Below are 105,521 nucleotides of genomic sequence, written 5' to 3'. Positions count from 1 at the left end.
TAAGGGAGAAAAGGCTGAGGTATGCCAAATTACTCAAGAACAGCGCATGGACTGACCTTCAGGTAAAGAGACTGCAGACTGCTCCTCACCTGGATGAGTGAGTACACATTTATGATGGGATGATGAATCCGAAAGTTTAATTCTTTGTCAATATGATCAAAAGAAATCAGGAGAGGAGCTGTGAGTGTGTACAGCCAAAGACATTTGTAAAACGTTTTAGAGGTGTTGAGATGCATTTCAGCCGGTGGTGTTGGGAATCTTTGTCAAAACTGAAGGACTTACAGCATGTTAGATTTCATCCGTCGATACCATCTGGAATGCATCTGATTGTTAGTGGTTTATAATAATTAGCCCCCAATAACTGCCAGTGCAGTGAAAGCATACCGAGCCGTGGATTGGTCTCCCCAGAGCTCGGACCTCAACATTATTGAAGCGGTATGAGATTATCTGGACAGAAAAAATAACCAAAAGACAGCCAACATCCAAAGAACACCTCTGAAGCTCCTTCAGAGAGCCTGGAGAACTGTTCCTCACTGTTCCTCAAGACCACTTTAAGAAATGAAAGAGAGCTGCCTAAGAGACCTCAGTCTGTGCTGAAAAACACCAAATATTGTCTTCAAAGCTCAATCTAAATGTGCAAACTCTGTTTGCCTTATATGCTATATTTCCCTATTTTTCAAGCAAAATAAAGAGAAATGTCTAATTAGTGAGAAATGTCCTCAGTCTATATAAATATTGTTAGGATGCCTGGGTCGCTGACCCAGGGTATTTGAGTTTATTATATTATTTATACTTTTTAGTCTTTGGTTTCTTTGAGTTCTGTCTTATGGTTTATGTCTCTGTCTTCTTTAGTTGCTCTGTCTCCCCTATCACCTGTATCCCCTTGTCTAGTTTGCGTCTCTGTGTATCCTTAGTTCCTATATCCCCGTGTTCAGTCAGTGTTTGTGTCTGCCCTGGTCCCATGTCTCTGTTCCCTCTGTAGTGCCTGCATGTGAGTCTGTGTTATGTGTTTCCTGTTTTACTTTGAAGGTCTCTGTCTTATCTCAGTGTGTTCAGTTTACGCTTCCTTTTGTCTCGTCAGTTCTGATTTGCCCCAGCTGTGTTTCCCTCCTGTTATTCATTCCCTGATTGCTCCTTCTGTGTATTTAAGCCCTGTGTTTCTCTGTGTCCGTGTCGCGATCTACCGTTTACCAAGCTGTGTGTTCTGTCAGTCCTCCGGTGTTAGTTTATTTTGATTGTTTCCAGTTATGTTATATTTGAGTTTAACATTAAAGCGGTTTTGAGTTCACATCTGTCTCTGGAGTCTGCACCTTGGGTCCTATCTCTGTCCGCACACAGCCGTCATCTAACAAATACCTGACCCCCATCGTAAGCAAATGCTTCGAGAAGCTGGTCAGGGACTTCATCTGCTCTGCACTACCCGACTCACTGGACCCTCTACAGTTTGCATACCGCCACAACAGGTCCACTGATGATGCCATAGCCCTGACACTACACACTGCCCTGTCACACCTGGAGAAGAGAGACACGTATGTGAGGATGCTGTTTGTAGATTACAGCTCAGCATTCAATACCATCGTTCCCTCGAAGCTGGACAGGAAACTGCAGGATCTAGGACTGAGCAGCTCCCTCTGCAGCTGGATCCTTAGCTTCCTGTCTGACAGACGCCAGGTGGTCAGACTGGGCAGCATCACCTCATCCCCCATCACACTGAACACTGGTGCACCACAGGGGTGTGTACTGAGCCCTCTCCTGTACTCACTCTACACCTACGACTGCACAGCCACTAACAGCTCCAACATCATTGTGAAGTTTGCGGACGACACTACAGTGGTGGGTCTTATCACCAACGGTGATGAGACGGCTTACAGGGAGGAGGTCAGCGCCCTGACCCACTGGTGTCAAGACAACCATCTCACCCTCAACGTCGCAAAGACAAAGGAGTTGATAGTGGACTTCCGGAGGTGCAGAGAAGTACACACCCCCATCACCATCAACGGCGCTGCTGTGGAGAGAGTGAGCAGCTTCCGGTTCCTTGGCGTACATCTGGCTGAGGATCTTACGTGGTCAGTACACACAAACAAAACAGTGAAGAAGGCCCAGCAGCGCCTCTTCTTTCTCAGGAGACTGAAAAGATTCGGCATGAGCCCCCGCATCCTCAGGACCTTCTATCACTGTGCCATTGAGAGCATCCTCACTGGATGCATCACCACCTGGTATGGCAACAGCACCGCCTACAACTGCAAAGCTCTCCAGCGAGTAGTGCGGTGCTCTGAACGGATAATTGGAGGTGAGCTTCCCTCCCTCCAAGACATCTACAGGAAGCGGTGCCTGAGGAAAGCGGGGAGGATCATCAAGGACTCCAGTCACCCCAGCCATAAACTGTTCAGACTGCTTCCATCAGGAAGGAGGTTCTGCAGCATCCGGTCCCGTACCAGCAGACTGAGAGACAGCTTCTTCCATCAGGCCATCAGACTGCTGAACACGTCATAGACACCTCAGCTTCACTACTGGAACTTCAACATTATGCACTCCACACTGTATATAAATGCCACTTGTTTTGCACATATTCAACTCTGTATATTTTATATATTTTATTATTATTATTATTATTATTTTATTTTATTTTTTTACTATTTAATTTGTAAAAATGTGTATACACACACACACACACACACACACACACACACACACGTAGGAAAATATTTAGTATACACATCCAGAAATGCATACACTATTATATATTGTACATATATTTATTAGTTTCAGGTTGGCCATTCTTGTATTTTGCTCGTTTGTGTTGTTGTGTTTGCACATCTCTGTTGCTTGTGGGGCTCGCACACAAGAATTTCACTCGCATGTGCTGTGCCAGTGTGCCTGCACATGTGATGTGACAATAAAAAGTGATTTGATTTGATTTGATTTGAAATATGAGCAGTGACACATTTCTCCCCAACAGTCTTATTAATTTTCACATTCTACATCACTTTCTTTTTTCTGTTTCTGAAAACAGTGAATCTATGTGACATTGCTTTGAACCAGAAAAGATAAATAAAGCAATCACATTCAGTATTTCAGTCTTTTTGTATTTTTTATTTCTGTATATGCATGTTTCCACATCAGACTCTCTCTGTGAGGTTTCTAAAGTGCAGAGTACTTGTAACTAAAAGAAAATCAGCAACTGTTTGTAGTGTAGGACAATCATAAGGCTGTCGTTCAAGCCAATAACGAAAACGCTTTGAAGTTTCATCAGAAAATTCTTTGGGCAGTTTCTCGCCTCTGTCATTTGTCCAAAACAAAAAGGAAAAAAAACCTGGTGCCAGGTGAAAAGTGATGAGAGACAAATGATTATTTGTAGGAAACTGAGCCACAGGATAAAAACAGACACGTAGTCACAGCTTTATTGACTCAAAGTGAAACGGTGACGTTAAAGAGAGAACGTGTGAATATGTGCGATACTGCACCTACACGCATGCCAGAATCTGAAAGTACTTCAATTGTCACAGCCTCGAAGCCGACTGAGACCAAAGTGCCCGATGATTATGCTGCATTGGAGCTTTCATCGCCCGCTATTGTTATCAGAGTTGATGGCTGTCTGTCTGTCTTTCAGTCAAGATATTTTCCTTCTTTAACTCGCTTCAGCTCGGCCTGTAGCGGCAATGACAACAGGTGTCCCTGCGGGTCAGGTAATGGCTTTTCATCTTTGCTTCCCTAAAGGCTTTATAGTGACACCACCCAAAGAAAAATCTATCTGTGCTCTCCTGTCGGTCACGTCCTTGTACACACCACTCTTCTTCTCACTTCCAAATAGTTACAGCGTTGTCAGAAAGACACAAAGATGGCTATTACTTCATTGTAGCTTGTAAAAGAAACTTGTACAAGAAACTAACCCACTTGAGTGGAATTCAGTAATAAATCCCACAAAATTATATAGAGATATTATTTAGCAGTAATTTATTCATCTGTGATCTCCACCCTGCTTTTGTTCCTGTACAGAAAACCCCAAACAAACCTCTTAAAAACCACAAGACCACAGAGAAGTCTCAGACACGGTGAGAGCAGCGTGTTCTCTGTGGACTGTCCCACTCCCACAGGTAAGCAAGAGACACCTGAAAGCTTTAGCTGTCGTTTATGTGCAAATCATCATCATTTTGACCAAATCAAAACTGCATAAAAATGTTTTCTTGCAGATGAGTTTTGCATTTCTTCTACTGACTCACTCACAATGTGAAGATAAGAATATAAAACAGTTTCAGGACACTGGGGCCGCCTTGAAACCGCATCAGTGTTGTCGGGTTTGTTGACAGTGCTGCCACTGCAGGGAAAGATAAGCATACTAATTTCTTATTGTCACTAAACCTTATTAAGCTACAAACTACCTCAGACACAATTCATCACTTTAATTGCTAAAATTGTGAGATTTTGGTAATGTTTGAGGCAACATTAGCCTTTCTGGGTCATCATCCCTTCCCTGGGGATGGGGGATGAATTCTTCATCTACGTGGTCATTGAAGGAGAAAAGGGGAAACGTGTTGCCCTTGCTCCTGTAATTAAGGTTTTGATTTAAGATTTTAGCACCAGGGGATAAATGATATCGCACATGTGCCCTTTAATGAAGAAGAATGTGCTCTTTATTCATCTATTCTGAATCTGATTTAGACATGCATAACGCTGAGTGCTGCAGTCTTTTCAGCTGGGGGGGGACCAGAGGCAACGTTTCACTATTCTGGTCAGATGTAGTTTTGGGGGCTGGAAAAGTAGCAGAAACACAATGATGTTAAGGTATGAGTTTAGAACAGCACGTGTTGAATTTTGCAACCACAGATAGTACAATAGAATTAAAACTACTTAATTAATTTTAGAAACTGCAATTGAACCATTGCCTTTCATTTCAAAGATTTCTTCCTAACGGCTGCGTAGAAAGGATTAAATATTAAATACCCTTAAATAAAAAGTGATAAAAAAAACTTGTTGTAAGCCATATTAAATAATTATTGAATCTGATTTATTGTTTTGCTATTTTATGTTAATTTATTCTTTTAGCTCTGCAGCACTTTGGTCAACAGCTGTTGTGCTTACGTGCTTATAAAAATAATTTGACACTGACTTTTTGACTTAAAGCTCGAGGGACCCCAGATGCTAATTTTGCCTGATTTCACCACTAAGGCAATAAAATATGCTGGTGTTAAAAGTCCATTATTCTATCACTGTATTCATCTAAATACTAATTTATCTCCCATGAAAGCAGCTTAAACAAAACTCTAGTTTGCATATGTGACAAACATTATCCTCAATCTGATTTTCTCACTTTGTGTATTTAAGCTACAATCGTGCAGAGTCGGCCTCCTTGTTGCCTGTATTCTGGTTTGCTTCACCTTTTCACGTTCTCCACGTGTTTCCTATTTTCAGATCTGTGAGCTGGGCTTCCAAAAACTAATCTACATACAGTTTGATTGCACATTTGTTACCCTGACAAACTCTAGCTCACAACCTGATCAGCAGTTTCCCTGACACTATTTAACGCCTCTCACACTGACACCATTAATGATGTGAACAAAAGAAACAACGGTGGAAAATCAAGTTGTCTTTTTTAATTTATTGATAAAACTCTTATTGCCATACCCATTTTAATCTCTTTGCCTTTTGTTTTTTGTGTTATAACAACAATACCAGGTAGACGTACCCTTTTCTATAACTCTGCTCCAATTTCAAGTTGAAGGTCATCCATTCATACTCACACTGCCATAGTCTCACACTTTCTTGGTTTGTTGAGTTGGGGACTTCTCAAGCCTTCAAGCCTGAACCATGAAATAACTAAAGAAAATTCTCTTCTTTTGAAAATGTGTTTATTTAAATTAAAAAACTAATTAATTTATTATTATATATAAATGTTAATTTGTGTCAAATTTGCGACATCCAGCAATATTTTTACAATTCATTCCTTACAAATGTATTCTGGATTTATTTTAGTTTTTTTCAGCATCTCACTGATGCCACAGAAGTGAAAGCGTTTGGGTTGTGTGTGGTTTCTGTTTGATCTTCAGCCTCTTGGTGTCTTCGTATCACCTCTTTGCCTCTATTGGGCGATTCCCTATTTGGTTACTTCCTGTTTTGTTTTGTTGTTACTCTTATTTGTCTCTTAGTTTTTCTCCATGTTGTTTTCTTAATTAGCTTCAGCTGTAACCTGTTTTTTCCACTCTCCCTGATTACCTCCCGTGTTTATTAAAAGCCTCGGTTTGCATGTGTTCTTTGCTGAGTCGTGCTGTTGCTTCTCCTTGTGCCCTTGTGCGTCACGTGACCTATGCAAAGGATGGCGCCTTCACAAAAACCTTTCTAACAAAAAAATCATCAAACTTTCCTGCTTCTTTTTTAGGAGCCCTGAAGTGCAGGGTTTGTTTTTACGCCGTCTTTGAGCATGTTCACCAGTTTTGGCTGTTTAATAAAAACTACTTTCAATCCTTTGTGTTTGCCATGTACACACTGTTCCACATGCTGCTGTGATTATAATTTAATTTTTATTTTTGTTGTTTTCAGTTCAGCTGCAGGGTTTGATTATTTTGACCAAAAAAAGTGATTTTCTCAAATATTAATGAGCCAGCGATGGCCTATCAGACGTGGGCGAACTTCCAGAAAGTTTACTGAAACTCTGAGTTTGTTAACCTTGAAATGAAGGAAACTCCAGGTTTTCTATTCCAGAAAGAAAGCTAAATGTGCACTCTCCTCTCTTCCCTGATACTGAAATATTTGGTGTACATTACTGTAGCAATCACTGTTTGATTAAAGCTTCTGTGTAAAGCTTTATGAAGCTGTAGACACTCTGATCAATGATTGGAATCAGTCACAGTGATGGATGAAAATGTGTCACAGCTGGTTGAAGATGGTGTAAATATTTGAAGTTGAGGCTGAAATGACTGTCAGTCATTCTTCACTCATTTAACATCAATGACATTATTATAGTTTTGCCCTGACACACACTGGATAAAATAAACAGGTGGAAGCTGCTTGGTTTCACAACCTCTGTTACAGAAATAAATGAATGCAATGCTTTGCAAATCTCATAAATAGAAAATAGAAAAAAATACATCTTAAAAAGATTTGGGAGCAGGCTCATGCTCACCACCCTCTACTGAGGAGAGCAGCTCCGTGACTGTTGTCATGTTCTTCTCCGACAGAGGATCGAAGCTGCTCAGTGGTCCTGACACTTTGTTATCATAGTTTTCATTTCCTGAAGATCAGTTTGTGAAAGGTTTGGACTACATGCGGGCCAGCTTAGGACCTGGGCCAGTAAAAGTTCTATTTCTCCTTGTCACAGAATACTTTTTCACTCTGCCCCAGTCCACTTTAAATCAGCTGTCAGAGAAGACAGCAGCTTTTGTTTACATTTGGCTTATTCGATGCATGAAATAGGCTGCAACCTGCAATTATGGATAGCATGTTGAACTGTGTTCAAATTATTTCTGCAAGTGTTCCCGAGCCCAGTGCAGTGATTTGCATGAAATCATGCCTGGTTTTTAAAGCAGTGCAGCCTGAGGGCCAGCAGAGATTCCTCCACTTACTTTCTATAATACGACAATAACATCATCATGTAGGTGGTTGGTACCACCAACAATGCATTTTATAATCAAGGTTTTCTATAATTCCATCTTACCTTTAGTTTACATATGTAGCTAATATGGATGCTTCATTTATTTTGGTGCTTAAATGAAGTCATGGAGGGACACAAAGATTCACTTGAGATTCAGCAGAATGTAATTAGGCCACGAGGTCAACACGACTCTGATCTCACTGCTGATTAATGGTCACATTTCTTTGTTACAAGTTTTCTGTGTTTTTGTGTTTGACTTTCTGCTTCTGTAATTGTCTGTTCCACCACAACTGTTTGTGTTATTGTTTATCATTTGTGTGCATAATTCTCTCTTGTTGTAGTCTTTGTCTTCCATTTCTGGAGTTTTAGAAGGAAAATCCATTTTTACGCATTTCAACTAGTGAAACGTATTAATTCTTTAATCAGCACTGTGGTTTTCATCTGTGCCGAGATAATTGGAAAAGGGTTTTATCGATAACCGGTTAGCCTGTTAATAAGAACAACTTTCATTTGGCAACATAAGAGTGATGAATGCTGAAAATGTGTCTGTGCACGCAGTGATTTCATTAAAAATAATCAATAATTCATGAATGATTCTGTCAGTTATCAAATGCCATTTGCAACATTTCTAATAAACAAAAAGCTAAAACAAATGTTATATTAGAGCATAAAGAGAAATGTGCTAATCCTTTCAACAACAAACTGACCCAAAACGTTTATACTGTTTGTTATAATATCCTCTATGGATCAAAGTATACACATTACATCCACAGGAGTTTCTATGACATTTTAAATCCAGACATGATTAGCTGGGTTTGTTGGCAACAATAACAAACAATGCCGCTTACAGTTGCTGATTCTGTTCATCTGGACGTTTTCAGTGCGAGAAACGTTTCGTCGCTGATCCAGGTGACGTCTTCAGTCTCAGCTGACTGCAGGTTTCCCCAATCTTATAAACACCACATTTGCATAATGACTGAAACCAGCACCACTGAATGAACAATGAGCTGGGAGATCAGTTCCTTGATCATTAATATGCAAATTGTCATGACCACTAATCAAAGACCACTGATCCATGGCCATGAGATCAAGTCAGCCGTTCCCCTACTCTCTATGAATGTACCATTCATAGAGAGTAGGGGAACGGCTGCAATCACAGCATTGTAAGATGGTGAAAGATGTACCCTTAGGCCCCCTCCTCGATTCAGAGATGGTCTTTCCCTTTTCACGTAAATGGCCTCCTTGACTCCGCGCTCAAACCAGCGTTCCTCCCTGTCCAGGATGTGTACATCCTCATCATTGAAAGAGTGTCCACTGGCCTGTAGGTGTAAATAGACTGCAGAGTCCTGGCCTGATGAGGTAGCTCTTCTGTGTTGTGCCATCCGTTTTCGCCAAAGGTTGTTTGGTTCCGCCAAAGTATAAACCCTGGCAATCCTCCCCGCACTTAACAGCGTACACTATGTTACTCTGTTGGTGTCAGGGGACCCCATCCTTGGTGCAGCGTGTTTTGGGGGTTAAAAGCCACAGAGAAGCAGTGTTTAGAAAAAATACCTCTTAACTAGAGTTATGTAAAAGGGAATGTGTGCATGAAAGGGAATCTGAGACAGGATGTTTCTAATGTTAGAGATATTGCACCAATGCAAGAAAGCAGTCCTACATTCAATCGTTTGTGTGTTTATTTGAAACGGAGCTTTTATATTTTAAGCTTATTATATTTGTCTAGTATAGATAACAAATCTGACTCCACTGTGCCTGTCACACTTTAATGGGCCAGGCTGCATTACATTGTTCTGACAAACAGTAAAAGTAATTAGCTGCAGTGTTTTTGGAAGGCAACACTGATTGGGACACAGCAGTCTATTCTTGTTACCTGTTGTGTAAAGATGAACTATTCAAATAATGATTTGAATACAATTCCACAAATATATCCAAGAAAAGCAGCATTTGACATGATTATTCACTGATGCGTCTAAAACCTTGAGATCCGCTGTTTATTTTCAGTTTTCTAATTACAACATGTATGAGTTTATAGCGCTGTGCTGACTTGAACCTTCAGATACTGTACTGAGGTTACACTGAGCTCAAGAAAACTATGCCTTCAGTTTCAAAGTAATTGTTAGTGCTGCAGTGGCTGCTACTGTCACCTCCCACCAAGAAGGGCTTTGTTTCACGTCTTTGGTCAGCTGAAGCCTCAGTGTGGATTTGAGGGTTCTCACTGTACCTGTGTGGGCTTCCTCCCACAGTTTGTTATCTTGATTGGTGATTCTTAATTGGCCACAGGTGTACTTGTTTATCACTTTGTGTTGAGCCCAGTTTTATTTATATGGTACCAAATCACAACGAGAGTTGCCTTAAGCCGCTTTTATTGCAAGGTACAGACCCAACAAGGTTCCCGTACGTATCTGTAGGTAACAATGGTGAGGTCCCTCTTGACCTAAAAAGTAAAAAATTACATCAAATTACTCAAGCCCTTAAACTAAAGCCTTTTTACAGTAACTTTACTGGCATCCAGCTGCCAGAAGTTTCTGTAGAGTTTACAGTTATGTGTTTACAGTGTAGGATTTCTTGATGTCGGCTACTTCCTCTTTCTTTTGATGCTGGAGTCTGTGCAGGTGCTTGTTCGTCCACGATAGCTCCTCTTCCTGATGCTCATCACTGTCTGTCTTCAGCTGTCAGCTTCAGCTCCATCCTCCTGATCTGTGTCTCCATGTTTCTTCATGGATTGTGGCTCTGACGCTCTCTATTTCTATATGTCCTGGCAGCATACGTTTTCTACTTTAAGCATTATAACACAACTATTAATAATGACACGTAAAGTAACTTCTCGACGTGTTATTGATTGACTGGTTTAAATACAGAGTGATGTTTCAGTAAAGCAGCTGATGAATGTCATATTTGCTGAACAGAGAGGTCACTGGCAGTGCAGTGATGCAGTAGTTAGCACTGCCACCTCAGAGCAAGAGGGCCATGGGTGTGAATCCAACGTCTTTCTGTGCTTTTCTGTGTGGAGTTTGCATGTTCTCCCCATGTCCTTACAAGTTCTCTCCAGGTCCTCTGGCTTCCTCCCACAGTCCACAGGTTTGCAGCTGGTGGGGTCAGGTTAACCTTTAGTGACCTGTCCAGGGTGTACCCCGCCGCTCGCCCTTTGGCACATGGGATAGGCTCCTGCAAACTACCCCTCCAAACTGGATAGATGGATGAAAATGGATGGATGAACAGAGATCAGACAGATGTTCATGCTGAACTGAGTTTTTATTTTAATACAAAGAAGCGGCTTGTTGCTGCAACATTTCTATCTGTGCTGGATTATGGAGATATTCTCTATATATGAATGCTTCTGCTAAATGTCTTCGAATGGTTGATACTGTGTATCATGCTTCTTTGAGGTTTATCACTAACCGTAAATTTCAGACTCACCACTGTGAGTTATACTCTCATGTATGATGGTCTGCTTTGGCCAGTCGGAGGAACTCTCGTTTATAGTTTCATGTATAAGGCAATACTGGGATTGCTGCCTTCCTATATATGTTCCCTGCTTGCAGTGAAACATCTGCATGGTTACTTGTTGCTTTCTGTTCCATTTGTCTGAATTGAACTTGGCAAAAGAGCTTTTGTCCATTTAGCACCCTCAGCTTGGAACAAACTGCAGAACCACTGGGAAATGACTGAATTCATTTCATTAAGTGCTTTTAAATCTAAACTAAGAATCCTTGAGGCCAAGTCCATAACATGCAACTGTTTCAATTAACTGAGTTAGTTTTTAATTAATGGAATTTTATTTTTATTTTATTTTTAATTTATTTTTTATTTTTCCATGTGTGTTGTGTGTTTAATTGTGTCATTTTTGTAACTGTGAGACACTTGCTGCTGCCTATGTTGGCCAGGTTTCCCTTGAAAAAGAGGTTTTTAATCTTAGTGGGATCTTCCTGATTAAATAAAGGTTAATTTAAAAAAATAAATAAATAAAACGGTGCTTTTCTGCTCTACCAGAGCTCTGAAAGTGCTTTAAACAATGAATGAATCAAATTAAATTCACTTTCATCTGGTGCCAAAGTGGTTTACAAGCCTCTTTCACTGGGTTGTGGAGTTGAAATTGTCACGCTCGCGGATACAAGCGGCGGAAATGAGCTTCCTCCGAAGGGTGGCTGGCCGCTCCCTTAGAGATAGGGTGAGAAGTTCAGCCATCCAGGAGGGGCTCAGAATAGAGCCGCTGCTCCTCCACATCGAAAGGAGCCAGCTGAGGTGGTTCGGGCATCTGACAAGGATGCCTCCTGGGCGCCTATTGGGTGAGGTGTTCCGGGCATGTCCCAACGGGAGGAGGCCCCGGGGCAGACCCAGGACACGCTGGAGAGATTATATCTCTCGGCTGGCCTGGGAACGCCTTGGTGTTCCCCTGGATAAGCTAGAGGGAGGTCTGGGCCTCTCTGCTTAGGCTGCTGCCCCCGCGACCCGGCCCCGGATAAAGCGAAAGAAAATGGATGGATGGACGTTACAGCTGAACATCAGGCAGCAAACAGCACGCTGACCTGTGAAATTAACTTGTGCTAATTTTATTATTCTGTGGAATTCTGATGACCAAATCACAACATGATGTCTGGGGTGCCATCACAAAACTCTGAACTCAAACTAGACAATCTGAATTAATACAAAGACTTTATTGACAAAGGTGAATTGTAGCAACCAGTGTGGATCAGGGAAATTATTTTACTGCTATTGTTAAATAATCATCATCATTACCATTGCATTAATAATATAATTTACAGTATTGATATTGTATTCAGATGTTTAAACAGTGTGTGTCTTTCAGAAAGACTAAGTTGCAGGCTGACAGGAAGTTGCAGGCTTTGCAGAACTGAAACCGAAAGTAGTCTAAGTGCAGGTTATTTTGAGGATTACATGTGAGGATGAGCCTCTGTTCTGATGAAAGGTCAGAAGTGCAACGGGTGAATTGAGAGAGCATTTGAGGACGACATATACACACTAGAGGGGAAAAAACAGTTATTTTCATTGATCTGGGGAGGAATGTTCCAGTGATCTTAACAAATGCAAGAGAAGCTGGACAAAGTGGTTGCTTGCAAACTGGAGTGAGTAATTCCTTAGAGGAATTTGCTGGTTCAGACACGAACTGAGGAGAGGGAGTAATCAGCATGGAGAAACCAGGTGAGTCCAACAGGTGAGTAAACCTGAGCACCAGCATTTTATGTGTAATTTGTTATTTGTCTAAAATATATAAATAATATTGATGCTGTGGTTTTACGAGAACAAAGAATATGTGAAAGAAAGGAAATGGAAGCTTATTCTGAACAGCTCTGGTGTGCAGCGTTGTCTTGATGCATACAGTGCCCACTAAATTAGCAGCAGGAAAACATGCTGTGAATTCTACTGGAAAGGCCCACACTGTCACGATGGCAGGTTTCAGCTGTTTAGTTTTAAAATGAAGCACATCTTTGCTAACAAGGTTCACATACTGCACGCTGCTGGCTAATCACTGTGGTGGGTTATTATTTTGTTTGAATGCCTCTTTGTTTGAGTGTGGGTGCTCTCCATTTCTTTTTCACTGGCTGTCGCTGCAGCTTAAGCACAGCTGTGTGATGCACCAAAATATGAAAGCAGCACGGCTGAAATGAAGTGGAAAATAAAGTAGATGAAAAGGGATAATTGTACAAACAGAAGTGCACATATGTTGGATCACACATGCACGCATACAGTCATTGTGTTGTGTCATAAAAAATATAAAATTTTCTATATTTTTGAGTGTCGGCGCTTTCAAAATAATGTATTTGAGTGTATTTTTGGTGGGGAAGTTATGATAAAAATGGATATTATTCGTTTTCTGACAAATAATGAAGTCTAAGGAGCGTGGAAAGAAAAGCGTCTGGATTTCTTTAAATTGCTTGAAGATGTTTCACCTCTAATCCGAGAAGCTTCTTCAAGTCCAGACGGTTTTCTTTCCAAGCTCCTTAGACTATGATGACCTGGATGACTGAGAACCTTCACAGACAGACAAATAATGAAAAGTCACATAATGTTAGAAGTGTTGCAAAACTTCAAGCAGATACATTTACTTGACAATTGTAAATGTGGTTGTTGAGGTGACTAGGACACCTCCACGAGGCATCTAGTGATGCCAGCTGAGGTTCCTGCCTAGGTGAGGTAAAGTCTGCTCCCTCTGTGACCCAAAGGCTCAAACTTAGCAAAGATGGAAAAAGATGCACAAGCTAAAAAGTGACCTGTGAAATCCAGATGAGATGTGACAAGAGCATTGACAAGTATGGCGGTACTGTGTGGTGTGAGTGAGGGACGAAGGCGGTCAATATTACGGAGATGAAAGTAGGAAGACCGAGTGATATTATTTATATGTGCTGTGAAGGACAGAGTGCTATCGAGGATGACACCAAGACTCTTAACCTGAGGGGAGGGTGTGACATCAGAGTCATCAATGGATAACAAAAGACTGGTTGGAACTGTAGTCAGTTTTGATCTGGTGCCTATTAAAATGAATTCTGTTTTATTGCCTTTAAGTTTAAGAATGTTGTGAGTAAACCAGACCTTGATTTCACTTAAACAGTCAGAAATGGATGTGGGTGGGAGAGTAGCTGTGGGTTTGGAGGATGGGGAGAGCTGGGTGTCATCTACGTAGCAGTGAAACTGGATGTTATGCTTCCTAAAAATATTACCTAGGGGTAGGAGATAGATGATGAAAGTAAAGGACCCAGGACAGAGCCTTGGGGTACACCGGAATTAACTGGAGTAGATACTGATCTGTGAGGGAGTAATTGAACAAACTGTGAGCGGCCAGAGAGATAAGAAGTAAACCAGGCGAGTACTTTACCATCGATGCCAATAGATGTTAATCTGTGAAGGAGGATGTGGTGGGAGATAGTATCGAAAGCTGCTGTAAGGTCAAGGAGAATGAGGATGGATATAAGTCCAGAATCAGCTGCAAGCAGAAGATCATTGGTGATTTTTACTAGAGCTGTTTCTGTACTGTGACATGAATAGAAGTCGGACTGAAACTGTTTGTACAAGTTATTTCCAATGAGATGATGATGAACCTGTGCAGCCACTATCTTTTCAAGAATTTTTGCTAGGAAAAGGAGATTTGAAATTGGCCTGAAATTATTTAGATTGGAGGGATCTGAACCATTCTTTTTCAGTATTGGAGTTATTATTGCAGTTTTAAGAGAAGAAGGAACAGAACCAGATGTAAGAGAGGAGTGTACGATATTAGCACTCAGTGGAGCAAGAGACGGGAATGAGAGTTTAACAAGATTTGTCAGCAGTGGATCAAGTTTACATGATGATGACTTTAAGTTAGTAATTATGGAAGGTAGCTGAGTTATTGTGGGACGTTCACAATTGGACAGAGAGGATGACAGCTGAGAAGGACAAAAAATGCAGATAGAATAATTGACCATTTCACAGGACGAGGGCAATTGTTGATGAAGATTCTCAATCTTGGTGTAAAAAAAGTCCATAAATTTGTTGCAGAGTGTGTATGTATGGCAAAGGTATCTGGGGGTTTAACAATATTATGCAATGTAGAAAAGAAAGTGCGAGTGTTTCCTTCAGCAGATTCAATAACAGAGGTGTAGTAGGCAGATTTAGCATGATGAATAGCTTCTTTATAGTGTTGTGTATGACTGAGATACATGTCCTTGTGAATAGTAAGTCCTGTTTTCCTGGAGAGACGTTCTAGGCGGCGTCCAGTAGCTTTAAGTTGGCGAAATGCAGATGAGTACCATGGCACAGAGCGAGAGAAAGAAACAGTTTGAGTTTTTTGGGGAGCCAATGTATCTAAGAAGTTGATAAGTTCATTGTTATAGTGAGATACCAGGTCGTCTATGAAAGCTGAGGCATCAATGGTAGGTAAGTTATTAATGCCATGGGAAAGAGCTGATAGATCAATGCCCCTAATATTTCTAAAAGTAATTGAGCGGTTTTGTTTATTTTTGTATAGTGGGAGACGGAGACTAGCATTGAAGAAAACTAATTTATGGTCTGAAAAAGGTCAAAACTGTACAACAAGATCCAAAATGTGTCCTTTGGAGTGTGTGGGAACGTCCATATAAAGGTGTAAGCCAAAATTGTCCAGACAAGATATAAAATCTCTTGTGGCTGAATTTGATGTGTTGTCCATGTGGATGTTAAAATCGCCCAGCAGTAGTATATTTGGAGATAAGAGTAGGGTTTCAGCGAGAAAGTTAGAAAAATCAGTTAAAAAGTCAGAGTTGATTTTAGGTGGACGGTAAACAGCAACTAATACTGTGGGGGTTGGTCCGTTAATTTGGATCAGCATTCAAACGAGGAGTAAGCAGGAGCAGAAAGAGAGGATACCTTATACTGCATCCAAATGATGCATTTGACTTAATGAATTTTGAAGAGATTACTAAAAAATCTCTCATACATACACAAGCAGGTGCATTGTCCTTAAAGCATTCATCTCAGCATGTCATTTAAGAGGGGTGATAGTTCTGCTCCCCTTGCAAAATATGCCTGACTTGACTCTCGAAATGTGACGTCTGACGATAATTTGGTACATCTGAGCTAATGCATTAATATTTCATATTTTATAATGGTCCACTCACAGAGCATTGAGTGCAAAGCATAACCCATACACTGTACTCGAGCGACATAAGGCTAATTATAACCTTGTCCTCCAGATAATGACTATTTGAGTATATAATGCACTTGTAAAGCAAGGCAGGAGGTTGTTTAGGCCATGCTACTTCACAGTGCAATGGGTTTTAAGCAGTGTTAGATAGTTTTATGTTTTTGCTTTTTTTTTTCCAGTCCAAAAGGAGTAATCTGAACTTCATTACTCAGAACAGCTCCATTAAAAGTGGAGCACTAATGTGCTCGAGCACTAAAGCAAGTAGCAAGCCTGTGCTGACTGATGTAGAAGGACAGGGCAACAGATGTTTTGCCCAAATGACTCCATACAGCACTCGTAAGCCACTATCCACAAGCAAACTGCTAGCTTCACACATCCTCCCTTTGATTACCACTGGTTAACATTAGCGCTCTACCCAGAACAAGGCCTGGGGGCCAGAATCCGTTCAGTCCAGCACACTTGCTTTGGAAAATCTTAAGGCAAGTTGAGTAAAGTGATTTGAATGCTCAGACAGTAGAAAAGTTCTACCTCCCGCATGGCTATTCATGGTACAACAAAGTAATGAAATGAAAAAACTACTAGATGACAGAAAAGTTCCTGTTTTTTCATTTCTGCGGTCCAGCCTACTTAACATGTATGTGGCCCACGATGCAAAAATGAGTTTGACAACCCTGACCCTGAATGTCCAACTGAAGACTTTTGAAGCTCTCTAGCATGGCGTCACGACTTCCAATAACCTCTTAATCTCTTGCTAAAACCAACACGCTAACACCAACTAAACCAAAACAATCCTGTTTGACAATTTGCTAACACGCTAATATCAGCACTCCTACATGACCGAGCATACAAAACGTTTGTGATGTGCATGTGTAAGACTGCAGGAATACCAAGAACATAAAGATGTTGCTGCTGAAAACATTGAGCATTTATTAGCAGTTAACAGAGAGAAGGGAGTTGGGTTTGAAGTAGAGCAGAAGAGCAGGGAGACCCAAAAAATCACAGAGGAAAACAGTCAAATACATTAAGCACATGTACAGACAAGAATTAAAAGAATCCTTTCAAGTAAATCTTTAAGACCTTCTGCAAGAGCAGGGGAGGCACAAGCACAATAAATACTCTAGTTTTTGTGTCCAGTGACTGCATCTAATGCTGACAAACATGCAATGCATGCACAAAGAAGACACAAAACAGTTAAGCTGCCACCAAATTTAGGACATTGGTTGATTGTCCAAAAAAATATAAGTTTTTAATGTTGCATCAATTTCTGATTTGCCCTAAAAATCTGTCTGTGCTACTGGCTTTGTTTTTACAAATGGTAAACATATGCACAGAAATGTTCTATGCATGTATAATCAATAGTGAAAATCTGAGTTCAACTTAAGTTTAAAGACACAAAAATAATTCTGAATACATTCAGTTTCGCTCAACGGTAAGTTTGTTTTCACAAAATACATCACTTTTCTTTTTTTTATAAGGGGGCAGACTGCACAAGAGCACACATTATAGCAATTCACCAATGAGCAGCTCGTGCACATCACAATTCATCCTCCTCTTATACGATGTCATCTTCTGGAAGTAGAAATGAGCCAACAGCAGGTTAGAAACTCCTGTGAATGGTGACATTGGGCTCTATTGTCCTGAAACACAGTGAGAATGCAAATGGAAGCAAAATCTCTTTGTGCAAACATGACAGCGTGATGAGCAAATGTTTGCAGTTTTGAGACGACATTCACTAGCCAAGCACAGCGAGGTACAGTCTAATGCAGGGGTCGGCAACCCTAGGCACGCGTGCCACAGTTGGCACGTGAAGGGTTAAGTGATGGCACGACCACAGCTGGACTGGCCATCGGGGATTTGGTCGGTGGTCCGATGATTTTTTCTTTGTAACGGTATAAACAATGGAAGGTGGTGGATTGGCCAGATGCTGGTCGGTGTGTAAAAATAACTCAGTTGTTTGGTGGTGGTTATGGCGGTGCTTCCACAGATTCAGTAACATTGGTAAGTGGTGGAGGCCAGCAGGTGGATGAGGGAAAGGGGAGGCAGGAGGAGTAGAGACTCGAGGCGGCCGCTGGTCCGAGTGTCAGGTGAACTGAACTTCAGGTAAGAAGTTATGACCTGCAGTCTATCTGGGTCAGATATGAACCAAGTTTAGGTGGAGTTTATTTTCGTTGTGCTGACTTTTTACAGTCAGTTACAATAACTCGTACTGCTACTAGCTAGCATGACGGAGTTTCTATACAGCTGGGTGGGTGCTTTGATGTTGCTGATAGTGAACTTTACTAACTAACCTTATGAATAAAATAGAGTTGCCAACCATCCTGTAAAAAGGCAGAATCGTCCCGCATTCAGAAAAAATATTACGCATTTGGTATTGAGCTGAGAAGAGACGCAGTTTGCCCCGGACTTCAGCTAGAATGGAAAAAGACACAAAAGTGGATTTATTCTGTTACACTGCACAGCTGCCTCTTCTTCTCTCATTCTCTCCCCTCTCTCTCCTGTTTCTACTTCAATCATGAAACTGATCAATGATCAGCTGATCGGCTTTTCTCTGTTGTTTGTTTATCGCTCACTTTGTGCCAGAAAGAGGAAACCAGCGGATGTCGCGCTAAACAAGAGCAGCACGTTTAAGCTTGATCAGCTGTTGTTAGAATTTATTTAATATTTCTTTCTATGATGTTTGCTGATGTTTGCTGGAGCCACAGCTGTAAAGCTGCTGGTCATGATGTCGGTTTGGATATGTGGTGAGAGGGAAACATGAAGATGAAACCAGGAGATGTCCTTACTGAATCATCAGAGCTGTGATGGAGAAACAGGTTTACCTTTTAGGTGACATGAATGAGTTGAAGGGTTGGGTTGAATAATAACAAACGTGCCATATTGGCCCAGTTTATTTCTCTTATCATTGTTGTGAGGAGACCATAAATAGCAGTTGTATTTTCTGTTGTACAGTTCATTTGCTGTCATGGAGTTCTTGTTATGGATAAAAAGTGTCTTTTTTTTTCGCTATTCGCTGACAGCTGCCAACATCTGCGAGCAAATATAATTCTATAAAGTTGTTCTATATAGTGTGTAACTGTTCATATAGAGCGTTATTACATTTATTGCTAATGCAATCATATGGCACTCGTCATCAGAAAGGTTACCTACCCCTGGTCTAATGCAATGAGGAGAAAAGGCTGAGTATATTATTAGCATGAGGCATTCAGCCTCTCATTTTCCAGGTGTCGCCGAGTCCCAGGATCCTTTTCTGTCAGCTGTAAGTAAAGTAAGCAGGATTTAAGTTACGAGTCATCTTCCATCCTCTAAGAGGCTTCTGAGTGAAAAGCACATGTCCATAATTCACCAATAGAGTGTACTTTTTATTGTGTGCTGCCTTCTCATGTGTGAAATTGTTTAAAAAATATGTTTTAACAGCACGTATCATTTGTTCAGGGAACACTGGATAGATCGTTGTGTCGCTGCTCATTATACGCCTCTACTTGAATGCACATGAGCTACAACTGCAAGTATTTATAAAGATAATTGGAAGTGGCAAAATGAAAAATAGCTGTAATAATCATCCTGACATAATTCAGAGTTTGTCTGCTCAGATTTGGACTCATTCATCATTCCTGCTGAATTTGATGGCTACAGGTATGTAAGAAATTACACAGAAAGTATACTGCATTTCACAGACTGTCCAAGTCTTTCCACTCAGCAGCCACAGGGCCAACACACGTGTGGGCAGTTATTTTTAATCCCCTATCTAAATGAATATGGACAGAGCCATAACTTCACATTCTTCTTTTCCTGGCCACCGGGACAAAACCCGGATCACTTCCCAATCCCGATTTGAATCTTACTTTGGCCAAAGTCAGCAAGACTTTTTTTTCACTATTTATGCTTTTATACAACTTTGCACTCACATGATCAGTCTGTCCAGTCCTTTCAAGACCAACTACATTTGGCTGCAAGCAGATTTCTGTACCGTCTGCAGGACAGACTGCTGGTGACCACTGCTCTACAGCTGGGAGCGCTCTGACACTGCTGTTACTGTGCGGCACGCTGGCTGTACAGTAGCTGACAGGGAAAACTGCAGAGGTGATGAGGTCAGCTGAAAAGACCATAGGATGTCCTTTAACCTCTTTGGATGAGACTCAAAGCTCTTGATGTCCCTCCAGAGCAAAGAGAATCATCCTGGGCACCACTTGTTCAGCCAACTGCCCTCTGGAAGGAGGAACATTAAAAGCAGAACAACATTAGGAAAGAGCTTCTTTCCATGGGCGGTAAAGACTTTAAATACACTTAAACTTAACGCTGCCAACACTGAGCTTACATCTCAGGTGTAAAAGCTGGTTTGTGAGTGATTGTAGTAACATGTTTCCTCCTTCCTCTTTTCATGATGTCTGTTTTCATCTTGTCTTTATGCACCTTCAAATGTAGTGCTCTGAAATTTCATTGTTTACTATCTGTACAATGACAATAAAGATTAATCTTATCTACATAAATGTAAGAAAAATGGAAGTAGGCCCTGAGTTCTGTTAATGTTTCCTCATGAGCTAATCGACTCTGTCACTCACATTCACAGTGGGTAAAAAGTGACGCTGATTTTGTAAATTTTGGTGGTTTAAGGATTAGCCAGGGATTGGCTAAGAACGAGCCGATGAGCGTGCAGCCAGGCAGATCAACTCCTTTATCACATCACATCGTGTTTCAAAACAACAAGATGGTGAAAACACCGGATAACAAGACTTCACAAACCAGTGAGCGATGCCATAGCAGCTTTGTCCTTCTACCTGTTACACTGTCCATGGACACCTCACAGCTAAAACTGTGGCGGAGATGTGAGTTGGTAAAAAGCTCAGTCAAACTTACTGTATTTTGACACATCAGCATGAAGTAGATGAAAGAAAAAACGATTCAAGGTCATGTATAAGATGCATACAAGCTGACGTGTATGATACTTGAAACATACAGTTTTTGAGACTTCTACATCATCAGTGTGTTGTTGCCCCCAAAAAACTCATATATGCAAATTAGTATTCAAGCTTTTAAAAATGTGTTGATATAGCAACAAACCCAAGCTCTAAACCCAAGTAGGGTAAAATATTTGTTTTCTCAAAAAAACAAACAAAAATGAAATTATGCCAGAGATGACAAAAACGCTGTATTTAGTTATATACATTCTTTTTAAACATGCGTCAGTTTGAGGTAGAGAAAAGACTAATGCTGAACTCAGACAAGTGATTCCAAGCATAGTTATAGCTTTAGCTGGCAGGTGTGCATGTCTGTGACGTCACGCATTTCTGCAGCTGCTGTTTTTACACTTGCAGGAAAATAGAGCCCATTGTCTGTTCGATGAAGCTTGTAGCTATTTAAAGAAAACATCTACTGTATGATCAAATTGAGAGAACATGTCTGCTAGAACCAAGATTCACCAGTGCTCAGTTTGCTTTGAGATTATGGGTTTTTTATCCCTCGTTAGCTATCATGCTGCTCATGCTGTGTTTTCACCTCACCATCCAATCCGTAACGTCTATTTTTGCGTTGCTGTGCGAGTCTAGCTTGGATGTGGCACTCATGTGATATACTGTACAATCAAGGTGATGGCTGGAAAAGATGCTGAAATTTCCATAACGTCAGACGACCGCTGTTAAACATGCTACAGCGTGTTTCCAAGCTAACCTCCAGTGGCTGTGATGCAATAGAGGGCACTGTGGTGTTGCCCTCCCTGAGGAAAAAACTTGTTTTATTTTTTACTTAATTATTTTAGTCCTTTTTTAAACTAGGTGCTCAAAAGCTTTTCACCTCCTGTCATTTGGAAATGTCTGAAGGTAATAAGCCACTGTCAGATAAAGGGTCTGGAGTAGCAGCAGTGTTGCCAACTTGTAGCACTTATCAGCCAGCCTGCTTACGCTCCAACAAATGATGTTCGTAAGTAAACAGTCTGCCATCAACAGCTTTTGCTGAAAGTGCCGGCTGTACTGTGATGTGTGGGGCTGTGACTCTGGCTCAGTGTTCATTTTTCACCGTGACCTGTGTGCGCTGTTAAAGGCTCTGTGTGTAGAAGTTTAAAAGTCAGCATTTTGGTGATCGTTGGCAGCAAAAACAGTATAGCAATGACAACAGTTAACATTTCTTCACAATTTACAGTACTGTATAAAAAGTTCACGTTAGTTCTTCTTCTTATGAATGTCCGGGACATTTTTTCCTCTTCTTGTCTGCAGAGTGACACTTTTGGTTTGTCTTTGCATCCCTCTTCAGAGTTTGAATAACACAGGAGTAAACGGTCTGATGTCTGCTACAGCGTTTCCTCCTCATCATCAGCCGTTCCGCTCATATTTAGAACAGGCAGATTTTCCCTCAGTGAGATATCATCCACCCGCTTGGGACCACTGTCCTCAGGCTCCTCGGGTATGGATGGATCCGAGTTACTGATTACGTATCCTGGCAGGGTGGCACGCATGCTGATCGCGGTTGGACCTGTGCTCCGGTAAACGCGGCTGGAAACGAGCGTGGTGGAGCGTGTGGACGGCCCAGCACCAGCCAGGTGGGACTGGCTGCTGGTGCTGTTGTTGTTCAGACCTACGACCACAGATCCATAACGGTAGCGGCCGCACACAACTGGACCCTCCCACTCAAAGGAAAGATTCCACCGTGTCCATGTTTTCTTTATCTCTGTCTGAACCTGTGGGGGTGTGGGGAAAAAAGCCAGTAAATACACAAAGCTGAGTTGTTTTTTGCAAAGATCAGAGTGCAGAAGAAATATTTTGAGGTGCAGAATACTTTTCTAACCAGTGGTTCCTTGTTCCTGTTTCATTTTGTTTAAAATATCAGAGCAGCCAGACTGCATGCACATCCCCGCTTCAGATCTTATTGTTGCTTACATCCCTGTGTGGAAATTACATATTTTACCACAGTTTTCTGCAGGTAGTCCTGCAAAGACATGCTCTTTAGTTTAACTGGTGATTGCAAATAAGGTGCAGGTGTGAGTGTCAATGTGGCAAGCTGCCTCTCTGTGACCGTCAGGCAAACTGTTGAGGAGGCAAGAGGCATCTCGCTCAGCGCCAGCTGGGATAATCTGTGCAACCCTAACCTGAACAAGCAGCTAATTTAATCATTTAATTGTGTCACTTCCTCCTATATACACCATTTGCAAACACAGAAACCGACTTTTCCCACTCATGAAGGTATTTTGAAAGGATTGATGTCCAGTAAAACTGTGTGACCCTCGCACAGTTGGCACAGGGACACACTTTGTAAAGAAAGCAAAGCCTGAAAAGACAACATTATTTTTATCTCTGATAAGGAAGTTATGTTTTTGCGAGCACTGGCAGACATGTTTTCTGTCTGTAATGATAACATTTGAACAAATTCTGATAAAACTTTGTGAGGGTGTAGACACGTGTGGTGTGTATTGTCAACATATAAAAAGCACTGTAAGAAGTTTTAAAATGTCGTGTCATATTTGACCCTTGACCTTTCCTTCAAGGCCAATAGACCATCTAAAGATCAAAGTGATATCAGTATACAGGGAATGATATATGTTGATTCTAAATATGACAATATTTCATCATGACATTTATGTGCATGCAGTAATGAGCTTTAAGCCTTTGAATACATGAACAATGCTCCTGAATAAGGTTTAATGAATGCTACACACGCACTTTAGCCATGTCAATGAAAATAATAATAATTGTGCATCAATTACATACAAAACAAAACTGACTCGCTTTGTTTTTGGGGGGGGTTTGCCCTATAACAAACAAAACAAATTCTCCAATCCTAATTACGAGGAAAATAAACTTCTTCCTTGATGCATTCCTAATCGCCATGTCTAATAAGTTGTAGTACGAATGCTATGCACCAAATACAGAAGTGATGAAACAGGCGAGTGTCTGCACCCGGGCATGGCTGAGAATCGTAGTGGAAATGAAGCCCGAGCACATGTATAAAATTTCATGATGACTTAAAACTTCAAAAAGAGGACCCGGCGTACACGTGAGTTTATAAATCTGATGACCAGAGCGTGTATGCAGATCTCTGCCTTCCTACATGTGAATTTACTGTTTTATGGTATCAAACATTTGAGATTGTTTGCTGGACACGGCAGCCTACACTTTCCTATATGCAAGTGGATGAAAAAAATTCAACTGTGCACGCAGCGCGTGGGCTGAATGACTAAAACAGAGCATTAGGAGCAGCTTAAAGCTCCACGGAGCAGCAGAGTAGGGTGTTAATTCCAAGTGTTGGCTGAGACCCTTTTACCTTACATGAGTCATTTGGCTCAGTGTTAATAACAAAATAACAAATTGCTTTATGGCGCTTTTATTCAACAGAATACAAAAACCTTCAGTTTAATTTGGCGTTGTTTGGTTTTCGGTGACTCTGAAAGGCTCCGGAGAATAAAAAGGAGAGCTCCGCAGGATAATGAGGATCACGAAGGGAAAGTGAACGACAGCATAAAAAAAAAGAGAGAAGTTTTGTGTAAAGATCAGAGTGTCAGAAATGGAAACTTTAATTCAGCGCTCAGCACTCTCCGTGCAGAATGAGATAATAAAGAGTCAGATAATATGGCAGCAGAGATGAAGGGAGAAAAACACGCTTCATCAGCCTGACCACAGATTACATGTACCACCGGAGTAATTAAACCCTTTGTAGGAGATATCAGCAGCTGCATCAGCGCGGCTGGAATTGTTTTCATGTTGTCAGTCTGTTTGCGTGTCTCTTAGTGTGTCATCACGGCAAAAAGTGATCCCAACACCAGCTGTGGGAGGAACTACAACAAAGGCAGCTTTGAGGACTTAGACAGGCGTACAAAAACCTGACACTCTGTGTGTGGACACAACAGTGTGTTGTGAAAGACGCAGACACACAACTCTGCAGCTGTGTTGTTGTGATCGAAATAAAAACTTCAAGTCAGACCCATTAGTACTGAGTTCCCATGTAATTATACAATGACGTAGTAAAAACTGAGTATATCTGAAGCATCAACAACATGTTGACAGGCACAGCAGCCATGCTCTCTAGTTATACTATCAAAGCACTTCTATCAAGTGTGAATAAATCACTGCCTACTCACCTCTCCATTGCAGTAGCAATAGATAATTGACACAAAGAAGCCCTGAAAAGAAAAATTGAAATACAAGTTATGAACCGTTTCAGACATTTAGTGCGATCATCACATTCTTTACCACTTTGATCTACATGCAATACAAAGAATGGCTATTAAGATGATAGTGATGCTGCAGGTAACCAGTTAATATCACTTTGCTTTAAATACATTTAAAAAATTAAAGTTTTCCACGTAATTTTATGGGATACCTAAAGTGTAAATTGTTTAATTTAATGAAATTGTCACGACAGTGACTGCGACCCAGTGTTTTGCATGTTTTAGTTTTATTCTTTGATTATTGTTATTTTCTCAGTGTTTCCTGGTTTATTTTGAAAGAGTGTTGTGTGTCACTGTGTTTAGTTTGACTTCCCCTGTGACGTCATTGTGCTAATTCTAGTCAGCTGTTTCCTGATCACCTCCTGTGTGTATTTAAGTCCCCTGTCTTCCGTTGTTCATTGTCAGGTCGTCTGTTTTCCTTCTACGTCGCATCGTAGTCGTTTCATTCTACAGTCTTGTCACAGTTTTTTAGTTTTTCCCAGTTTAGGTTTCTGTTTAGTTGTCGCTCCTACATGTTTACCAGCCTTAATAAAGCCTCGCTTTTGGTTTAAAAATGCAGTCCCTCGCTCCAGCGTCTGCTTTTGGGTGCATTAATAAACGTCCCTGGCATACTCCGCCATGACAGGAATCTGGTCACATTAAATGTACTTGAGTAATTGGGATAGATCCAGTTTACACCAAGCACACCACACCAAGCACTTGAATAAACAGACATTTGATTTTATATATTTCAGCTCAAAATTATGGCTTCAATTTTATCGAGGATGTAGAAGATTTTTCTTATTGTAGTGTCTAATTAAAATAAAGAAAGTGTGTCTCTGGCTCCTTCTGTTCTTGTGTTCACTGAACCAGAAAGTTTTTAACGCAGTTATGAATTATGAAGGTGTCTACAGACCATCTGTGTCTGCATGCTCATGTGTGTGTTTGTGTGCACGTTGCGATGCACAACTAGTGAGAGACATCTTGGTAGTAAATCTCTGAAAAGCCAAAACAAACCAAAGTTCTCTGGAGAGATTTTTAGTTTCTGATTTTACTAAACATTTCATCATGACAGTAACTGAAGAAGAATATACTCTGCCAAGCTGTTGAAAAACAGAAACGTTAATAATGTACAGACACCAGCGTCTCTAATTCTGATTTTGGCAGCTTGGATCTGTTCTATAAGAAAACCAGCAGCTCAGCATTGTTTCTGTCAGGTTGACAACGTCTCATTTAAGAAATATTCCCTTGTGGCTCATACTGTAGCAAATCCTCTTAATATGAAAAATTACTCATTTAATCTCTTTACACAATCATTGCCCCTAAAATCAGTATCCAAGGTTACCTATTTCACAGTCTTTGTTCATAAAAATGTTACCAAAGAGTAAAGAGATATATATTCTACAATGATGAGATTCAGGTCCTGCATTTCAAAAATAGCAGAGAAGATAATTACTTGATTTAAAAAAAAAAAAAAAAAGGATTCAGAGAATCAGAGACATTTATCCAATATCAAAAGAAGAAAGAAGCACGTACTTATAACAGAATGGATTGCATTTATATAGCGCTTTTCAAGGCACCCAAAGCGCTTTACAATACCACTATTCATTCACTCTCACATCCACACACTGGTGGAGGCAGCTACAGTTGTAGCCACAGCTGTCCTGGGGCAGACTGACAGAAGCGAGGCTGCCATATTGCGCCATCGGCCCCTCTGGCCAACACCAGTAGGCAAGTAGGGTAAAGTGTCTTGCCCAAGGACACAACAACCAGGACAGTTGGGATCGGGCACCCCTGATCTAGAAGATGCTCAGTAAGTTATTGTTACTCAGATTACATCCAAGACATGAACACGGCAGTTCGATTACACTTTATTTACACTAGCAGAGGCAAATAAGATGAATTCCCTTTTGAATATTCTTTGGCGTGTCAGCAAGCTTAAAGAAATCTACTCTTCTGTGTGTGTAACAGTGCTTATTTTTATTTGGCCGGAGAAAAATCTATAATGATCTGCTTTTAAATGCTACTACAGTGCGACAGCAGTAATTAAAGGCTTTTCTAAATGCTAAATCTTTAGAGCCGCTGTGGCCGTACAAGCCTCTTGGTTCAGGGAGCACTGTAAAATCTCTACAATCCCTGTCACTCACATCGTTACTGCCGAGACACGTCTAACAGTACTGTAATTAAAAATGCAGGAGCACTGGTGTTACTGTTAATTGATTGGTTTCTATGGATTTGTGGCGAGTCGTTTGAAATGTGTCAGTACTTAAGACACCTGCTGATTTGGCTTGGAAAGAGTGGAATCATTATTAAAAGCTGCCAAACTGGATAAGCTCATGAGTAAAGTCGCTTGCTTGATGCTTTCACTACTCGCTGTGCAATTGTGGTTTTACACGTGTTTATTTAGGCAGCAGATGGAACAGATGCCTGTGACCTTGGAATAGATATAAAGAGCTTGTGTGTACCAGTGTGAATAAACGATGTTCATTGTAGGCCCCCTCTAGCTGTCGGCAACTGCACAGTTTTAAATAGTCTCTCATTAACTTGCCAAATAATGCTTGGACTGACCGGCTGAAAGTTTCCACAAACAAAAGAAAAGTGCAAAAGTTAGGAAAACAAAATGTTTTTGTTTTTTAGTTAAAGTGGCCAAAATATTATGGAGCAGGTCCAATGCTAAGCAAGTCCAAGCGACCAGGAAAAATGCATTTGCTCTGTGCACCAAAATTGCATTCCCTTCATGGATCGCCAAAAGTCTGAGCAAAATGACCTGGTGCAGGTGTGTTTGCTGCTCGGTGCATTTTTCACAGGAAGAAGCGGATGCGAAGCGCTCATAACATGTTGTGTAACACAGAAAGTACCTGAAATGAGTTGAAAAACAGCTCACAGTACATTCGGATTTCCCAGCTTGGTCCCTGATATGTATGAGGCATCCCAACGAAGATGATGTAGTGGATGCCGAACACCAGCACGAGCACAAGAGTGGACTTTGCCAGTTTCCTGCGAGGACACACACAAGACAGAGGTTCTAGTTTTCATATCGAAGTGACTGAAAGCAGCCATCGTTACAGTGTACGGCTTAACTAGCGGCAAATTAGTTTGATGTTTGCCAGGTTAATACTTTCTCTGGATGCAGAATTGGCAGTGATTTTTTTTTTTTTTTTAATTGCCAAGCATCTATTCTTCACACAAGCTAATTCTCCTGGCTCGAATACAAAAGTACAGGACAGGTTTTCAAACTTGTTGCTCGGGGAATGTTAATTAAGCAAGGTAACTAGACTGCAGAACTAAAGTATACTTTTTCAGTTTATCATTTAGGCTCAGTCTTGGGAGAACGTGCAAAATAAATGATTTTAAGCAAACTCTGGGACTCCGTTTCCCAGAGCATATAACAAGCTTCAGTCTCCACTTCTGGCTTCAGTGAGAATCCCGTTAGTTACCGTTCGTCTAAATCAAAAAGTGACAGATGTTTGAATGCATCAGATAAAATTACTTCTGTTCTGTTGGGACTATTTCCTGGTGGGCATGTATTTGACCTGTTGTTTTTGAGCTCACTGACTAGAAATCAAACTGACAGCTTTATGAATGCTTTATAAAAGCGGGAAGTACCTCATAGTCTTAGCAATATGAACAAATACACGTTCCAGTCACTGCAGACGGCTAACTGCAGTCCATCATCAGCTCATCAACAACGGCACTGAAGTGTGCACAGTTTCACTCTCAAGCATTTAATAAAGTAAATGAACATCAAAACAAATACTGTGTTAAAGTTGACTTATGCCAGCAAGCTGAAACACATGTGCACACACAAATGTAGTGCCAGTGCACACGCTCATTAAACAGTACAGACCTCCAAGGAATATACTGCTCAGGGATCAGTTCCATGCTTTTAATTTATGAGACCATCTGACTTGTTTTGGATTGTACTGCCTTTGGCCTGAAAAACACACTGAAATGTCTAAACTGCCTTTAAGCTCAGATGAGAACTTCATGTAATGACTCATCCTGGAAAGTGAGGAGCAAGTTTGCAGCCTATTAAATTTCTGTTGTCCCTTGTACACCCCCGGGGGGAAATGGGCACAACAACTCCAGCAAAAGATTGCTACAGTCTGCACCAGAGGAGCAGTTTGAACGTCACAGTAAATTAGATCATGCGATGAATTTAAAACTTTCTGACAAGATGCATAAAAGGCTGGAAATACAGGAGAAATCCTTGAGCTTTGAGGATTTCTCCTAATGTGCTGTAGTGTGTTGGTGTGGCTCATGCCAGGATCGCAGTTATAACTTCGCTTTTCATCTGTGACAGAAATATTATGCAGTAGTCGAAGTTGTCACATGCACATCATTTTGAATTTCCTGTACGAAAAAACAACAACAAAACAAAAAGCAAAAGCTAGCAAGCTAAGAGCAGCTAACATCCCTGCAGAACGAAAGTGGGTGTTCCCATATTATCCTGTAATTAATGGGGCTTAGAGGTGGTTTTTAAAATATGTTCCTGTTTCTTAATTCCAAGCATAAGGTTGTGTTTTCAGGATAACATTGGCTGTTAAAAGCCAGAGTTCAAAAGCACTCCAACGACTGTTTTCACATGACTTACACGGTGAACGTTTGCTTTGCACTTCGTGTGCATGCATCATAACAGCAGACAGTCGTTTCCTTTAATGTGACCAAAGAATAGAAATGGTTGGACCAAATGTAATTACTAAAGAGCTGAATGAATACTGATGCTCCGTCTCTGAAGAAGGTTTTACTGTGAATGTTTTAAAATTACCCTTTAAAAATCAACTTGTCAGTGTTTCTTAAATTTCCAATTTCGCTGCATAAATTGAAATCAAAACTTTAATTTGACTAAGGCACAAGGCTAAACATGCGTATGCATTTAAATCAAATGAAAAACAAATCTCACAATATTCTGCATGAAAACATCGATGCACCGGACATGTGAAAACAAAGAATGAACCTTCATTCATGGAGGTAAAAAGGAAGATTTGGCGTGATCAAAGACATCATCTGCAGCCAGTTTAATGTTTTTTTAGCAACAACTTTGTGACCTTAGAGAAAAAAAATGAAACAGATTTTTTTTTTTCATGTTTCATCTCATTAGTCCACCCACAGCATTCACAGGAAGACACTGCAGGCTTTTGCTCAAAATTCATCAGCACATATTTGGCATGGTTTGTTCCAGTCAAATAAACTGATTAATTCCACGTGCAGCCTCATAGCCATCCTTTGAAGTTCTGCAATTATGGTCACCAAACGTATTTATTCAACCTTATAATCTACAGTTAGACTGCACTAACACAGATACAGACAGATGGAACTGTTTCACTCGCCTTGTCAGTTCCTCAGATCTCGTCTGTATGAATAACTGAAGGGACTGTGCATTACCATGGGGGCACATACGACCCTGGCTGTGGTATGTGTTCACTGACTGATGTAAAGTGCCTTTCAGAGCCATCAGTTACATCAGAGTTGTACCAACCTAAACAACTGATGATCAGATCATGTTTCTGGTCTGCTGAGCCAGTCTTTAGTGATACTGCCACAGCAGAGTGTGGAAATAAAGAAAAAAAACCTTGATTTTCCACAGATTATGTTGCTGTGACGAGAGCGCTGAGCCTGAACGCAAAGGTGTTAATTTACTGGTCGATATAGACTCTGTTCCTGTTCTCAACTGCGGTCATGAGAATCACATCGCGGATACAAGCACTGGAAAAGGGCTTCCTCTGAAGGGTGCCTCGACTAAACTTTGGAGTGAGCGTTGCTGCTCCTCCACACTGAAATGAGCCATTTGAGGCGGTCTGGGCATCTGACTTGAATTCCTCCTGGACCCCTCCTACATGACGTGTTTCAGGCACTTTCTACTGAGAGGAGGCGTCGTGATGGATCCAGGACCTGCTGGAGAGATTATATCTCTCAGTTGGATTGGGAATACCTCGCTGTCCTGGACAAGCAGAGGGAGGCATGGAAAAATTAGCTCACTTAATTTAAAGCAGAGGAAACCAGTGCACAGCTTGGTTCTAATTAGTTATAATGTTACTGTTGATCTCAGTATGTGAATCTCTCATCAGATCCCTTTTACATTTCCATTTTCGTAACTGCTGGAACAGATTAGCAGAAAGATGACTAAGACAAAGTTTAATGGACGTGTTTGTGTCAAAATCTAAGAATCAAATCAGTTTTTTACTTGATTCTTCGATTTTGGCCGTGTGGGTTCTCATCTCCTCTTTTTTTGGAGCTGGAAAAATAAGGTGTAAACAATTTTTCCTGCTGAAAGATGAACTCCTTCTGGTCCATTAGCTTTTTTTTTTTATCTCAGTGATTTTGTCTGAGTGTGTAAATGGTCTGATTCCGAGAAATAAGCTAATTGAAAGAAATCTACCAAAAGGATTAAAAAGGGAAAATTAATGGGAAAAGGGAAGAAACGGGGAAACTTAGAGAAAATAGCGAGAATGAAACAAAGATAAAGGTGAGGAGGACGAGAGAAAATGGAAACCGGAAGATGGAAGGGTAATTTGATTGCTTTATAGCACAGAAAGTAAGGAAAACATTTCTTCAGTTGAGAGTAATTGACTTTTTGATTAGTTTGTTTTTTGTCAAAACTCAAGAAGTGGTACATTTTAGATTGTGTTTTGCTTGTGTTTTCTTTCACAACATTAGAAGTGATTTTAATTTTTTTCTGCAGGTTTTTTTGTTTTGTTTTTTTACCTTTTTGGTGACTGGGATACAATGATAAGGAAAACATAAAATACAAAAGGAAAACTACAAACATAAACTGACTGGAACCTAAAGTGGCAAAAATACTGAGGCCGGAAAACACTGAGAAACACGAAGGGAACTTCAATAACTTCAGGTTCCAACAAGGGACAAAGGGAGAATGAGACAATATGGGAAGGTGATTAGGACAAGTGGAGACAGCTGGAGACACAGCAGAGACAAATCAGGAGTAACGAGACAGGGGAAGCAAAACAAAATCAAAATAAACACTGAGACAAAAACACACAAACTTCACTAAGACAAAAAGGTAAACAAACAGAGACATGGCTGACTTCACAAGACAAGACAAAACCCGTGGAAGAGACAAAGGGAACAGGATAGGCAATAACTAAATGGAAAGATAACAAACAAACACATGAATAGACTAAATACAAGGATCTGACAGAGGAGGAAGGAGACACGGTGAAATTTTAAACTCAACACACAGAAAGGGAAACAACAACACAAAGACAAAACTGACTTCAAAAAGGTGGGACGCTACACAGAGACAGAGTGGACATGAAAGGGAATCAAATTACTGAGAACTGAGAAATATGATTAAACTAGCAAACAGCGGAAATACTAAACTAGGAGACTAAACTAGCAAACAGCGGAAATACTAAACTAGGAGACTAAACATTAAAAAGTAGACTATAACTATAATAATGACTCAGATCTAGATAAACTAGATAAGAAACTCTGAATGGAGGAAAAACACTTGACCACAGGATGTAAGTGAGTTGTTTTAATGTTGATTTGTGTTCTCATGTTTGCATTGTTCAGTTTAAAAGTTTTAAAAACTCAAATAAAACAAATGTGTATGACGTGTATTCAGCTTCCAGTTTACTGGATCATTATCATCTTTTCTGACAAATCGTCTGTTCATCTACACAGAACGACCTCGCCAGCGGCATTCAGAGCTACGCTCCTGTCAGATAATACACTGTAATTATACGGTTTTTATCTGACACATTGACGCCAGCACCAGCAGGGGGGGAAATGGTGATAATTGCAAATGTGGAAGAGTGTGTGTGTGTGTGTGTGTGTGTGTGTGTGTGTGTGTGTGTGTGTGTGTGTGTGTGTAATTTTGTGGAGACACTTCAGTTCTCACAACCCGAATAATTATATTCCAGTATCACATCTTTGCTAAAGGTTAAGGTGGGGGCTTGCGTTGGGCATATAGTGCTTATGTTAGTGTGTTTACTCATCTGAGCCTGAGACAGACCAATCCCTTTGTGGACACGGGAGTACCCCAACCCCATCTATAACAGCCCCTGGCCCCACATTAAGCACTATCGCCTTCTTTTCCATGAAGATCAGCAGCCAAGGCAGTCCCCACGTTTTTATGGTTTCGGGATCAATTTTTATTGCACTGTAATTATATCTTCATTGCAAGAATAGTTTTTTCTGGTAAGCGGTTGCCGCGTTATTGCAGACCCACGCTTATCAAGCTAAGTGAGCTTGTGTTTGTTTAGCTGTTTGCTAGTGGTTGAAGCTGAGCATTGGTGGTTATCAGAGGAACAGTAAGGTTAGGAACACCAAGTCTAGCCCTTACCCAGCTGCTAATGGATTGACCGTGTTGGAGAAAAGTGGTCAAACTTTGTTAAACACGAGTGTTGGAATCCCCCTGACAGCTACCAGGATGAGGAGTACAGCTGATGGCTAGAATCAAGTTACTGTTACATATTTTGCACAGAAATCTTACAATTTCTGTCACTTTTCTCCACATTTCCTCGTCGCTTTATAAAAAATTAATTTGAACCAAACAGCTCCAGCTGTCTTCACAACAGCATCTGTTACTTCCTGTGAGGCTGTGGGAGTGTGTGGGCGTGGTGTTGTCCTCTCCTCCTCCTTCTTTATTGCCCCTCCCCTGTCTCTCTCTGCCCCTGCCTTCTCCTTTTAGGACACACCTGCTGCTCATCTGCCCTCGTTTACCACCAATTACCCTCAGAGGTGATATAAGCTGGAGAAGAGCAGTGTGGCTGTGGGAGAGGCTTTTGGTGGAGTTCCTCTGTGCTGGCCAGTGTGTGAGGCTGGTCTAGGTGTGGAAAAGGCCTGCTGTGTGTGACCAGCCCCACCGTGTGTGGCTCTTTGAGTAGTTCTTAACTGAGCAGTGGTTTTCCTTAAGGGACGGTGGCCTCCATTATTTTGTGTGGCCTGCCTGGTTATTGTTAATAGCAGCATTGCTGTCTTTTTCTGTTGGAGCCTTATAGTTGTTTTCTTTGTTTAAGTGGTCGCCATCTCTTTGGGTTGACCTGTCTGATCTACCATTAAAGCAGCGGTGCTGTGTCCTTCTGTTGTTACTATTTATGTGATTGAGTTAATTGATTATAATAAAGATATTTTGTGTTAACTACCTCTGCCTGGTGTTCTTTTCATTTCAACCCGGATCCAACTGTTACTGTCCCCCACCCTCTTCGCCTAGCTTTCATGTGGGGACGTAACAGCATCAATAAGCTTGTTGATTTTTGTCTTTATTTACATCACATGGTGTGAATTTCTGTGAGTTCACCTCATTTCATAGACTTTGTACATAATTCTGCGAACCCACTATTAAAATAATCGAGATGATAGCGCATTAAAGTGAGAACTAAATCTAAATGTTTTTGGTTAACAGAAGTTTTTTTGGGGGGTTTTTTTGCAGTTTTTTTAGATGAAAGAAATAAAACCAGATGAGCTTAAGGATGTGAGGTTCAAAATTCAAAGATTTTAGCAGATGACTTGATATTGTCAAGGAGAGACCAGTTTGACGTCTTTAGTCAAACTTTTTACGGGACTGAGAGGCAGGAAATTCAGGGTAATACTAATGAAATATTCACTGAGGTAAGGGAGATTTTTGAAGTTATTAGGTCTAAACAGAAAAGCACAGCTGCATGTATAACCGTATAAAAATGTCATTATTCATTTTCACTACTGCTCTGGTCTTGATGGAAACCAAACTGGAACTTGTCAGATATTCTTGTCAACTGGCTGGCGAGCCTGATGAGAAATGGTTTCCTCAAGAATTTCAGAAATGAAGGGAAGTTTGAACATGCACTGTAATTATGTAAAACAGCCGTATCTGTGAGAGGGAGGACACTAGCTGTCTTGAAGCAATCATTTAATGCACCTGGATAAAAGAGACAGATCGCTAACTGAGAGCAGCATGGGGGGGAAAGTGACAGGCAGAACTTTTATATGAAATTTGTCAGGATTCATTTTAGTTAGAGAAGAGACAGATGAGAAACTATGTCCAGGAGATCAGAGAAAACTCAGATGATAAAGACTTGAATTTTGATCTGAAAGAATTGAGCTTGCCAGCAAAGATATTTAGAACTTTTTTTTACAGCCGTCAGTAGAAAAGATTCTATAAGTTGATCAGCTGTGGGTCAAAGCATAGACTAGAACTTCTTCTAAATAGAAGGTTTGTGGTCTGAACCACCCTTACTTCAGCCTCGAGTCTGTTAGAAAGATACTGAACAATGCATTTCCCCTAATGTAGATAAAGCATCATATTCATTCATTCACAGAGCGCTCTATACAACCCATCTGTCTCATACCTGTGGCCAATCATCATAAACTAATGTGCTCATCTTTGGTCTGTGGGAGTCTGTAATATTTTGGCACACTGAGAATTAAACTCAGTAAATATTTGATGCTGCATCAGTGGATCCTTCACTTGTTGCTCTGTTGAGCTGGGGTTAAGAGTTGTGCTCAGATTCACATCATTATAAGAGAATCTAGTTCCGTAGAGACCTAACACTGCAAATCAGTAAATATTGTCTGTCTGCAAAATTTTCAAAGCTTTCATCCTCACGTCCTAAGAGCTGCAATCAGAAGGCTATCAAAAAAGAAAAAAGGCATTTTTTTCCCATTTAATTTCATGTCATACACACTGTAGTCTTACACTAGAGTAGTCCAGCCCTTGTATCTGACCATTTTCTAATATATTTCTAACTCTGGGGATGAACCAGTGGACCAGTGTTGTGTCGACACACAGCAGGCAACTTGGAGCCACTTGTAAATTGTACATTTAGGCTCTTTGTCACTAGCAGCCTGTTGCAAAGATGCATAAATTGTTTGCATTTCTTTAGCTGATTCCATGAGAAATACAAAAGATAACACAGTTTGACAGCCGTAAAATTATATCTTTGACCAATTAAGTGATTTCCAAAGAGCTAGTAACTGAGAACTCCGTTATATCCATATCTCACCATGGTGTGCAGTTTCCTTAAAAGAAATGAGAAAACTGGACAAATGGAGGACAAATGAAAAAGTGGCAGGCCTAAAGTAATAACAATCTAAAGCAAACTGACAGTATCTGAACCTTATGTCCTTAAGAAACAAGACAGAAGCCTGACACAGCACCTGACTGATGCATCTGGGGAGTGAAACGGTGAGTTATCAGCACATCAGCATTCACGAGTAGTGACATACAGAGGCATTTAGAGCAAACTGCAACCCTGAGCACAGGATGAATGAGTGGCGTTACAGAAAAAGTCATTTCAAACCTGTACTGTTTCCTGGTGTCGTATCGCCCTGCGTTCGTCTCTCGTATTTTAGTGGCCAGAACTCGCACGATGTTCACAAACAAAATAAAGTTGAGCTGGAACAGAAGAAAAGCAAAGACTCTTCATATTTTGACATGCTGAAACTGTATCATATACATAAAATAAATGAAACCTTTTACAGTGGTGATTAATTCTGATCAGGACACAAAGACTTGACGGCCGTGTGGGCTGGACGTGCAGAACGTCAGCCAGAATCACGATTTGATTCGCTGTCTTTCGGTACACTGCACGAGTGTGTTTCTAATAATCCTTGTTCACCTGTACACTTGTTACAGAACTTGATTTTGTATATCATAAGGTACGGTGTGGAAGCAGGTCTATTAATCATAGCAAAATACCTTTAGAGGCTTACTAACTTCTCCTTTGGAACTTTTGTCATTTCCTCTATGAGACTTTAATGAGACTTGAGCAAAGTAATTTAAAACATGCAAATTGAGGCTTATGTTTTATGCCACCAATGACTTAGTAATACTTTCAGTCTGACACTATGCACCACCTGAATGAGCCTGAATAAGCTTCAGAATTCATATAAAACACTTTGAGACCAGCATCGCTGCACACGTAGACATAATCCAGACATTAAACAGTGAGCCAAAGCACTTTACTTAAACCCACACCTCCTGTGAGTTCATACATTTTACAGTGTTTGTGTTCACTCTTTATCTTCTGCATATTTCCTTTTTAGTATCATAAACACATTACACAGACAAACTGATACAAATGTGACTGTGCTAATTGTAATTGTTGAACATGTGCCAAGGTTTAACCCAGAAAATGAGACCATGTGATGAATTTCAGCTCTAAAACAACAAACAGCCATATTATCACATTTCCAGAAACAGTCAAAGGAGCTTGCAAAGAAAAGCGTCTGGACTTCTTTAAGTTACTTGAAGACGTTTCACCTTTCATCCGAGAAGGTGGAGGGAACTCAAAACTGGATTAGAAGAGCCACCTCCACAGGACAAGACTCAGCTGTCCATCTGCATCTTAAGGTCAAAGGTCACTCTTTCGAGGATGCCAATGTTCACATTTTGGACAGAGAGGACAGATGGTTTGAAAGAGTGAAAGAAGCCATCTATGTCCACTGTGAGCGACCATCTTTGAACAGAGGCGGGGGTTTACGACACCAATTCTCTGCCATCTATAATCCAGTTTTGAGATCCTTCCCAGACGCCTTAACGCCCACTCACATCCTGGGCCATCTGATCTCAGGAATTCGCATGATAAGGTGGGGCCAGGTTTCACAATGAGCTCACCCGAAACTCTGGTTGATTGGGACCCACACCCAGTTTCACACCTTGGCTCAGGCGATTAGAGGATCATCAGGGGGTCCTTTTGTCCCTCTGTGGGGGGAAACTCCCACTAGGTTTAAATCTGGGACTCCCCCCCCCCATTTGACCTTAGAACTGAAGAAGCTTCTCGGATGAGAGGTGAAACGTCTTCAAGCAACTTAAAGAAGTCCAGACGCTTTTCTTTGCAAGCTCCTTTGACTACGATGAGCTGGATGACTGAAAACCTTCACAGACATTTCCAGAAATACTGATTATTGACTGTGCTAACTATGAATGCTATCATCTGTGCACTATAAGCAATGAAAAACACTGAGATGAGATGTCTCTTCTCTTTGTGCTGGGTGTCCTTTTTACACCAACTGTATGCAATCTACTATAAACTGCCTGTGTGTGTCTGTAAGCATACTCGTTTACTTATAAACTTACCAAAAACCATAAAAAATAATGTTGTATATCAATTATGTGTCCAACATTTTCAGTAAATAATTAGCTGACTGTATCATTGCAAGCTGTGTAAATATGAGGCTGCATTTTAACAGCACAGTAGTCCTGCAGACACTAGACTCATTTTCTGTTCTGCCAGTTCAGATATGAACGTTTGTGTTTAGCAGCTCATTAAACAGAGGAATTAAGAAATTAAACGTTTTTGTTGTAACCAGAGAAAAAGCATAGTTGAAATTAGAGACCATTTTGTTATGCAGTCGTAGTGTTCAAAAGTAACCCAGTGTCGAACAAGCACAGATCTGTAAAATTTTGTAACTATAGTTTCCACTGACATAACCAGCAGGTACTATAATAATCAAATCTGTGTGCAGACAGACAGACAATACTCAAAATCCCCAAAGTACCAAACATTGTTGGCTGAGCTGTTAGTAAAAATCAGACTTTTACCATTAATCACTTAATATAACAACATGGCCTCAACTCTGTAAACACACAATGGACATTTCATTAGGTACACCTGTGCAGCCAACTGCTAACACAAACATCCAATCACATGGAAGCTGGCAACAGTGATTCAAAAAAAAAACAAAAAAAAAAAACCAATCATTACAACCAGTTTGCAGAAGAGCATCTCTGAACCTTGAAGCAGATGGTCTGCAGCAGCAGACCACACCAGGTGTCAGCTGAGAACAGGAAACTGAAGCTACAGTTCATGTGGATCACCCTAAGTGGACAACAGAAGATTGAACAAACACTTCCAGGTCTGATGAGTTTCTGTTCCTGCTGTGTCATTCAGAAGGCAGTGTCAGAACGTGAAAGCGTAGATTTATCCTGCTCTGTATCAGCCATTCAGGCTGCAGGTGGCCTGTCGTGTCAAGATGGACCTGAATATTCTGAGGAATGTTTCCAGCACTTTGCTGAATCTGTGCCACAAAGAATTAGGGAAAGAAAAGTTGGTCCAACAAATGTACACACATTAAGTCTTCATTCAGTAATTTTCTATAACCAGCAGTGAATTTGTCCTGATGAAACAACGCTGCCTCTGATTAGAGTCTGTAGGTGATTTTACCAGTGGGAGCCTGGTGTAAACTCACAGCACGCACAGACAGACACAACTCGGAAGATGTCTTTGAACAAACGTGCAGTTTTAAGTAGCTTGTTCATTAATTCAGAGGTTTTGCATAAGTGCCACTCACAGAAAAACACTGCATAAATTGTGATGTTAAAGCAAGTTTGATATTAAAAAGCCCTCAGTCCAGAGGAGTGATATTCCACGAAATTGATATTCAGTTTTCTATTGGAGAACTATAATCCTGTCATGAATCGCTGTGCGGCAGGCAGGAGTTGGACCCAAAATGCAGGACTCACAGACTCAGGGAGGTGAACTCAAAACTCAGCTTTATTTGCTGGCAGGGAAAAAACATACAAACTAATCTAAACTGGGAACTTAGAAAACTCACAGAGAGACACAGGTAGATCCACACAGCATGAGGGACGACGCGACACTGACTCAGAGAAACACAGGGTTTAAATACACTGGGAAGTAACGAGGGGAATGAGACACAGAAGGAGGGCACAGCTGGGAGAAATCAGGACTGACGAGACAAGCAAAGCAGGACGCATTCACATGAGACACGGACCATCAAAGTAAAACAGGAAGTATCACACAGAGACGCGAACTTGACACAGTGGAGACAGCAACTAAGAAATACAGAGACATAAACCATAAGGCAGAGGTCTAAGAACCAAAATACACAGGGAAATACTCAGCTGGGAACACAAGAGACTAGACTAGAGAGAGTAACAAAAGACCAACCATGAGAACATAATGCACAATGCAGAGTGACAGAAAACAAGAAACTCAAACATGCAAAGACACAATTACACAGAACAGAGGGGACACAGAGAGACATGAAGGGCAAGGGATCAAAACTAGAAGCCATAGAATAAATCACACACAAGTACAATAATACAAAAATCACAAAGAACTAAAAACGCTGGGTCAGGAGACCCAGGACCGTGACAAATCCAAAAGTAATTCCAAGTATTTACTACTAAATATTGAATACAGGGTGCGTGTATTACCTGCACATGTAGTTTATGTGAAACATGGAGCACTACATCATTACCAGTGTGAGACGGGGAAAGTTGGAGCCTTTTTAATGATTTGTAGACCTTGGCCTTCTCAGTGCCTTTATAAAAATATCACAGCTCTGATTATCTATGCAGGTTTTTCTTTTTAGAAACACGGAGAGTTCATTAAAACCGTCCTGAGGTCATTTTCTCTTGGGGTTAATTGTGCTCAGATGTATCTGCCTGAGATTCTTATGCCCTGAGAAATTCATGCACACACACACCTACGTGCGCATGTGCCGCATAGTTTTATCTCCTGTGGAATCTATTATTTGTACATCAGCGGTATCATCGTTGTAAGAAGTTTCCTATTCGGTGATCTAAATTTGAGGGATGGTCAGCCCGTTCTCATCAGTGCATCGGTTAGAAAAACGACCCAACGTTGCTTTTTCTCTCTACAGCATTTTAAAGGACACGAGGAACCAGAGGATACCAAGAACACCTGTTCTTCATCCGAACAAACAGTCTGTACAGCAGTCAGTTTCACGCACGAGTATTTAAAGGAACAAACACAACCTGATTTCACTGGATTGTAGGATGAGCATGTAACAAATGTGGGGCTGTTCTCATCCAGTGATTTATTCATTTATCAGTGACCAAAATATTTCCCCCCTTTATTTTAATTTAGCATTTTAGCCCCTAGTAAGGTCTTTAGTGTACAGTGTAAACTAGCTCGCTGCACGCTGGCCTTACATGTAACCCCAGAAAACTTTCTCACTGCAGTGTTTTGAGCTTTTCATAGCCTTACATCACAATCATAACCCACCACATGTTAAAATAATGAAAAGGGGATTGTGTTACTTTGATGTCCAAATATAGAAACTATTTGTCACAGTCGTGGGTCTGTGGCCCAGTGTGTTGAGTAGTTTATTATTTATTTGTTGCATTATTGCTGTCTGTGTTTTGGTCCCCTTGCCCCTCGTGTTACTCTGTGCTCCCTCTGTTTCTGTGTCATCCCTGCCTGTGTGTTCCCTCTGTTCTAGGTTAGTCAGGTCTCTGCATCTGTGCCTTTGCATGTGTGTTGAGTTTCCTGTCTTATTGTGAAGGTCCGTGTCTTATGTCAGTGTATTCAGTTTGCATCCTCCCTGTCTCGTCATGTCGATTAGCTTCAGCCACGTCTCCCTCCTGTGTGCAGTTTCCTCATTTCCCTATGTGTATTTATAGTGTTTGTTCTCTTGTACTCGTCACTGGTCCGTCTGTGTTACCTCCCTGTGTTATTCTGTCTCACCCTAGCATTATCCTGAACATCATCCCGCGAGTCATGCTTTCAGGTTTCTTTAGTTAGTTCCTCCCAGTTTGGTTATTTCTCAGTTCCTGTCCTCACCACCTCTGTGTCACTCTGTATTTCAGAACTTATATTCAGAACTCTTCTGCTCGAGTCCTCACTAAGACCAAAAAAGTGGACCACATCAGTCCAGCTCTGAGGTCTTTACACTGGCTGCCTGTCCGTCAGAGGATAGACTTTAAAGTTCTGATGCTGGTCTATAAAGCTCTGAATGGTTTAGGACCAAAATACATCAGTGACCTCCTGACCCAGTATGAACCTTCCAGATCCCTCAGGTCATCTGGATCCGGTCTTTTATCAGTTCCCAGAGTCAGAACCAGACATGGAGAAGCTGCATTCAGCTTTTATGCTCCTTATATCTGGAACAAACTCCCAGAAAGCCTCAGATCAGCTGAAACACTCAGTTTATTTAAATCCAGGTTGAAGACTCACCTGTTCTCAGCTGCATTTGAATAAAACACAAAATCCACACTTTTAAGCTTAAATTTCAAAACTAACATTTTAACTACTGATTTTATCTGTTTTGATTTTATATACTGTTTTGTTTGTTTGTTAATTAGTTTGTTTGTTTGCTTGTTTTAATCAATTTTAAATCTTGTTTTTGTTTCTAATGTCTCTGTAAAGCACTTTGAATCACCTTGTTGTTGAATTGTGCTATACAAATAAACTTGCCTTGCCTATTTTCACCCCATGTCAATAAAGATCACTCTTCTCATCTAAGTCATTGCCTGCATCTTTGGGTCCTTCTCTTACTCCACACGGCTTGTCTTGTTAGCCGTGATACTATTACAGAAGTTCAGAATTACACAAAAGGGGATTGATGCAAGGAACACCTAAAACCTTAGTTAAGCTTTGTATTTAACCTCTCAGGAAACAGATGTAGCTGTCCATTTGTTTTGACTTCTTTTAAAATTGCTCAGTAGATGCACATTTACACAGGCTGGTTATGGGGTGCTGGCACAGATGCGCTCAGTCAGACGGAACAACTTTCACATTTGTTCACAAGAGCCAGCTCACTGTAATCCACTAGAAAACAAAGGAATCTGCTTTTGGAATGACCTACAGCATAGAGACAGTGTGGAATAACAAGTTTAAACTCCTTCACCTCTATCCATTACATCCAAACAGTACCCACTGTTAGGGTAATCACATGAGACACGCTATTCCTCTTACAGATAATTCTTTTGGGAGAGAGAGAAGAATAATTGCTATTTCTTACCAAGGAGGACAAAGACGACTCAACCTATTGACCAGAAGCACAGTGAGCCAGCTCTCAAGTCTTTTTTTAGCACCCTTGACTTTTCCTTTGAGATAACGGGAATACACCGAGGTCTTGTACTGCCTCCCAAATTAGATAATAAGCTTCCAGGATGGCCTTGAGGCCCTGAGGAAACACCAGGTAGGAGGCATAGGAGCAAAGATTTAAGATCACCCACAGAGTCAGAAAGGTTTGTGTATGACCTCTGGAGACCTGTCCATGAAGAAATGCTTCATGGCCGCACGGAAGAGAACGGAAAATCCTTTCCTATTTCCTTCAGTAGTGCATTTTTTATATTTTATAAATAAGACCAGTTGTTTTGTTTGTTTGTTTTGCTTCCTCTCGTGGGTACGGCTGAGCTGAAGCAGTTCAGAGGAAAATAAATAAGTAAATCAAACTTCCTGCTGAGCGCTGCGCTGCGTTGCAGCTACCAGGTGCACCTGTTTGAGGTTATTGCTGCCAGGCACCACTTACTAAATCCAAGGATTTACTTATTTTCCCCCCAGCACACGTTTTCTTTTACATGTTCAACAAAAACTGAAAATATTCTATTTACACGTTGCTAATTTAATTTAACATTCTGACCATTATTATCTTAACTGGCTCATTACGCCTAACCAGGCTTTTACCTGCTGTAACAATTTGCCATGCTGATAAATCATAATGACTCCAAATTATATAATGTGTCTCTGCTGGGATAATAACAATAACAATTGCTTAATAATTAGAATTAGATGGAAGATATTTTATTTATTATTCTATTTAAAATAAATAAATAAATAAATAAATATTGGAATTACAAAAACGGCCCACATACTCTATTCTTCTTTGTTTCACAGAGAGCAGCCCACCAGCCCACGGATACTTCACCACCTCCAACCCATCGACTTACACCAGCCCTCAGGACCACCACTTGTAAGTATAATGAATCGATACTCAGCTGCTGTACAACTAATGCTGAGCTATTTTAAAAGCAAGTGAAAGATTTGTCACCAGCAAGCCCCCGCTGTGAGGATACCCCGACAGATTCAGACCACAATGGAGTGCTGTCAGCGCTTCATGATGGATTTCTAACTCAATCTGATTGTATGAGCAGATTCCGCCTGCTTTAATTACAGTAAACCCTTGTTTTTCTTCTAGTTGAGGTTAATAAATACCTGGCAGCAATTTAAGGAAATATGGCACACACGAGCCAGGCATCGGTGCTTGGATGTCTCTCCTGGCTGCAGCCCATTAAGTGTAACCTGGCACGTATTTGTGAGAAAAATGTAGACTAAGCATCTGATCTCACTGGCAGTGTTTTAACTTTGTGCTGGCAGAGTCTGCTTTCTATACAGATCCTATGGCAATCACCACTGACAGCCTGACAAGTCGCTGAGCACAAAAACGCCCCGAGCACGCACAGAGTGAGGTCACAGGTGCCGACCGGGCAAAAAAAAGAGCTGTCTGTGGACACAGATAAGAAGAAGCTTCTTCCAGGTGCTCCCTCATTCATCAGAGGTTAGCTTCGCTCGTGGTTCTGCATACTCGATTCAGCAGATTCTTGCGCCGGATGACCTTCCTGTTGCAATCCCAGAGGAATTTATGTCTCCTCCTGGTCTCAAACCTTCAAGTGTTCAGCGATTGTGCAAACCACTGCATCACGGAGCCACACTGTCTGTGGACAAAGGTCCTCAACCTTATCCCACACAGTGACTCATTCTTCTCTGTGCCTCACTGAAACTCACTAGCTCTGCATGTAACTAAAATGATAAACAGACTGCCTGATATGGTGTTTTTTGTAGTCTGAGGACTCAAAGCTTTTTGCACTGCAGGCCACATTCACACACTCATTTATACAAATTTCACTCGATTATTTTTAAAAGTTTCTGACCTATCACAAACAATCCTGTATTTGTGATGGGGGCAATTTGGGATTCAGGGTCTTTGACATGCAGAGTGGACCAGTCAGGGACTGAAAATGAGTGTTGGTTTTGGATATTAGCAGACAGTTTAGTTTGAATAATGCTCTGATCAGACGAAAACTAAAGAAGCCACCCTCACTATGCGTCACATTTTTTTGATCGGTAGTACCCGCTGTTACAGGTGCATCGCCTAAAGTAATTATTTAAAATGCACAAGTCACCCTTTGCTCATTTTTACACCTAGTTATTTGCTTTCTGTTCCAGTTTCGATGTGCCGATGAGCTTATTGTGTGACAACTTTAATCAAAGGAGAACGACAGGATTGCAACAACTCAGTGTGCAGCGTGATCTGGATAATTGCTGCTCTTCCTTTGTGTTATTTTGCCTCTTCGTGCTCCCCATTGTTTTGGTTAGCCTTGTGGTTTAGCTGCTTGACTTGTCGTCTTTGTGCCTGCATCGTTAAGTCAACCGAGTTGTTTGTTTGTTTGGTGTACAATTCCCAGGAGGCTTTGGTATCTTTTCCTAATTCTTCCTTTAACTCTTTCATTCCTGCATCATAATTGATATGTAAGTTTTTCAGGCTTGTGCATATTTTTTTACCCCTGAATAAACCTAAATAGATCACCAAACATTTTAAGTGATATAATAAAAATTAAAGTTCATAAAAAATATTTAATATTTAATTCATGATCAGAAGGTTCAGTAAACATTTTCAAAAATGTGAATATTTTGGTAATTTTTTCATGGTTCAGGCATTAAAAGGTTAAAAGCAGGACGTGTCATGATCCTGGGCTCCAGCGTTTTCTGGGACTCTGTTTTCTGTTTGATAGTTTCCGCTTAACTTTGTTGCACTTTTCAGTTTAGTTATAACCTTTGCTTTGGTTAAGTTTGTATTCTGATTTTGTGTTCATCATTTTCTCTGTTATTCTCAGGTTTTTCCGGCTCTTCTATGTTCCCCACGTCTAGTATCTGTTTCCATCATATTTTCTGTTGTTAGGCAGTTTTGTCTTTGTTTACATCGTTCTGTCAATTTCATGTGTTTTAGTCTCAGTCGGGTTATTTTTGTGATAGTCTCTTCAGTTCAGTTTGCTTCCCTCGTGCTCGTTAACTGATTCGGTTCACCTGAGCCTTGTTGTCCTCAGCTGTGTCGCTTTCCCTGATTATCTCATGTCTATTTAAGTCCTCAGTTTCTCTCTGTTCTTTATCATGTCGTTGCCCCTCCCTCCTCAATTGTGCCCAGTTTGTTCTGTTATGAAATAAGTTCTAGTTTTTTGTTTCGGTCGCGTTCCTTGTTATTTTCTATTTTGTTTCCCGGGCTGCAACAATAAAGCTGTTTAAGTTCTGTTTAGCCCGTCTGACAAGCCCTCTCTCTGCCTACCACACAAACAGCACACAACATTGCATGCACTTTACTACATCGCATTCATATGGTATAAAGGTAGTAAATGGCTTTTCCAGCCTGAGACCAATTTTCTGTGAACAACTGGTAAAAGAACAAATCCTTCTGAGTGAACTCTATTTAAATTCCATAGGTGGTGTTTGGCTTCCCGACACATGAGGGGAATAAGTGTGGAAATTGTAAGCAAAAACAAGTTAGCATTGTCCAAATGAAAGAGGATTGCTGTACACCTTCAGCCTGTTTTCCAGCTGTGGTTGGTGAGCGTGCCTGTGTGCTCCTTCAGATTTATTCCTTAGATTCAACATGTTTCAGATCCAACATATCTCCCATCAGCCACCACCGCTCCGTCTGTCCAATAACAAACACGCACCACTAAAAGTTAAGTGCAAGTGCGAAACCACAACATAAACAGTCAGAGTCACAAGTCAGAGCTGCATGATTGTTAAATATGAAGCACAGAGAAGGTGTTAGAATGAAGGACACGCGGTGGATCCACCAATCAGAAGGTCACAGGTTGAGTTCTTCATGTGCCAGAACGGTGTGTTTGATATTATTCATGTGTGAATGGGTGAAACTGGCTCATGAAAGCACTTCAGTGGTCGATAAAACTCAACTTAAAGTATTGCAATATCACTCTATTTACTGTTTTTCATACTCCGGCACACTGAAGCCTCGAGAGAGAATAAAACGCTGCTTGCAGTTTGTATTTTTAGATTGCTCCCTGCCAAACTTTCAATCAAATCTTTATTTATTTCTGATCTGTAAAGGATACTGAGTGCACACTGCTGCTGAACTGGTTACCAGCAAGATCTTAACGTGAATAGGGAACAGAGATTTATAGATTTATTTATAATATTATTTCTCTTATGTTACAAAACTGCTAATTTTATTGGCTTTAATTGGAGAATTTCATCTTGTAGTAACAGCATCCAAAGCATAAAATCATAACTCGCGTTTAATAACTTTAAATAACCAAATATTAGAAATTCAGAGGTTATGAGAGAAAACTCTGCATTTCAGAAGACAGTCATATAGAATGAGCCACCGATGCTTCATCGTGCTCAGCAACAAGTTGTTTGTGTTCATGGAAGGAAACTTCAAACCTTTCAGGTTACAAGCAAGAAATTCAAAAGCCTGAAGTGAAATTATAGAGGACTGCCCCTTTTTACAAAAGTGTATCCTTGTGAATTTTCAAGCTGCATTTATAGGCAGCAACAAATGTAGCACTCTTACCCCAATCGCTGTCAAGATGGGAACCTGGTAGATCCATTTGATGTTCCCAGCGCTCAACTCCCAGCACCTGCAGGTGACACAGATGCAGAGGAAGGAAGAAGATTCTCAGTGAGAGAGGCAGAAGCAAAAGGTGATGGTGTCATTCAGAAAAGCAGACTGAGTAGAGAAGTGGAACTGTGTAGAGAAACTCTGAAATGCTCGAGACTGCAGTGATGGTGTGATGATCCTAGTGTTTCTATTATTTTTTCCTGTGACAATAACTGAATATGAGCTTCTTTTGGAGGTTTTCACATCTTTAAGTTATATTTTCTGGATTTAAGATGGCACTGATTTATTTTCTGTGCCATCTTTGAGTTAATGTAGGAATGAATTTCAATTATTGTTTGTCTTTGTTTCATATAACAGTAGCCTGAGGTCCCTCAGTGCTATTGCATCTGTTCCTCTCTTTAAGTATTCGCATCCTCTATTGTTCCCTGTTTTCTTGTTTCGTGCGTCCTTCAGGTTAGTTTTGGTTTTACTTCCTGTCTCCGTCTTCCCCTGGCTCTTCTAACCTGTTCCGACCTGTCTCTTGTTGTCTAATCAGCCCTTTGTGTATAAATAGTCCTGTCTCCCTTTTGTGCTTTGTCGAAGCATCTGTTTCCCTGTGTGGTGCTCTCAGTGGTCTCCTGTGACTTATCTTGGTTTCTAGACTTTATTTATGGCCTAAATGCAGGTTCTGTTATTTAACTCTGCCTCTGGTTTCCTACATTTGGGTCCAAAGCTCTACGCTCAATGCTTTTAGACACACAGAGCAAATAAAAAGGTGTATGAATAAAGTCAGAAACAGGCAGAGGTGTGACCTACTTTAGATACTGCTAAAGAAGAACAGCAAAGGAAAATTAGATATTTTCCATTTAACTTGTTAATACATTTTAAATTCAAAGGAGAATGTTAGTTTTTTCATTTTTGATTATAATTTTTTTAATTTACTGTTTGTTTGTTTTTTAATCTGGGGTTGTTTTTATTATTTTGGGTTTAATTTAATTTCCCAATTCTAGTTTAGGTCATATCACATTATCTAAATATTTTGATTAAGGATTTTAAAATGCCAAAACGTCAGCTTGTATTTCTTGCAGTAGTTTGTGGTGAATATTGTCATGTTGCACAAACCAGGATATTGACCGACTGCCTGCATTTGTTGTTCCCGTTTTGACTTATAATTCCTGTGGTCTCTCATGTTTAACTCTCTAACAACTCTTTTCATTATCCAGATTTTGCCTTGTGTACTTCAAACATTGGCAACGTCTGAAGGTGCTTGATTTGGTATCAAGCACTCCAAATCAAGCATTCTTTGCATATCAAATCCTGTATTTCACTGATTCAAATGTCACCACAATTAAGCAGTGATTACAACGTCCCGCCTCTCTTCTTATTCATTTTGAAGTTTATTTTTTCCAAACTTTTTTGGCAGATGTTTTTATAATCCTGTGAGGTCTTAGTTATCAGTGGAGATGGGCCCAATGCTTACACAGTCTCTGTGGTATCACAATATGTCATTATAGTTTTTATATCATTTTCTTAAAGATGGTTATCCTTCTGACTGGCTATCATCTACATTTTGAACACAGAAGACAGTTTTTACACAGTTTTTACAAAACACAGGGTTAGGGTTAGGTTTTGGAGGGAGGGCTGGAGGACGTCTTACACCTCGCAGGGATAATCTCGTTAGAGTCTGAGTCCTCTCTCTCTTACCTTGCATCTGCCACTGTTGCCCTGACGATCGCCCACACTGCCACAAAAACAGCTGGAACACCTGAAATTAGACATAATGCAAAATGAGATGTTTTGCAGGTGATGTCATATGTGCTGTTTACCTGATTTATTTCCCAGACTGCACTTCACATTGTTTGTCGCTGTATCTCTGACACATCACAATACAGAAGGAGAACCAAGCTGAGGTGATCGTTACAATTTAAAAGCAGCCTGTTTGCTTTATTGACAAAAGTGTAAAACTGTTATTTTAAAATAATATTCAGTCACGACAGAGTGGATCCTGGTGAAAGGTGTTGTATTGGTGTTGTAAAAGGTCACATTACTCAAAGGTCACAAAGTAGGAGAAATAAAACCCGACACGGGCATGTTAGCTAATGCAGGCATCACACACAGAACATGACGTGAATGTAAACATCAGAGTAATCCCACATGCTGGTGACATACAGACACACTTAATTACACATTCATACTTCATGATATAACGCCCTCCGACCCAGCAGCTTTGATTCATGGCGAGTCTCAGAGCAGCACATTCAGCCTCTCCTGTCAGGCGTAATTCTTCTGTCTCTAAAGAGCTTTTGTGTGTTTTCTTATGTGTACACAAACACACATACAGGGACTTCCTAAAGAAACTTCCAACTGCACTGTTACTTTGTTCAAACTGTGTGGGTTGTTATTGATTTCCCTTCCACTCCACAGTTTCTAAACCATTTAAAAACACTTAAATGTACCAGTGTAAAAACAAGAGTAAATGCATTAACTATTCGACTAAGATTTGGTACCTTTGGGGAGTAATATGTTTAAACCTAAACTTTAGAGTGGTTTTGTAGATTAAGTTACACCACATTCTCATTCCCAGAGTGTTAAAGTCAGTTGTTTAGTCATAAATCCACAAGGACTCCTTTTGACTTCAGTGACTACAAGGTTTAAAGTTTCATCCTCCCGTGAATCTCTGGAGCACTTTAAGCTCAGCTGTTACTTCAAGATCGCTCCTTAAAATGCTTGCAGAGGGCAATTTTACCACGGCCTTCGACTTGGACAGAGTAAACATCAGCTTCTTTCAAACCTTCAGATGAAGTATCGTGGTGGTTATTGTGCAGCTGGTGCTGAGAACTGGGTCTCCATCTATGGCTTAGTAGTTTTAAACTAGAAGTATGCTTGTTGTTCATTTCAACATTCCCAGGGCAGTGCACCATTTATGTCAACTGGAGTCAAACCGTACCATGGCGAGGTGGCTGAGAGGGAATATTCAGTAACATAACCGGAACCATGGCCAAACTTCACAGTAGTGTTCTTGTGCATCTGAATGCATCTCGCAGTGCTACTTCAAAATCACTCCCTTTAAGCATGTTTGCAAGTCTGCAGTTTCACTACTGTCCTCAAACTTGTTTCAGTCTTGTATGTTGACTGTCATAGTTGGAGCCTGAGCACTAAAAGTCCAAATGCTCTATTGCACAGGTGTCGAAGTCCAGGCCTCGAGGGCCGGTGTCCTGCAGGTTTTAGATGTGTCCTTGATCTAACACAGCTGATTTAAATGGCTAAATTACCTCCTCAACATGTCTTGAAGTTCTCCAGAGGCCTGGTAATGAACTGATCACTTGATTCAGGTGTGTTGACCCAGGGTGAGATCTAAAACCTGCAGGACACCGGCCCTCGAGGCCTGGAGTTCGACACCCCTGCTCTATTGTATCTGCTCTGTTTACTAATTCGTCAAATGAATTAGCTTTTTGGAGGCCTTAACATGCAACAGCTAAATCACAGAATTTAGCACACACATCAGGTCTGGTAAACATAATTTCCTTAGAGATTAATAAAGTATTCTGATTCCAATTCTGGAAGAAAAAAAATTACATGTTTATTGGTTTGGGGTTTTCAAAATGCCACCTTTGCAGGTTATAAATAAGTATTATGGACACACAGTTTGAGGTACATGAATGAAATTTGGTACATATGTGTAACATGCAAAGACGGACAACAAAGTCTATGGCCTCCCTGACCCAACAGGAAGTCTGCCATATTGAACTGAAAATGGCTTTTTCAAACTCCACGTAGAGATTTTATCGAATAAAACTCATATTCAGTCAGTTTAAACTACAGACTTGGGCAATATTAAACTGCTGAACTTGCATTACACGCACATTGTCTAATCTCGACCCAACTTTTCAGGTATGATAAGGATTTACCCCTGAACATATTTTAATTGTAATACTTAATAGCTGTCATAGTGCCAGGAACAGGACATGCAATGATTTCTGCTCCCAGGTTGACCAAATCCATCTCAAAAGTGGTCAGAATCAACATCAGATAGTGATGATGCTTCAGTGTGAAACTGTAAGCAAAAAAATAGTGCGCTTGATATACGAGTCTCAAATTTGGCAGCCTTACGTAATACCTCAAGATGTAGAGAAAAATCTCTTGGAGCCATGTCCCAAAGCCAGCAGGAAGTCAGCCATACTGAATTTAAGAATTTATTGATGTGTACTTTAACAAACCCCACCAAAACATTTCGTCAGATCAACATGAACAATGGTGATCTGACAAAGTGCAAACTGAACTCCTTGGTGATATTAAACTGCGAAGATTTTGAGTTTTCATGAAAGGTCATGGTGGCATGACAAAGTTCAATTATTCATCACAGGACGCACCTTGTCCAGTCTGTCCCTAACTTCACGTGCTGGATAGGACACGCCTACGTGCTAATATTAGGTCACACAGTAGGTAATAATCATCATTTAATCTACCGTGGCTCAGGGAGTTGGGAATCGCATCTGTCACCGGAAGGTCGCCGGTTCAATCCCCGGGCTCTCTGTCCTGGTCGTTGTGTCCTTGAGCAAGACACTTTACCCTACTTGCCTACTGGTGTTGGCCAGAGGGCCCAATGGCGCGATATGGCAGCCTCGCTTCTGTCAGTCGGCCCCAGGGCAGCTGTGGCTACAACCGTAGCTTGCCTCCACCAGTGTGTGAATGTGAGAGTGAATGAATAGTGGCATTGTAAAGCGCTTTGGGTGCCTTGAAAAGCGCTATATAAATCCAATCCATTATTATTATTACGTGAAATTTAAATTGTTTGTTCCACACCTGATCTACATTAGTGTGATATACGGTTAGACAACTGACAAACAGTGGGCACAGAAGGTGTTCAGTAAGTAAGTGACGCAGCACCCAATTAGCTTCCTAAACTGAAAACAGCCACATGTCCGTGTGAGTCTAGTCAACCGCAGCATGCCCGAGATGTAGCTCAGCTCGACCTCAGCACGGGTCGGTTGAAGCTGGCCTGGACGTGTGGCAGGGTGCGAGGGCCCTCTCGTCGCTTTTTGCAGCTTTAATTGGTCATTAAATCTGAGTCTCCATGTATGTCTGATTCTGAATTTCTAGCAAGTTTCAATTAAAGAGTCCAGTTTCCAACCCAGAAAGCAATGAACTGGGTCAGAAATGCAATCAGCAGCATACGTGTCCTGTTTATTCCCACATTCAGAGTTTTCCACTGCGAATTAATCCAAACGCTATCCCCGATGCCTGAGAAAGCACATGTGGGGTAAAAGATTTCAACTCTGGTTTCTGCCATCAACCCACAGTGCTGTCATTCTGCACGCACAAAACGGGGATTTCATTTTTTCTGATGGTTTGCAACTTTTTGCACTTTCACACAGTGAAAAAGGTGTTGAATGATTGCTGTGCTGACACACTAGCAGAGATCCAGTGAACATCGCAGGGGCACCTGTGCAATTTGACAAAATGGGACTTCCAGTGAGCCACTAAAAACAGCCAGACTGGAAGCCATTTGAACATGACCTTAAAGGACCCCTCTGATTCATTAGATAAGCATCAGGGTTCCCAACCCTACCCATAATTCTGGTGCCTAAGCTAACCAGAGTGAATGCTGATGTAAAAAGCCAATGTTGCTTTTCTTCTCAAAACCTTGAGCCACTGCATCAAGGCGCCAACGTCAAATGTGTGACAGAATTGCACTTTTTGATGCTGTGGCGATGATAATATTTTAAATTGCTCCACCAGAGACCATAACTATCTGAGAAGCACAGATACTAGCAAATATTACTCTGAGGCAGGAAAGGAAACAACCCACACTGTCACTGTGTGAGAAGCTAAGACGACGATGTGAGATCCACTTTTGCAAAAAGAGAAATTAAATGTGACAGAACCATTTTTTCTTCCTCTGACATCATTAACAGCAGCATTTATAATGCACGTATTCTATTGCCACTGCCACTTAACTCATTAAGCAACTCCTCAAATCTGTCACACGCTCTAAATTGTATTTGGATGCATGTGGAATTACTGATGGTGTCTCCTGTTCATGCGGCTTCACAAACAGACGTGATAAGATTGTGACTGTCGTTGGCCGAGATCAGCTCCTCATACCTCTTCCCTCTATCATCACTATAAACCCCTTCTCTAAATGCAACAGCTTCAATATTGTTAGCATAATTAATCACTGGAACTTTAATCGGGTGATAAGTGGTCCCCGTCCTTCAGTATGTATATTCTGCAGACCAGACATTTGAAATGAATTCTGTATCTTATCTGCAGCTCCAAAGACAAAATGAAGAAAGAGAGAGAGAGGTTGGCAGAGCTTAAAGGGAGTGTGGGAGCAGAGAAAAGAGCAGGGATGTAATCATGATCTTGTGTTAGTCACCGAGTTTCTTCACTGGGAAAGCTAATGGCTTATAGATATTTTGCAGCGAGTGCTTGACGATAACTGCAGATGGAAACAAAACACCGTGTTGTTAAAGGAACCGTTGGGCTTTCATCTAAAACATGACAAATTAAAAATGTGCTAAAAGTGTGTGTTTAGGGCAACTTTACCAATAAGACGACTTAAAAATGGTTGATAGTGAACTCTAACAGATATATCTGCAAAGTGTTTTACCCTGCTGGGGAATGCTTCCCCCTCTTATCTCTTGCTGGTGTCATGCTGTCGAGCCAAAGCAGCTCAAAAATGTGTGCTGAAAAAATAATTAGTTCAAAAGAAGGCAGGGAGTGGCGGCATCATTATGTGGATTCATCCCCTCCTGTGAATGAACACATGGATTCATAAAAGACAAACCACAAGCCAAAGAATGGCTGTAAATTATGCAAATATACAAATCAGCTTAAGAAAATGCATCGCATTCCCTTTATATTCCTCAGTCATAAATTTTAATAGTATTATTTGGTATATGGAGGAATTTTACAGTAACTTTTTGAGAATGTTTTAACGTGTCTGTAAAGCAAATTTCAGTTAATGAATCAGGCGACCCCAAAGACTTGAGCAGAAAGGCTATTTATTTTACAGAAATAGTGCTTTAATGATTTAAAAAGTAAATGAAAATTTTTTTTAAATGTCTGATTTAAAATATGTTTAAAATAATAAAGTTTGTACATTTTTGCTTGAACTGTTAATCCATTATTTTCCAAATGTTTGTTAAAGCTCCTCCTCAAATAACCAGAAGTTCAAATTTATAAATATTTCGCTACATGATTATAGGCAGATTATATAATAATTCCCAAAAGCTTTAATAGTTCATGGATAAACAGCTGAAAAAGCAAACAGAGATGTAAACGTACAGACATGAAAATGAAAGCCTATATTAATCTTTTTAGGAGCACAGAGTTCTGTAAAGAGATCCGTCGACTCCATGCTGATAAATGATAGAAGCGCCTTTAGCAGCAGTAACAGAAGAATTCATTTTCTGTATGATTTTATTTTTCTCTCACATTGTTGGAGGAATTCTGGCCTGCTCTACTTCGCATCCCTGCTTCAGTTCATTGAGGTTTATATCTCTCTGGTGCTTTCACAGCATTTCAAACAGGTTTAGGTCTGAACTTTTGACTGAACCGCTGCAGCGCCTTCTTTCTTTTCTATTTCAGAAAATATTTTTTTATATAGAGGAGTTTATGGTTGACCCAGTGCTGGAACATCAGTAAAAACACCTCAAACTCTGCCTTCTCCTCTTTGGTCTCTTTGGTCTGGTGGCTATTGTTTCAGAAGTCTTGTGGTTTGCAAACCTCAGGCTACGTTCACACTGCAGGTCTTGATGCTCAATTCTGATTTTTTGATCAAATCCGATTTTTTTTTTGGCTGCTTGTTCACACTACAAATAAAATGCGACAGCCAACGCGCTCTAGTGTGAACGCTCAAAGCGGCCGCGTGCGCAAAAGAAGACGTCACACACAACGCGTTCAGTTTAGACCCAGACCAACAGTATTGTTTGACTGATGCACCTTAATATAAAGACTTCGGTCTTTACGTTTCCCAATTTTTGCTTTAAGTTATTGTGTTATTTACATAATAATGTAAATAACCTAATAATGATCCTTATTGCTGTTTTAGAGCAGCGGTGCTTCAAAGGATAGCTGCAGATTTCTGTCAGAATCTGCAGATTATACAGTACAAAGAAAATGTTCACGTTGTCTTCCCAACAGTTTCACACACTTGCAAGTAATCAGTTAAGTGCATCTGATTAGCAGCACCTGGCTGCTGCACAACCTCTTAATTCCTATAGAACCAGTAATGGTGCACATAGTTTTCACAGGACTGCATTTGATCACATTTGAACTTTCAACGCAGTTTGATGGAGGAGTCAATAAAAGGTCTATTATTATTTTATATTTTAGTATTTTATTACAGCTGATGTAATCCAACATTAGTGACTTAAAGTAACTACAAGTAAAGAAAACCAGAGGAGACGGAAAAGTAATGTGAATGCTCTTTGCTCTTTGCTTGTTCATGCGGCTTCAAAGAAACAAACGAAAAATCTGTTGTGGGGAAAAAACCCTTTCATCTACTTTTCTTAACAATGTGACACACTCCTTTGCAAGGACAGAACAAAAACTTGAACAAAAACACAAGACAAATCTGTTCTGTTTCAGATGAAACAACATAATTTTATTCCAAAAGTCTTTTTTGCTGCTTTTGATGTGATGAATTACACAACTGCCATCAAAACAACAATAAACTGCAGATATAAAACTGACTTCTGTTAATCACTCACTTAACTCTGCTCGAAAGGTTTGGAAATTCCCCTACACAGCAGACATAAACTATATTAATGAGTCTCTTCTCTGAAGCATGTTGGAAAACATTAAGCGCTGTTTTACATATGGTGTCATATTGTAGTTGCAATGAAGCCATAAACTTCAGAACTGATGCTTTCGTCACGTTTTGTCCTCCTTCATAACTGCGTTATGTGTAATGTAATCTTTTAGTGCTTACCCCATCCGATGAGTATCAAACCCCAGAGGTATTTGGAATCTGATCGGAAGGCCATGAAGATGAGACTGTGGAGGTAAAGGCCTTCTACCAGAATCCAGTAGTAATTGGTAGCCAGAAAGTAGATGAAGAGCAGCACAGTCACCTTGCAGCCAATCTGAAAGCATTAACAGTTTTATCAGATCCTATTTGAAACTAGTATTATGCAGCTTATTATGCTGTTATTTTGCATGTCTGTGTGTTGACACACGCAATGATCACAGTACTTCAAAGTATTCAAAGACCACAGGTGATGATAAGAGAGGAAATGATCTCATTACAATCAGAAGCAGCTTGCTGTATAAATTTGCACAAAGATGTTATTAACTAGAACATAAACACAGAGTAAAGCAGCTTCTGCTAACTATGTCATTGTTTGTGTATGATTCCAAGATTAGTGACATGTACAGGCTATGCCCACTAAATTTTATACTGTAAAGGTTTCAGACGTAAACTGGATTGTTTTCTTTGTCATTTTTCATCTCTGAAAATCAAAATCGTATGATAGAAGTCTGCTAAACTCACTACTCAGTTGTTACAATAGAACTGACACTATATACAGTGGGGCAAAAAAGTATTTAGTCAGCCACCGATTGTGCAAGTTCCCCCACCTAAAATGATGACAGAGGTCAGTAATTTGCACCAGAGGTACACTTCAACTGTGAGAGACAGAATGTGAAAAAAAATCCATGAATCCACATGGTAGGATTTGTAAAGAATTTATTCGTAAATCAGGGTGGAAAATAAGTATTTGGTCAATAACAAAAATACAACTCAATACTTTGTAACATAACCTTTGTTGGCAATAACAGAGGTCAAACGTTTACTATAGGTCTTTACCAGGTTTGCACACACAGTAGCTGGTATTTTGGCCCATTCCTCCATGCAGATCTTCTTGAGAGCAGTGATGTTTTGGGGCTGTCGCCGAGCAACACGGACTTTCAACTCCCGCCACAGATTTTCTATGGGGTTGAGGTCTGGAGACTGGCTAGGCCACTCCAGGACTTTCAAATGCTTCTTACGGAGCCACTCCTTTGTTGCCCGGGCGGTGTGTTTTGGATCATTGTCATGTTGGAAGACCCAGCCTCGTTTCATCTTCAAAGTTCTCACTGATGGAAGGAGGTTTTGGCTCAAAATCTCACGATACATGGCCCCATTCATTCTGTCCTTAACACGGATCAGTCGTCCTGTCCCCTTGGCAGAAAAACAGCCCCATAGCATGATGTTTCCACCCCCATGCTTCACAGTAGGTATGGTGTTCTTGGGATGCATCTCAGTATTCTTCTTCCTCCAAACACGACGAGTTGAGTTTACACCAAAAAGTTCTACTTTGGTTTCATCTGACCACATGACATTCTCCCAATCCTCTGCTGTATCATCCATGTGCTCTCTGGCAAACTTCAGACGGGCCTGGACATGCACTGGCTTCAGCAGCGGAACACGTCTGGCACTGCGGGATTTGATTCCCTGCCGTTGTAGTGTGTTACTGATGGTGACCTTTGTTACTTTGGTCCCAGCTCTCTGCAGGTCATTCACCAGGTCCCCCCGTGTGGTTCTGGGATCTTTGCTCACCGTTCTCATGATCATTTTGACCCCACGGGATGAGATCTTGCGTGGAGCCCCAGATCGAGGGAGATTATCAGTGGTCTTGTATGTCTTCCATTTTCTGATGATTGCTCCCACAGTTGATTTTTTCACACCAAGCTGCTTGCCTATTGTAGATTCACTCTTCCCAGTCTGGTGCAGGTCTACAATACTTTTCCTGGTGTCCTTCGAAAGCTCTTTGGTCTTGGCCATGGCGGAGTTTGGAGTCTGACTGTTTGAGGCTGTGGACAGGTGTCTTTTATACAGATGATGAGTTCAAACAGGTGCCATTTGTTAGATTTGTATTGTTGATTGTAGAGGAAGAACATTATATATATATATATATAATATATATACATACATACAGTATATACACTGGGTGAATGTGCAGTAGTAGCAGCTAGCAGGTGAATTCTGTACATTAATATGAATAGACATCTGACTATTTTACAGGATAGACAATATAAACATATTTAAAGTTAAAGGAATTGAAATGTACATTGTGCCTTGGTTTAGTGTCTGGAAGAGTCCTGTCTTAGTCAATTATAGATGATGTGAGCGGGCGGGTGTGTGTGTTTAGGGCACGGATGGCTTGGGGATAGAAGCTCCTCTTGAGTCTCTCTGTCCTTGCCCGGAAGATGCGGAACCTTCTACCAGATTGCAGAAGTTGGAACAGTTTGTTGCCAGGATGGGACGGGTCCTTCAGTATCTGCGCTGCTCTAGTCCGGCATCTCCTGGTGTAGGTGTCCTGAAGCGGGGGGAGAGCAATCCTGCAGCAGCGTTCTGCTGTACGGATCACTCTCTGGAGAGCTTTTTGGTCCTTCACACAGCTGTTCCCAAACCACGATGTCATGTTCTGTGTGAGGATGCTCTCCACAGCGCCTGTATAGAAAATCCTGAGGATCTTTGGAGAGACCCTGAACTTCCTCAGTTGTCGTAGGTGATACAGGCGCTGCCTAGCCTTTTGGTCTGGACCTGAATGTGGGCAGCCCATGTCAGGTCTGAGGAGATGTGAACACCAAGATACTTGAAGGACTGCACCCTCTCCACTGGAGCTCCATTGATGATAATGGGCTTGTAGTCTCTGTGCTGACCCCTTCTGAAGTCCACCACCAGCTCCTTGGTCTTGCTGACGTTCAGCTGGAGGTGGTTGTCCTGGCACCACGATGCCAGATTCTTCACTCAGTCCTGCTACAGTCCAGCCTGTGCATTCACTCGGGGACCAAACAACTCCTAAGTGTGCCACATATATGATTTGTTTACCTCCACTGTGTGGAGAATAGTTTGACACTAGAAGTCTGCTCTCACATTCAGTGGGGAAACCTTCTCACAGGGAAGAGTCACACACTGAATTAATGTTTAAAGGAAAAAGCAGTGAGACTTCTCCTGCAATGCAGTCATTGCAGGAGAAGTCTCACTTAAAACGTTACTGCCTCTTATTTTCAGTCTGGGATGTGAAAATAGGACATTTTCTGTGGAAGTGTCCTGCCAAAGGTGAGAATGTGTTTCCACCCATTTCCATATATATATACACAATCTTGCAGAACTCATGCAAGTAGATGCTTTATTATACATCACAGGCAGTATGTGATGGTATAGGTTGTGGCTCCGACTGTCTCAGACTCAAAGGCTGAGTCATTCAAGTATTCAAGTGATTATCTCAGTTTCCTGGAGCAAATATGCTCCAGCTACAGGTAAGTGGACTCTAAACGAAAGGTTTCACCTTCAAACATGTTGCTCATCAATGAATATTCATTGTATTTCCTTCTGGAACTTTACGTTTTCTTACCAGATCACCTTATTTAATCATTTAAATTAACAATAACTGATAATTTATGGGACAGGGGTGGGATTAAATAAGTGTATACTTCTTCCCACTCCCTTTCAACATGTAAATTAATCAGAATGTTTTTTTGTATGTAATTTGTATAGTATATTTTTTTTCTCTCATTTCTTTTCTAAATGTACTTGTATATTGTTCACATGTTGAAATAAATTACCAATCAATCAAAAAAAAAAAAAACAAGCTTATGAGGGTGGAATTGCTCCTCTGAATAATATGAATACATTTAAATAACTAAATCAGCTGGTACAGTAAGTGCAAACCAAATAATTAATACTAACAATGCTGCTTACAAGACTCTAAGCTTTAAACAGGAAAAACAAGCTCTGCTCTTGTTTGCTACAGCAAGACAAATGAAATTTAAATACCAAATACAAGGGGTCTGTAGCTGGGATAATAATGTAGTCTAAAACTGGTGACTTACACAAATTAAATACACACAAATGGAAGAAAACCCAGAATAAACAAACAAATCTAAAGTGAATGCCATTTCTCGTTGCTTACGTGTTCATGTGGCTTCAAAGAAAGGAAGAAAAAAAATCGGGACAAAAACCTTTCATCTGCTCACTTTAACAATGTCTCATCCTTCTTTTCAAGGACAGAAAAACCTGTAACACAGCCAGCAGTTCTGTTTCATGTCATCATGTTATCGGTACACATAAACACCCAAGTCACCTGTTATTAACATCATAATTAGGACTAATAGAGCTGTTTACAACATTCAAATTAACCTACGAGGGATCAAGCAAAAAAAAAAAAATGGATAAATAAATAGAATTGTTAACCCATCCTCTGAACGTCACACAGGTTGAATGTATCTGCAGTACCGTCAAACCATTAGAAGTTTTGGCGTCACTGTCTACATCAAGCTGCTCGGGGTTATAACTGAATCAGACTCCATTTTATTAGACATTTCTCTCTGTTTTTGTTTCATAGAAAATTCTCTAAAAACATCCCATCGTTGTGTTCACTGTGTACTGTTCCGCTTCTTCATATTCAGATCCACATCTCCTGCGACATTCAGTTCATGATTATTTTGTGGGGATTTTTCATTAACGTTTTTGTTGTTATGGTGTCCACCTGTGCTCTGTGGTGCTCTCTGTCGTGTTTTATTTTGAAAGTGTCTTGTTCTGCTTCCTTTGTCTGGTTGGTTCAGTCTCAAACATCAACCCAGTGATCAAAAAAAACACAAAACCCTTGCTGACTTCAGTGACATCACCTGATTGGTCAGCAGCAGAGCTTTGACGTCAACATGTTTAAAGACTTCCTGTCTGATGTTAAGGACCTCACTTTGAATCGTGGGACTTTTGCTCAATGTTTTGGGTTTTTTGGTCTCGAGTTCTGTTTGTTTCTTTGTTTCATCTTTGTGTTTTTCTTCTTAGTTTGTTCTTATTTTATTCTCAGTTGTGATTCGGGGGGGGGGGGGTTAGCTTAATCTTGTCTTGGGTCTAAATCCTGGCTGCTGCACAGCCGTGACATTGACATTGTCAAATAACCTGTTACTCATTTTTTTAATTCTTCTGATTTTATTTAAAGTTTGGGGTGGTTGCTTTGCCCAAAGATTTTCTGTTCTTAACTTTTTTTTCTGTACTGGATTTCTTCTGAGGCAACCCATGTTTAATGTCCCAGCACTGTATTGTGTGAGTAATTCCCTCAGGCCACTCTGCAGACGTTTGGACTTGGAGAAAGTTTGTACGAAGGCTCAAAATATCCACCAAAGGGTCCTCGCGCACTTGACAAATTGACCGTGGGACACCCCTAAGCCCTCACAGACTTAGCTGGATGATGCTTCAAGTGTGTGAGGGTGGACACTGAGATTAGGTCTTTTTCTTTGTGATTTCATGATTGTTTCCACCTGATCCTCATCAGCCAATCAGCCCTGTGTGCATATTTATTCATGTGTTGCCGTCTGTTTTTGTTAGCTTGTTTGTTTACGAGCGCTTCAGCAGTTCTCACTGCTTTCCTTCCTTTGGCACGCTTTCTGATGTTTGAGTTTGTCATTTCTCTTGGATTAATTTTACCCTACTGTGCTTTTTTTGAGGATTTTTATAATTCAATCAATACTGTTTTTTTTATTTGCATCTGAAAAATCAGGTTCAATTCAAAAAATAAATGCTGCAAATTCATCCTGTGAAATTATATGGTTGGTGTGAACGGCTGCATTAAGATCTGAAGTATATTAATGTGCAAAATATTTGCATGAATTTTATATGTCCAGTGAGTAAAATCTATTATTCTTAGAAATACACAGAAACAAAATCTGGCTTTGTTGTGTAATGACACCTGATGATCCTGATTAAAGTCACTCATTCCAACAAACACTGTACCACATCTCTAATTTGGATCTTATTTAATGTGCATGGTACTTACATACTGCGACTTGTCCAGTGATGCTATGCTAACAGTTTTTAAGCTGTCGAGCAGAGCAGAGTCCAAGTCCTGCAATCCCGCCCTGGAATACACAACTTTGTCCTTCACGAAGATGCTGACTGCTCGTAGCATGAAGGAAACAAAGAGGTGCATGTGGATGTAGTTTCTGGTGCAGTGAAGACGCCTGCCACACAAGCAAAGACAAAGTTATAAAAACTGCAAAGCATTTCTCATAAATGATGAAATGAGTCCAAGGCTACCCTTGTGGCACTGTTGAGCAGAAATGCAAAAAAGTATAAAAACATGATCTCATGACCACAAACACCAGTAAAGCCGGAGAGTTTAAACGATCTTCTTACCTCCTGTGTCATCTCTGTAATGTCAGCTATAGGAGTTGAATGTGTATATGTGTGTTCCATTTAACAGAAAATAATCCACCAGTTTTATGCAACATTCAGCCTCAACAGGAAGAGGAGCTGGTGAATAGTAGATAAACAGAGCTGACAGAGGGGACGAATCCTCAGCGATCCTGTCTATTTCTGTCAGAGGAGTGAAACTGTCGATGCAGCACATGCCTGCCCTGTAAATCATCGACGTACAGAGCACCGTGACACACAGGTGTACTGAGTTTTTCCACCGTATGGCCGGTAAAGAAACTGTCAAGGATTTTCAAACTGTCTCATTGTAAGCACGGGTCTCTGGCTATATAACTGTGCAAGGATAAGAGTACGCCTCTGTTAAAGCCAGCGCAGCACTTCTATATCTCTGTTCTGTTTTGCTGCAGTAAACACAGAGAGCATTAAAAACTGTAAAGCCTTGCAAACAAATATTCACTATTTAAGTATTAGTGTTGCTGTCACTGCTCCTGTTGTTCCTGCATATAATTACCATGAGCAGTACAGGAACATGAGGCAGAGAGAGGGGGGGGGGGAACAAATCCTTGCAAACTCCTGTTAAACGAGTGGCCAAGTCATTGTCTTCAGGGTTGAAGATGATGCAACTGTTTGGTGTATTTTACTCAACAGTTGGGGTTTGTTCAAACGTGTGACTGAAGCTCAGCTTATGTGTTTTATTCTTCCTTAATTGGATTTTAAGAAGTGGTAAACTGTGGTAGAGAACACCGAGGCAGCTGCGCTCCGACGGACCTTTCAAACATGTGTAGTGTTTATATTTCATGCCTTCACAGTATGATGAATTCATAATGTCTCCACCTAATTTTCAACTGCAAATGTATAAAGTAAGTTTAAATAACCAGATGTTTTTTCCATAATTTATTTTCAAGACAGCAGGGAGGAGGTTGTTGTTGTTGTGTTTGTGTTTTGTTTTGTTGTTTGTTTGTTTGTTTGTTTGTTTTGGGGGGGGGGGGATTAAGACACTTTTTGATGACCATTATCTTGTCCTGTTTTACCCAAATATGACAACACAACAGCCATACAAACATTATTTATTATTTATTTTAATGAAAGTGTAAATGACAATTTATATAACCATGTTTAACCCTTACATCAGTTAAACACTGTCCTCACTCCTATATACTACCATCTATAATTGGCAGTATTATTTCATCATCATCACTCAGACCACAAAACGTTAAAAATAATGACTGCAGACTCGTCTCTGCATTCAAACTGCTGTCAAACATCAAAACTGACTTGAAGTTTCTGATACTTCAAAACAATTAATCCCTGTGTGTTTTTGTTTTTTCCTACTCTGGAAAACACTGCACTGCTCAGCACAGCTGACTGTGGCTTGCATAGGGTTAATGTACTGCAGCTCTTTAAAGGGCGCTTTACATTTTCTAACACACATTGTGTACATTATCGCTAGAGACAAAAACTGAGGCAGACAGCAGCGGGAGCTTTGAGGGCTGATAAAGAATCAGAATCAGAGATTTGTCGGCACTTTAAGAAGTCAGAAACACTGGATTTAAGGCCTGTATTTGTCAAACGGAGCCTTGATGGCTCTTTGAAATTTCAGCTGCAAATGATCCAGAAAATGTGCTCTGTTTGAAGTTTCCCTTTTTAAACATGCATCTCTGATCACCTCGGGCACTTTAGCATCTGAAGAGTAAGAGGATGTTTACTCAACTTTCAGCTTCCATCTCTCGCAATCAAATCCAGCAACCCAGTCAAAACTTGGTGTTAAAATCAGGAGGAAGTTTACCTACACACAGAATACCCATCAGTGGTGGCACAGAGCTCATTGTTCTGGATTATTTTTATGCAGAAGGCAGGAGAGGTGCTTCTAAATGGGAACGTGTAACACTGGTGTTGCATAAATGACCAGTTCTTACACTCAGGTTTTAAATCTTAAGAAATGCCATCTTCAGTTACCGGTAAGTGGGTTTTTGTGTGATAGACAATTTCAGGTGGGCAGGGATTTCGAAAAGGTTTTTGAAGTGTTGATGGGATTATTACACCTACCGTAACACGCCATAATAAATCTGGAGAGCCCTGCCAGTGGAACTGCAAAATCAAAGGCAGTTTGAAATGATCGCCTCCTGTTTACTTGCATCTCTCTCAGGTCCATGTGAAACGAGGTTTTCATCTACATCAAAGCTTTTATTTTCATAATTTAAAATATTTCTTTACACTTGTTTGAATCCTCTTATGTAAGGAAGCAAGCGGTTACAGTAAGTCACATAATTTGCAGAGTCTTTTTCAGATGAATGTGGTTGGCTGCTCCGTCTCCAGTTACCGGATCATTAGAGGTATCTTCCTGTTGCTTGGATATAACCTGCCTTCAAAAATACTAAAAATAACTGAGCCCATGATTCTGCAGTTTCCTTTTCAAGGTTACTTAAAATAACATCATTCAGAAGCTGTTATTCGTTAGAACTAATCAATTTAAATCGAACCAGTTAAGAAATTAATTTACCCTAATCAGTGATGGACATTGATAACTTTGATGGCCATTGTGATTTTGAAGATCAGATTCTGTATCCATTCCTTTACTGGTTTCCACAGATGTTCAGCAAACCACTTTTGTTCCCAGAGTGCAGAAGCACAGCAGGAAAAAGTCCTTCATGTGGTCCAGGTGAAAAGCTCCACTGGCACCACTTTCAACATTAATAGTGTGAATGCCGTGACTGAGATCCTGTTTCTCTGTAAACTTTAATCTTCTACTTTATTCTAGTTGCTCCGTTTCTTTGCCGCTTAACTACTCCCTCAGTTTTCATTCGATTTTCACCATTCAAATTTTAAGCTCTTCTGCTCATTCTGCTAATGCCAGCTATATCTTTTGGTGCTGATAACTTTTATACTTTTTGAAATATTAAGCTTTCTATGTCATTTTTGACTCATTTGAATGAATGGGACCACATTAGCAGTGTGATCACCAGGTTAGCTTGCCGGGCTGAGCTGTGTTTTAGCTCAGTGAGATGAGCAGCCGTTTTCAGAGCAGGAGGGTTCGAATCCCGCAACATTTTTTTCAGTAAACACTTTAACTTTTTTAACACTTTTCAGAACAAATTTCAGCTTCTACACCCTTTTCAGCAGAAATTTTAGCTTTTTCACCTCTTTTCAGCACAAATTCCAGGTTGTTCAGCGGTTTTCTTCACCTATTTTCAGCAGAAACTTCAAGTTCCGCTCTTTTCAATTTCAATTCAATTTCAGCCTCTTCTGCTCTTTCAGCAGAATTTCAGCCTTTTTGCCTGTTTTGAGTATACAGTTCTGCTTCTTCACCTCTTTTCAGCACGATTCAGCTTCTTCGGGACCCTGCACATTTTTTCTCTCACCATATCTGTCTTTGGGACAAGAACTAGTTTGGCTCAGTGAGATGAGCAGCTGCCGTGAGACCTGGTGGTGCAGGTTCAAATCCTACCTGTGGCTGTTGTCACACGTCTTCTCTGCTTGCACTCAGTGTGCTTTATTGATATTGTTCAGTGTACCCTTTCAAATACAACGGTTTTCAGCAAAGACTTCAGTTTCTACAAAGTATTTTCAGCAGATAGTTCTCCTTCTGCTGTTTTCAGATTCCACTACACGGCATTCACACTGCATTTTCGCAGGAAATGCAACTTTTTCTAGATTAATTTCTTAATTTAAAAAAAGAAGAAGCTTGGAAACATATCCAAATAAAAACTACTACAAAACCACTATTTACAATTTCTTTTGGATGACATCTTTCTTATGTATTTGTGTTTTATCTACAAGGCCGTTTATTTTTCTTTATTTGGATCACAAATGTAAAAACCTGTAGCAGTCATGGATAAATGCCGGGGTTCTGGTCAGAGTCAGTCTGACACATATTTTGTTAAAGCTAGCCATCGGTCCGATCCCTTTTTCAAGAAGAAGGCACAAGTCGATGTTTACAGTGTATTTACAACTTCAACAGTACACCGTATCAACAGAGAGATTGCCCCTTTCACACTCAGTCCCACCAAAATCTAATTCTCAGTCTTTCCAGCCAGGCTGTTTGCAACAGTTGGCATGGTATTGACTGCTTACCAGGATCCAAGCTCTGTGCAGATGGCGATGCAGGGAATGACGAACTGGAGGGGAAGTGTGCACGACTTTGTTTTGAATTCTTGGATCTGGTAATTAGGGATGTGTTTGCATGACACTACACAGGATGTGACTTGTATGCTAACCTTATAGCCAGATAAGAATGGCTCCCTGTGTCCTTGTGTATATTGTTTAGTATGTTCTCATATTTCTGGTATTTTCTGATTGATTTCTTAATGTTCTTAGTTTGTTTATGATTGTCCAGTTTTTTATTCCTGGTTTATAATAAGTGTCAGTTCCTATTTTGAGTTTTTCTTGCACCGTTCCTGTTGAGGAACACAGGATGCCTTTGTTAGTTTCATTTACCTTTGCAAAGGGGTCAAACAACATGCCAGTAGCCTGCATTTTGACCAAGAGGGACTGCAAGCCTAGAATATTTATACAGACAAGCTATCTTTCTGCCATGGTCCGAGCGCTGTGTAATAAAAGATAACTCGTACATCAACACGTGGTATTTCTGAAAGATTACATGGAGACAGAATATGACAGCATGTCAGAGCCTTTCATTCGGCACGGTCAGCTTGACCCGGAGAAGCAGGGGTCTTAAATTTTCCATTATGTTCCTTCAATCTTTCGTTCTTTGTCGTTTGTCCCTCTCATTTCCCTACGCTTATACATTTGCCCTCTCTGTTCGCCCGTGCCTCTTAATGTTTCAGTATCTGTGTCTAGTAGTTTTCTATTTCCTCTTTTATTTTCCAGCCTGATTTCCCTTCATGGCATTGATTAGTTTTACTTCCACTTTGTGTTTATCATGATTGAGCTCGCCTGTGTAATCCCCCTCACCTGTTCCTTGTGTGTATTTATAGTATTTGTCTTCTTGCAGCCTCCCTGCATGTTTCCCTCTCTGCTCTTCTTGGCTTTAGTTACTTTGCATTTTGGACTCTGTTCTCTTTTGGATTTGTTATTTTTGGGCTTTGATGAGACACGGCTCACATTTTTGTTCTGTCCATTCTGCCTCTGAAAGCTGCGTTCTGGGTACTCATATCTACGCTCCAATACGACAGGACAAAGTAAAAAATTTACATCAACTGTCGAAACTTTCAAAAATGTGGCTGTGGTTCTAAAATAATTGCTAAGGGAAAATCTTGGCTCCTGAAGGTCAGTTTTGCTACATCTACTGCTGCACTGCCGCTGAACGTCAACACTGCACATAAAATGATCTCTACTTGTCTCATGTGGACATACAGATGAGTCATTATTTATTCTGCTAATCTCTAACATGTCCAGTAGAGTGGATGTGTTTTAGTTTAGATCTGTAATGAGCACATCTTACATTTCCATATGCAGATGTGTGAGACGGCAGCGTCCCCATCACCACACTCTAAATTAGACTAATTAGCATTCTGCCATTTGAAGTATACTCAACTCTGCATCCTCTAGATGTGGTTCGAAACGGTACATGAGGCAACAGGACACAAATATTCCAGCTGACAAGGGAGCTGACAGAGGCATCACAAGAATATAAATATCCCGGCTGCTGGGGAATTTTCATAACCTGTAAAGTTCAAGTCAGTAAGGCATTAAATGTTGCTGTTATTTTTAAGTTCCTGCCACTGCTGATTTTCAGAATCCAAAGCAGGATGTGCAGCAGGAGTCCGGCTCCCACTGATGTGTTTTCTATCTGCAGAAGCTCAGATTTGACAAACTGCAGTTTATGATTTAAGCAAAAACAAAAACTGCTCTCTTACCGGAAGTATCCAATGATCATGATGGCCACTAGCAGAGAGCTGAAGGACACGGCATAGCCAATGGTATACATGACGTACAGCCGCTCAAAGAAGTCTTGCTGTGACAAGAAAGAGAGACATTTCCTATTTAGTCAACTTCTGAACAAGACTGGTACAATTTACACAATCATGACTCACAATGGTATGGTGGAAAAAATGGGGCTTCAATGAGAACATGGAAGCCCAGCACGAATGGAGTTTAATTAAAACAGAAAAATGAGTCAGCATTACATCCCTAATCTTTGATAGAGTAGAAATTACTTCAGGAGTTTTAGCAGCAAATCCATTCCCTGGAAATCTAAGATAATGTAATCTCTACGAGGAGTGGTTAGGCTCAAAGCAGCCAGAAGATCCAGCTGATACCAAAAACAAAAGATGGCTATAAGTCTCTCTTCCTGGTAATGTTTTATTTTCAGAGCAGATGACATCCCCAGGGTAGTGTGGTTGCTTAGATGAATAGGTTGAATATGAAAAGCTGTGTGGAGTGAAATTAAAAGGCTAATTTTATAAGAGAATTATTAATTTTCTTGACAAGATTTTAATTCTTTGTAAAGAAAAATGATGATGGAGGGAAATTAAGGCTGAGCTGATCCATCATTTATAAAGCGACAGACCTGGAAGTCTTTTTGTTAAACACGCCTCAAACTAAATTTGAGATATTAAGCACATGTTAGGCTTATCGTTAAAAAGCTGTACCAGTCGCTCAAAGTCAGTTGTGATTTCACAAAAGCTGCAATCGAGCCAAGTTGGGTGAAGGACTCGGAGGCTTGTAGATTTGATTCTTCTATCTAAAGCAAGTTTGTGGAGAGCTTTTAGCAGGTTGGAGAGGCAAACTTTTTTATTTATAAAGTTACTATTTTTTTTATTGTTTTCATGGAAACAGCCCAACTTTCTATAATTCAACACTGAATGGAAGCTTGTTATCTGTTATCACTCGGCTGCAATTTGTCACTCCTCCAAACTCAAGTGTCTCAGTAAAGCAAAGTCTCTGCAGCAGCACGTCGACTACTTTTTGTTTCCTACTACAGTACACCCACTCCTGACATGAGGCATCCAAAGCTGGCAATTAGCCGGTGAACACAGCAGCAGTTAGCAGCTAAAAAGTCAAATATTTCCCCCTGGAGCTGTTAGAGACGCACACAAAAGACCTAAGAAAACACATGGTAACGAGTCCAAATACTAATGATGCTCCATTTATCTGTCTGCTGTGTGAATATGTGTGTGAATACACTTACAAAAGCTGCTTTAAAAGGTGACGTGAAGACATATTAATGTCACTAATGTAGTGTCAGGTTGGATAATCCATTTATTATTCATCTCTGTCTCTCTTCCACAGCATGTTTTTATCCAGTCTTCCTTCTCTCACCCCACCCAGTCGCAGCAGATGGCCCCGCCCCTCCCTGAGCCTGGTTCTGTTGGAGGTTTCTTCCTGTTAAAAGGGAGTTTTTCCTTCCCACTGTCGCCAAAGTGCTTATTCATAGGGGGTCATATGATTGTTGGGTTTGTCTCTGTATGTATTATTGTAGGGTCTGCCTTACAATATAAAGTGCCTTGAGGCGACTGTTGCTGTGATTTCGCGCTGTATAAATAAAATTGAATTGATTAACATCTTATATGTGTAGCAGGCAAAACAAGAAAAGGGGAAAAGTAACTGAAAGTAACTTTTAGATGAAATATGAGAATTTAAATGGCTGTAAACAGACGGATGGCGAGATGAAAATTTCTCCAATTATTGAGATTTTGTATCCTTTTCTGCCTTCAAATGGCTAAAATATCAAAATCTGCAGTTAAAATTGATATTTTCAGAATGAATCATACCAAACAGCACACTAATCACTATGGCGGATGCTAGGCTTTATTGATTAATATGTTTGAGCTTCAAGAGATGCAGATTGTCTGAATGATTACATGTTTTTAAATTTTATTTATTTTTTGGTTGCTTGGAGCACAGTGTCCTCATTTGTCCTGAAATAATTCTGCTATATGATTAGTCACCAGCTTCTGAGAACACTTTGTTTGGTTTCCTTATCAAATGTCTGCTTTGTATTTTATTGGGGGGGCATATCTGGGCGGACGGTACCGTAGAGGATGTAAGAAATGCTTTTTGGAGCTGATTACTGAGTAGAAAATAAGACTGTCATAATCCTGCTGTACAAAAGTTAGCAGTATTTCAGATTTCCTTTAATCATTTTTCTTCTACAACCTGAGAAGGAACACATAATGAACAGCTAACAACTCATAAATATGCAGCCTTTGATGAGAGCCTGAAAGCTGTGTTAAAGGATAACAAGTAAAAAGGGTGAGAACGTGAGCTTCGGAGGATGAGGAGCTGTTTGGTTGTTAGACACTCGAGGTAAGAATATGAAGCTCTGCACCACAAAACAGATGTTTGTGTAAGATGGAGCAGACGGGGCAGCAGATGTTTCAGAGAACATCCAGGCTTATTCACAGAGGTCTGCTCTATGTATGTTTATTGACCTGTGTGCAACACTGCGCGAGGCTTGATTCACCCCTCGTTTATTTACATTCAGATGGGAAAATGGAAGATATGGCAGCAATTTATCGAAACATGGAAACAGTATGTGAGGTGAAAGCACAGTTTGTACATTTTGAAAGAGCTTAAAAGTCAAAGAAATTGTATGGCTGCTTTTTTCTTCAGCACAGCCTGAATGCTGAAATCAGATGCTTTCCAGATAGGATTACACTGTAGATCTAAATCTAATGGTACTTTTCTGCGTTCATATTTTCAGTCGTTTTAACAAGCTCTCCAGCAACACTGGCTGAAATCCAGCTCCAACCCATCACAGAGTGTTTTACAGACAAGTGTAGATACTCGGTGTACCTCCCCAGACCTCCTACAGACAAACCGATGAAGATCTGAACCAAATATTTTCAAATTTAGATTCATCACTCCACTGACTTCCAGCCCAGTTGTCTCTTGTCTAAAGCACACATCAGGCGTTCCTCCCGCTTCCCTTCTCTAAAAATGACTTCTTGACAGCCACCCTTCCATTTCTGATGAGGCTTCGGTGAACAGCGGGTGGATCAGCTGAAGGTTCAGGTGCATCTCTCAGCTCCTGCGTCGGGTCTGTGTGGCTCTCAGACACTGTTCATCTGCAGTGGATCGTTTTTAGGCCTGTCACTTCTTCTTTTGTTCTCCACTTGTCTAGTGTCCTTAAAATTTTTAAGAGGCAACAATGCCAAGTTTTCAGCTTATAGCAGCGTGTTGGTGTAAAAATACTATTTCATGCCTGACAAACTGTGTTATCTTTGGCATTTTTCATGGTTTCAGCTGAAGAAACAGGAAGAAATGTGTCTTTGCAACAGGCTGCTTGTAATAAAGTGCCAAAAGATACAATTTAAATTTGGTTCTTTGTTGTCTCTTGTCTGTTTTAGACACATCTAGTTGCTTCATCTCTTGATTTAGGACCTTTTTTGTTTTGTTTGAATGATTCAAAGCCAGTGTTGAGTTCCTTAATAATAGGGAAAAGGGTGGTGCAGTGGTGTGATCGTGCAGTATGCACCCGGGAAAGGTCGTCAGGCTTAAGTTAAGGGAAAGTCTGGCTGCTTGGAAGCAAAATGTACAGAATGAGGGGTAGCTGGAGACTTTTACTGTATACTCACAATGGAAAACATTTCACACATACAGCTGCAACTTTAATATTTTATAGCGATACTTACTCTCCCATCTTCGTCACTGAAGGGCTGGAGAAAGCGTAAACACTCTGAGTAATTGGTCCATGTTTTGTTCCACTGCTCCACAAAGACCCAGGAACCGTTGATGTCACACTTCCTGTAAGCATGTCCTACAAAATGCCCATTTTAAAAATAAAAAATAATTTCACTCAAACAAAAACACCTTTAAAAAGGTTTAAGTAACTAATGCATAAATGGCCCAAACACATCTATTCTTACACAGGTGATCTGAAATTATTAATCACAATGAATAATAAAAACTACACCTTAGTTCCGTGTCGTGTATAAAAGGGAAAAAAATCATTTTTAATGCCTTTAAAAACCTTTTTACCTTCAATTCATTGTGGCTTTCACATCAGGGGAAGAACGGATGTAAATCAAACTATTAAAACATTAATGTTGACGCTCGATGTGATGGACAGAGTTCGATCCACTTTAATTCTTTAATTTTTTTTCTTTGTGGCCTGAATATGAAGCTGAAATTATTCAAGAATCCTGCTGTAAGGACCAAAAAGTTTCACTAATTATCCACCAAATATGATGTTCCACTTTTCTGTGAAGAACACATCAGAGCAAAATTTCTCAAAAAGCAAACTTTCATCTTGTCCAAGACCTTCAAAATCCTCAAAACTCTTTTTCGGATTGTACGCGCTACCTGAGAATATAACGAGTCATGCTGAAAATGCTTGTATTAGATGTTCGCTGAACAGTTTGAGTTTTTCTTTGCATGTTAAGCTCTAATTCGGTGCTGGAAAAGAAAAGTGTTAACCTTGGTGATTGAAGTCATAGATGTACGATGGGCAGGGGACCTTGGTGATGAGCCCGGGGGAGCCGTGGGGCCAACAAATCAGACCGTCCCAGTCTGGAGGGCACACCTCATCTGCAGTGAGAAGATGAAGAAGTCAACACGTCATCGATATGATACCCTCTGTTTTTCCTATGTGTGCTAGTTTGTTTTACATGCCAAGAATATGGACTTCTATCATATATATCCATTCACATTGTGATGCGAATAGGCTTGTACGCTCACAGGCCACTTTGTTAGGTGCACCTGTTCAACTGCTCATTAATGTCAGCTCGGCACATCATTTAGCCATGTAGACATGGTCACAACAACCTGCTGTTCAAAGAAAGGGGATTTAAGTGACTTTGAATGTGGCATGATTGTTGGTTCAAGAGAGGCTGGTTGGTTCAAGAGATGCTTTTCTCAGAAAATGCCAGCAGATCAACAAAGGTCTGTCATCCAGTGAGCGGCAGTTCCTTTGCACAAATGTCTCGCAGATGTCAGGAGAATGGCCAAACTGCTTTAAGCTGACAGGAAGGCAACAGGAACTCAAATAGCCCCTATTCACACCTGAGGTATGCAGAAAAGCGTCTCTGAATATAATACACCGAACCTTGAAGCAGAAAACCACACCGGGGCCGCTCCTGACAGCTAAGAACAGGAAACGGGTTATAATTTGGTGTCGCCACAACAAGACAATAAAAGATTGGAAAACTGTCTCGATTTCTGCTGCGATATTCAGATTCAGAATTTAATTTAAAAACAAACAAGTGTGGCTCCATCCCAGGTCACCAGCTCAGGCTGGTGGTGAAACGATGTGGCGAATGTTTATTTGGACCCACTGTTTGAATCCCACAGCCTACCTGAGCGTTGTTGCTGAGCAGGTCCGTCCATTTACATCCACAGCGTTTCCATCACCTGATGGCTGGGTAACGCTCCGTGTCACAAAGATGAAATCATCTCAAACTGGTTTATGAAACATGAAAATTAGCTCTCCCCAGTTGGTCTCAGAGCTTTTATTATTGATCTCCTTTTTAGTTTTCAGAGCAGAGATTACTGCTGTGCCTTTAATCTCCTAAAACCCGAATTCTTTCATGGTGTGCACTTTTAATTTCTCTTTGTTATTTGGGCTGATTGGGACCTGATGAATGTTTTTACCTGATTTTTGTTTGAGAAAAATGAGATCCACATATGAGGACATTTGTTTTAAATTTCAATAGAACAGTGGCAGTATAATGTCCTCATAAGTGGATATCAGGCCATTGTAGAGCAAAATTTAGTATTTTGGTCTAGACAACCTAAAATGTGATGTCCACATATGTGGATGCCAGGTCCTAGGAGGTTAAAACAGCAGTTTTAAAGGCCCGACTCTTTGTGGTGTCGGGCCTTTGCGGTGGTGACGACTTGGACACTCCAGAATGAGTTTCCTCATTGCCCTAAGCTTTTTGTTATGAATTCAGAATTTTAATCCACACCTCAAAGGGTTGATGATTTCAGCTTCCACTGACTGCTTCCCCTGTTACCCAACCGGGTTACAGAAGCCAGAGGGTGTGCTTTAAATCCTGGGTTTAGGTTGTAAGAATCACTTTTAGATACTCGTCAATTTTTTGCTTGCAAAAGTGGAAGCTCCATATACAAATACGACTCCCTCCTTTCTGCTCTCTGAGCACTGAGCATCCTTAATTGAGATAAGGAGTGCAGAAGAGTTTGTGGTCACATCAAATATTGATTTCCTTTTGTTTTAATTTTCCCTGTTTACTGACAGTTGGGAAAAGATGTTTAATCAAAAGTATTGATTCCATTATTTTTGGAATCGTCCTAATTTTTCCCCCATCATACAATTTAAAGTGTTGATGTTTCAGCTAAGCTCAAATGAGTTGAGTGTTGTTTTGCAGCGACTGTATCTGCGTGTATGGTTTGTACCTGTGGTTCCTGGTTCAGTGTTGGAGAGATTCTGGTAGCACTGCATTTTGATTTCATACAGGATGTACATCTGCTCCTGTGCAGAGAGCGGCCCATCAAACCCCATCTGTGGAGCACAGCAAACACGATCAGATCTTTGACCCTGTGCATACATGACTGTAAGTCACCATTTCCTGAAATTTCAACAACACTGGGAACATCTTCCTGCGTGCTGTGGGCCAGACCTGCTCTGCCCCAGGTCTTTGATTTTAATCTTGAACTGAGCATATATAAAAAATTATGTGAATTTTAAAATTAGAAACTCTTTGATGCATGTAAAGCGACTTCTTTATAGGTATTGTACAGGGTGGGCCATTTATATGGATACACTGTAATAACATGGGAATGGTTGGTGATATTAAAGTCCTGTTTGTGGCACATTAGTATATGTGAGGGGGCAAACTCCTCCAGATGGGTGGTGACCATGGTGGCCATTTAGAAGTCGGCCATCTTGGATACAACTTTTGTTTTTTCAATAGGAAGAGGGCCATGTGACACATCAAACTTATTGGTAATGTCACAAGAAAAACAATGGTGTGCTTGGTTTCAACGTAACTTTATTCTTTCATGAGTTATTTACAAGTTTCTCTTTGTTCACAGCCATTGACACGTCGAAGAGGTTAACACGTGAGGAGCGAAATTGTGTTGATATCTGGTGAACGCAGTAACCAGGTCATTGCAGCAGATTTCAATGCAAGACCCCCTACGAGACCACCCATCTCCCATGCTACAGTCAGCAAACTGCTTGCTAAGTTTCGTGAAACTGGTTCAGTGTTGGATTTGCCAAAATGTGGATGCAAGAAAACTGTCACTGATGAAGAAACATCAGTGGCTGTCCTAGCTTCATTCAGCAAGAGCCCACAGCGTAGCACTCGCCGCATGTCACTGGAGAGTGGCATTAGTCGAACATCCCTTCGGCAGATATTAGCTACTCACAGATGGCACCCTTACAAACTCCAGCTACTGCAGCATCTCAACGAGGACGACCCAAATCGGCGCACAGAATTTGCAGAATGGGCAAAACAAAAACTGGAACAGGGCCCTCAGTTCACGCAGAAGATTTTGTTCAGTGATGAGGCAAACTTTTATGTGAATGGTGAAGTTAACAAACAAAACCACCGCTATTGGTCTGACACTAACCCACATTGGATGGATCCTCCAAGACTGTTGGAACAACAAAAGTGATGGTTTGGTGTGGTATATGGGGTACAACGATAGTGGGTCCATTCTTCATCAATGGAAACCTCAAGGCCTCTGGATATTTGAAATTGCTACATGATGATGTGTTTCCCTCTTTATGCACTGAAGCTGGCACGTTCCCTGAGTTTTTCCAGCAAGATGGTGCACCACCACATTATGGGTGCCATAGATGAACAGTTTCCTGGAAAGTGGATTGGTCGTCGTGGGCCAGTTGAATGGCCCCCAAGGTCTCCCGATCTGACCCCGTTAGACTTTTATCTTTGGGGTCATCTGAAGGCAATTGTCTATGGGGTGAAGATACGAGACGTGCAGCACCTGAAACTACGGATACTGGATGCCTGTGCTGGCCTATCATGTGATTTGCTGAGGTCAAATGGCCCAGGATGCGAGTGGGCATTAAGGCATCTGGGAAGGATCTCAGATTATGGCTTTCAGGCCATCCAGCTCTTAATGTTCTTAATTAATAGTTAATGAATAACTAATAGATTTAAACCACATCGATTTTATGGCAATAAAAATAAATTATATTTTCATTATTATTAAGTTAAAGAAAATTATGAGTAAACCAAACTTTAATTTTAACTAAACAATCAGAAAGAGACGTGGAGGGAGAATAGCAGTGGGTTTGGAAGATAAACAGAAATGAGTGTTATATCACCTGAAAATATTGCAGAGAGGTAGAAGATAAATATTGAAGAGCAAAGCCCCCGGGACAGAGCCTCGAGGCACACCACAATAATCTGAATTATACTGATATATATATATATTTATTTGCACAAACTGAACAGCCGGAGAGGTACGAGAAAACCATGCGAGTGACTGTTTATGCCATTAGAGACTAATCTATAGCGGACGGTGTGGTGGGAGAATGTATCAAAAGCTGCAATAAGATCAATGAGATGAGATCCAACCTTGCAAAGCTAGTGTGGGGAGAATTTTGGGTGACATCTCTTCTCATGGAGAGTCCTCGATTCAATTTTTGCCTCACTTTCATCAATCAATGCAGAATTTAAAGCAGATTTTTTGTGGTGCATAAATTCTTGGAGACGAGCAATAATATAGATTCACTCTTCAGCTACTCACACGTTGCCAAAAGTTTAGGCCTTGCATATTTATACATTTAACACTTGGCATGAATGAAAATGAAAAATATATAAAGAATGTGCTGGTGAGATTATTACACTTATGACTTATGAAAAGATGATTCGCCCAAAAACTTAAATCGCCCTTTCTTAACACTGCTTTTCCTAATTTATTTAAATGATTTCTTTCTGTAGAAGTGAAAATGACTGAGATAACAAATGTATTAGAGTTTTTTAATGTAAAACATTTGCATTCCTTTTTCTTTTGCTCTCTCTTTCTGCCACAGCCTTTTTCTTTATGCAAGTCCAACATGCTTTCCATTTTGAGGCTGATACAGAAAATATACATGTGACCTGGTAAGATTGCTGTCACGATTCTTCCCCAAACGTGACCAGGATTGTTATTCAGACATCATACTCACATGTCAAACTGCTATCAGATTTGCATAACAGGGTGCATGTCTGGAAGTCGATCCAGTCGAGACTGTTTTGTTATAGTTTGGACCAAAGTGAAGAAGTGACCAAAGAGAGAGAGAGCTCTCTCTGAAGTGATGCTTCTGACATGACTAAAACAGGCATATCACTCACACATATTTCCTAAAAGCTTCTTTTAAAACCCCGACATCAGTTTTGATTGACTTCTTATACGAGTCTAAACAAAAAGAAAAATCGATTTTTGCCTTTATTTACTTTTATATTAACAGTATGCTTGCTTTATTCCTCAAAACGTAAGAAAAGGTCCAGAATCAGTGGATTCCAGTCATTCTTTCAGTGATTTTCAATCTTTTTTTGTTTGTTTCTTCTTTTCACATTGATTTCCATATACTTCACTTCCAGTTAATGTCTCATTTCTACGGAGCCCCGCAGGCGACATGGGAGAAAAAAAAATTAAGACGGACTTTTGCGAGATCTCACAAAACAAACTCGGGATCTCGCAAAACTAACTCGAGATCTCGCAAAAGTTTTAGCCGCAATCTTCGGATGCCGGCTTGAAGCCAACCGGGAGGTCGAGGCACGATGTGCCGGGAAAGCGGTGCTCCTCCCGGCTGTAGTAGGTCTCGACCTCCCGTTAGCTTCGAGCTAACGGGAGGTCGAAGGCCGAAGAATGCGGCTAAAACTTTTGCGAGATCTCGCAAAAGTCCATCTTAAGTTTTTTTCTCCCATGTCCCCTGCAGGCTCCGTACATTTCCACTCTCATAATTTGCTTCACTTCTTACAGAAATCTAAGACCTCTCAGATGTACTCCTCAAACTTTTAACATCCTTTTATGTGATTATTCCAGTTTTCCAAACCCAAGCCTGACATTCACTGAAAATCTAAAAAAAAGACGTCATTACAGCTTTAAGCCATCTCACAGCCTCTCCAGGAAAATAACAGTGTGGTTATTGTACCATGTCAAGCTTACAAACCCATGTACGATCATATATCCAACAGCCCATTAAGCAGAAGAATCAAACACGGTTAATATTCTTTGCAGATCATGTTTAAGATGTCTGTGTTTCAGATTTGAAGCCTTAACATTTCCCAGTAGAGTTAATTATAGTTAACATACTTTCAGAAATATGTTAAAGCTCCATCTGGAGTGTGGTAGGAAACTTGGACTTACTCTTAATTTATGCATGCATAAATTAAAGATACTGGAGGAGCCAACCGATCGACTCTCAGAATCGTTATAATGTTGAGCTAACACAAAGCATTTGGTAGAAGCTTAAGAAGGATTCCCACCATGTTTGTTTACTAAATTTTAACAACTTGTACATTAAGCACAAATTGGGGCAGGTTAAAAATTATTACCTAGAATATTTAAAACCTGAACAACAGTCTTGACTTTGCAGCCATTGTTCCCAGACCATTATTGTAAATCAAATCAAAAACCTCTGGAGTTCTTTGCTGTAACTGGTCATCTAAAGCATCTGGAGCATCTGGAGCCTACATAATTGATCACGTAATTGATCATTTGCATTTATATTTGTCTACTGGTGCAACTAAAACTGAGCCAATCATGTTGAACTATATCCAGCAACAGTTACTTTTACTTAAAGGCTGGAAAAGGAAGAAATTACAAGCAGCTACATGGGGAGGTCAATACAGCATAGTATTGCAATATTTTGTGCGCCAATATTGTATTGATACAGGAACATGAAATATTCAAATTTAATTAAAAAAACTGAAATACTTGAACCATGAATACCATGAACAAGAGAGCTCATGTTGCCTGATCGGAGGCAACCGAAACAGGTCTCTCGTATAAATAACACATTAAGTCATAGTGGGATTACTTTTATCAAGGTAAATTTACATAAATAAAGGTTGAATTAAAAAACATTCTGCAGGTTTGGACTGAATGCAGTCCCTCTAAGAGAGGTTGGTGAAGGTTTGCAAATAATTGCTATCTAATTTATAAATCCAGAAAGATTCAGTCTGAGTCTTTCTCAATGAGCACAACTGGAGGGGATTCAACACAGCTGGCTGCCAGTCAAACAGGAAGGTTGCTGTAGACAGAAACATGTGATTTACAATGATTTATCTCAGTTAACTGCTGTATTTTCAGAAAAATATTGCATTTAATTGCTAACTTGATCCCATTCAGATGCAGAAAGACTCCAACTTACAGCAGCATTTGTGGCATTTTCACCACATTTTTTCATTTTGCAGCAAAAAAAATAACTGTAGAGACAAAACTTACAGATTTTACTGGATAAAACAGATACTGAAAAAGTTTAACTTTGAGTTCATAATTTGGTGATAAGTCACATATATATATATATATATATATATATATATATATATATATATATATATATGGTCCCCGTGGTAATCAGAGCACTAGGTGCGGTGACTCCCAAGCTAGGCGAGTGGCTCCAGCAGATCCTGGGAATAACATCGGAGATCTCTGTCCAGAAGAGCGCAGTCCTGGGAACAGCTAAGATACTGCAGGACCCTCAAGCTCCCAGGCCTCTGGTAGAGGACCCGAGCTTGAAGGATAAACCGCAGGCAGGGGCGTGCTGGGTGTTTGTTTTTTATATTATTTTTTATTGCAACACTCGGCATATCGTAAAATTATTAGCTGTTAGCTGTTTTGCTGTTGCACATGCTGTCCACCAGAGGGCACACCTATTTTGAACCACAAAATGATAAGGACATGTGTGTTACATCTGTTAGAAAGGGAAAATTTGTTTTTAACATCAGCAGATATCAGTATTTTATGTCATCAGACTCTACGGTCAGGGTGGGTGTTTAGCTTTCCCTTCTGGGTGCGGCCCTCCACGGCTGTCGCAGTTTCTAATGCAGCACCTTGGGGAAAATTAATTGTCTGCTCTGCCGGATATAAACAGCGCTACAAATAAAGCTTGAGTCATAGGTGTAGATAATCCCAGTATGAATGAATAACTGGTTGAAACTCTTCTAGCAGCGATAACCTCAAAAAAAGCACTTCCTGCTGTAGCAGCTTATACCTTCAAAACCTTTTAGAGCCATTTTGGACCATAATTGCTTCAACAGAGCTCAGGTGGGGATTTTTGACGTCATTTCACAGTATCTCTACATCTATTCTATTTCTTGTACAAGCAGCTCTCCTGATACTTAAAGCCCTTATACCCAACCCTTCTTTTTTCACCTTGGAGAATAATATGTCCTGTGTTACAGTTGAATCATCATAACTGGGCCCCAGCTTTGTCAAAGGTAGCCACAGTACTAAATCAGCTCCCATTCATAGACAGATTTTCTAAATAGAAGGTGTCTGTGTCCCACACCTGAAGGCTTGTTCCATTAATTGGACTCCAGATTTACACCTTCCTGAGCCAAACAACCCAGCCTAAGCCCAGCCATCTCACTGAGGGTGGTTAGCTGGTACACAGCAGATGTTTGACTTTCAGTCTTGGGATAAATAATTATAGTGCCAGGCATCAGAATCAGTTCATTAAGTACATTTAAACCCCTGAAACTTCCTTCGTGGATCCTTTGTTAGATGCAGAAAGGAGCTCTCTTCTTTATTTCATACCCTAAAACTTCCCAGCGGGTCAGTGTGTTATTTTTAAAACTAAGGTAAACTGAAGCTGCTGTTTAATATGTGCACGCTTTATTTGATGTTGCAAATCAGGCTGACGTGTTCATCACTGACTCAGAGTTCAGCCAGTGAGCCTTGGTAGGCTTTACCTAATCTGACTCCAGACTCTGAATTAATCCCCACAATTTGTCCAACAATACAAAGAGATCTGACGTTGAACCCACTGATGAAACAGTTGAAGTAAAGGTTAATCTGTGGGATTAAGAGTGAAAGGTGTTATCGTCACACATCTTTGTCTTAGCCAGCTAAATATCTCTCTTCATGGAAAAAATGCATGTAAACCTGATGGCAGACATGGATGAAATTAAAGCAGCTGTACAGGAAGAAGATTGCACTTCACTTGCAAACTGAAGCAAAGACTTGAGTCTGATTAGCAGGCAACAGCCTGGAAAATGTATTTTAAAAAACACCTTTTTTTAAATACAATACTGACAAATTAAAGGAGGAGTAGCATCTGTCAGTGAAGCAAAAACCAAACAATCCCAACTTTCAATGACTCATATTTCAACATTTGAATCTATATGGCCGGCACTATTCATTATTCCATTATTGCTATTTGATATTCATATTATGAAATGATGCCTTGGCATCAGAAATGTTATTTTCTAGTTTTTATGTACACTCAGATCCTTCATCATCACAGAGGATCCAGTGCTGAAGCCGCTGTCCGTGGTGCTGTTAATGCAGGAACACTCTCCTGCCCTCGACAAGCTTATGCTTCACTATAAACAACTGGGACTCATCAGTGACTAATAGTACATCAAGTCTGGTGATTCATGTGTCAATTTTTTAGTCAGCCCAGCTTCGGGTTACATGCAAAATACTATATTCACATGCATCATCTTATTTAAAAAAAACAACAACAATTTAAGACAAATAATCTAAACTCAAACATACTGGTCTTGTTCCTAGGAGGCATTCAGTTTGGTTTTGCTTCATTACTTAAAAAAGTGAGGCTTAACAAACCCATCACAATGTGATCTGAAAGGCAGCTGATGGTTATTTTAGAACACAAAACTTATCAGATGTGGAACAAACTGCTCCTAGCAAGTTAAGCTCATAACAAATGCATCGCCTCCATCTGCTGTGCTGATATTGATATTGATTTTATGATGAAATGTGGAGTGTGCGTGCGTGCGTGCCTGTGTGGTCGCAAAAATCTACAGCACAAAATAACAAAATAAATGACTTATACACTTATACTGTTATATCTATCTATCGCTCGTTGTTGACTCCTATCGTACACACACACACACATTCATTCATATATATATATATATATATATATATATATATATATATATATATATATATATATATATATATATATATATATATATATATATATATATATATAGGGGAGACCGGGGATAGTTGTAACGTGGGTTAGTTGTAACACTTCCAATTTCTCCAATCAGGGCTACGTTTCAAATGATGTGACTCATCCTGTGCATGCCCAATTCAGTTCTGCTATCACATGTGAAAAATCAGCACATTTCGTCAAACACAGACAATTTAACACGAAAAAAAAGTAATTTGTATGCCAAAAAGTAAGTTTTTCTACTTTATTTCAATTTCTAATAGCATTATCTGCTTTGCAGTTAAACTCATCAAACTTAAATTATGTTATTTGTATGTCTATGGGGATATATTCTGTGTAGGTCTTTAGTGCTAATGTTTTAGCCGTTGGCTGTAATGTTAGCTAGTTCATGGCTATAGGAGTCTGGGTCAGTTGTAACAGCAACAGTCTGGGTTAGTTGTAACAATAATGCAGATGTTACAACTTACCACACTATTACTTTAACTTATATTAAACAAGTTTGTGAACGACATCAGCAGAGAGAGGTTCACTGGTCACTTTTGTATATGCGGTTAATGCCATTGGCAACACAATTCCTCCACTGTTTGTGTTCCCACACATACATTATGCAGACCTCTGTGTCAGAGATGGACCAGTAGGAAGTACTGGTAGTGGAAATAAATCAGGATGGGTGCAAGAAACAGATTTCCTCATCTTTCTGAAGCACTTTGCAAACCACACCAAGGTAAGCCATGATAAAAAGTAATGGAATTGCGATGCTGGTGAACAACTACATTTTTTCAGCTTCATTGTTATGTTCAAAATTGGTGCAAGAGTTGTAGGTTATAATGCCCACTGAGCCAATGAGGCCAAACTCAAGGAAGACCAACCAAAATTAATGAAATATTTAGTTGCAGAAAATTCCAGAATTTGTCTTTTTTGGGGGGTTGGAATATGTTCAAAAGCTAGATTTCTGCATTCTGTCACACACACACACAGCTACATAAATGGCTCTAAGTGCATTCATGTGTTGAATAAACAAAGATTACATGTTAATGTTTCGTTAGTACCCTTATTTCATTGTGTTACATTTCACCCCAGGATATGTTACAACTAACCCAGACTATGGGGTTAATTGTAACATTTCACTCTTTGTGTTTGAGGCCATACCATGCAATGGGTAATTGTGCTGCAGAGAAAATAGCTGCACTATTTAATAGCAGAGACATGTAAATACTTTGCATTACATTTTGAATCCACTACCTTAAACGAGCTCCAATTTACAGACAGAAATGTCAAAAATGTTACAACTATCCCCGGTCTCCCCTATATATATAACAGAAAAATGCGCACATGCACTATACTTGCATACATGGCTGGTGTTCTTTAGATTGCCTGCTGTGTCTGCACACAGGGGAAATGATGCATGGTGCTGGTCTAACATTATATAATGACAGTTTATATTCTCATGTTTCTGTCGAGCCTCTTTGGGCTCAATGGGGGAAACAATTGCTCAAAAATATGACTTTAGCAGCACAAACATGCCGCGTGCTGTGGCGCGTGCCCAGCATAACGTTTCTTACCTGTGCGTCAACCACAAGCCAACACAGGAAAAAGTTTGGGACTAATATCCATAAGAGAAAATTCATAGTTCGTCGATCTGCCTTCATCCCCGGCAGTGTGAAGAGAACACCAGGTTAAATAGTTAATTGTAAATCCGGCTTTCTTTCTTCACACCGGAGTATTTCGGGAAAGTTTAACCCAAGTTGTGGTCAAAACCTGAGCCGTCCGCGCAGTGGAAACGACAGCGGTAGTGGACAAAATCCCACGTTTCCCCACTCGGGAAATCCTGTCGTGCACCCATGAATGTTTCCAAAAAGGACTCAGAAATCACCACGGAGTCATCCCGGGCATAATCCTGGAGGAGCGGTGCAGACACCCGAGATTCCCGTTAAGTCTGTGATGTGACGCTCAAGCACAGCACGCAGCGCCCGACGTGTGAGCCGGGGGGGGAGAGGTGGGGTTCATATACAAGTGGTGTCATTCTGAAACATCCTCTGTCGTAAACACGCACAGCAAGGAGATGTTTTCCTTCTCCTCGCGCACTGATTCAGTGCCCTGGGTAGGAGCAGTGCCGCTGATTGCTTACAAGGGCGTGGGTTTGGTGTCAACACTGGAGGGCATTCATTAGGCGGGCAAACTTCAGATCCTTCCCCAGGAAACACCGAGCATTAAACAGGGAATGCTCTGCGTCACTTTGTGCCAGATTTTGGTGAAAAAGCTTAAATTCTGTAAAAATGCAGAAATATGGAAAACTGTTCTAATTCAATATAACTTACTGCTATCATACAAAATCATCGTAACGCGTTTTTGGCTCGTTATTTATATTACAGATGCGCGCGCACACCAAATCCAAAAAATGTGTAAAATGTAAATAAAACATTTGCAAATATTATATCCACATTTTATTCACATTAGAACACAAAAAACAATACCAATATTGGAAGAAGAAATTTTACTGTTTCGTGAAAAATATGAGTTCAATTTCAGTTTCACGCCAGCATTACATCTCAAGCAATGTAATGCTGGCTCCAGGAAAGGCTGGAAAATAAAGTGTTGCTAGAAAGAAGCGGCTAGGTTAATCGGCAGCTACTAAATTATGAAAGAATTTCAAAATAATGTTCACGGTGTAAAAATGTTAATAATGTGTGTAATATCAGAAAATCTGGAGAAATCTCTGTGCAAAGCCACGACTGATGAATCTTTCATCAGCCTGAACCTTGACCTTAAAAAACCACATTTTCTCAGTTTAAATTTGATGTGTTTGTCATTTTCCACTGTGAAAATCATTCTTTAAATTATTTAAATTTTACACATCATGCCAACTTTTTTGGAATTACTACTAGACTGACCCCCTATGATAACTGCAGGGGTTCGGTGTGACAGGCCTTGTGTGTTCAACATAAATCATGACTGTGGGGAGGAAACAAACTAAAAACTTAATTGTATTGTTTTGCATTTATAATTAGATTGCATCATATTTTAGAGCAGAGCTACAGATTAAAAATGCCCAAGGCGAAGCGGTCAAAGTCTGGCTGTACTTCACAGCAAAAGATGCAAACTCAGCAGCAACAAGTGCTTTAAGCTGATACTGTGATACTGTCAAAGGAGGTAACACCTCGAATCCGATGAAACACCTGGCGACGCATAGCGTTTTTTTAAAAGCCGAAAAATGTGCCGTATTTGATAGCTTGCTGCGAGACCTCACACCGTGCACATCTACTGCGGGTGTGGTGCCTGTTATCGGACCGGAGTTAGCAACATCCCCCAAGAATCTGAAGAGGAGAGTCCTGGCCCCTAGCCCTGCCAGTGTAGCAGAAATGATGAGGATGATGATGCAGCAGCAGCCGTTCTTCTCTGTGTGAGTAGCTTAATGTTGTCCGTGTGTAATTTACGTTGAGTAGGCTAACCACGTGATTACATTAATGCATGTAAGGTGAACTAGCAAACATCATCATAGCTACATGCGGCTGTCTTCTTGTTTGATGGCAGATACTCCCTTCACCCTGCCAAAAAGGCTAAAATGACCAAAGAAAAAGTGGAAAACAGTTAAACATGAGAGGTTTTTGGACAAAGTTTGTGTTTTTTCCATTGTTTAAGCACTGCTTCCAGCCAAGAGTGATACCATATATGCCCCATAGCTGCAGAAAAGGCTAACATTGTTATCTTTTTACAAAAAAACAGCTAAACATGAGAGGTTTTTGGACAAAGTGTGTGTTCTCCATTCTTTAAGCACCAGTTCGAGCTCCGCTTAAGCACCGGCACCGTTTCAAAAGTACCAGTTTGGTACTGGTATTGGATAAAACCTAAACGATACCCATCCCTAGTCAGGGCTGAGATCAGGTTCAAAGAGTAAGTAAATATTATATTTAACTGGCAGCAACACTTCTTTTAAAGAAACTTATTTGGATTTGAAAGGGGGAAAGAAATGCCTTTAGAGTGTGCGTGCGTGTGCGTGTGTGTGTGCGCGCGCGCGCACACACACACACACACACAATTACCACACACGCTCACACTTTTTATTCATATTTTGGGAGATAAAAACAGAACTGAAGAACAGGAGACCCACCCATGTCAAACGCATAATTTCCTTTGTGAGTCACGTTAGAGATGTTTCATCATCAAACAAACAAAAAAAAACCAAACATCTAAACAAAAGTCGTCTGTCTGAATTTGAAATGTCTGAAAATCTGGCACATCTCAGTTTTAGTTTCATCACAAACTAAAGTAGCTTTTGTGTTTTACAGTGTGAGGAAAAGTAACACATCACACCCATCCGTCTTTATTACTCGTCTTTGTCCTGTCTCCCTCCCCTCACCCAGCCGGTCGTAGCAGATGGCCCCGCCCCTCGCTGAGCCTCGTTCTGCTGAAGGGTTCTTGCTGTAAAAAGGGAGTTTTTCCTTCCCACTGTCACCAAAGCATTTGCTCAAACAGGGTCATCTGATTGTTGGGTTTTATCTGTTTTCTCTGTATTACTCCGGGTCTTTACCTTAGATTCTAAGGCTTAGAATATAAAGCACCCAAGGTGACTGGGATTTGGCACTATATAAATAAAATTAAATGCAATTTACAGACCTCCCTCTCCACAGACACCTCCTCACTCCAGGGAGTCTGGGACGGATGGTTCGGATGCCCAGACCGCCTCAGCTGGCTACTTTTGATGTTGAGGAGTAGCAGCTGTTGAGCCTTCTCACAAAAGATGGAGCTACTCATTCTGTTAGTCACCACCCACAGTTGATGGTCATAAGGTGAAGGTGGGAATCTAGATGGGCCAGTAAATGAAAAGCTTTGCTTTCATGCTCAGCTCTCTCTCAAAGCATAACAGACCCGTATAGTATGTGAATCACTCCACTCCTCTCACTCAGACTACACCCCGAGATACTTACACCCCTCCACATGTGGCAGCTCCTCCTCAGCCTTTTACATCTGAGAGCCTTAGCATCAGATTTAGAGGTGTTAGCTCCCATTTGTGTTCTGGCTACAACAGTACAGGGACTGATACTCAATACTCACAAAGCACCAGAAACTACCAAAGAAACTGCATTGATTTAAAACAATTGTATCTATAAACTCAACAAGGAAAATATTCAAGGCAGTCGCCCCATTTTCCCATAGACGTCTGAGGAGTATTACCATTTTTGGCAAGTAGAGGCGTCGGCTCCTACTGACCATAAATGCTGATTTAACTCTTACTCCTACAAAGACAGCTATAATTTGACAACTTCCACAGTAGCCTTATTGAAACCTCAGAATATATCAGTAAAGACGTGGTTTAATGACTATTGGAATAGTTTCTGGGGGTTTTAAGGGCAATTACCTTGTTAAAGACCTTCCTCACTAACTGCTGATGAACTATGACAATATGCACTCAGTTCTGAAATGAGCTTCCACGGTTGCTTCTTCTGAGAGGTAAAAAGTGGTAATGTTTGTCTTTGTACAGGGAGGGGAGGCTGTCACAGAGGTCACCGGGCTGGCCTCAGCGGAGCAGGTATGAAAAGTGAGGCACGTCAGTTTTGCTTGAAATAACAAAATGATAATATATTTGAATATGAAGGCTCCTTACAGAACACATTTGTCCTTGAACAGTATTTGGGACGTTTGACATTAAAATATCTGCCTGTTGTTGTTCTTACTGGTATTTTTAAAAGAGAAAATCTTTGCAAAGAGGATGGACAACAGAATTTTAGAGCTGTAAGAGATTTTTCTGCTCAGAGCCGGCTCTCAAGGTCTCTGTCAGGAGTCTGTCTACTTTTAGGAAGACAGACACTGGCCTTGCTTACACAACATTCCTCCTCTTTCTAATAGATTAAAGGTGAAGGAGCTGTGTTAGCCCTCTGTGAAATGATGAGAAGACGAGAATAAAATGTAGACACGCACTCCAGTACACGACCTTCACAGCTAGTAGCCGCACATAATACGAACACATGGGGTCATCTCTGTTCTCCTCGATGATGAGCTTTCTGCAGACCTGAATCTGCCGGGTGCCGTCAGACTTCAGGAGTGAATCCAGGCTGTGCAGGATGTCTTTCTGTTATCTGGATTCACTTAGTAGCAGAGCGTTAAAGAGCTGTATGGATGTTGTTCAGCAAGACTGGAAACAACACTTTGCATTGTTAACATTTAGCTGATTTGCAGCCAGGAAAGAAAGCTGGAAGAAATGCTGACTCTAGAAGTTAGAAGTTACCAGTGAGACACAGGAGAACCTGATGGATTGTAACTGTGACTCCATTACAATGATTTTAACATAGTTAAAGGATACGGTCTCTGTAGTTTGGATGAGTTCAAGCCCTGCTCCCGTCTCCAGCCTCTGATCTGACAACATTTCTGCAACACTGAGTGTTGCACAACCAAGTGTCTGGAGATTTTTTAAGAAGTCTGTGCAACAATTTCTGTTTCATCACTTTCTAGCTCACGTTGAGCCGTGTCTGTCTTTCTGTCATAAGTTGGCTGTGTGAGCTGCTTATTATGGACCCAAATGCAAAGCACAGGAGGCAGGAGTCACATTCAATATGAGCGTTTAATGCTGATTAGTCCAAAAACACAGGAACAAACAGGAAATAGAGCAAAGAAATACTAAACACTGGAAATCCCCAGGGAATACAGATTCACCGGAAAACTTAGAGCAAGGAAACACAGAGCTTTATGAGGGACGATGTAACAATGAGCTCGGGGAGACAGAGACAGCATATACCGGGGGTGTCAAACCTCAGTCCTTGAGTGCCCTGAAACTTTTCCATGTGTCCCTGCTGCAAGGCACTTGAATAAAATTTGTAAGTCATTAGCAAGACTTGACTGCATGCCGAGGTGGCAACCCCTAACCCCTAACAACCCCTAACCCTACTCACATAAATGCAAATAAAAGCGTACGTTTAAAAACAAAAAAGTACTTCTAAAACTACTTTTATTGTGCCACGCTCATTCACTCTTGAGCTGCTGTAACATGAATCAAATAGCTGAATTGCCACCTCAGCATGTCTTGCTAATGACCTACTGAACTTTATTCAGGTGTGTTGCAGCAGGCACACATGGAAAAGTTTCAGGACACCGGCGCTCGAGGACTGGAGTTTGACACCCGTGGCATATACACTCACAGCAGAACAAGGGGTGAGATACCAGGCGGTTGCACAAGTGGAGACAACAGACATAATGGCAGGGAGAAATAAACTCAAAACAGGAAGACACAACCGAACAGGAAACTAAGAATCAACTCGACACAGAGGAGGACAAAGGACGAGCAGAGATGGGACAGAAGAGAAGGAAATGCAAAAGAGTATCAGGGGCTGAGTCTGTGACCCAGCATTTTCAGTTTGTTTTGATCTATTTGTGATATTTTGAAGATGACGTCAAGTTTTAGGATTATTATTAGTTTGCCTCAAGTTTTAGTCTCGGTTATGTTTCGCCCAGGCCTTCTGTGTTGTCATTTTTACGTCTCTCCATGTTTCCTGTTTTATTTATTTTGAAAGTCTTGTGTTTCTTTGTTCAGTGTGTTTAGTTTTACTCTTCCCCGTTATGTCCATTTGTGTCAGCTGTTTCCCCTGATCACCTGCTGTGTGTATGTAGTCTCTGTGTTTTCAGTCTTAGTCAGGTCGTCTGTTTTCCTCCCTTCATGTCACGTCTAACGTTCAGGTACTTCATGTTCTTGTTCATGTGTTTTCCCATAGTTTCCCGCATGCTCCTGCTCTGAATAATGTTCATGTCTTTTACATAGTCATCAGTCTAGTTTTTCCCAGTTTAGGTTTTAGTTTTAGTCGTTGCCATTGTTCAATGTTGCCTTATTTTGTATTCATGTTTTCCGGCCCAAATAAACAGCTCGCTTTTTGTTATACTCTGTTTTTCTCCCGTGTCCGACTTCAAACACACCTGCCCGTCCAAACCAAGACAAAAAGATCTAAACGTGAACTGAAACTAACAGTAACTGAGGACTCGAAGTACGGTGGAATATCCAATTGAAGACTTACTGGATATTTATCCTCCGCCGGGAAATTTACACCGTAGTTAAGTCATGACCATAAACCTCTCTGAAACCATACGGCGGGACCTGGCGTGCACCTCTCTGGAAATGTAACTACACTTTAACTCAACGCAGCCCAAAACTATTGTGGTTAGCCCACCAACTTTTTTTTGCCACAGTTTTTGACTGAACATATCAGATAAAAGGAAACTAAGCACTGGGTATCTATGAAATACAGAAACCCAACCCAAGAACAAGCTAAAATAATGAAACATGAACATAAATCACTTCTCCAAACCCAAAAGGAATAATCCACCAACAGAAACTCGCCACACTCTCATATTTTAGCGTTGTGCTGACAGCGCAGGAAGGCGGCGTCCCCATTCACACCGTGGAACATGAATTTGAGAGACAGCTTGACAGCTTTTTCTCTTTCTGTGCCATTACGTCTGCACTCTAATCAGATTGTGAATTAAGAGGGGATGAGAGTGGATGGCACCTGTTTTATCTGCACAAATTGTCTTGCTCTGCCAGAAGCAATTTTGTGTGAAAACCCAAGCCTGTTCACCTGCTCTTTAAAAGGTCTACGACTGTTTATAAAGCAAATCAAAAGTGAGGGAACAATGCACACGTGGGCAGAGCCTGCCTGGTGACTCATTAATGAGCTGATGCATTTAGCGCATACTCCAGGACATCACACTGTGAACGGCATCCTGTTCAGATGGTAACTGCTGATGGCGTGCAGCTGTCAAATTGACATTTGTTGGCCAGCATTAACCTAAACTGAAATGTCTGTAAAATAAACCACTTTACAACCTTGTGCTAGCAGTGTAACCACAGAGAGGAGGGACGGGGAGAGGCAGAGAGGGAATTAGTGTGTCATTCAAACATTTTCTGAATGTATTTTCACAGAAATAGAAATATCCTGTGTGCACTCAGTGTGTCCTCTCTGATAAACTGTTATAATAGGCTGTGATTACAGGGTGATTTTACATTGAAGCACTGATTGTTTGGGGATTTTTTTGTTTTCTCTGCTCAATAAGTGGAAAAGGTCGTCTTTAGCCATCCTTGAAGGGGTGCTTTGACGGTGCTGGTGTCATATCCTTGTCACGACCCTTGCTGACACCTAAAGTGTCTAAATAACTCCTAGAAAACCTAAGATCTAAAGTCACTCTATGCTTTTTTCATTTTTAAAACACAGCGAGCTGTAAAAACTTATATTTGGACATTTCAGGCAAAGCTCAGTGAAGTGCTGCAACTTTTAAAAAATATTTGGAATTGATTTTTGTGCCTTAAAACTGTCAAAAATGACTTTAAATTTACAGTCAAAGCCAGTCGCTGTGTCTGAGATCACTCACTATGTATTCAAAGGTACAGCAACACTTCTGTTTCTGTTTGGTGGAGACATTTCATCCGAGAGGCTCCAAGCTGTGCAGAGTCCCAGGTATTAAACCACTCAGACCTACTGTGAAGGGAACCGTAGGTGGCAGATCTGTTAAGTAGGTCGTTCACAGGAGAGACTGATGACCTCTTTTACTCTTTCAACATCCTTGACAGAGTGATCTGTAAACCAAACGATACTTTACACGGGAGGATAAATAAAAGTACTTGAAGGCTGTGAGGAAAATTATGTTTTAAGTATCTTTGTTTTCCTGTTTCTGTTGCAGACGACATATTAAGCTGGTTAAATAAGCATTGAACTTTTTTCCAGTAGCTGTTCACGGCGTTCTCAGTTTTCCTAACAAGTGAAGAATCTCTGATTTGATCCTGGGATAGATTCAAATTCTTTTGTGGGGTGTTGGTGGTGTCAAGAAGAGCATGTGGTGTAAAAATCTGCCAAATCAACCATGTGGAGCTCCCTGCTGTGCTGACCTTTTATGAATAATCAAACTTAACTTGTACCAGGATGATGGGAAGAAAAAGAAAATTGAGAAGCAAAGGAACAGCTCAGCATACGACATTATGTGCAACATTATGTAGTGGAGGGAGTGCTGTGGCATACACGTATGACTGCCAGTGGAACAGCTTCACTGTTGTTTATTGATGATGTGACTGATGGAAGCAGCAGGATGTACTCTGAGGTGCACATGGCTGTACTCTGCTCAGATTTCAGACAAATGCTGAGAAGATGCTGCTTCACAGTGCAAGATGTCAAGGACCCAAAGCAAACTGCAAACACTGCCTGGCAGAGCATCTTAAGGGAGGAAATGGTGCACTTCAAGTGTTAAAAACAGGGTTTCCACCTTAAATGATGCTAGTTTGTTTAGCTAATAATATAGCTATATGATAGATCCAAGAATTGATTCATGAATCTGGTGAGCAGGGTCAACTATCCCAGCTGTCATGGGGCGAGAGGCGGGGTACACCCTGACAGGTCGGCAGTCTGTTGCAGGTCTAACGCAGAGACAGACAACCATTCACACTCACATTCACACCTATGGGCAATTCAGACTCACCAGTCACCCTAACCCCACTAACTGCACGTCTTTGGACTCTGGGAGGAAGCCAAAGAAGCTGGAGAGAACTCACACAGAGGGGAGAACACGTAACGTTAAAGTCTTGAAGCTCTGCACTTCTCGTCTTTGTTCAGAAACCGATGGACCCAACCATGGATCAGCACTTTGCTCTACATGGGATGAAACATCCGTGACTACCAGCAGCTCTTGACAGCTCTGATGCTTTGATGTCAAGGGGTCAGGGTTCAGGAGACAACTTGACTTCCTTTAATGATGACTTCCCCTCCTCCCCTAAGAGGATCGCAGCCTTCATCCATACTCGTGCATTGTTTTTTCTAATGGTGACTTGTGCAGTGATCCTTTGTGTTGCTGGAGCTTTAATAAATTAATATATAACCTTTGCGCAGACTGTTTTTCACTTGCTGGTTTAGTTGTGTCACCTCCCACTCCAGCTTCAATCAAATGCATTTACGTTATTGTTCGTTTCAAAGGCCTGTCTGGCTCAAAGGATGCTGCTTCTCTAATGCTAATTTTGGACTTTGCTTTCATATTGGAGAGCACAGCGCTGATTGATTGACTCTCCAAAAAAGGACACACATGACTCAGGATGTGAGTCATTTTGAAATGTGGGGAAGTGTAAGGTGCCTTTTAATGTGAGTATTTTGTTTCTAAAATAATAACATAAAGTTCTCCTGGTATTTGGTTCAACACGGGAACACATTCTTGACTTGTGTGGTTTGTTTTGCACTCTCACTGATATGTATTTTTTCTTTCTGTCTTTTTCCATTTCCAGCTCTAACTGCTGTTGAGGACATTGTAATTTTACAGTGACTCGCTGAGCTGCTCTGAAAGGGAGAAATACATTTGAGGCTCTTAGCTCACCTTCAATTTAAGGCTGCTGCTTCTGATCTGAGGAACGATGGAACATTTGAGACCAACAGAAGCATTTTAAAACATACACTCACATGAATTATATTTTTAAAGTAAAAGCTTGCTCACAGTGAAGATTTTTTCCTCTTTGTTTGTTTGCAGAGATCGTTTTATTCTGAGGAAACTAAGTTTAAGATGCTCTCTCTTTGGGCCTTAGTTTATTATTAACCTTGATTTTTCTATATTGTTAGTCGTTACTTCAAAGTTCCAGTTTTTCTTTTGACTCTGTGTTTCCTGTCTCATTTTCTTGCGTCAGCTCCTGTATGTTAAATTCATTCATGCGTTTTAGTTACAGTTCTCACTTCCTGTTTAATTTTAGCAGCATTCAGTTTTGCATCCCTCTCCTGCCTCATTGTCTTTGATTATTTTCAGCTGCATCTTGTTGCCCTGCTGTGTCCAATTTCATGATTACCCTTTTAAATACTGAGGCTTCAAAGACACACGACCGCTGACTGTGCTATAACTCGTGTGCCATTTTGGAAGTGTGAGGATTTGGTGGCAGCGAAGGATCAGAATCAATCAGAATCAGAATACTTTATTGATCCCTGGGGGAAATTATTTTTTGTTACAGTGCTCCATTTTAAACCAACATTAAGACAAGACAGACAATATGCTAACTAAGAATAGTACAGTACAGTACAGTACAGTACAGACAGACAGACAGACATACATAAGTCACTTATAAATAAATATTTGGAAAAGAAACATGTGTAGTTGTAGCAGCAAACAGTGTGTTAAGTGGATGCGTTGTACAGGGAGATGGCCACAGGCAGGAATGATTTCCTGTGTCGTTCAGTGGTGCTTTTCGGTAATCTCAGTCTCTCACTGAACGAGCTCCTGTGACTGACCAACATGTCATGGAGTGGGTGGGAGGTGTTATCCAACATTGTCTTTATCTTGGACAGCATCCGCCTCTCCGACACCACCTTGAGGGAGTCCAGCTCCATCCCCACAACATTGCTGGCCTTACGGATCAGTTTATTAAGTCTGTTGGCATCTGCGACCCTCAGCCTGCTCCCCCAGCATGCAACAGCATAGAGGATCGCACTGGCCACAACAGACTCATAGAAAATCCTCAGCATTTTCTGGCAGATGTTGAAGGACCTCAGTCGCCTCAAAAAATAGAGACGACTCTGGCCCTTCCTGTAAAGTGCTGTGGTGTTTTTAGCCCAGTCCAGTTTATTGTCAATGTGTACTCCAAGGTATTTATAGTCCTCCACAATGTCAACACTGACCCCCTGGATTGAAACAGGGGTCAAGTGTTTCCTGGTCTTCCTGAAGTCCACGATCAGTTCCTTGGTCTTTGCCACGTTGAGCTGCAGATGATTCTGCTCACACCACGTGACAAAGGAGTCGACCACAGCCCGGTACTCTGTCTCATCATCCCTGCTGATGCATCCAACCACCGCAGAGTCATCAGAAAACTTCTGAAGATGGCAGGTCTCTGTGCAGTGGCTGAAGTCTGTGGTGTAGAGGGTGAAGAGGAAGGGGGAGAGGACAGTCCCCTGTGGTGCCCCTGTGTTGCTAATCACCTTGTCAGACACACACTGTGGGAGACGTACATATTGTGGTCTTCCTGTCAGGTAATCAACAATCCAGGACACCAGAGAAGCATCCACCTGCATCGCTGCTAACTTATCACCCAGGAGGGTCGGCCTGATGGTGTTGAAAGCACTGGAAAAGTCAAAAAACATGACCCTCACAGTGCTCGCCGGCTGGTCCAGATGGGTGTAGACACGATTGAGCAGGTAGATGATGGCGTCCTCTGTTCCGAGACGAGGCTGATAAGCGAACTGAAGGGGATCCAGATGTGGTCTTACTATGGGTCGCAGCTGGTCCAGGATGAGCCTTTCCAGGGTCTTCATGATGTGGGAGGTCAGTGCCACGGGCCTGTAATCCTGGGGGCCACTGGGACGAGGCGTCTTTGGTACAGGGACGAGGCATGATGTCTTCCACATCACCGGGACCCTCTGCAGACTCAGACTCAGCATAAACAGTTTATGAAAGACTCCACACAGCTGGGGGGCACAGGCCTTGAGGACAAGGGGACTCACTCCGTCTGGTCCAGCAGACTTGCCTGAGTGAAGTCTCCTCATTTGCATCTCAACCTGGTATTGAGTGAAGGTGATGGGTGGGGGAGGGGTGTCAGGAATCTCATAGGAGGCAACATGTGAAGAGAGAGGCTGGCACAGTGGTGTGGCTCTGGATTCCAGGCTGACTGCAGGTGAGGTTGTGGGGGTGGGAGCAGACACTGTGGTGTCGAATCTATTGAAAAACAGATTCAACTCGTCGGCTCTATTCTCACCTCCCTCAGCTCCCCTGCTGTTGGTTGGCCTGAATCCAGTGATGGTCTTCATGCCCCTCCACACCTCTCTCATGCTGTTCTGCTGGAGTTTCCACTCCAGCTTCCTCCTGTAATTGTCCTTAGCCTCTCTGATCTTGTCCTTTAGTAACACCTGGACCTTCCTCACCTCCTCTTTGTTGCCCCCTCTGAAAGCCCTCTTCTTGTTGTTGAGGAGGGCTTTGATGTCCTTAGTCACCCACGGCTTGTTCAGCTAAATCAATCAATCAATCAATATTTATAAAGCACTTTTCATACAAAAAATGTAGCACAAAGTGCTTTACATAGTTAAAGGCAGCCCACCCCACCCTCCAACTCACTCCCCACACTCTCATTAACATAAATGATGTGAATACACACATATCCCCCCCCCCCCACACACGCACACTTAAAGAGTAAAAATTGGGCTGGGTTCGCATGAGCCAAGTGAGGAAACACTATAACAGGGAGCCGTCTGCACCGGGAGCCAGTCACAGACCGCAGCCTCCAGGCTGGGCACACAGCAGGAGGGAGGCAGAGAGGACCCCCAGAGACCCAGCAGCCACGGTCGATCACAACCCCGGTGCAGAGAGCCCCCTCCGAGGAAACACTGGAGATATAAGTATAAATATAAATATAAATAGAGTAAGAAGATTAAAAAATGAATAAGAATAAAATCAAAAAATATTAGGTAAAACCTAAATTAATAATAGAATAACAGGATAGAATAAATAAGCATAAAATAAATAAACGCTAAGTAAAAGCTAAATTAAAAAGGTGGGTCTTGAGCCTGTTCTTAAAAACATGTACGTTCTCTGCGGCCCTGAGCTCCTCCGGCAGGCTGTTCCACAGACGAGGACCATACCACTGAAAAGCTGCCTCTCCGTGAGTATGTGTCCTGACTTTAGGGACAATCAAAAGGCCAGTACCAGAGGACCTCAGGGTCCGCTGGACCATTAAGACATTTAAAAACCAATAAAAGAACTTTAAAATCGATCCTGAAACACACGGGGAGCCAGTGCAGCGATTCTAAAACCGGTGTAATGTGGGCCCGCCCTCTGGTCTTCGTCAGCACACGAGCTGCCGAGTTTTGCAAAAGTTGTAAAGGTGAAATATTCTTCTTAGGAAGACCAGAGAGCAGGGCATTACAGTAATCAATGCGACTGGTAATAAAAGCATGCATCAGCATCTCCGTGTTGGCCCGAGAGAGAATAGGGCGGACTCTGGCTATATTTTTTAGATGATAAAATCCAATTTTGGTTACATGTTTAATATGTGGGATAAAACCAAGCTCAGAGTCAAAAATAACACCCAGGTTTTTCACTTGTAGCGAAGGACATAGTGAAAATGCCTCTAATTTAGACAAGAGTTTCTCTCTCTGAGCCTCGGGACTGACGATTAAAACATCAGTTTTGTCCTGGTTAAGCTGTAAAAAGTTTTCTGCCATCCAAGATCGTATATCTAGAATACAGTTAAAAAGGGCATCCATTGGTCTGGTGTCATCAGGAGACACAGAGATGTACAGCTGAGTGTCATCCGCGTTAACTGTGAAAGTTCACTCCATGCCTCCTGATGACACTGCCGAGAGGGAGCATATACAAATTAAAAAGTACAGGGCCTAGAACCGACCCTTGAGGCACACCACATGTCATTTTATGGATCTTAGAGGAGCATGTATCCATACTCACCATAAAAGTTCTGTCAGAGAGACAGGAAGTGAACCAGTTGTGTACAGCACCAGAGAGGCCCACCATGTATTTCAGTCTGTTTAAAAGAATAGCGTGGTCTACTGTATCAAAGGCTGCGCTTAGATCCAGTAGCACCAGGACAGAGCTTTTGGGAGTCCCAGTTATATCTAAGATCATTTAAAACCTTTAGGAGAGCCGTCTCTGTGCTGTGGTTCACCCTAAATCCAGACTGGAATATCTCCAGGATCTGTCTATCATTCAGAAAATCAGTAATCTGAGTAAAAACAAGTTTTTCTAAGATTTTACTTAAAAATGGTGAGTTGGATACAGGTCTGTGGTTATTAAAATCATTACAATCCAAACTGCTCTTCTTCAGAAGGGGCCTCACCACCGCCGCAGGCAGCAGGGAAGACACCCAACTGAAGAGAGCAATTCATCATATATAAAAGCTCAGCTTCAAAGAATCCATAAAGTGTTTTAAAGAGTAAAGAAGGGATTGGATCTAAAAGACATGTGGTGGGTCTCACTGTGGAGAAAACTTTCTGAAGGTTCTCAGCATTAACCAGGACAAAGCTGTCCAGTGTCTCCTCAGGTACAATCGAGCCCTCAGATGTGTTTACAAACATATCGCGATTAGATAAAACATCAGATCTGATGGCGCTGATTTTTCCCCTGAAGTGGTCTGCAAACTGCTCACAGAGCGAGTCTGTGGGGGTTCTTTGGGAGCTGTTAAAATCAGGGTTAAATAAATGATCTATGGTGGAAAAGAGGACCTTGGGATTATTTTTGTTATTACTGATTATTTTGGCGAAGTATGAATTTCTTGAGTTCCTTAGTGTATTATTGTACATTTTAAGTTGCTCGCAAAATATTTGATGGTTGATAGTATTTTTATTTTTCCTCCATCTCCTTTCTGCTGCCCTGCAATTTCTTTTGAGTGTTTTGACTTCTTCGTTTCTCCAGGGTGATGCATGTTTTACGTTAATCTTTTTGGTGGTGAGTGGAGCAACGGAGTCAAGGCTTTTCTTCAGTTTGCTGTTGAAATGATTAAAAATCAAATCGCAGGGTGCAGGTAAAATCACAGGGGGGCATTCGTCTAAAACCCTGGTAAAATTTGCAGCCACTTCAGAGGTTAGATAGCGCCTCCTCACAGTTCGCACCGAGGTCTCTGAATAAAAATATCAGTGTGTCCCATTCGAGGTTGGAATTTTAAACTGGAACTCTCATTCAAGTTAGACTTCCAACTTGTCAAGTCAGAGCAGCCTGGACCAACCCCAGCAGAACAATCCAATGGCAGCTATACACATAAACAGCCACTGTTGAGTATTTGTTACTCACTGAATAAGCAATATAGATTTACAGTATAGAGAAACATTGTATTTGTGTTACTGTTTTAGCCTAGCTTACCACTTCCATTTGTGGATGCTTGCGTTTGGTAAGACATGTTAAAAACTAAAGCTGTGAACTATCTTCCCAGTACAGTCCAGTACATTAAGTACAGGTCCTGCTTAATATAAACTGGCTAATGTCACACTAGTACAAACCACTACAGATGAAAATCTTACTGCCGTGTTTGTTGTACAGAAAACTGTCAAACAGCAAAGCCGAACAAAGTATGCAGATGAAAAGAGGTGTATCGTTAAAAAGTTCTCCAGCAAACACGTTTTCCATCTCATGAATAAGCCCTCAAACCTGACAGGCACCAGGAGAGCAAGGCTGGTCGGCTTTTCTTAACACTGCTGAGTGCCTGAGAGGAGCGAAGAGCTGATTGAGGAAAAGTGCAACAGGTCCTAGAAGCACCGAATTTAGGTTATGATGGCATAAATTAGCCACTTGTCAGCCTGCCTGGTTCTTTTTTTTTTTTTTTTCTTTTTTTTCTAAGTGACATCAGAAACAGCAGCATGTGACATCACGTGATGGCGGAGCTTCAGTTCATCCTTTGTCATCCTTTTTTTTTTTTTTTTTTTTTTTTTTTTAATAGGACAGGGGGAAAGAATGAAAGAAAGAGGGGGAGAGGAAGAAAGAAAACCAAAGGGGAGAAGAGACGGTGAGAAGGGGGGGAAGAGAGAAAAAAAAAAAAAAAAGAAAAAAAAAAAAAACACTCCTGGGTCACCTGTATGGAGAGAAAGAAAAACAAAAAAAACAGGGGAGACAGCAAACAACAAAGAGCAACATAATAATAAAATAAAAAAAAAAAGCACCATCACAATAAACTAGCTAGTCATAGATATCAATAGTTACTAAATAATAAACGATATTGTGCAGCACGCAAGATAGACAGCGCACAGTGTGCTTTGAGGCAGCAGCCAAGAAAGCTGTAGTCCGCATCTGTGAATACCCATGTGTACACCTGTGTGCATACCTGTGTGGATCAGCATGCTTGCATTCCAAAGGTTTCTCCATGTAATGATCTGCTAGAGAGTGTGGGGAGCCACAGCCCTGTCCTCTATGGTATCAAGCAGGTATGGAGGAGATCAAAACTCCAGACATCCAGAGGCCCCCAGAACACAAGAGACCAAGGAAGACCCACAGAGGGGCAGCCGCGCCACTGTCCCAGTAAGAGCTAAGGAGAGTCCCAGATGAGAGCTCATTCAGCAGCCGCGGAGCAGAAGCCAGGGGGAGTTGCAGTGACGCGCCCGTGAGCTCCGCCGGCAGCCAGCTGTGCCTGAGTGACCGAGCCCCAGGCCGAGAGGCCGGGGGCACCCCACCTCCAAAGTGGCCCGAGCGAGCCCCAATAAGCGGCCGCCAAGGAGTGAGCCGGTGTGTACCCGGACGCCCACCCCCAGATACAAAGAACCACCAATGCACCGATACCTGAGGGAGTCCGCCACCGGCAGGGGAAGTGGTGGTGGGTGGAGATAGGCCTCCAAACCTTGGAGGGCCCGAGATGTCCCCAGAGAGGTGGCGTCTGATACCCAACCTGACATATAGACACAGACATACAGGCACACACAGATACAAACATCCATTCCCACCCTCATGCTCTCATATGTACTTCACACTCAACCGACGTGGAGACAGACATAAAGGGACGCTGTATACACGATCACACTCCCCAAGCGTACTCTACTAACCGGGTCTAGGTACCCTTGCCCCTGGAGGGGGGAACTGCACCCAGACCCAGGTGGTGTTACCCTTTTCCCTGCGGTGGGGAGAGGCAGACCGCCCCGACTCCGCAGCAGCAGGGAGGCCCCAGACCGCAGTCGGACGGCCCATTCCTCCTAGCCCCCCCGCTCCAGTAGGCCGCAGAGAATGGGGGTGAGAGAAGACTCCAAACCTCCCTCCACCCGCTCATTGTAGTGTTGATGCATGTGTGTTCTAAGGTGCAATTAAAACCCAGGAGGGCATAGAGCTACCTGCCAGAGAGCAGCAGGTAAGCGCATAGTCCCTCCTGCTAGCTCTCAATGTCTACATGTATTTAAAATTGAGAGGTGGGCAACGACGCCAGGGGTGAGGCGTACACCCTGATGGTAACTTGGACTCCGTGTATCGTGCCCACCCCCAAGATCCTATATGTATGTGTAATGAGGGTGTGAGTAATGTGAATGTCTAAGTTGTGGGATAAAATTGAGGCAGAGGCAGCCAGAAGGGGACAGAGGGGGGGGGGTAGCCTCCTCTGCATCCTGGTGACATACCCCTACTCCAAGGCCCTGCATGTGTGGGTGGTTGTGGTGGAGCAGGAGGGAGGGAGGCAGCTGGAGATGGGGAGGGAAGGAAGGGAGGGGCAGGTGACCCCTCCCTGGGGCCAGCTCCCCCGCTGACCCCAGTAGGCACTCCCACACTCCGCGACCCGCCAGGGAAAGGGGGGCCCAGGCCCATCCAGACCGGGGCCCAGCGCAGCAGCGCCCCCCGGCCCCACAGAGCCCGGGACAGTCCACCCAACCCCACCACAGAGAAAACTGCACCCACCCCACCATCCACTCGTCTTCCAGACTACATGAGACAATAGACGCCCAGGCTGAGATCTTCCTCCACCTCTCCTGTATCTCCCCCTCCTGCAGAGAGTTCCTGAGGGGAAGAAAGCTCCTGCAAGGTGTAACAATCTCCCCCACCGGTTGAAGAGCCCCACAGGCGACTCGACACGCCGGCGGCACCCTGCGCCAGGGATGGGCTCCCATGCACCCACCCGCCCACAACCCCGGCAACACACAAACCAGGACCCAAGGCCCCGAGGCCCAGCCAGGGCCCCGGCCCAGAGATGGAGCGCCCCCAGACCCTCACGCCCATCCCGGACCGACCCAGGGGCAGACAGGCTACCAGGTCAGTAACCCACGTCCATCACCACAGACCCTCCCCTAGCCCCGCTGCACGCAGCCACGAGGAAATGGTCAGAAAAAGGCCCCCAACCGGACATGACCGCTACCCCGGGTTGAGCCCCCCAAGGAAGATGCCTCCGGGGAACCCCCCGACGCCCTAAGCCTGTCCCTGCCCCCACACCAATCACAACATTGAAGGCGGGACCAAACTATGACCCCCCACCCCCACTAGGTGATGGAGCCGATCAAAGGAGCCCAGAGCAATTGATCTGATGTGGTGGCCGAGGCTGTATCAAAACTAATGTAATCTAATAGATAATTTCTATATTGGTTAGAATTAAGATTGTTTTTATTTTTCCAGTTCATGAGGACAGTTTTCTTGGCTATGCATAGGACAGTGAAAACCATATGGGCTAAATTGTTTTCTGAGGTGACATTATCTAAGCTGCCCAACAAACACACTAAGGGGGAAGTTGGAATGTTACATTTCAGACACTTTGATAAGTCTTCACATATCTCGTGCCAAAACTTCTGCACTGGTGGACAGAACCAAAGAGCGTGAATGTAATTGTCTGGTGTATTGTTTTGACAGTGTGAGCAGTTGTTGGAAGATGTAAAGCCCATCTTGAACATCCGATGACCTGTATAGTGCACTCTATGTAGTATTTTGTATTGTATTAATTGCAGACTGGGATTTTTAATCAATTTAAAAGTTTTTAAGCATACCTGAGACCAGAAGTTTTGGTCTAAACTGACTGATAAATCTGCTTCCCACTTTGCAATAGGAAGGGATATTGATTCATCTAATTTAGAGAATGTTCTATATATTTTAGATAATAATTTGGGGGATTTAAGAGTAAGGAAATGTGCCGCACTTGGTGGTATTTGTAATTCAACTTGACTGAGGTTAAATTTCTTTTTTATTATGGATTTAATTTGTTGATATTCTAAAAAAATTTTCTTGTTGATCCCATATTGTGCAACTAGTCTGTCGAATGGGATCAATTCTGTTCCCTCCAATATATGTTCTAAGTATTTAATTCCTTTACAACTCCATTCTGGGAAGTTAATCATATTATTGTTTTGTAATATGTCAGGGTTATTCCAGATAGGAGTACGTTTGCATGGGATTAGTGAAGACTCCGTTATTTTTAGATACTCCCACCATGCTGTCAGAGAGAAGCTGATGTTGATACTTTTAAAGCATTCATGTTTTTTGATGTTTGAGCTAATAAATGGTAGGTCTGAAATCTCTAGATCCTTGCATAGTGCCTGTTCAACATCTAGCCAAGGTTCATCTAGGAAGGTATGTTTTGACCATTCTGAGATGAACTGAAGCCTGTTGGCTAAGAAGTATTGGTGAAAATTAGGCAGATCTAATCCTCCTCTATCCTTGGTTCTTTGTAGCGTTTTTAAGCTGATGCGCGGGGGTTTATCTTTCCAAAGGAATTTGGAAATATATGAATCCAGAGATCTGAACCAATCTTGTGATGGTTTGATCATCAAAAATAAGTAATTTATTTTTGGCAAGATCATCATTTTTATAGTGGCGACCCTTCCCATGAGTGATATGGGTAAAGATTTCCATCTAGTCAGATCGCCTTCTACTTTCTTTAGAAGTGGGATGTGATTTAATTTAGTTAAGTCTGAAAGCTTAGGAGAAACATTAATACCTAAATATTTAATATTTCCGGATTGCAGTGGGGCAGAGGAAGAATTATGGAAGGAGCAGTTAATGGGGAGAACTGTAGATTTTGGCCAGTTAATTGAATAATCTGAAACTCTTGAAAACCAGTTTATTAGAGTAATTACCTCAGAGAGGTTGGTTTGTGTGTTTTGCAGAAAAAGCAACACATCATCCGCATAGAGACTGATTTTATGTTCTATGTTCTTACATTTTATGCCCTTAATTGTTGTAGCCTGTCTAAATGCTGCTGCTAGAGGTTCGATAAAAATTGCAAAAAGTGAAGGGGAGAGTGGGCATCCCTGCCTGGTGCCCCTCAGGAGACAGAAGCTGGGGGATGTCTGGTCATTTGTTCTGATACGAGCTGTTGGGGAATTGTATAATATTCTTATCCAGTTTATAAAAGAGTTTCCGAAACCAAATTTGTGTAAAGTTGCGAATAAAAATTTCCAGTTAACTCTGTCAAATGCTTTTTCTGCATCTAGGGATAATATTATGGTTTCAATGTTTTTATTGTATGAGTAGTCTATTAAATTAAGTAATCTACGAGTGTTTGTTGAGGAGTGCCGACCTTTTATGAAACCAGTTTGGTCAGGGTGAATTAAGAGGGGGGTTATTTTCTCTAATCTCTTTGAGAGAGCTTTGCAGATTATTTTAAGGTCTACATTTAAAAGAGAAATTGGACGATAGCTTGAGGGAAATAAAGGGTCTTTGCCTGGTTTTAGCAGGAGACTAATGTTGGCAGAATTCATATTTGGTGGTAGTCTGCCATTTTCCTCGATTTCCTGCAACATGCTGTGGAATACTGGTGCCAGAATTGTCCAGAATTCTTTGTAGAATTCTGCAGGGAAGCCGTCTGGACCTGGAGCCTTATTATTGGGCATACTTATCAGGGCTTCCTGGAACTCACTTGGTGTCAGTGGCGAATCCAGTTCCATTGCTTGACTGTCTAGTAATTTTGGAAGATTTACGTTGTCAAGAAACCGATCAATTTCATTTTTAGATGGGTTTATTTGTGGTGAGTATAAGGTTTCATAGAAATCCCTAAAAATGTTGTTTATTCTTCCAGGGTCATATATTGTGTTCCCTGATAAATCTTTAGCAGCACATATAGTTGTTTTTTCTTTATTTATTTTTAACTGGCTAGCTAGAAATCGACCTGATTTGTTACTGTGTTCAAAATTCTGCAAGCGAAGTCTTTGTATAAGGAATTGTGTTTTTTTATTAATAGTTTCATTTAATTCTAGTTTTGTTTTGCATATTTTGTTCAATGTTTCCTGATCTTGGTTGCACGCGTAGGCTTCTTCTAGTGATTTGATGGTTTTTTCTAATTCCTGAATGTTTTTGTTTTCTTCTTTCTTTTTGTGTGATGAGAAAGAAATTATTTTACCTCTCATCACAGCTTTTCCTGCTTCCCATAGAACAGACGCAGATATTCCGGGAGTGTCATTAAAGTCTAAGTATGAAGTCCATTCC

The 105,521-nt window shown here is 41.1% G+C and overlaps 1 protein-coding gene and 1 long non-coding RNA gene across 2 annotated transcripts in view; both read right to left on the bottom strand.

The window, feature by feature from the left end:
* Window positions 1–20,735: 20,735 nt before the first annotated feature.
* On the bottom strand, window positions 20,736–84,583 carry pth2ra (parathyroid hormone 2 receptor a). Its single transcript, XM_080902665.1, has 13 exons — window positions 84,284–84,583; window positions 75,014–75,119; window positions 73,076–73,186; window positions 72,292–72,416; window positions 68,572–68,669; window positions 62,379–62,562; window positions 56,546–56,699; window positions 49,312–49,372; window positions 47,581–47,647; window positions 36,573–36,667; window positions 28,188–28,326; window positions 25,261–25,302; window positions 20,736–22,866 (listed from the first exon to the last, which is right to left on the bottom strand). The coding sequence occupies exons 1-13, from the start codon at window positions 84,368–84,370 to the stop codon at window positions 22,480–22,482; spliced, it is 1,656 nt and encodes a 551-aa protein (XP_080758791.1). The 5' UTR covers window positions 84,371–84,583; the 3' UTR covers window positions 20,736–22,479.
* Window positions 84,584–100,053: 15,470 nt separating this feature from the next.
* The window catches only part of LOC308410597, an 8,028-nt gene continuing 2,560 nt past the window's right edge, over window positions 100,054–105,521 (bottom strand). Inside the window, exon 2 of the long non-coding RNA XR_013974208.1 lies at window positions 100,054–105,521. This exon is cut by the window's right edge and continues 1,735 nt beyond it. This is a non-coding gene — a long non-coding RNA (uncharacterized lncRNA).

The sequence above is a fragment of the Rhamphochromis sp. 'chilingali' genome, assembly GCF_963969265.1.
Source record: "Rhamphochromis sp. 'chilingali' genome assembly, chromosome: 14".
Lineage (NCBI taxonomy): Eukaryota > Metazoa > Chordata > Actinopteri > Cichliformes > Cichlidae > Rhamphochromis > Rhamphochromis sp. 'chilingali'.
The sequence above is the reverse complement of the archived record's forward strand: the minus strand, read 5'-3'. Positions and strand labels throughout refer to the sequence as shown.

Excerpts from the sequence above, each read along its gene's own strand:
- pth2ra (XM_080902665.1), bottom strand. The coding sequence starts at position 84,370 with ATGAAGGCAGATCGACGAACTATGAATTTTCTCTTATGGATATTAGTC. Across the intron at positions 68,670-72,291 it reads TCAGTGACGAAGATGGGAGA|CAAGACTTCTTTGAGCGGCT; the intron begins GTAAGTATCGCT and ends TTCTTGTCACAG. Across the intron at positions 25,303-28,187 it reads TGTTTTTCAACTCATTTCAG|GGCTTCTTTGTGTCAATTAT; the intron begins GTACTTTCTGTG and ends TTTTCTTTTCAG.